The 124437-nt window shown below is 36.1% G+C and overlaps 2 long non-coding RNA genes and 1 pseudogene across 5 annotated transcripts in view; all 3 read left to right on the top strand.

Annotated features, from left to right (window-relative positions):
- The first annotated feature begins 11308 nt into the window (after positions 1-11308).
- LOC144291533 (uncharacterized) lies at positions 11309-47230 on the top strand. 4 transcript variants are annotated; one of them, XR_013358861.1, is made up of 5 exons: positions 11309-11597; positions 31652-31804; positions 32696-32767; positions 45873-46097; positions 46921-47230. It is a non-coding gene; the product is annotated as an uncharacterized LOC144291533 (long non-coding RNA). The 4 variants fall into 4 exon arrangements; XR_013358858.1 differs by lacking the exon at positions 45873-46097; XR_013358860.1 differs by having other exon boundaries at positions 45873-47230.
- Positions 44782-44905, top strand: LOC144292020 (U4 spliceosomal RNA; annotated as a pseudogene).
- A 63583-nt stretch (positions 47231-110813) lies between the features above and the next one.
- The window catches only part of LOC144291917 (uncharacterized), a 13959-nt gene continuing 335 nt past the window's right edge, over positions 110814-124437 (top strand). Inside the window, exons 1-2 of the long non-coding RNA XR_013359468.1 lie at positions 110814-110927; positions 123231-123279. This is a non-coding gene — a long non-coding RNA (uncharacterized LOC144291917). The remainder of the gene's footprint in view (positions 110928-123230; positions 123280-124437) is intronic.

The following is a 124437-nucleotide window of genomic DNA, read 5'->3' as shown; positions in this document are numbered from 1 at the left end:
CATCACCATCTTCCCTTACTAGAATGGCTGTGATATACGATGTCTACTCTTTTTTTTTTCCTTAGGTTTAGAAAGTTTTGAACACATATACATGCAAATATTTATGGCAGATTGTTCTGTTGCTCCTAATTGTTCATTTCCTTCTTACCCCTGAGAGGATAATGCATTTTTGTCCCATTGAGCTGAGGCTTGGTCACGTGACTTGCTTAAGCCAAGGATATGCCAAATCTGAGAAGTTCTTTCACTTCTGGGCCTTACACCAGAAAAGCATGTACAAGTTCAACTCTGCTCCTTCCATCTGGCTTCTGGATTGAGAAGACAAATTAAGCAGAACCCATAGACCCACAGCCTGCAACAGAGCTATAGCTAACCAATACTTCTCCTTTAAAGTGAGTGAGAAATAGCTGCTTGTCATTGTTAGTTCTCAGATGTGAGGGTTATTTGTTATCACAGCAAAAACTATCTACTACATGTTTTAATATTACTGCCATAACAACTATTTTTCCAACACTTACAGCAGTCATTGCTACTTTACACTTTTACAACACTGGAATTCATAAACTGTGATCAAATAGATGACCTCATTTGTGACTCACAACTTCATTAAGAGAAAGTGAGTAAGTTGAAACTAAGAGAAGTTCATGAATTTTTCCAAGGTCAAATTGCTAGAGGGGTATCTGGGTGGCTTAGTCAGTTAATCATCCGACTCTTGATTTCAGCTCAGTTTGTGATCTCAGGGTCCTGAGGTCAAGCCCTGAGTCAGGCTCCATGCTCAGCACAGAGTCTGTTTCTCCCTCTCCTTTCTCTCCTGCTCCTCCTCCTGCTCATGCTCTATCTCTAAAACTTAGAAAAAAAGTGCTAGTAAGTGGAAAGATAGGATTTGAACTTAGGTCTTATTACTTCAGGTTGTCATTTTTCTGGACCTTAGTTTAGTAATCTCTAACCCACTTTGCAGACTTCTTGAGGATTGCACACCATCCCAATTGTCCCAGACTCCAGGTCATGGTGACCCCATCTGCAGAGCTACTGCATATATGCTAGCATCCTACCTGGCATTTCAAAGGCTTCCCAACTGGCTCAAGGGAAAGATCAAAATCCTTAACACATTCTACACAATTCTGAGTTGTCTTCATGCTACACATCTTCCTCACCTCAAGTTCTTACTTAGACACTTCCTTGATTGCTCCCTGGCCTTCAGCCACATTGGCTTTATTTCAATGTGTAGGGAGAAGTCATGCTTCCTTCAACCATGTACTGTGCCTATTATTCTTTTCTGGCAAAATGTCACCTTCTCACCCTAAAATTCCACCATGTACACCTCTCCTTTACTCTCACAATCTTTCTATTCTTTCTTTAGGTCTGTGTTCTATAGTCAGTGACAAGGAAACCCCCTCAGACTCTGAAATTACATTTATGTCTGCTTCGGTTGTGATCAAGTGGTTCAATTTGTATAATGTCCAAGTTCTGTTCTTTCTCTTTTATTATTATTTTATAAGCATTTACTTGTTACTCACCATAGTACTTAGCACACTACCTGGTACGTACTAAATAGTCATCAAATAAGTTCCTAAATCACTGAATATGCAGATACAACATGAAATCCCAACCAAGCAGCAGTTGATGCCACTGAACTGACAAAAGTGGGATAGGAGAGTCTAAGCATTGATAAAGGCAAGGCTCTGTTGTATGGAGTTGGAGATAGTAGTGAGAGGAAAAGTGAGGAGGAAGAGGCCAACAGGTCATTTGTAGTCATGGTAACATCACCAGGTGAGAATCAGGGAGATAACAGAAAACATTCCTGCTGGATGTGTCTACACGAGGTTCACCAGTTTGAGGATGTGTATACTAACAGCTAGCTTACTTCCTTTTAGTGGCTCAAGTCATCAAAGTTTCTTTCCAGTTTTCACAAAGATTTTATTTTTTTATTTTTTTATTTTTATTTTTATTTTTTTTTCACAAAGATTTTATTCCCAGACTTGAGTATTAGTGAAGCTTGGAGTTTTGTGTGTCTCCCAAACCCTATCACCTTAGTAGGCCTTTGCTTCCTGAGGTTTCTTTCTTTTCTGTAGGTTTCTTTCCTTTTTTCTTTTCTTTTCTTTTCTTTTCTTTTCTTTTCTTTTCTTTTCTTTTCTTTTCTTTTCTTTCCTTTCTTTTCTTTTCTTTTCTTCTTTCTTTTCTTTTCTTTTCTTCTTTTCTTTTTTCTTTTTTTCTTTTCTTTTCTTTTCTTTTTTTTCTTTTATTTTCTTTCTTCCTTTCCTTTCCTTTCCTTTCCTTTCCTTTCCTTTCCTTTCCTTTCCTTTCCTTTCCTTTCCTTTCTTTTCTTTCCTTTCCCTTTCCTTTCCTTTCCTTTTTTTTTTCTTTTCCCTCTGCTTGAATAAACAGCACATTCTTAGGCCAAGTAGAACAGAGGATAAAGTATATCCTGTGAATCTAAGAATGGCATAAAAGCAGGCCTCGTTTTACTGCACGTACTCCCTTCTGGTATTATTGTTACTTAGGAGGACAACCTAGCTTAGTCATGCCTAGATATTCAGGTACCTTTTCCTTTTCCATCTTTTTATTTTTAACCCAGATCTCTTAAGGATTTTCACTCTTTTTCCCTGGGGCTGCTTCCTAATCCTATTTGTTTGAAGGTGATATAAAATTTCCACTTAAAATTAAAAACAAACATATAAAAAAAACTTCTTTCAGGTTTTCTGGTGAAGAGAGTTGTGTTTGGGGGGGTATTGGACTTACACCTTTTAAAATAATATGTTGGTTTATAATGATAAAAAAGGGAGAAATGGGATGTGAATTAAAAAAAAATGGAGCAATAGCTTGCCTATAAGACTCAGATGAGGTTCAAGAATTCAATTTGAAAAAGGTGAGGAAGTCATAAGTAATGATGTGGGTAGACAGCAACTGTCCATGGGCAGACCATTCAGAAAGGCCAGTCAGGGAATGGAAGACGCAAGGAAAGCTAAGACCTCATTACAAAGTTGCCTTGGAAGGCACTTGAATCCCAGTACATGTGTTTAAATCTCCCAACTCAGTTCTTGTGTTTTACTTGAGTACATTGAAACCATCCCCAATGCAGAGGTACCATTGCAATGATTCAGCTCAGAGACCCATGAGCTCCTCCATTATCCAAAGTATTCCCTACTCTTTTGGGAACTCAGGGACAGTTAAGAGTCTTTGTATTTTTCTATTAAAAATGACACACAAATGTTCTACTCTTCCATGACGTCTACAAAGGATTACATCTAGTTAACTGAGTGTAGTTTAGGAACAATCCTACTGCTGCCGCAGTGGGTGATGAACATGTCAAGTAATACAAAATAATAAGGTTAGCTAGAGTTAGCTATCACATGTCATTAATTCATTAAAGAAATTCTTGTTCTAAGTTTGAACCTGGACATGAACAAGATGAGATTCTGTGACACATTTTGTCACCAACTTGGAGATGTCCCTTATATGCCCTTCCTTTGCCTGGCTGTGTCTATCTTAGGACCTCCTGACAAAGGTCTAGCACATATATTCCAAAACTTAAAATTTTTGACCGGGTATTCTCAGTTTATTCGTCTACTATTTCTGATTGTCTGGTCTTTTCATGGTTCCTTTATATTTTTCTCCTCCAGTCTGCTCATCCATCCACATATAATCTACCCACCTTCATTGTTGGTTTCCTGAGAGATCAACAGATAACCAAAATCTGTATATACATTTGATGGAATATGGCTCTTGGAGGGGAAGAAAATCCTGACACATGCTAACATAAGGATGAACCTTGAGGACATTATGCTGATTGAAAGAAGCCAATCATTCATACTATATGAGTCCACTTATATGAGGTACTTAAAGTAGTCAGATACTTGTAATAGAGAGTAGAATGCTGGTTTCCAGGAGCTTCAGAGACCAGGAATGAAGAGTTACTGTTTAATGGGTAGAGTTTCAGTTTTGCAAGATGAAAGAGTTCTGGGATTAATGGTGGAGATGAAAGTACAACGATGTGAATGCATCTAATGCCACCTAACTGTATGCTTAAAAATGGTTAAGACAGTGAATTTTATATTATGTGTACTTTTTACTATTAAAAAATTTAGATTTCACCTCTAACATGTGAAGCTAATTATAGATTGCCTACTATGTGCCTTATGTTGAACTAGGTACTTCACATACATTATTCCTGATAAATGTCATTATTCTCATTTTCTAAGTGAGGAAACAGAAGTTCATAAGAGTTAAAATAAATTCATAAGGTTCTGCAATTACGCGTAGAAATGAACTCTGAATCCAGGTCTGTGGAGTGTCTCCATTACCCTATACTTCTGCTACCCACGTGGAACTAACATACTTGTGTAGCTACACACACACGCACAAGCACTTCTATGTTTTCATCTTGGTATATAATATGTATTATTCCTTAGTTTAAATTAATTGTGTTACTCTAAGTACAAATGTTGAGGCTAACCACTTAATTAATATCACTAAGTTAATCCACATAATCACTTTATAGTACGTGGCATGGACTGATTCTCCTTGCTTCTGAGGGGGAAGAGCTGCCCGAACACAAACAGCTTTATTGGTTGCCTCAGGAAGCGGAGAATTAGACTGACTGCTTAGGCTTCAGGCTTTGCAGTTGCAACCTGGCATTTTAGTAATGGCAATTGAAAATTTAAGTTCCCAAAGGCTGAAGACCAAGTACACCATCTGAATTTTTTTCTGCCACATTATTTTGGGGAAAAAAAAGTGAATTATTTAAAAATGCATCTTGTGGAACTGCTAGATTTTCCTAAACCATATCCGTCTCTAAATGAACCGAATATGTATTTATCATGTAACAAGAACAGTCTGTCTGGTTATCGGCAGAAGCTGGGTCCCTGGCGAACAGAATGGCCTCAGCCTTGCTCGAGCATGTATTTCCTAAGTAGTGGGCACAGAGGCAGGGTAATTGGCTACCTTCTGGTCGTAAGTATAGGTATGTAAACTGTGGGCCTGAGGGGAACCTCCATTTTGGTTTGTAGCTTATTATTAGGTGAGGAAATTACTGGACACCTCCAGCTGCCATTAATCAGCCACAGAGTCAGACTGGAGCCAAGTGAGAAGCCTGTGGGTGGATTCTGCTCAGTGCTGTGGAAATACAAGAAGACAGAGACAAATGTTTTCCAGCCTAGCAGCACTAAACTCTGCCCTTTCACAGTCCTTAACATGCGTGTTCAAATTGATTTAGTCCATTTACCCCCTCAACCTAACCATCTATTTTCCCCGAAGACTGACAGTTTTATGTGTTGCTACCATGTTATTATGTGTTGCTGCTCTGCCGGTAGCTATAGTATTTCAGAAACATTTACTTCCAGACATAAAGGATGAGTGAGGAGGGGGGGTGTAAAGTGAGGGAGGTGAGCTTGCGTCATTTTAATTCCTTTTTTATGGGGTGCAAAACATGCCCATCATGGCACCGACTTTCTTTCTCCCTCTCTTTTCTTTATTCCTTTTCTGTGTCAATGATTTCCATGAAAAAGGCTTGAATAAAATTTCCCACTTGAGAAACACATCTGTCAGGTGATGTCAACGCCTGGCTTACTCCTCTTCCTGTTGGGTTGCAAACATGGCATTCTCTCATGGTCCTGGAATGCTGACATGGTCCGGTGGCAAAAGCCAAACACAGGTAGGGTCAAGCTGAAAAAATCCACAGGGGCCTTCTGTCCTCAGCTCAGTTTTGGAGGGAAAGGGAAGAATCGAGAAGCAATTTATTATCTCCGTTGCTATGTAAATTCAGAAAAGGGGGATGGTGAAGATAAAAAACAAGACGGCGAACAGCCCCTTGTCAGCTGCAGGGATGTCAGTCAAGACATTCATTCCAAGTGCTTGTCCAGTTGGAGATGTTTGCCTCAGGATAAGCAGGAATTCAGATCTGACCCTCACCCTCAACATTTTTGGAACTGGATGAAAGTGCCTTATCTGAACATGTAAGAATATTTCTGGCACTGAAGGCCAAAGACTAAAATTCAGAGTTAAAATAAATACTCAGAGAAGGAAAGGAAACAGTGAGGTTAAAGGTTTGATCAGATATGAGCCTCTAAGTTAACTGGCTTTTACCATACCCTTGTTTTATTCTATCCGGTTTTCATGTACTAATCTGCAACGGCGAGCAGAGACACTCTCTTTTTTACTCTTCCTGCTTTTGTGTTGAAGGGTAGCGGACAACAATTCCATTGATTTATGTAGACGAATATAAATAAAATAGGCAAAATTAAATAAGCCAGTTTAAAGAATGTAGCCAGATATGAGCATTTTCCAAAATTTCTTGCGCATCAGTATTTGCTTACATATAGTAGCCGATTCTATCAAATAGTCAGAATTATTGCCCAGTAATAGAAAAAGGTTTTAAGACAGTACCCTTAGAATGACTTTGCCATTTTATGATGAAATAGAATCTGGGGTAAGGATATTGAGTGAAATAGATGTAAGTTCACACACACACACACACACACACATACACACACACTTTTTTTTTAAGGAAAAGAATGTGATTACTTTAGCGTGGATTAAACTTGAGGATCCGGGTGTTAGTCACCTAGAGACTCTCCAGGTGGGTCCTCTCTGGGCTGCTGGAGGTCACAGGAAGGACTCTCTGAGTAGGTGTTGAGATGGCGTTGGTGGTAATCCTTACATCATAAGCATTTAGATGACAACCCCTGGTTTTCCCTGCAGTTCTTAAGGTTTGCATGGTTGACTGTTCCTAATGAGAGGTCACCTCAGTGACACATGGAGTTCCTCTCAAGCAGGGCACCCGTAGGCCCTTAAGGAATTGAAGCCTGTGGTTACTTGAACCAGACATTCAGTCTCCATTTGATGACTGCAGAATGATGGAGACAGCCTTCCTGACATCCACTGGCTTTTCCTTATGCTCGAGTATTGTTGTGGGTTTGGTGCTCGGAGCATTGATGCAGTACTTCTTTGTGAGGTCGCGGGTGGCCAAATGAATTACCTGGACTGCTTTCTGCAACAACTGCATTTTCTTTGATGGAATGCCATGCAAATACCACTTGATAACACAAATCTTCTTAGTATGAAATTCTGATAGATCACAAAACTTCACAAAAAAATCGCAGGAGAATTTTTTTTCTCCTGACAGTGATCTTTAAAAGCTATTTAAAATCTCTTTTTAAAGGGCATGGGGACATATGTACACAAGCCACTTAGTCATTGAATAAGTTACCTTTATCACTTTGGAAATGTGATGCAGAAGCTTTTAACACTATCAGGAAGGGGGAGAGTGTTCAGAATCCAAAATCATTCAGAATCCAAAATTGGGATATACATTGTAAAACATCAGATCGGGTCTATCTTTATGGGAATGAGAGAATCGACTGTCTAAAATCAAGAATGTTCCAGAAAAGGGACACCTGGATGGCTCAGGGGTAGAGCGTCTGCCTTCGGCTCAGGTCCTGATCCCGGGATCCGGGGTTGAGTCCTGCATCGGGCTCCTTCCTGGGAGCCTGCTTCTCCCTCTGCCTATGTCTCTGACTCTCTCTCTCTCTCTTTCTCTCTCTCATTCGGTGTTTCTCATGAATAAATAAATAAAATCTTTAAAAAAAAAGTTCCAGAAAATTAGTACAAGTGATTACCACAGTAATAGCTTTAGTAATTAATATTTGGGTGCCTCTAGTCATATTTTATCTGTTTTAATCTTTCCCTAACAAAGTAAAATAAAAATGATTTAGTAAAAACATTTCTACTTGAATCAACCAAGGAAGTCTCTTGGGAGTCAGTGAAGAATTTAGAGAAAGCACTAAAACTGCTACTTTCTTCATCTTGCCAAAAAGTTAGCCATCTAGTACGGTTGTCTGGTGCAGAAACTAAGCTTGAGAAAGATCAGCAATGTTATGAAAAGACGGTAATTAAAGACTTGGAAGTTTTCTTTATTGGTTTCATCTTTTAAATATGCACACCTCTTTTAACTAAACAAAACCTCTCGTGGCTATTTTGTTTTTTTGAGTAAAATTAAGTGACAAATTGCTGATTCTACTCCTGAAACCAACACTACACTGTATGTTAACTAACTTGAATTTAAGTAAAAAAATTAAATAAATAAAAAATCAGTGTTTAAAGTTGTTAAAAAATGCAAGTTTTTGTATGCATTAAATCATGTTTTTTGTGTGTGTGGCTTTGTCATCAAGTATTCCTTCAGAAGACTTGAATCCATTAAATATGTTTGTGGGATGGTGGTAAGTGGCTATATGCTATCAAAGAAAGACTTGTGTTTCCTGGGGCAGAGTAATTTTCAATTAAATTTTATTCTTAATATAAATTACCATGGCATAAAACATTATCTCTTATATTCTTTCTAACATATTATATTTACTGAAATGGCCAGTGTTTTCCCTTTTCTTGTTTTCTATTTTCTCAAAGGACACTAATAAATATAGAAAGGGAACTGGTACTTTTTTTTTTTAAGATTTTATTTATTTATTCATGAGAGACAGAGAGAGGCAAAGACATAGCCAGAGGGAGAAGCAGGCTCCCTGCGGGGAACCTGATGCAGGCTCCATCCGGGAATCCCTGGATCACGACCTGAGCCAATGGCAGATGTTCAACCACTGAGTCACCCAAGTGCAGGACCTACCACTTTTGACCAGAGGGAAATGGCCCTGACCTTCCTTTATTTTCAAGGACTTTAGAGAGCTAATTGTTATGGGCGGTGGGTGGTGTGCTATACGTTGAAGCCCTGAGGGGAGGGCCTTTTTGTTATAAAGCAGCAGGCCTAGTCTTGTTTATACCGAAGTACAGTAAAGAAAAGAAATAGGATCAAGATAAAGACGCCACTGAGAAAATATACGAAATCACTTGCGTAATGAATTCCTTTTCTTAAATACTTATGACTGAGTTATGTTTAGATTGCAAGAGGGAAGTGACTTTGGAAGGCTTTCAGTGCAGACACTCATTATCAGTTTTATCAAACAGCATCCTACATCGCATCAACATACTATAAGAAAACGGATTACTCTCCAGCATTCTAGCAAATACAACTCAAGTCAGTAAGCAGTGATTTATTTCCCTCTAGCCAGTTTGTAATCTTAAATCATACTATTCCACATCCTTCAAAATTGAATAAGGGTTAATTCAAGAGCTGACGGTCCATCTCACATTCTATTCAAACTATGGCTCATTTGGCTCTATAATTTAATTTTTATTTTTAATGAGAACTTACATGCTTGCCTTTCTATTCTGTTGACTTTCTTTTCATTGTTCCCTGACCCTCAATCATTTCAAAAAAGTATAGTGGTAGCTTCTTCTGTAGCAGTTCCTGAGTGCCTTGAGGGACTCCTCTCATATTGCCGGAGGGTTGCTGAGAAGAAAGAGTTAGTAGGGAGGAGCCCTTTGGATATTTTTTGATTTGGGGTCTGGAATTTAAATCATGAACTTTTATGTCTGACCATATGAAATGCTAAAATATTTATCAATAATTTGGAATAGTTTCTTCACTCTAAACCATACTAAGAATGAAAACTTGAGAGTTTAGTGACAGCAGTTTAATACACACATATATAATTTATACATAATGATATATATGCAGTTATATATTATTATATATAATGAATACATTATGTACAAGTATATATGTATCATTTTACACTTTTTGCCTTGGTGTGTAAATGTATGATACAAGAAACAAAGTGAAGCAGATTTCCCTTGTGCTTAAGGATACCCTGTTGGATGTAGCTATAATTCAAAAACTATTTATGGAACAACAACCATATACTAGATGTTAGCAACAGAGAGGAAATAAGTTAGACAGATTTTTGTTCTTAAGGTTCTTACGGTATAATTTAAGAGACTGGAAAGAAAACAGAAAACTTACTGTATGACAAGGTAAACAGCAGAAGTGCTTAGTCCAGGCTGCTGCACACTACAGGTGCACACATCGCTCTAGAAGGCTAAAAACCTACAGAGAACTATTGAGAGAAAATTTGACCTACAAGTCCACATTTTGATTTGAGCTTCTCCTTGTGGATAATCATTAGATTTATACAATAACCTTCAAAGCCCATATTGTTGTTGTTGTTGTTGTTGTTTTTAGTTATGACCCTGACTAGATATAGTTTTTTTTCCTTTCAATCCTGACATTTTGTTATTCTGTATTAAGGAAATTTGGTCTAGCTGCCTGTTTTGTAAGAAGCACAAGGTTTAAAAAATAAACAATACTGTCCTTCTTCCCACTCCTACTTTTTATTGTGGTTGTTGTCTTTGGGAAAGTTCTTAGACCTTAATCCCATATATGTTAGAGGCAGTTTGAGAGATTTTGTGAATCAGTTAATAAATTATTACCTTGGCACTCAACTTTGTTGTAATGATCATTACATAAATTAATGCTTCCAAAATTGCTGAGTTTTAGTTAAGCCTAGGTCACAATAATGTGAATTATGACATGTTTTATCTTTTATTTTAGTTATCAAAACCATACTGGATTAGCCTGCAGGAAATCTGGTCAATTTTCATGATAAATTGACCTGGCTATATAATGCATAATTCAGTTGCACAGCTGTATAGTCTAGTGTGTTCTCTGAGGCATGTAGCTTTACTTGTAGATTTGCATCAAGAAAGTCTACTCCAGTAAGTTTGATTTATATCTCAGAAACATATAAATATGTGCATATTAATTTTTAACACAAAACCAACTTAAATACTTTATTATAAACATTGAATATATTTTTCCTGAAGTTCACATGCCAGGTTTTGAAAAACCACAGGAATCTCTGTGGAAGTTTTTTTCACAATATTCTTGTGACAAATCTCTTGTTTAGAAAAATCTCACTTTTTTTTCTGTTCATACTCCCCCCCAAAATGCTCCTTAGTGGATATTTAAATTAGGTGCTGAATTTTGTATGATGAAGAGGCTGAATGGCATAGTAGCTAAGACTATGAGTATTGAAATCATAGGCTGTAAGTATTCCTTTTCTGTTTTCATAATTGCTAAATGCCATAATATGACCAAAACCAATATATACAAACGGTTTTCTTTCATGCTCATCTGTGATTAAGATAAAGACAACAGAGGAATGTAGAAATCATTCTAGAATGGGTCCAATCCCCTGCTGAAGGTACCATCCGGGGTAACTTAGAAACAGAATATGTCTATTAATAAGGACAAAAGATTAATGCGAGTCTTACAGGTACTGAGGCCACCTGAGTTCAGGGACAATGGGTAAATAACGTGCCTATGAAGCTCTGTGGAAGCTGGTGACAGAACTGATGGTGACAGCTAAGTAGGTGTGCTAAGGGGGAGTTTCACGAACCTAATTAAAATGCACCTCTTAGCCATGAACCCAGGTCATTCTCTGAACTGGAAAAGCCCTGCATCGATATAGTTCCAACATGGAGAATATCTGTTCCACAGTCACTGAAATAAAACTTCTTCCTCAAGCTTCAGCAATGTGTCGTTCTTAAGGTTTTAGAGGAGAGGCAAAAGAGTGTTTCCAGATGTTTGAAAAACATCCTTTTAGGCAGAATGCTCAGCAAATGAGTTTTTACTTTGGTTGTACTTACCTTTGAGGAAGTTCAGAGATTTCAAACTTAAATAGAGGATGTGAAGTCCACCTTGAATTCAATTTCAGGTGAGTATTAGGTTCTTTTTAATTTCCTTTTTTTATGAGTGGCATAGAAATACCCTCCTTAACCACCTGGTATATGTCAGGGACAGTGTTGGACACGGTGAGCAAGTTATTCACTAAATATCCCCAATTTCTTGGTTTCTACTTTATTTTTATTATTCATGACACTTGTCAGTATTTAGAATTACCAGAAATAATTAATGGAGATGATGAAATTAATGTTACACTTTTATTCCTCATTAGAATATGAGAATGATTATTTGACAGAGAGACACTATGTAAATTATTTTTTTTGTTTTTTAAAAGACATTATGTAAATTCAATAGCAACTATGTTTTAAAGATTTTACAGAGATGTTTATTTACTATTATATAAGCATTTTTGTGAATGGGAGCAAGTTAAAGTTACTGGGTAAATACAAAGAAAAAATTACATAAAATGCTGCTGAACTATTTTATGCATCTAAGCAATATTACAGACGACTGAAACCCAAATTTTCATGTGCCAAATATCCCTTAAGAGTTATGATACTATTAAAACATTGTCTGTGAACCATATAACTCAATTTCACCAATACTTCAAAATTTTCAGATGGCATTATTTTATAAAATTCATGATTGCTATATTTTTCTAGTATAATTGTATAACATAGATAATTTACTAAAAATTAATAACTTTTAGTAACTTCTTTTGGTATATATTTTCTCTATTTCTCCCAATACTCTGAGACTGAAGAAACAGCAGAAGATTACTGCCTATTTATGCAGAAAATCTAAACTGGAAAATCAATAGCACAGCTGGAAAGGCTAATGAATTTAGCATTTAAAAATGCTTATAGAGGTTCAAAATCTATCCCTGGGTCCCGGAGGTGGCTCTTTTTGATGTAATCAACCCAAATGTGAAAACTTCGGAACCACTTAAACATCCACTGGTGAAATACGTTTGTCTATGCTAAAACTTTCACAATTTTTTTTCTCGTGATTGTCTTTCATCACTCATTATTTGCTTCTGAAAATGTTCATTTCTTATACTCTCTTTCAAAAGACAAGTTGCTAATTGACCAGCAAGGTAGCTGGCCCTGGTTAAAGCTCTGTTATTGAATTCCTATAGTGGGAGTGAAAACAGAAATAGTGATGGATACCCATGTTATGCCTACAATTAACAGAGTAAACATCTTAATAGGCATAGAAGACACAAACAGATGTTCTAATTGCATGTCTGTGAGAAACTGATGTTTACTGGTTCCACTCTGGCTTGGCCTTTGAGACCTCAGGAAGTTTCTCTCCCAGTGGGGATTTCAGTGATTTATTGATTTCAGTACAATGAATATTTCAGAAACTAGCAGGATTTTTAAGAGGTTAAATACATCCTTACAAAGGTTAGCATTAATTCATGCTTGAAGGGAATGCTTAACTCTGCTTTAAACCAGGGTAAGGATGGTCACATTTGCCAAATTCCTGCCTAAGTGGGGAGGAACATGGACAGGGTAACAGAATTTCTACTAATAGAGAATGTAGAAATAAAACATTAGCACAGATTTTTTTCCCCTAAACTGAACAAAAATGAGAGATGTATGAATAATAGCAAACTCCTAAAAATTCTTGGTTGAAATGCTGATTAGTCTTGATCAAAACCATAGAGATATATTTTAGACTTGCATTTGAGACACTTAGAACTAAATAATGTAATAAGTTCAGAAACTTGAAAGGTTTTAAATGCTTAAGAAATGCTTAATTTACCAGCCACTTTCTATATTGAACTTACAAATTTATTCTGATGTAATTGTTTGGCCAGTGTCTACTAGAAAGAGTCTAAACGGTAATTGATGGGTACTGTGTCTTCCTCTGCTTTCTTTCTTCTTCGTCACATTCATAGATATTGATAAGCTGGTATGTCCTCATTGGTGTTAATGATGATACTCATTATTTATCCAGAATACTTATCCAGAATTTACTTCATGCCAGGTACTGTGTTAATGGTTTAAACAAATTATCTCATTAAAAGAATGGCATTACATCAGATGAATAAGTATGAAACATTGACAGACTGTTATTTTGTAATAAATGAAAACAATATTTTATCTTCTTAGCTTCCCTTTTAAGTTATGTTCAATTACTAGTTACTTGACATAGGATCTGGCTAAACTTTTTCTTCTTTAGATTAAAAAAATAGCAGATAAGAATTTTGTGATGGAACAGGCCTCCTGCTTGAATATTTTATGGCTGTCGACCAGCACTGGCCATATATATATATATATATATGTGGCCATTTGGCACCTGAAGCATGGCTGGCCTGAATCAAAGACTTGGGATGCAGAAAAGAATTTAAAATATTATCTTAATATTTTTATATTGATTACATGTGCAAAAAAATAATACTTTGGACATACTGGTTAAATAAACCATAACTAAAATGAATTTCACCTGCTTCTTTTTACTTATGGCTACTAGAAAGTTTCAATTTTAATAACTGGAATTACTTCCCTTGTGAGCACCATACTGTTTCTCAAATCTAGGAATTGGATTGGATATTGCCAACTTCTTTCTTAGTTCCACATTAATTTTTGCATGATACTTGCTTTACATCACAGTGACCACAGATAACCCAGTTTCACAAAGATAGGCCATTGTCTTAAAATATAGTGTGATCTAACATTGAAACAGGAAAAAACGTTGATCTAACAGTTCTCCTGGTGTCTAACCCATGCCAAACAGTGCTATAATTTCCTCAAACATTTAAAATATCCAGTAGCACCTTTATGTGTTAAGTGAGGTTCCCTGGTATGCTTTGGCACACAGTTTGGGAACCATGAACATTTACTATTAAAAATGAAAAATTTTATTTTGTATATATTTCATAAGTAAGTAGAATTATAAATTCTACCATGGAATCAGAATATATAATCTAATTTACTTTTATGCTCATTCATTTATCCATTGGTTTAGTCATTCAAATTTTATGTAAAATATACAAAACATAGAGGGCTACATGCTGGTGACACAGCAGTGAGAACACAGGCAAAATTCCAGTCTTGTGGAGTTTACATTCTATTAAATAGAAACAGACATATTTCAAAATACCAAGTAAACAAACAAGGCAATTGCAGATTGTGATAGGTACTAAGGAAGAAGTGATGCCACAGAGTGTTTCTGGGATGAGAGTGGGTGATGATTGGCCAGATGAAGTGACCAGAGAAGATGTCTTGAGGTGATCTCTGAGCAGATACCTAACCTGGGGAGTGGCTAAATCTGAAAAGGGTGTTCTGGAAGAAGCAACAGTAAAGACTTTGTGAGTGGAAATAACTTGGGGCATTTGAACAGCAGAAGGGAGACATTGTGGTTGAGGAAGGGAGAGGCTGATGTGACAAGGTGGAGGGGTTGCCAGGAGCTGTATCATGGAAGGCTTTCAGCGCTGCAATTGTTAGTTTAAGCCTGGCTGAAGCAACCGAGCACAATGCTTTGCATATAATGGATGCCAAGGAAATGTTTGTTGAACTCATGTAGATAGGCAAGTAATGGGTGCCAAAAATAGATATGGGGTCCAGTTTAAAAAAATAAGACTAAAAACTTGGAAGACAAATACCTTTGTCTCATCATTCAGGCCTAGCATATGCCTAAATCAGGTTTTTTTGGCCTGTACTACTAAAAAGTCAGAATTCTTTTTCTAGTTCTAAGCTATTCCTGCTTTGAGGCTGGCCTTTCTTGTCTACCACTAACTACCTCCCTCTTTGAACTTCAGTTTCTACTCCAGGCGTAAATTAAAGTTATCATTCCTGGCAATCCAAGCAGTATGCCGCTTCTGGTTTCCAGGTTCTACTGAATTAAAATGTTTCCCTTTTTATAACTCCTTCCTGCTCCTCTTTCTAAGTTTCTTTTTGATTGATTTGATCTTTTATTCTTCCAGAAATAGACTTGTTTTATTCCAGGAAGGATAGATGACCAGTAATTTATTTCCTCATTTGGGATCAATCCCGGTTATACTACATACATGAAACGGTGGGGTTTGGAAAGCTTCATCTGGGGACCAGCAAGGACTAAAATCCTGTTGTTTGGGGAATTATCTTGATTCGGTGGTAGCCCCTAAGTTCAGCCCCAGACAGATCATTTCAGAGCTCATGAAATGAAGGTAGACTAAATGAAGGTGTTTGAATCACGAAGTTTATTAAATAAATTTCAAGTATATAGCAACAGCAAAGGAAAGGGGACTGAATAGATTGACATAATTATGATAGGAAGCAAGCAGATGGAAGGCCCATACCACCCAAGTCCTGGGTTACACCATGTTCACATGCTCTGGCCTTCCCTGCTAATAGTGTGGTTACGAGAACCAGGTGTAAGAGCCTCCCTAAGATGTTCATGCTCTAATCCCCGGAAACTGTAAATATGTTGTGTTGCTTGGCAAAAGAGATTTTGCAGATGTGATTGTGTCAAGGGCCTTGAGGTGGGGAGATTATTCTGGATTATCTAGATGAACCTAATCTAATCACACGCACGCTTTAATATTGGAGAACATTTCCTGGCTACAGTCAGGGGCAGATGTCAGGATGAAGTTAGGGACAGAAAGATGTGATATTTGTTGCTGACTCTGAAGATGAAGAGAGGAACCACTAGCTAGAGAATGCAAGTGCCCTGAAAAAGCTAGAAAAGGCATGCAAATGGATTCTCTTCTGGAGCCTTCAGAAACGAATGCAGCCACTCGGACACCTTGATTTTTCCCCAGTGAAATTCATGCCAGACTTCTAGCCCACAGTACTGTAAAATAATAAATTTGTGTTGTTTTAAGCCACTAAATTTGTGGCAATTTGTTACGGCTATTGGAAACCAATACAGGAAGTGAAGCAAAGGGGCCAGGCCGGTGAAAATTGCCATAAACCAATGCCCACTTTTCTACCAGAGACATGCAAGACGAAGGGTGCTGGCTGGTACCTGACCCCAGTTGTATGTCACTGAGCAGCTATAGCTTTTATTTGCTTTCTGCAACCAGGGAACAACTGGGGAATGAATTTGTGGCTGTAGCCAAGGTATCATAGCTGTCAATTTAAGGTGGCATGAGCCATGACTTATGAATACTTAAGGTTTTCTTGATTTGTCCATCCCTTTCTATCTAAAAATAGAACTCATTTGTTTCATTGTTTTTATCTATTTTAAACACCATATATTCCATTTATTCAATCCACCTTTAATTTGCTTTACTGACTGACTTACAGACATTTCTTACCAATTTTGTCCATTCCACCTCTTCCTGACTTTTATAGCTGAATTGAATACTTCGAAACAATGCTGCAAACACATATTAAGAAACCCACAAAATTCAGTCCTCCACAGGTGTGAGTGAGTTCAATGTATTTAGTTTTGTCCATATTGTTGAATATAGTCAAGAATGACTTGCTGCTTTGATGAGTCTCACTTTTGTCTCACATTTCCAGTGGACCTGAGGTGATTGTCTTAGAGAATCAGGCTAAACAATCTTCAAATAGATATGCAGATTTTTCCAGTTGAGAATTTGTAAATTCTCTGTTTACAGTCTGAAAGTGAAGTAAACTATTCAGTTATACCAATACATTGGTGAGGGCTTTGAGTACAAGGACAAATTACATCTGTAAATATTTGTTATGTATCTAATGTACACTTGAGGGATCATGTATTATGGCAATTGTAAGAGAAGTAAAAGCAATTTAAAAACTTTACGTGATTTTGTCTCAAGTTTTAAATATTAAAAAACAACAAACAAACAACATACTATGTTTTCAAAGTAATTGCAGATCAAGGAGGTTATTGTCTTCTTAACTAGTTGAGAAAAATATGGCTTTTGATAAAATTTTGAATTCAAAATTAGAGACTAGACTACTTTGTGTTCTCACAAACAAAGTGATTGGGTTTGTCTTCACTTTTCTTCACTTTAAAGTTGTTTATGGTGCTTGGAGATGGTCTGAAAGATGAAGTTTTTCCCGAAATGGAAAATCAGCTATGGAAGGACCCAAAGTGTTCATTGATAGATGAATACATAAAGAAGATGTACACACATACACTTATACATACCACGGAATGTTACTCAGCAAGAATGAGATCTTGCCATTTTCAACAACATGGGTGGATTTAGAGGGCTAAGTGAAATAAGTCAGAGAAATTTTTAGGTTAAGTGAAATAACTCAGAAAAAGACAAATACCATAGGACTTTTCTTATATGTGGAATCTAAAAAGCAAAACAAATGAACAAACAAACAAAAAAGCAGAAACAGATCCCTGAATACAAGAGAATAAAGTGGTGGTTGCCAGAGGTGTTGGGGAAAGTGGACTGGGGAAAATGAGGGAAAGGGGAGTGGGAGACAAAGGCTTGCAGTTATTAAATGAATAAGTCATAGGGATGAAAGGTACAGCAAAGGGAATATGGCAATGGTATTATAATAGCATTTATGGTGACAAAGGGTAGCTACACTTGTGCTCAGTATAGCATAACATATAGAGTTGTTGAATCACTATGTTGTATGCTTGAAACTGATGTAACATTGTATGTTAGCTATACTTCAGGGTTTTTTTTAAACTTCAGTTTTTTAAAAAAGAAAATTAGGGTTCTTTTGAATCAAAATATTTGTGGTAATACAAGTGAAACCAGGTTTCTTGTTTTAGTAATCATTGACTAGTGGGAGTACAACCTATTTCTGAAGGATAGGAATCACATTGTGCTCGTTGAATTTAGTTTATTAAGTCCATATTTGCATTTAGAAGTTATTTTTCTTCTCAATTTGTATGTGAAGAATGAGAAGGCTTTATTACTACTTACCTACCTCAACAAGGTTTTATATCCCGATACAGAAGTTAACAGAATATTACGCTCTCTCTAATTATATAGGAATTATTAAATATGCCATTTTTTCCCCTAAAAGTCTGTCTCTACCAAGTAGTTTTCTTAAGGAATTGATCAATGGTTGTAAAAATTCAGTTAAACTATTCAAGTTCATAGTAAGAAAGCACTTTTTAAACAAATGTTATAATAATTGAACTGGATAAGTATTAATTTGATTCAGATTTACTAGGATCAGCCAAGTGACCACTACTTGCTAGTCTGTTACAATGAGGCTTAGCATTGAATTTTCAGTTCATGTTGTCACCAGGTTGTTATTTTCTCAGAGATCAGTTCTTGGAGAATTAAATAAAGGCCATTTTAGTAATTAGCCCATGAAGGTGTTAAAATTGTCTTATAGTCCATTAGTTACACTTTGATGTTGCCAGCATCTATTAAATAAATCAAGATTTAAGCAGCAGCGGGGAAAGATTATTGTAGTGGAAACTGTATTGCTACTGGGAATTACAAAAGATGATGAAAAGTCATAATAAGCTTATTTAATAATGGTAATAACATAAAATCTGAAAATTACTTAAAAATGCCATTTAAGAACTTTTTGTTAAGAAATGGTATAGGAAATAAGAAAGAAGAGTTTGAATTTTAACTCATGCACATGCAGATGCAGTGTGCATAATGTGTACAGCCCCACTCCAAATAAACAACACCCAGAATCAAATCCAGGGCAGATATCTCTACATCACTATTATGTAACTATAAATAGTTAGAGACTATTTATAATTTTTTGTTTTTTGAATATGAGAGCCTTAGTGTTAAGGGTCAAATTTAGAATTCTAAAATCCAGAATTTACAGCTAGCTCTTTCATTTAAAGAAAATCAGAATGCTTTATCTTGCCTAGAGCAACTGTTGCTCAAACTGGTTTGAGAGAAACTCCACATAAGGAACCCCACATGTGGTTCTTACCTTGGGAAGACTGAGGACAATCGCCAGCAGTTTGCATGGTTCCCTCCTCTCACCTTAGTTTGGAACAATGTGGGGGCAGTGGGAGCCAGTTGGAGTTCTAGATGTAGAGAATGGGAAAAGAGAAGAACAATCCCAGAGCTTCTGTACTCTGCTGTCCCTTGCATCTGTTCCATGTGTCTAGTCCATGTTGAATGGACCAATTCAGTAATATCTCAAATCATCTCCTGATTCCTACTCTTTCTAACACCCACAACACCAAACTCTTCACTCTTCCTGAGTGAAACTTCAAGATTCTTTTTCTCCTGTTCCAAAAATTATCTTCAATGACTCTTTACATTATACTGAATTAAATGATTAAATTGACATCAGCATTTAAGGCTTCTGTAATAAGATTCTGCCCGCCCCCCCGCCCCATTTTCAGTCATCATGCCCTTGATGTGTGCTCTAAAGTCTTTTAGGCATGTGAAGAGAGTGAGTTGGTAGAGAAATCATTAACAACATAATGCATTAGAATTACCACTAAAGTAGCACAGATGTGGGGTTATGTGAAAATGAATTTCCATCTAAGGTTTTAGTGAATTTGTATATGGCATTATTAGTATCAATTCAATGATGTGCTATCTCAATTTACCAGTTGTGCTTGCACTACACATGAAATATGAGGTCCTCTATTTTAACTGTCCATTATGTCTATTATTAGCCTTATGGGAAATCTCCTAGGAGATTCATAGTAATAGCAAAGCAGATAATTCTGGACTCCTGTTTCTTCCTCATAGGTTGAGTAAATCTTATGGTGTCTTTAAAATGCAAGGATCTGACACTATCTTGACTCTGTAGAGACAACTGGAATCTACTGTCTGCAGAGAAGAGATGATTGGTCAGAACTACACCTGAAACAGTTATTTCTGAAGGAGCTACCAAATATCTATATGGGTTCCTATCTGGCCTGACAAAAAGGCAACTTTTAGAATTTAAAATCTTTATGTTCTAATATTGCCACTCTATGCTATGCAGCCTTGAGCAAGCTTGAATCTCAGTTTCCATCTTTGAAAGAATAAAATAAAAACCAGGGTTAAAGACATATTTAAGTAAAAATATTTGGATAAAAAAGAACTTTGTCAATATCTATTTTTTTTGAGAACTAGCATAAGTCACGTGAGTGAAATGAAAAGTAGCATGCAGTGAAGGAATTTGTATTTTGGCATCTATGAGGACAGATGTTGACGATTCAGCCCCCACTGAAAAAAAAAAAAAACTATAAAAAGATACTTTATGTAGATTCACAAATGCCTTGTAATCATTTAATTCTAGTTCAACATTTTCCTAGTTGGGGGGCAGCAGCATGGAAAATTTAGAAGCAGCCAAGGGTTAAGAATGGAGATGATAAAAATAGATGTTTCTGCTTTGAAACTACAAATATTATTTCTCTCACTCTGAAAATAGGTCAAAATAGCTTTTAAATATAATCTGTCTTATGGGGATTGCCTGCTAAATAATGCTTTAATGCAAATATTTAGACTTTTATAAAAATAAATGACAAAAGACAAGGCTCTGTTTTGAAGTATCCATTAGATATTTAGACATATTACTTTCTAAGTTTTTTTAAATTCACTGATCTTTCAGTAGAAATGTAAGTATTTATTTAGCATCTGCTAGGTATTTTCTTATGATGCCAGATGCTGTGAAGGATAATACCTCTGAATCCTTATTCAGACATATCCAGATATAATATAGTAAAAATGGCTTCTAAGCCCTAGTTCCCCAGAAAAGAAAGCCCGTGGTGAAACTCGTGTGCTAATGTTTTCTTGGGGGAATATAATTCCGAGGGAAGTAAAGAGAGAAAAATGGTTGTTGAGTCGGAGAAGGAAGGAAAGTAAAGCAAATGTCACGTTACTATGCTGCTCAGAGCTTCACAAGAAAAAAACTGCATAAACAAGGAAGCTCTGGAGAAGCAATATGGGGTGTTGTGCAACAGAATAGTTGTGGAAGAAGGTGAAACTGAAAGAATTTATTTGCCAGCTCTTCTTTCCTTTCCCCACCCACCCTCTCCTTCTTTCTCTTGAATTTCTTGCACTTCCAGGTTCTGTTCTCTTGCCTTCCAATACAGCTCCCTAATCAGTCAGGGTCACCATAAGCCCCACTGGGTAGGAGTTAGGTTCTGGTGATTGTTTGATTCCAACTGCCCGGGTGCACAGGAGGCCATGCTACTGGAAGATGAAATGATGTTGAGACAAGGTGTCCAGGCTTTCAACGTGGGGAAGCCGGGCAAGTGGCAGAGGCAAGAGGTGCAGATGAGAGTGGTCCAGTCTGGGGAGGTGTGGAAACTGGCCCCTAATGCAAATAGAAGTTACAATTGGACTATCCATTTAAGAAAGTGCCTTAACATGAGATGAGCTTTGGGTGTTATACTATATGCTGGCAAATTGAATTTAAATAATAAGTACTCAGAGAATCAAGAGATCACTGGCTATTTTGGAATTGTTTTTGGACCTTTCTTTTAAGGAAGAGAAGGAAACAAACATCAAAAGTATGCCTGTACTATGCCAAGACTAATTTTTTTTTTTTTAAGAAAATGGGAATAAACATCTGATGCACAAACTTTGTCATGGAGAATAAGACATATTCAAAAAGAAACTAAGAAACTTGGAAGAGTGAAAGGTCATATATTCAGAATGCTAAAATGGATTTAATCACATTTAAATAAAAATTTGTACAAATGGTTAGCCAGATTTATGTCTTATATTTCATGGTCTGGTGTCAAAGAAAAAAATCCTCTTTTGTTACTTTGATGATCACTCTTATGACACAACAGAGAAAAAATATAAAATCAACCAAAAATAAATTCCTAGTTTTCAAGCATGATGGTGGATAGAAATAGCTAGCCTTTATTAAGATTTCTAATGTATTTATATACTTCTCTACCTCATGGAAAACATTTTGGTTACTTTCTTATTGTTCTAAAAGGATACAAAAGCATCGATATTTTTTGTTGTTGTTGTTTTTTAACTGTGAGTTCAAAGAATTGTGTAAGGGGACATTTGGAGAAAAAGATCCAGAGACCCAGTCAACATTATAAGTAGGTAATTTATTAAAAATAATCCTACATTATGAAAGTAAGAGAAATGGTAAGGTTTGTCTTTGTTTTAGACTTACTTTTTTCTTCACAGAAAATTTAGTTTTCTATCCTTTTTGAGACAGCGCCCCTCTAAGGGTAGTGTATTGTTTAACGATGAAATATGCAACCGAATCTGTATAAAAAGCATTTTATGTCAATAAATAGAATATTCATTCTTTAAAGAAAACTTTTAAAACTAGTTGGTAATGCTGAAAGGAGTAGAAAAGTTGAGATTTTTCTTAGTTCTGTTTCTAGTTAAGTGGCCTTGTAGGTTGAGGCAAGGCTGGGGTGAGTGTGGAGCATGTTTGGCAGCCTGAAGTCCTCCATCTGGGTTAATAGCATAATTCTCTCTCTGTAGTGAGTTTTGGGTAACAATTATTGATCTAATTATCTGTGGTTTCTGCTTCTCAGGGAATTATGCTTTTCTTGGACTTCTTATAAATCCTCTGTTGGATATCTTCACCAAATTGGAAACCAAAGTTCAAGGGATCTTCACCACTTTTCTGTCTCTATAATATTCACGTGAGCCACACACTGAAGTGAAGAGGAGGTTGACACAGGCCCCTTGGAGTGACAAATTAGAGTTTTGGAACTTCATGTTTTTTGTAACAGACCTTCCTTACGATTGTGGTGCATTCCTTCCAATCCTTCCTAATGGAGTATAAGTGTTGTAAAAATCAAAGAAACTCTTGAAGATTGTGTAGCATAATCTTTGCCAGTTCTGAACATAGTAAAGCTAAATGCCTTTGAAATTTCCAACACATAAAATGAAGTCTGTATGTAATCCCTATACTACTGAAGCAGGCTGCTTGTTGAATAGTCTTTCACAGGATTTGTCTCATTTTGTAATGTGACTGGAGCCATTGTCAGCCAATCATCCTTCTTTCTCTGCTAGGTCCTTCTTTATTATTATTATTATTATTAATTATTATTATTGTTATTATTATTTTTAGATTTTATTTATTTATTCATGAGAGAGAGAGAGAGAGAGAGGCAGAGACACAGGCAGAGGGAGTAGCAGGCTCCATGCAGGGAGCCCGACATGGGACTCCATCCTGGGTCTCCAGGATCACTCCCCAGGCTGAAGGCAGCGCTAAACGGCTAAGCCATTGGGGATGCCCTGCTAGGTCCTTCTAACATTGTTGTAACTTAGGTTCTCAGTCACTAGCACAGGTAGCTCTAGAGTCAATAGAACTAATGAAATATTAATGTGGCAAGCTTTACCCCAGTTTGGATAAGTAAGATATTTCACAATCTCCAAAAACTCATTAACATTACTAATATTTGTTTCTTAAGACAAAAATACTCAGTATTATTCACTTTCACCACACATGTAATCCCCACAAGCATGGACATCGGATATCCAATTCATTACTGTCAACATTTGTTGAACATTTTATTGGACCCAATGTTTGACTCAGGCATATAAAGATAATCAAGTTAAAACAAAAAAAGAGACAGAAAATCTATAGAAAACAAAAAGAACCAAAATATGATAAAGGACAACCATTTTTAAAAAATTTTTTTAAAGATTTATTTATTTATTTTAGAGACAGAGAGAGAGAGAGAGAGAGAGCACAAACCAGGGAAGGGGCAAAGGAAGAGGGGGGGAATGTCCAGTAAACTCCCTGCCAAACACAGAGCCTAATGCAAGGCTGTATTATTTCATGACCCTGAGATCATGGCCTGAACCAAAAATCAAGAGTCAGATCTTAATTGACTGAGCCACCTAGGCGCCCCAAGCACAACCATCTTTTAATGTCAGGACAAAGACGTCTAGTCACATCATTAGACCTTGAGGGCATTACAATATTTTAGCACAATCATTTCTGAGCCTGGAATAGTAAGAAAACTTAATCTTTAAGCCTATTCTGCTTAAGAGGGCATAGAACACAAATATAGACATATGAAAAAATCCACCAAGTTATATATGAAAGATCTATGTACTTTTTTTGCATGTAAATTTTAATTCAATTAAAAAAAAGAAGGATAAAAATGTGTATTGCACTACACTTAGCATCATTTAAAAAATGTCAGATTCCCCGGATAATCCATCACCTATTCACCCACTGATCCAGACTATTTGTTGTCTGTGGGTTCTATATTGCTCAGGCTTTCAACATTCCAATGTATAATCTGCATTAGTATAATATTCTTCTTCGCTTAATTCATCATTGCTTTTGGTGAATAACTTAGCTTCTTAAGCATTACCATTGAGCACCTACTCATTTGCCTAATGTTTTTAAGTGTGTACAACATAATTCTCATACTATATTAGTATCACATTCTTCAGTCTCATGCAAGAGACAGTGTTATAATTATAAAAAGTTCACATTTTATCATGCTTTGGGGATTTTCTAGAACAGTAAACTAGGCCAGAGCAATTTTCTGACAGTGGTCACAGATCTAGAACAAATATTCTGGTTCTCTGAAGCCTCGGCAACCCCCCAGAACCCAACTCTGGGCTTGTCAGTTTCTGTTTTGAACATTATGAAACATCCTCCCAGACAATAGGTAGACAAATTGCTTTTGTGGTCGGAAAGCCTGCACTTAGATAGAAGGCAGGCTGAGAATGTGAATTTATACAGTTTGGAGAAGGCATAGAGATAATGTCAACTTTAATTCCTGTTTTTTTCCAAACACAGAGAATAGGCCAAAGGTCATGAGTGGAAATTAAAGAAAAATGGAAAACAGATGTTAGGAAGCTCACTATAGGAATGGAAACACAAGATGCACTGAATATTATTAACGAATAAAAAAAAAAGACCACTGCTTTAAAAAAAATAAGAACCCCAGAAAGTGAGATCTTATGAAAATTCAATTTTCATAATGATATATTTAAAAGAGATAGACTGCTGAATATCTTACTAAAATGATTTAATTCCATATGGTCTCATATCTAGAGGCACACTTTGGGAGCAAAAGAAGATCTTAAAATCACCCATTATAAAGCCCATCTAAAAAGATGATGCTTGAGAAACAGTTTCTTCTCAACAACTGAAAATGTAGGCGCTTCCCCTGCCTAGCATCAAATGTTAACAAAGAAAGTTTTTCTTTTCTTCCAATTGACAGTGGTTGTTCTTTTTCAAAATATATTTGTTCTTAAATTATCTTTCCATTAGGAAGCTTGAGTAAGTTTCCTTGACATTAATAAGAGCTGTGCAGATTTACTGTGGTGGGAAGTAAGCACCTGGGCAGAAATTCAGTTTAGATGCTAAAGTACATCAAAATGACTCTCAGATGGATGGCTTACATTTTTTTTTTTAATTTAAAGAGGATCTATGCATTTTGGCATGTTTTGACTTTTATATGTTATATTCAGCTAAAATAAAGGGAGATATTGCAAGATAAACAAAAATACATAAATATATGTATGATGTCTTGAAATCTATAAACACACACACAATGAACATCTAGAGTCTGTCTTCAAGCTTTTTCCTTTCTTTCTTTTAGAAATTCAGTTAAGATTTGTAAAAATGAGAAAGAGGTATTGTAACATGATTAAAAGCAATTCCCCAAATTTAAAAGACCACAAAAAATTATGAGAAATTATTTAAAATACATATTTCTCAGTCTATCTTTTGATCCCAAAGCCCCCACTGATGATTTTCTTATGTGTCTATGTATTTGTTTAGGTTAGTATTAACTAGTTGACTAAACATTGACATAGAGGAGTTGGTATGCATCTGCAGTAGATATGTAATTAAGAGGATGTAATTAAGGATCATTGCTAGATGCATTTACATTAGAGATGTAATTATGAAGAAAGAAGAGTCCGTGTGGTAGCCAAGGCATGAATGCCAAAGTGAACTTAGAAACCCAGAAACTGAAATGAATTCTTTTGCAGGGGGAATGTCCACAGTCATCTTGATCCTGTATTGTAAGGGCATGACAGCAGGGGAATAAGAGCCTGAGAGTCACCATGTCCAGACGCCTTGGCCTCTACCAAATTATCTTCCCATGTCCTCTCTTGCTCTCATCCTATCCTGCCAAACAAAACCCATGGCATGCTTTTTTTATGTGCAATTTTATTTTCTTATAAGTAGACACATTAACATGATGGGTTTAACGATAGTTCATCTTATTTATGAACCTTTGGTTAAATGTTAATAGCCTGAAGTCAAGTATCAAACACAAGAATTTAGAGTTAAAGACCTTGAAAGCTGTGCTTACTGACTACACAACAGGATCCTGATCCAGCTAGGCCTGTTTCTTCAGCTGTTTCAGTATTAGCAACAGTGAACACTTACCATGCTTATTAAATGGCAGGCAGAGTTCTAAGCACTTTCAATTATCTTAACTCATTTAATGTTTGTGATAATCACATGACGTAGCTATTAATATTATCATTTCCATTTTAAATTTGAGAAACCTTAAGCACAGAGAGGTTAAGTAATTTTCCCAAGGTCACACAGCTAATGGTGGCAGAACTGGGTATAACTGTGGAATCTGTGCTCTTAACCACCATACCACCATCTGTGCCTTTCCACTGCTGGATAAATAACTTTATGATCATCTTTTATTGTTACAAGGAGTCAAAATTATTGAATTGGAAGTGTGCTGAGCTGTTCGTGTTGTATAGATGGTGATGGAGAGTTTTCCCCGGCTCTATAAGCCTGTCTAAGTGTTGAATATACAGCTGTACCATGCCACATATCATTAGGGACACTAATCTAATCTAATATCACCATGTAAATTCATTGTCATCCTGTCTGCAGTGTGAATAACTCCTAGCCTCAGCATTAGCAAGATAAACTGATTCTTAATAAAACCAGACAAAATTAAGTTTGAAGACTAATTAAAAAGAAGGAAGCTGATCTCATGCCCATTAAATTTCTAGTTTGGTCTGTTTGGAAAACATCCAAAGGGTTAATATATGTGGTTCACTAAGAGTAATGAAAATTCAGGACTGGTGGGAAATTAGATAAGGTGAAAAGAAAAGAGACACAAAATGCAAAATAAAAAAGACTTTACAGAAATCACTCCTCTTCCCTCACATTGCACGGTCTTCATATATAGGAAAAGGAAAAGGTTAACCTTAGACCATCCTGCCCTGCGTATCAGTTATCTTTATTATTAAGACACAACAATTTTATTTCATAATAATTTTCTTCCGGCCAACCAGCTGTGGTTACTCAAGGCAGATTAACTAGAACCTGATGGATTTCAGCCCCTGTTCAGCAATGCCAGCCAAATACTATAATTACACAGGATGCAGGCTGAGATAATGTCGACCTTGTACTTAGAGATAGTCCTAGATAAGTCGAATTGTCAGATTTGCAGGTCAGGCTTTTCAATCACTGGTGCTGTATCTGTGAAGAGAAAAAGACAGGGAGGGAAGGAAGGAAGGAAGGAAGGAAGGAAGGAAGGAAGGAAGGAAGGAGAGGAGAAATAAAAATCTCATCATTTTAGCTGTTCTGAAAGAAGGCATCTAGTAGATTAAGATTTCAAGAGAGAGAAGTAGATTCATCATTGTAGATATTAAAGAGTTGTACGGAGGACGTGCCTGTGCTGAAGCAAATATAATCTCTGTCTTTCCTGAGCCCATATATTCCGGATATGGTGTGTGAGAGCCTCTCCATTCAGCAGTTTGTATGGCGCACTGCTGATGTTATGAAATTTACATTAAGTTGGAAAAACAGTCCTTGTCATACTTTATCCTTCTGGAGGAAATGGATTTTCTTAATAAGAGTACTGCTTTATTTCCCCTATGAATTCAGATAGGGAACACATTCCTGAATGGCATTCTACCAAATAGAGAGGCTGCAAGGGAATGGCTTATTATTCTAAAAATTGTAATGACCCAGAAGCAAAATATTTTTGGTCTTTATATTATAGACATAAATTCTTAAATTCAGACATCCAGTGCCAAGACCTCTGAGATATGACTGTTGGAAATCAACCAAAGATGAGGGATCCAGAGGGTATTTAATAATGGTTAATGAATAAATCCCTAAATCATTTGGTTACTATTAACTAGCTCACAATGTCTCACCTCTAGATCCTTGTGACTATATTAAACTATACAAAAGTTCCTTGCTTTAATAAACTTAAGCTCAATGTGAAAAAAATATATATCTCAAATATATTTATTTTATATATCAAACGTTGTGCCATACTTTGCTTTTAGTTTAATGCTTTCTGCATATGCAAATATCTGTACCTTTGCCCATGGACATTCTTTTTCCAAGGATATCTTTGTTCCCACCCATTTTCTGCTAGTGAACACCTATTTATCTTTCAAAGCTTGTACCAGAACTCCACTCCATTTTTGGTATTTTCATTACCATGTCCCTTTTCTTTTCTTCCAGTAATTAATTCTTCCTTCACTTTTGGGTTCACAGTATAATATTTCTGTCTCTATTCTCCTGTATATCACTTATCATCATCATCATCATCATCATCATCATCATCATCATCATTAGTTAATAGGCCATTTCTCTAGCTAGACCTCTTTAATGACACACAGTCTTCTTTGTAAAGATCGTTAGGACAAAAGAACCAGAAGCATGAGAGGCATTCAATAAATGTTTGTTGAATGCATGGGTGCATGAGTAAACAGGAAAACAAGTCATTCTAAAGAAAGAGGTTAGTCTTTGGGATTGAGCAAGATTGTTTTCTAACACATGGAGCCAATTGTAGAGTAGGAAGCAACTGAAAAATATTGCTCTTGCAAGTATATTGGAACTGATCTATTCTTCCTTTTCTCTTCATAAACAAGAGGAAAATTCCTCTTAGCTTTCCAGAAGAATTTGTAAATGATCCACTTCTAGCTTCTTTCCACCTCCTCACTCACTGCCCTCCATTGATTATTGAAAATAGAGAAGAAACAAAGCCGAGTTGGCTCCACGTTGTCTGGGTCCTCCCAATATTTCTGCTGCTCTGCTGTCTACTCCCTGGCAGTCCAACAGGGGAAGCTTGCATCTTTGTCTGGGGGTAGGGGGTATTTTTAATGCAGGGGTTATTTATTATGTCTGCAGAAGAATGTGGCTTAGGAGCTAACAAAGTTTATCTTTATTGGTAAAAAAAGGTGCTATTTGACCTTCCATTTATCTGACTCATATGTCCATCTTTCCTAAGTACCCTAAATCAGTTAAGTATTTATTGCTTTCCTCCCAAATAACTCCACTACAATGTCTCTAGTTATGCATTCCCAGAATACTGTGGGATATAATATTTCAGTGAACTCTCATTATCAACACTGAACTTATTTTAGAATTAGCAGTTTAAATACAAAGTTAAGGCAGATATATCAAATAGTCTTATTTCCTCAAAAGATTATTTCAAAATTATTCAAAGCCTGTCTCTTTTTTTTCTCACAGAATAACATCAGATTTGTGGAGGTTTAAAGCTCATCCAAAACAATTATTAAATATAGCCCACATTCTATTTGATCAAGCCATATTGTTTCAGCCTGAATCTAGTAAAGGAAAGCTCATTAACCCTTGGGTCTTCCTGTTTGTTTATTGGATAACTCCAAGAATTAAAGAGTGCATTATTTTATTAAACAAAAATTTGCTTCTTTGTAAATTTTACTAGTACTACTCTGTGGTGGAATGAAAGCAAATCCATATATATTTCTTTCATGATAAATGTTTAGATTTTTAATGTATGTCTTTGGAATCAGAGACCATATGTCTTTTATCTGTTATACTTCCTTTCTGCTTAATATTAATAAAACAAACATCTTTTGAGCACCAGGCACTGTGCCTGGTTTTGGACATAGACAAATGAATAAGACGTGGTTCCTTTCCCCCGTGAAGGAAACATGTACATGTAAAGAAATGCTTACAAGCCGTTGTGTAAATTTCTGTAATGAAAACATGTACAACATGCAGAAGAACTCAAGAAAGAGGATATAGAAGACTGCACAGGAGAGGGCCGTAGGAGAAAGGATATTTGTGTGAATCTTAAAAGATAACTTTCGAAGTAGGAAAAGAAGGGAAGAATTTTCCAGTTAGCAGCATCAGCATGAGCAAAACTGCAAAGGTAAGAAAGATCATAGCACATGTAGTGAGTATAAGTGTTCAAAGCGGCTGAAGCATGGTTGAATGTGTGGAGAGTGGTAGGTGAGCCTAGAAGTAAAAGTGTACATAGTATGAATGCTTCTTATATTCTGCTAAAGATATGGATGTTGATCTTATAGATGAAGGAATGCCACTGTAAGATTTTGAATAGGAATGTGGCTATATAATTTTAGTAGGATCACATAAGCTGTTGTATACTGAAAATGGGATGAAATTAAAAACAATAAAGCTATTTAGGTGGTTTTTGCTTGTTCCACTTTTAAGTTTTTCAGTGCCCAGCTGACTGCTGAATTAAAGTCAACGGGAGTGGAGATATAGAGAAAACTGTGAATATGAAGGATATTTAGCCTGTGAAATAAATAGAATTTTGTGGCTGGATGAAGACGGGGTGAGAGAGGGAAGATACTTAGGAAATAAGTCTACCTTGGAACAGATTTGGTTACTTTGGGGTATTCAAGTAAAAAACATGCAGAATACAACATATATTATAGCGATGAATCTTGAGAGAGTGTTCTGAGATTGATAACATTATAGGATTGGTATTCTTTAACAGATGGGTAGTACATGAACCATGGGAATGTACTGTGCAAGGAAATATCATGATCAAGATGGAAGGGAACATTACCATGTAAGCTACTGTCAATAAAGTAGACTTAGAAGGATTGCTCAGAGAGATGACAGGTAAACCAAGAGCAAATAGTACTACAGAAGTCAAGACAGCAGAGATTTTTCTGGAAGTGCAAAATATTCATCATTGTCAGAGGTTACAGAAAGGTCATGTTAAACAAGGGCTGATAAACTTCTGGTGGATTTCTTGATTAAGCCATCATTGATGACCTTTATTCAAGAGGGATCTGAATGAGTTGAAATGTAAAAAAGCAGGGATGCTGTATTACAGATAGCGGCATGGCTAATAGTATGTAAAAGGCTATATAACAATATATAAATATCTGAACTTCTTTAGGGTCCTCTATTTGTCTATCTAATTTATTGGTCTGCCTCATCATCGTTTGAAAAAAATGTTAGGCTGAACAGATTTTAATACAAGACTTCATATTAAGATGGGGATATTTGAATCATGTACCTACAATAGAGTTTATTCTGTGGATCTGTTTTCAACATCTTCTTTCATTGCTTCTATGGAACTAAGTGAGAGTGGCCACTGTCCTGGTCATAATGGAGTTGGTGCGGTCCACCTTGCTCACTAAGCATGGAAAGTCTGAAGGTCATAATCCACTCCATTCTGCTCTATGGTTTGCCAGAGAAGCAATCACTGGCCTCTTACCTGGATGGTCTCCAAAAGGTGAGCCACAGAACTATCTACCTTTCCTGAATATAAAAATTATAACATAAAGTTTCTAACTGACTAAAATTCTTGTTGGAAAGATATAGGTAGAACTTAAAAAAATATGATACCATCTAAGAAGTTTAAAATACCAGTGTTGCAAAATTATACAATTTTAAAAGTCAGAAATCAAAAAAAAATTAAAAGAATAAGTAAGTAATATTTGCTCTGTGCCTTTTGGAATTATTTGGAAGATTCTATTAATGACTAATTAAATTAATTGTGTTTGAGATAAGTACTGATTTTTTTCAAGTTGCTAAGTAATGCTCAATCTTCCAAGTTTATTTTGTGTATTGTTAGTTGAAGTGGGGAGCCAAGTAAATTTCTAGGAAATTGGTTTTTAAAAAGTACCCCATGTTAATTATCTTTTCACTGTGCAGACTGATTTTCCAGAAAACAGTGTACTATGCGGGATGTTTTGCTGGCTATTGTACAAACCAATTGCAGCCATCTTTAGAGGCTAAGAGAGATTGGCCAGAAGTTATATTTAATTTCACTGCAGTTCAACTTGCACTTATTTTCAGCCCGATTTGGTAGGAATTGGCTAGAGCTATTTCAATGCAAATGATCCTTATTTTTCTTTTCTGACCCTATGATCTCTTCTTGAAAATAAATCTCTTCAATGACAGGCTTATATAGATTTGGCCTCAAATATTTTCCTCATTGCCTTGGTCTTCAATTGGAAGCCTGTCTGAATGGCCCTGGGGAATAACAAGCTTCTAGAAGTGTTATAAGATCACTCTTTTTTGGAAATGTATTCTGGTGTCCATAGTTTTGATTTCCTATTAACCAGTTAATTTGCCATTAAGTTAGGTGTGTGTTATATGTAGTTACTCTTTTATGTTGTAGAATATTGCCAAGATGGGACTTGCTTCAACAGGAGAAATGTTCCTTTCTCAATTATGGAAACAACATCTGTGGGTAAGCTGTTGGGGGTGAGCAGTATGGCACCGTGTAGTGTTGGAGGCAGAGGCTTCTTTGGTGGGTCCTGCTGCTCCACCACCTTTGGCATTGTACCTCATGTTTCCAGGGGGCCATTCCTGAAGCTGCTCTTGTCAGCCTTCCAGCCAGCAAGGGGAGGCTGCAGAAAGGCAGCACCCACCACTGTCACCCCAAGGTCATTTTCAGGAAATTGAGCACAAGGGTTTCATTTATGTTCTATTCGCTAAAAACTTGATCACAGGCCCACACACACCTAGCTGCAATGGGGTCTGGGAAATGTAGTCTTTATTCCAGATGACCACATAACCCCGCAAAACTCAGAGGGTTCTAAACTAAGGGAAAGGAGGGGACCCTGGATCCTGCAGAACAACTAGTAGTCCCTGCCGCAACTTTCTTCTTCCTTCGAGGTCTCCCCTCCCTCCGTTAAACTCAGTTCATGATCTTCCTACTTCACTAAAGCTTTTTGGATATTAGCCATCCCTTTTCTTCAGCTGTTAGAAAAATGACCTCTATGCTTTTGTTTTTATATGTTTATATTTCTGTTCATGATGTTTTTCTCATCTACTAAGTGGTATTCCTTAAGGACAAGGGTCTCATGTATCCCAAGCCCAGTGCACAGTTATTCACCCTGAAGGAATTCAATAAAACCATGACTAGAGGTCAGAGGTCCAGAAATTAGAGATACAAGTAAATATTAGGTAGTACTCTTCTTGCCAGATGAAAGTTTTTTAGAAATATTGTAAAATCTATCATGTATTCCTGGAAAGCTGTTGTGTTCTGCTGAACGACTCCTGTGTGAATCACTGAGGAGATCTCTTCTGGTCAGAAGCACTGTGATTTTCCACCCACCAGGAGATCAGAACAGGTCCTGGAAGGGCAGAGCTGAGGGTCATGTCCTTGGATAAAAACAGGGAGACTGTTTGGAAATATCTACTCACCATTGCAACACTGGATCATCACTTTTATGATTGGATGGAGAGTTCTCCATTCTCTCAGTGCAGTGGGGGCAGATATGAGAAAGAAAATGAATGTAAGTTGGTAAATCTAACTTATACATTAAGTCAACTGATGAATGACGGAATTGTGCATCTAAAGATAAGGAAATAGCGAAATAGAAATCATTTTTCTGGTCTTATAACTTTCTTTACTGGTAAGCCATTAGTATTTATAAAGAGCTTGAAACTCCTACACTTTAAAATGTTTCCTCGTACATATATTTTTAGCAACATTTATTGACTGAGTTTTTCTAAATTAAGCTATGACTGTTTTATATGAATTAAAAGCCCATGTTCATGGTAAACATTTTAATAATGACCATTAATCAGTGCTGCGAGGTAAAATACAGGACACACAGGTAAATTTGGAATAGATTAACAATGAATTTTTTTTTAGTTTATGTATATTTTATGCAATATTTGGGGCCTATTTATACTAAATAAAAATTTTTGTTTCTGAATTTCAAATTCAACTGGGTTTCCTGTATTTTTATTTGTTAAATCTGACAACTCTCTACTTAATGATTCAGGTCTTTGTCTATACCACTTTGTCATAGGACTTTGCTGCTCCTCTCTCGAAACCTAGAACCTCTTTCTTCACTGTGTTGAATTGGGTTTGCCTCATGACTTGCTTTGATCAATGGAATGTGGCAGAAGAAACATTGGCCAAGTTGTAGAACTTAGGTCTAGGATAGTGTGTGGCTTCTTCTGTGAGAATAAGCAATTGTCCCAGGACCATTTATTGGAAGTTTTCTTATTCACTTCTGATTATTTCTCTGTCAAATAACATTTTTAAAAAATAAATGGTTAGGTCTGTTTCTGGGTTTTGGGTGTAGTGCCATTATTTTAGCAATACTACATCATCTCAAATGGTATAGGTTTGTCATAAGATTCAATATCTAATAGATTTGATACCTCCCTGAGTCCTAGATAAGAGGGACTCTGCCCCAAGCCCCACACTTTAGAGGACCCACAACTCAAACATAAGGATATTTTATTTTGTTTTCATTTTGGTATCCATAATGTGTGTGTGTGTGTGTGTGTGTGTGTGTGAAGACGGACTAATCAATTGAGCAAAAGAGAATTATGAGAGGGATTGTGAGCCAAACAAGCCCCCAAGAAAGATAAGGGGCTGAAATCCATGTGTATATGTGTGGGAAAGAGAAAATCTGCTTTGTCTTGAAAACTAAAGAACAAGTATTTTTTTTATTTGTTTTTTTTGGGTGGGTTTTGTTTTGTTTTTGGTTAAAGTTGACCGCTCTACATCACTCAAAACAGTATTCATGCAGACAGGGTTCCCCAATTAACTGTACTTATTCTTTCCCTTTCGCTTGGGGAGTAGTTTTGAGATGCATTGGAACTACCTGGAAAGGCTCAAGTGGGACTTGAGAAAGGAATTTGCTACATTGTGAGACAGAGTAAAACTCTATGGTCCCCCAAGTTTGACCTTTGGAATCTCGTTCTCAAACGTAGGATTTATTTCAACCAGGTATGGTAAGACCAGAGACATGGCAATGGTTGCTATCTTTTCTCAGTTTTATACTCACAGACCCCTAGAAATGGGAGGTGTATGTCATGTCACATGGGGAAAGTCAGTCAGTAGGCACAGGAGCAGGGGGGAAAGCATGGGCAGAAGCCTTAATTGTGGTTTTCATGGGTGGCCATGGGCAAGGGAGGATAAGCAGGCTAAACAGGTTTAGGATTGGCTGTTTTGAATGATCTCAACAGGCTCTGAGGAGTAGGGATTGCCCTAGTTGCCTGGTACCCGGGCCCAAATTGATGTTAGGGTAGAGACAGAGTGGCTCAACCTGTAAAATTTTGATAAAGAAGGTGTAGTCGGGTATGAACTCTGGATTGGTCAGTTTGTACATAAAAGCCACATCTCAAAGGAGTCACTTGCCATTTCCAGGAATTAGCTATCTCTGGGAGATGCAATTTTGTCAGATTCAGCAAGGACCCAAATTTCAAAGCATTATAAATCCATATATCATTTTTTCCTCTCAATACAATCTGACTCTTACAGATGAAAGGCATATCTTTTATAATTTTTGCACTTAAAATGAACTCCAAAAGATTATTTTGGGAGTTTAAACTGAACAAATACTTGATTTGTCTTGGCTGAGTTTTGCCCTTTCCATGAACCATCTTTCAACCTGAGTGGGTGAAGAACTTTAAGAATAATTATTAATAAAAATATAATTGATAATTCAAAAATGTACCATTCCAAACAAAGTAATTTTAAACTGTCATTAAAATAACAGCTATGGGATACCTGGGTGGCTCAGTCAACTAACGTCTGACTCTTGATTTTGGTTCAGGTCATGATCTCAGGGTCGTGAGACTGAGCCCCATGTTGGGCTCTGAGCTCATGCAAGAGTCTGCTTGAGGAATCTTTCTGTCCATCTTTCCGCCCTACCCCCATCCTGCTCAGGCTCTCTCTTTCAAAATAAATCAATAAAACTCTTTAAAAAACAAAGCAAACTAACAGCTAATGACAAATTATTCATTGCTAATTCATGCCTTTATTTTTTGCTACTAAAGTGCAAGTTAATATGCACAAAGATAGAACTCATGCAAAAAAACCACAGCAAATTGAATATGATGCTGACAGCATGTTTAATATAGCACAAATAATTTTGTGTTTTGCATGTTTATAATCTCACATGACTCTAGGGGACTTATTGTTGGGAAATATTCCTATAGATAAGGTAATTCAAAAGAAATTATTAAGAGTTATCATCAGATTCAGTTTTTAGAACAAAATCCAACTGCAGGAGCCCACAAACTACACCAAATGGGCTAAATCTGGCATGCCATCTGTCTTTGAAAATAAAGTCTTATTGGGGGGATCCCTGGGTGGCCCAGCGGTTTAGTGCCTGCCTTTGGCCCAGGGCGCGATCCTGGAGACCCAGGATCAAGTCCCGTGTCGGGTGCCTGCCATGCAGCCTGCTTCTCCCTCTGCCTCTCTCTCTGCCTCTCTCTGTGTCTCTGCCTCTCTCTCTCTCTCTATGTCTATCATGATAAATAAATAAATCTTAAAAAAAAGTCTTATTGGAACATAGGCATTCCTATTAATTTATATATTGTGTATCTCAGTTTTGTACTCTGTCAGCAGAATTGAGTAGTTGAGACAGAGCTATGGCCTGTAAAACCTAACATTACTCTAGCGCTTTACAGAAAAATTTGCTGACCGCTGCCTTAGAAATGGAAGAGAATATATTCACATGAAAATGAACAAAACAGTAAGATGGCAACTGTCTGAACTAAGAAAGTAGCAGTGGAACAATCAGCTAATGTGTAATTTTCAGAACTTGATGACTAATTGGAAAGATAGTGAAGTCAAGGAAGGAACCCCAAATGAGCCTGATGTTACTACTCTAGAGTAGTAAAGTGATAGAGTAGAATGTGATGCCATTAACTGAACTAGGAAGCATATGATAAGCAGGAAGCAGATGAATGTGTGTGCATGTGTGGGTGTATCGTAAAATAAGGGGTGGGGGAGATATATAAGAATACAATTGGAAAAAGGAAGACTGGGGGCAGTTTGGACTTTGAATAACTATAAGGTAAGACAAAGGCATATTTTGGAGATACCATGGGTTTGTTCTAGACTACTGCAATCAAGTATTACAATAGAGTAAAATAACTTTTCTTGCTCTCCTAACAAATCTGAGTTATGTTTACACTATATTATAGTCCATTAAGAATACAATGACATTATGTCTAAAAAATGTACATAACTTTATTAAAAATACCTTATTGCTAAAAACAAGAGTGCTAACCATCATCTGAACTTTCCATGAGTCATCATCTTTCTGCTGGTAGAGGATTTTGCCTTAATGTTAGTGGCTCCTGACTGATCAGGGTGGTGGTGGCTGAAAGGTTGGGTAGCTGGGGCAATTTCTTAAAATAAAGCAACAATGAAGTTTGCCACATTGATTAACCCTTCCTTTCTTGAGTGATTTCTCCATACAAGGTGATTCTGTTTAATAGCCTTTTACCCACAGTAGAACTTTTTTTCAAATTTGAAGTCAATCCTCTCAAGCCCTGCTTTTTTAGCTGCTTTATCAACTATTCTAAATCTTTTTTTTGCATGTGTATGCGTGTGTCATTTCAACAATTTTCACAACATCTTCACCAGGAGTAGATTCCATCTCAAAAAACTACTTTCTTTGCTCATGCCTAAGAAGCAACTCCTGGGCAGCCCAGGTGGCTCAGCGGTTTAGTGCTGCCTTCAGCCCAGGGCATGATCCTGGAGACCCGGGATCAAGTCCCACATCAGGCTCCCTGCAGGGAGCCTGCTTCTTCCTCTGCCTGTGTCTCTGCCTCTCTCTCTCTCTCTGTGTCCTGTTTCTCCCTCTGCCTGTGTCTCTGCCTCTCTCTCTCTCTCTGTCTCTTGTGAATAAATAAATAAAATCTTAAAAAAAAAAAAGCAACTCCTATTCTGTTCAAGTTTTGTCATGAGATTGCAGCAAGTCAGTCACATCATTAGGCTCTACATCATATCTAGTTCTCTTGCTGTTTCCATGGCATCTGCAGTTACTTCCTCCACTGAGGTCTTGAACCCCTCAAAGTCACCCAGCAGGGTGGAATCAACTTCTTCCAAACTTCTGTAATGTTGATATTTTGACCTCTTCCCACGAATCATGAATGTTCTTAATGATATCTAAGATGATGAATCCTTTTCAGAAGTTTTTCCTTTTAGTTTGCCTAGATCCATCGGAAGAATCCCTATCTGTGCCGGCTATTACATTATGAAATGTATTTCTTAAACAATAGGACTTGAAAGTCAAAATGACTCATTGACCTATGGGCTGTAAAATGGATGTTGTGTTAGCAGGCATGAAAATAGCAAAAAGAAAGATTCCTTTAAAATATTACTGCTCATTAACAATACACTTGGTCACTTTAGAGCTCTGTTGTCCATCTCCATCAGAGCTCTAAGGTGACCAAGTGCATTGTTAATGAGGAGTAATATTTTAAAGGAATCTTTTTTTTTTTTTTCCCCTAAGAAGTAGGTCTCAACAGTAGGCTTAAAATAGTAAACTGTGTTGTAAACAGATGTGTCGTCATCCCGGCTTTGTTATTCCATGAATAGAGCACATGCAGAGTAGATTTAGCATAATTTTTCAGAGTCCTAGGCTTTTCAGATAAATAAATGAACACCGCTTCAAATTAAAGTCACCAGCTGCATTAGCCTCTGACAAAAAAGTCAGCCTGTCCTTTGAGGCTTTGAAACCAGGCATTGACTTCTCTCCAGCTAGGCAAGTCCTAGATGCATCTTTCAATAGAAAGAAAGCTGTCTTGTGTGAATTGAAAAATCTGTTGTTTAGTGTAGCCATTTTCATTAACAATCTTAGCCTGGTCTTCTGAATAACCTGCTGTATCTCCTCCATCAGGATTTGCTGCTTCCTCTTGTACTTTTTCTGTTATGGAGGCAGCTTCTTTCATTAAAGCTCATGAACCAACCGTGGCTAGCTTTAAGCTTTTCTTCTGTAGCCTCCTTACCTCTCTCAGCCTTCACAGAATTGAAGAGATTGGGGCTTTGCTCTGGGTTAGGCTTTGGTTTAAGGGAATATTATGGCTGGTTTGATCTTCTATCCAGACCACTAAAATTTCTGCATAGCAGCAAGAAGGCTATATTTTGCTTTCTTATCATTCATATGTTCCTTAGAATAACACTTTTAATTTCCTTCAAGAACTTTTCCTTTGCACTCACAACTTGGCTAACTGGCACGAGAGGCCTAGCTTTAGGCCTGTCTCAGCTTTCAATATGACTTGTTCACTAGCTTGTGATTTAAGGAGAGACACATGCAACACTTCCTTTTGCTGAACACCTAGAGGCCATTGTAGGGTTATTAATTGGCCTAATTTCAGTATTGTTGTATCTCAGGGAATAGGGAAGCCTGAGGAAAGAGACAGATGGGGAAAAGGCTGGCTGGTGGAGGAGTCAGAACAAACACAACATTGTTGATTAAGTTTGCTGTCTTACACGGGCATGGTTTGTGGTGCTCCAAAACAAAGACAGTAATAACATCAAAAGATCACTGATCACAGATCACAGTATCAAATATAACAACAATGAAAAAGTTTGAAATATTGTGAGAACTACTAAAATGTGACACAGAGACACAAAGTGAGCCAATTGTTAGGAAAATGGAGTCAATGGACTTCTTTCAAACAGGGTTGCCACAAACCTTCATTTAAAAAAAAAAAAAAAACGCATCATCTACAAAGAACAATGAAGCAAAGCACGAATAATACAAGATATGCCTATGCAGAGTCTTTGGGAAGAAGAATCTTGAAGATCTAGAGTTCAGGGAAACTAGAATATAGGTATATTTTAAGAACACAGAAAAAAATGAATCTGTCCAGGCAGGACTAAGAAGACTGGTGAGAAAGGAAGGTTAAAATTAGAAGGCTGGGAAACAATACATTAAACTTTTTTCTCTACATTGGGTACAGAAAGAAGCAGTAAGGAGGCTCAGAGAGAGGAAACATGCTTCGCCAGGACTGGTTTGCCTTCTATTCCTTCTGTAGCAAATCAAAACACTGTGTATTTCAAATTTATCTCAGTGCATGGTTTTAGTAAGTATCTCTTCAATCATTGTCAACAAATGAATGAATGCTCAGCTTAAAAACCTTTTCTTTTCTAGTTAATTAATACTCAGTCCCAAATAATCTCTCCCTTTCTACTTACCTCCGGTAATGTTGTAGTCAGCTTTTTAATAACATAAGGGTAGGCGTTTTTAATTTTGTAATTTATAAAATGCCTTGTGTAGTGCCATGTACATAACTGATGTTTAATAAAGGGATAAATAAAATGCTAACCCAGAAAGTCTTTTCACCTCGTTACCCCAAAATTTCAATATCTTAAAAATGGACAATAGCTTTGAGAAAACAGCATTTTTGCTGGAGGACTCCAAACACCAAGCTCTAGGAGCCTGTGCCACTTGGCATAGTTTGCAGTCATAGTGCATTTCAAAAATGAAAGCACAAGGGTCTTTCTTGAAAATGTCAGAATTGTTTTTCTTTTTTTATCTCTCCTGTAGCTACTTAATCATTATCTTATTTTTGAAGACAAAATTTAGAAAAGCATGTTTTATCTCATTTATATATAGAATCATGTATTTCAAGTCCAAGTGATAATCAAAAACTCTACATGAATACAGTAGGATGAGCTCATAATTATATAATGCAATTGGATTTAGTTTTTCTTTTAGTATCTTATTTGATAGATTTTGTTTCTCTTTTAAAATTTTTGAGAAAAATGACAAGGGAAAGGAGCAAATCAAATGTTCTAACTGAAGTAGAAGCACTTCTCAGTGATCTAAGCTTCCAAAAAAAGAACCTGGATAAAGAAGAGTAAATTAAACAGAGTAAGTAGAAAAAGAAAGAAAGAAAGAAAAAGAAAGAAAGAAAGAAAGAAAGAAAGAAAGAAAGAAAGAAAGAAAGAAAGAAAGAAAAAAGAAAGAAAGAAAGAAATATAAACTAGAAATTAATTAAATGTGGGGCTCCTAGGTAGCTCAGTTAAATGGCTGCCTTGGGCTCAGGTCATGGTCCCAGGATCCTGGGATCAAGCCCGGCAAGAGGCTCCCTGCTAAACAGGGAGCCTGCTTCTCCCTCTCCTTCTGCTTCTCCTCCTGCTTGTGCCTCTCCCCTACTCATGCTCTCATTCATTCTTTTTCAAATAAATAAAATCTTTTTTTTTTTTAAAGAAGTGAATTAAATAGGAAAAAAGGTCAAAAATTAGGGAAATGAAAGAAACCCAAAAGCTGTTATTTGGAAAATTTGTAAAAATCCAGCCACGCTATTCAAACAGGAATGAGATTAGAAATGGAGATGGAGATGGAGATGGAGACAGAGACAAAGATAGAGATAGAGACAGAGATAATAAGACCTGAAGTTTTGATCGTAGTTCAGCATCTCTAGAGCTGCATGGCAACACTGTTCATATGTGTATTATAGAATAGAAGCACATCTGGATGCTAAGTCTCTCCTTTGACCACCTTCCCAGTGGCTAGCTTACTGTTCAGAACTGCTCCATCTTGAGTAGTTCAGAGGGTCCCTCTCTCCTAATTGGAACATTCCCTGAACATGGCTCCTAGTTCCTGTGTCCTCCTCTTCAGCCTTGGAGTTTGCAGTTTAGCCTAGCTGGATTGTTTGCAATGTTTATCAACCCACCTCTGACTATAAAACAACCATTTATTCCTTTACTCACAGTGGATTTGTTTGCAGTATGTAGATCTGTTTCTTTGCCTGTGAATGAGAAGTGTTAGACTATATGTCATGATTATTTGTTCTGACAAATCACCCCAACTTAGCAATATTGAGATAGCAAACGTATTATGCTTGTGGATCCTCTGGGTCAGGGTTTTGGAAAGAGATGACATTAAAGGCTTGCTTGACTCTGCTCTATAATGTTTGGGGCCTCTGTTGGGAAGACTGAAAGGTTAGAGCTGCCTTGGGGAATAGAGGCCAGAGTCATCTTAAGGCTTGTTTGTTCCAATACCTGGACCCTGGGCAAGGAGTCTCCAACTGGGGCTGCCAACAAGAGTGCCTAGTCTTGGTCTCTCCAAGTGGTTTGACTTCTTAATAACATTGTAGTCTCAGTGTACATGCTGGCTTAGGACTTCAAGTGCAAGAGTTCCAGGTAACAAGGTACAAATGGGATAACCTTTTCCGACCTTGCCTCAGGAGTCATGTAGCTTATCCTATTACTCAGTAGGAAGCATACATAGGTTCAAGAGGTGGTTCATGGACCCCACCTTTTGATCAGAGTAAAAGATGTAGAAGAAAATGTGAGATAGGAGATATTTGTGGAAAATCCAGTCTGTCATACTCTATGAATAGAACTGGCAATAGAATTTTAGCACCCACTTTCCACACTCTACCATCATTTTCATCCCTATAGTGGCCTCCTTCACTTTAGCCATATTTTATGGTAATAGTGCTAAGAATCAACTGGGATATAAGCTTTTATAACTACATAGTTGTGTGTGTATGTGTTTATTTTCTATAGCTTTCTAGGGATAAAAAAAGGAAATGTATCATTATAATTTTAAAGATTTACTGCTGGATGTCCAGATGCTTGGGAAAGTAAAGCTGAATATAGAAAGAGGATTGCTAATCAAATCAACTTATAACATTTATTTTGAAAGTTTGATAAGCAAGAAATATTTTCTCCTTTTAATTGCAGATAAAAATCCAGGTTTATATTTTAATGAAAGCAGGAGTCATAATAAGCCATTTTAAGAAAAATATTATGTATTTTAATTATTATGTTCTGGGATGTGGATTTCAGTTGTAAAATAATTAAATCCGTACTTAACCATTGTGTCCCATCTTTCCTCCAGACACTACATGAGTACTGGGTCTGCACTGAATCAGATGTAGATTGATGGCTTCTCTAATGGAGCTTTTAGTAAAGCTAGGTAGGAGATACAAGAATGGGTAATGAGAGTCGTCATATAAGCAAATACATAAGTGAATATGCAAGTCCTTTCAACAAAAGGAAGAAAAAGGATTGAGTTACACAAGAGAGGATAAAAAGGAAAGCCTATTTAGATTAGGTGAGTCAGGAAAGAAATCATTGAGAAACTGACATTTAGCTGGTACCTGAATGATACTAACTAGTGCGGCAAATTTAGGAGAAGTTTTTAGGAACTTTCAGATAAAATTTTGTTAGATAAAATTTTGTTAGATCTTATTTATTTCAGGAACTGTGAAAAAAGAAAACATTGATTTGTTGTTTTAAGAGAGGAAGGGAGAGAAGGAAAGGAGGGGGAAAGGAGAGAATCTGAAGTAAGCTCCATGCCTAGTACAGAGCCAGATGCCAGGCTCAATCTCACAACCCTGAGATCATGACCTGAGCTAAAAATCAAGAGTCCGACATTCAACTGACTGAGAGCCATCCAGGCAACCCTGAAACACTGATAAGTTTGGAACAGAAAAGAGAGACTCTGACATCATTTTCTCTGGCTGCTGCTATGCAGAAAGTAGATTGGAGCAGGGCAAGAATGGAATTGGTCCTTGATGATAGGTTTGTGAGGACGGAAAGAAAAATTAACTGAGAAAATAATTTATAAAGAAGAAGAAATGGAAGACCTTCCGAAATTTCCTAACTGCATAGAAATCACTGAACCCATAATCTCATCTGAGAGGCAGAAAGGATAGTATGAGTCTCTACACAATACCGCAAGAGAATTCCCTAGGTTACTTCTTGCATATTTCCTGAATTCTTGCTTCCTGCCTTTCCACATACTGTTAATTATAACTCCCAGAGAAATCCCTCCTCTCTCTAATTATCTGTTGAAATTTTAACTATCTTTCAAGTTTCAACTTAAATGCTTCCTCCTCCAGGAAAGGCTGATGCCCCTAACTAAATATTTCCTCTTTCCTGACTCCAACTCTCTTACACTTACTTTTAAAAAAAATATTAAAATATAGTTGACATATAATATTATATTAGTTTCTGGTGTAACATGGTAATTTGACAATTTTATACATTACTCAGTGCTCCCCATGATAAGTGTAGTCACCATCTGTGTTTCTTCTGGCATTTTTCTGTTGACTGCCGACTTAAGTTTGCAGTGCGCTCTTCTGGGTTTGATTCACCACTGCAGACTCAAGGCCTAGCCATAGTGTCTGAAGGAGAGATGATATTCAGGAAATATTGAATGAATCAATTAATTTACAACTAAAATTTACATCCTCAAACATGATTACAAAGGTATATGATTTTCTACTTTTTTAGAAGAATGGATTATTATAATTCATTTTTTATAAGCCACCTGCAATCTATCCCTAGTATGCTATCTCCAAACAGTGCCTCAATAGTTAATAAATTAAATTTAAATTTAAATAGGACTTATATTTTAAGTTTACTTTAAAAATGCCTAACGAGGACTTACTCATTTACTTGGATAGTATGCACTCCTTTCTTACTGCTGTTCTAAAAGAAAATTTGTATCGAGAAAACTACATTAAAAATGACAAAGTTTTGTGCAGTGGCGGTATGGTGGCCGATGAAGTTTGTCTATAGCACAATTATTGCTAATTGAAAAATGACATAAACTCTCAAAAGTAAAATCAGTTTTAAATATCATTTTCCATCCCTAGACATCCTCTAGCTAAGTAAATTGGTTAAATTGGTGATGAATTTATCATTCTATCAATCTCTTAATGCCTTTAAGTCTATTTTTATTATTCCAGTCTCCATTTCAACTGAATCATTAGAGGGATCACTTGCAAGCCTAGAGATCTGCAGTACTATGTAATATTACTTGGTATTTAGGATTAAATCAATACACACATAAGAGATTAAAAAATAAAGAAAGAAGTAGAACTTCTACAATAGAAACAACACAAAATATTTTATATTTAAGATAAAATAGAGTTTTTAATTTAGGAAGATGTAAAATTCATGCACTAACAAACACCTCATATGGTCCATAAGGAGCTGTGACTAAATGATACATCCATACAAGAACTGATTGATATTTTTTTCAAAGCTTGTTTAGTATAATCCAAGCACCACAAGGCCTCTCCTAGATACTGTCTTGAAATCTACTAAGTGTAACTTATAGTATATTTTCAGAATTCACATTTTAAGTTATTAAACTTAAAAAGAAAGTGATAATGCTCATATTTCTTCATTAATAATTAAGCAAAATAAAATAGCAGGCTTATTTGGATCTTTTCAGAATTTCTTCCTTTTTGCATATGTACTATTTGTAAAAAAAAAAAAAATAGATACCCAGCTTATAATTTCTAGTTTGGCAGTTTTTGTACTTCAACTTTGTGATTTTATAATGGCTTAAACATAGCTATACCCAGTGCAGTATAAAAAGAAACAGCTATTTAGTGAAATGAGGGTTGAAAAAAAGCAATGCAATAAGTCACATGATTCAAATCTCTTCCTGGTTCCCTCATTACCAATTATGTAAGCTTAAACTGTTTTTGTTTTTGTTTTTGTTTTTATAACAAAGAAAGAGCACAATATAAGGAGACCTGTTTTCTTCTTTTGTCAGTTATCATATTACTGGATCAATTAACCTTATTGTTTTGTTCCCTCTCTCTTTTCACAGATTGCTTCCAAGTATAAGACATGACAGTACCAACGTTCCACTTGGTCACTAGCAATGCCTCAAGACTTGTCAGTGACCTTGTGTGGCAATTTGCTTTAAAATTATGGCCATTATTCAGTTTTATTTTATCTAGGCAGATTGTGGATTAGTCTATTTGGAGGAAGGATTAAGTATTTTACCTGCTTGCATCAGAACTATGTAAAGAGTCCTTCTGGATAATATCAGGTAATAGATAATTAGTTTGGCACCTGACCAGAGTGAGTCCAGGCACGAGTATTTTATTACTTACTAACACAAGTGAGCATTCAGCTTTTGAGTCAAGTCAGATACCTGAAAAACAGCTACTCTGGCACATTTACAACCTGGTGAACAAATTTATGCAATTTTACGTCCCTCTGCTGATTTACCTGGAAAGACCATTATGTAAGATAATGAATTTAACAGATGAAAATCAGTAAATGCTTTTGCACGCTGTCACTTTATATCATAAGGGAAGATTTGGCATTTTCTCACCTAAACATGTCCATCCTCATGTGATACGTATTAGAGAAGTGGCCCTTCTTTTGAATTGAAAAACTTTCCTTGATTAGTTTTCCCTTGAATATGGTATATATTTAACCAGAGTGTTTTTACCAGAGTCAGGTGTATGCTTTAGCCAGACATCTTCAAATACTCAAGCTAAAATGGCAATGCAAACGCAGAAATTATTTCTTTTTTCCTGCATTTGCACTTTAAAAGACAGATGAAGCTCTAGCTGATGTATTCCCTGAGGTAGGATTAAGACAGGGGAAGAGTAGAGGTTGGGGTTGCAGTGAATAAGGAAAGTAGCGAAGAGAGGGCATTTTCTTCCTTTAGTATCTCATACTTTTTCAGGAATGATGACCGGGGTTATTCATGTAGACATTCCAAGATTCACCAGCTAAGAAAAGCTAAGCTAATTAAACAAACATACTCACTGAGAGGGGAATGATTGGGACAAACTGCAGGAAAGACTAAGAAATAGACTAAGAAGAGTCAAATAAAATTCTATTATTTTCTATTATTTCAGAAAAAAACCCCACAACAGATACATCAATAGCAATTGCAAACCAGCAAACACAAGAAGACAATTCAGAGTAGGAACACAGAAGAAATTGGAAACAGACACTTGAAAACTTCTTTGAAAAGCTAGGGAAGACAGGAGTGAAAACAAGAGAAGGGATGAAATTTAAAAGTTGAAATTTTTAGATAAGCTCAAGTTATTTTATTAAGCAGTGGCTTTGTTTTAGTTTTTAACATCTGTTAGTGGGACTGGTAACACTGTGATTTTTCTTAAACTATCTTGTCAATATACAAAAATAAAATGAGATTTATAATCACTTAAGTATCTTTTATATTAAAATAATCACTGAGTGTCATTCATGATTTTTATAGTCTTTAAAATCACTATAAAAATAAGTATTAAGGGTGAGCAGCCAAGGAGACAAATTTTTGCATTTAAAACCTGGCTTTACCACTGATCATCTCAAGGCACTTACCCTCCTATGCCTTAGTTTTCTTATCTGAAAAATGAGGTATAAGAATATCATTAATTTCTCAGAATTTCTGTATGCCTTAAGTGAATTAATACATGATAAACTCTTGGAAAATAGTCCCTATTTCCATAGTAACTATTAGTAACATAGTAACTATTAACTAAGTCTTATTATTATTTTTGGATGAAGTCTTAAAATAGTGTATAGTATTGTCCTTGTTTTCAGGATCAGATTATTTTTTTCTTCATAAAGAATCTCAATAATTTTGCAAGTTGTAGGATATCTCCTTGATCTTTTGTCATGTTTATATTTTGAACTGAGGGGCAAGTGGTTTTTAAAAAGCATTTAAATTATGGAGATGATGAGGCAATCATTTTGAGGAGTTCTGTTGTAAATAACTAGAAACAAAAAGAGATGGTCTGGGATTGTCAGCACAAAATCTTCATCTGTTTGTTCATTCTCTGAATGCAATTTTCTCTACTTTAAATATCTTTGCCCAAGAATGGTCAGGGAAAACACTGAGAATGAGTTTGATTAGAAATTGAAATAAATCTGCTGAAAATCTAAAATTCGTGTTGGTTTATCGCATTCTTTCTATAATCTAATGTGCCTCGAGGAGTGATACTGGATGATTAGAATTGCTGGTTTATGAAAGCAGCTGGTGTGGGTTTAACAGTTTAAAACTGCACTGAGAGCAGAAACCAACATCACATATGTTTTAGCTTAATCACATATGAGTTAGCTTAATCTCCTGATATGAGTTGAACTTATTTGGAAAGAGTTAATCAGAAGTCACAATGCATTCATGTGTGCAACAGTGACTGGCCATAGCATTAACTGACAAAGAGAAGTACATTATTGAGAAAGAATGTTATATTCAGGTTTTGTTTCTGGAATTCTCCATGTGACTAGCAACAAAAAAGTATTGCTTTTTTTTCCACAACAATAATGAAAAAGCCATGACTGTTAATACTCCTATCTTTGCTACTATTACTTCCACCCAACCAACACTACAACAATAGTAGCCTTGGTTGATTAAGTGTCTGCTGACAGGCCCGTGGTAAGTGCATTCTAAATATAATTTCACATAATCCTTAAAAGAACTTTCCAAGGTAGTCACTAACAAACCCATCTGGGAGTGATATAATTAAGGATCAGAGCTCTTAAATTATCAATCCGAAGGTATCTGAATCATAAGTAGTAGAGTTGGGATTCGAATCCAGTCTTATATGACCACCAAACCACTTGCACTTTCTATTATACCAAAGATTCTCATCATTTTGTATTTCACAGGTCTTAACAATTTCAAAGTAATTTGGAGCTCTTTATAGAACTACGTCAGGATATTTTTAAAAATTGATCAATTACAACCTCAAAATAAACTGTATATATTTAGTTTTTAGTTTGTATTGATATGTTTATAGAACTGAATATATTTAGCCTTATGATGATAACTCAATACATTGTTCACAATTCTTATTTGTATACCTACTGATGAGGATTCTTTTCTGGATTGGCACTGGCCTAATGATTTAACATTTGGGAAGTGCTGTAGGACACCACAGTGACTCAATTGCTTTTGGCTATATCTTAATTCCAGATTTTATATTAGAGGAATTATTGGAAAAGTTGTGTAAAATTACTCTGCCTATATTAGACTACATTCTCATTTATTTCCATTATGCCATTATGATTGACAAATGTGTTTCTATAACAAGTAATGTGGCTCTAGATCCTAATACACATGATGCTTAAAGATCCTAGAATCCTTATGATTTTCATAATGTGAGGTTGGTATGCGTTTGTTTTTAATCACCAAGACATGTTAAATAAATAGTCAATCAATATGATTTCTCACATTCTTTCTAAAGTAAAATATTTTAAATGTTAACATTTTAAATGTTTAAATATTTTCATTTTTTAAAAGGTTTTGTTTGACTTCATGTAATTTGAATTTGCAAGTAATCTGGAATAACAGTATTTAGCTAATTTCCTCAAATTTCTTTATACTTTTTCAGAGAGCATGTGTAGACAGCACTTGAATTTTTTAACTCTAAAATTGAACACATAAGTGTATGTTATTGTACACATAATTGAAGTGCTTTCTGAAATAGTTTCTATAAATAGAGCCTAGTATGTTTCTATGATTTTGCTTTTCTGATCTATTCCTAGATTTTCAATAGAGGATTTCTATGTTCTTTCTTACTATCAAATATCACTACATGGAGTCAGCTATTTAGCAGGTCTTTCTCAGAATAGTGATATAAAAGGACTAAGCTGTGTCTACCAGTCTAAGGCCAGTATGGTACATGATTTAAGCACTCTAATGTTCACTTACTTTACCTTGTGGGGACTGAATGTTTGTGCTCACCAACCCAAATTCATATGTTTAAACCCTAATCCTTGATGTATGTTTGGAGATAGAGCCTTAGTGAAACAATCTAGGGTTAGATGAAGTTATGGGATTAGTGCCTTTATGAGAAGAGCACCGGCTTGCTTGCAAGGACACATGTAAGCCCTGTAAGCCAGGAGAGAGCACTCAACAGAACTCGACCATGCTGGCACCCTGCTTTCCAACTTCCAGCCTCCTAAACTGTGAGAAAATAAATTAGTGTGAAGCCACCCAGTCTGTGGTTTTTATTATGGAGCCTAGGCTAAAACTATTGCTAAAATCTGGCTCCTTCTTCTGGCATTTGAATGTTCATTAATCTTCAACTACCCTAAATTTGGCAGTAAAAAAATGAAAATAAACATTTAAGAAAGGGTTTTAAGAAAGCACAGGAGCATCTTCAAGCACCCATGGCAACTAAGAACTGGAGTGTTAGCAATCTATTTCTGGCTGTGCTACCAGCAAAGTCACCCATGTAGTCAAAGTCTGGTTAGCTAGTCAGCAAAAGTGCTTAAAACCTGTCTTTTCACCTTTTAAAATCTATTCATTAGGAAAGAATAGTATTTGTTTAAAGGGAATCTTAAAACTAGTGAAAGATTATTTTATTTATTTTAATTTGTTATTTTGAAGAGAGGTGTTATTTCCTGGCTAATAGTAAAGTTTAGGAAATTTCAGGCAAAAACCAACTTAGATTCCCATATCATTTAGTGTTTGAAGATGGTTTTGATAGATCTTAAACATATTTTTAAATGGAAACATGGCTAAATTTTAAAAATGCCAGACAATTTAATTAACAGATAACACACAGTGCTTACTTTATTCTAGATCTTGTTCTAGAAATTTATATATATTTACTTCTCACAGAAATCCTAAGAAGTAGATATTAGAATTATTCTCATTTTATAAGTGAGGAAATAGAGGCCCACAGAAGTCAAGTAACTTGTGCAGGATTGTGTTAACAGCGAGTGGAGGAGTTGTAATTTGAACCTGGGAAGTCTGGCTTAAGACTCCAGCTTTTAACTATGCCACATCTGTGTCTTTTCTCTGTTCTGCTCTATGCTCGGCCATGCCAGGAATGTTTAGTGGTAATTTCTTATGTTTTTTTCTGAACATGTCCCATTTGGCATCAGTATCTTGATATTGTCTTTTCCTAATATGTGACTTGAGTTTCTTTAAAAATATTGTTTCTGTCATTAAAAAATTTAAATATTAAATATATTCTTTTATTTTTTGGCTACTCATTAACTTCTTATAAATTATTAACTGATAATAAGTATTTAATGCCAAAGCCATTTCACTACAGGAATCAACAGGGGTATGTAGAAAGACTGAATATCCTATTCTCATTGGTATGACTTTCTCTAGTGTTAGTTAGAGGTAAGAGGGTACCTTTTCCGGTTGCCATTAACCATTAGATTTTAGATCTTTGTTCCTTTTTTATGCGTCACTCCTCAGTTTTTGGCTTTCTGCCTGGGAAAATCAGGTTAGGTCATCCTGCTCTCCACATAGGGAAAGAGGATGCCATACTGACAACAGGGTATGTTGATATTACTTATCATTATAAATTAATTTCAAAATTACTTGATTATTATATAAATTTCCAAGTGTGACTAATAATAGAAATTATAATAACCATCTCATGGTTGTTCCAAGGACTGAGAGCTAACATATATGAAGTGCCAACCAATGTGCAGCATAGTGAGCACTTACCAAATAGTACATGTCATTATCATCATTGTTGTTTTGAAGAGAGGGGCTGGTCCAGTGACTTTGAGTATGTTGGTGCCTATGATAGCTTTTATTTATTTTTTTAACAATGAAATATATACATTAGTATTCCAGCTTTGAAACAAACTAAAAAAATAATATTTACTTCCTATAATAATGTATAAGCTTATGTTCAATAAGACCTATTAAGACCTGGGAATCACCATCACAGACCTTTCAATAACACTGGGAGAAAAAATAACAAGCTCATATGAATAGGAAACACAATGAAAAAAAGGACATGGGCTAAGGATTGTATGGTGTTCAGGAGAGTAAAAGCAATTCAACTGGTGTTGAAAATTTTATAAAGAGGGGCAGTTGGGTGGCTCAGTTGGTTGAGCGTTTGACTCTTGGTTTCGACTAGGTCAAGATCTCAGAGTTATAAGATGGAGCCCAGTGTCAGGCTCCACGCTTAGTGGGGAGTCTGATTCTATTTCTCTCTAAAATAAATACATAAATCTTTAAAAAAAAAGAAAAAATTTATAAAGATCTTGTCATGGTAGTGCCAAAAGATGAGTTTTTCTTTGAGGAAAAGGGACTGTCTGACAAAGAAGAAAAAATATAGGCATAAATATACACACAGAAATAATGTGGTATATATTTATGGAATATTTGTAATATTAATGAATAAATCACTATTGATTCTTATGTCTTCCTCTTTGCTTACAGCAAACACTAGCAAAATTTTTTCCCATGAAGGACATAATTTTCAAACAAATCCCAGATCATTGTATCTGTCAGATTCGATGTTACTTTCTAAGTAAATGCTGAAACTAATGGCTTTATAATGCTATTTTTGCAGGCCTTATTTATTTAAATAATCTCATAGCTATTAAATTACTACATTGGATCTGGCAGATGAAAGTATATGTGCTTTGCTTTACAAATTTGTTTATATCAAAGGCTGCCTCTTCAAAAAAGAACAATGACCTTGGGGTGGAGTGATCATGTCATCCTATTCTAAATAAGTCTGTGTTTCTCACTTATAAATCAAATGGGCAGGATTGTGGACTGAAATGCACAAAGTCGTAATTTACTCTGAAATATCTAGGCTGGCATTCATTTGGGGAAAAAAATATACAGGAAAAAAAACCCCACACAGAATCATTTACAAGTAAGAGGAGTGTTTATGCAGATGAGTGGAACAGGTACATATGGATGGATTTACACCTGCCTCTCTCTCCTCCTTCCCCTTTTTTTCCTCCTCTTTTTTCTCTTCTACTCTTCCTCCTTGTTCCTTCTTCCTTCTCTAGCCTTTCTTCTTTGTGTCTAATTTAAATTACTATTATCTAAACATCTACTAGTTTTATTTTCAGAGGTTAATACTGACAAAATGTCCTCTAGTTGGAATTCCTCCAGTGTGACTTAATCTGTGCTCAAAACCAGACTCTTAACCTGCTGTTAAGCCCTACTACTCTTGCAGGTAAAAACTAGCTTCTCTTGTGAGTGACCATCATCTTGGTTTTGGAGAGAAAAAAAAAAAAAACACTCATTTCCTTGGGATAGCCCCCTTTTCTATAATTTCCCACACACTGAAATCACATCTAATTTTTAAAGGAGTTTAGGAAAGGTTAAGGAGTCATGGAGACAAACTACGTTAAGACAGTAACTTATGGCTACTGCCAGTCCTAGAGTCATGTCTTACTACCAAACTGTCTCCAAGCAAGAGAGGCTGCTCACTTCTCATGCTTGGAGCCATTTCAAGAAAACAGGTGGCAAACAATTGGGCGTAGCCTAGCACATGCCAATCTCAGTCCAATCTCGTCCCCATATTTCCCAACCAAAGATTAAAATAACCTTGTGCCTAGATTCATGTGCAGTTAGTTAATATGTACATTTATACATCTCCTGATCCCATATAGAATTTGAGGCCACTTTAGCAATATGGGCAACCTAATGCAAAATCAGAAAACAGGCCAGAGAAAACAAGGATAGAAACAAGAAATAGGTGAGAGTGATGGGGAAAATAGTATGCAGATATACATGCTATAACCTCCAAGACTGAGCCAGAAATTTGGCCATGAGCTTTCTTTTAGGCAAAGAAAAAGTGGAGTCAGGGTTGTTGGTTATTGAGGTCTTAAAGTGTTGACTTGTGTGGACACAGCTAAAGAGAATACTGAGTAATAGATGAGTAACAAAAAGAATGAGGGAAATTATGTCTTTAACTTTCCTAAAATAAAGTTAGCATTTTAAATCTCCTCCATCAACATGCTAGTCCAAGACTCCATCATCACATACCTGGATTGTATAAAACTGACTTCTAGTTAATCTCCTTTTAGTCCTACTCTTAACTCATTTTAATTTTTAAAGATTTGTTTATTTATTTTAGAGAAGAGGGAGGGGCAGAACGAGGCAGAGAGTGAGAATCCCAAGTAGATTCCCTGCTGAGGGTGGAGCCTGATGTGGGGCTCCATATCACCATCCATGAGATCATGACCTGAGCTGAAATCCAGTCAGATGCTCAACCAACTGAGCCATCCAGGTGCCCCTAACTCATTATTTATATGGAATGTCTTTAATAGCCTTTTAATTTTAATTTAATTTTATTTTTCCAAGCCGTTTACATTATTTATTTATTTATTTATTTATTTATTTATTTATTTATTTTTACATTTTTACATTTTTTAAAACTTAAATTCAATTTGCCAACATATAGTATAGCACCCTGTGCTTATCCCATCAAGTGCCCTCCTCATAGCCTGTCACGCAGTTACCCCATTCCCCTACGCACCTCCCCTTCTGCAACCCTTTGTTTGTTTTCCCAGAGTTAAGAGTCTTATATTTTTCCCACTCTCTGATTTTTCCCACTCAGCCTTTTTAAAAAAATATTTTATTTATTTGACAGAGAGAGTGAGAGAGCACAAGCAGGAGTGGCAGAGGCAGAGGGAGAGGGAGAAGCAAGCAGGCTCCCACTAAGCAGGGAGACTAATGTAGGGCTCGAACCCAGAATCCTGGGATTATGACATAGGCAGAAGGCAGACATTTAACGAACTGAGCTACACGAGTCTCTTTGATAGTATTTTTTAAAAATTCAAATAGATCACATCAGTTCTCTGTTTAAATTTTATTTATTTATTTGAGAGAGAGGGAGAGTGTGCACACATGCATGAGTATGAAGAGGAGCAGAGGGAGAGAGAGAAGCAGACACCTCACTGAGCAGGGAGCTTGATTGGGGTGGGGGAGCTCAATCTCAGGACCCTGAGATCATGACCTGAGCTCAGCTGGAGGAAGAGACTTAACTGACTGAGTCACCCAGGAGCCCCCATCAGTTCTCTGATAGGAAATCTTTCTGATGGTTTTCCATTATGAGAAGAATAGAATCCACCCTCCACATTGTCACAAATGCTCTGTACAGTCTGGCCCTTGCTTACCTCTCCAGTACTATTTCCAATCCCCTCTCTCCACCACTTCACTCTGCTGTGACCACACTGGGTTTTATTCAGCTGCTGGAACACACTAAACTTACTTCTGAAACACTGAGTTCCTGTATTCCCATAGCATGCCCCAAAGCCACAGACGCATATTTTAGGTTTTTATGATCACACCCATGTCCTGGTACCAAAACCTTCCAATTATCTATGGCTGCATAATTAGCCACTCCAACTTAGTAGCTTAAAACAACAATTATTTATGTAGCTCATGAATATGTTTGAGCAAGTTTTAGTAAGGAAGGTTTGTTACTGTTCCATTCAGTATGAACAGAAAAAGGGCTTGACAAAATTCAGTGACAATTTTACAATAAAAAAACATTTGATCAACAAGAGAAGGAGCTAAAGGAGCTTCCCCAACCTGATAAAGGGCATATGTGAAAATAGAAACATAAATATATCTAACATATGCTTAAGATTGAAATAGTAAAACCTTTTCATCAAGGATCAGAAGAGGTCAAAGGTCCATTCTTACCACTTCCATTCAACCTTGCAGTAAATATTCTAGAAAGTACAGTAAAGCAAGAGAAGAAAGAAAGAAAAGCCAATTAACAATATAATAAGAGGAAGTAAAATTATTGTTATTCCCAGGTGACATGATTACTTACATAGAAACCCCTATGGAATTTGCAAAAGAAGTACTGACCTAATAAGTGACTATAGTAATTTCACAGAATACAAGTTCTATACACAAAAATGACAGTATTTTTTATAATCGTAACAAGAAAAGATTTTTTTAAGCATGATTTTCTGTAGCATCAGAAATTATATGATTGCCAAGGAAGAATTTCACGTAAGACATTGTGGCAGAGACAACTTAATGTGCTATGCTTTGTGTCATACTCTCCCCTTGAGTGTAGGCAAAACCTGTGGAAGGCTTCTAATAAATATAAGATGGCAAAGGTGATGAGATGCCACTCCCCTAATTAGGTCACTCTCTCTTGCCAACACATACTAGAAAGCTTCTTCTGCTGGTCTTGGAGAAGCCAACAGCTATGTCAGGAACTACCTTTGGAGACAGGCCACATGGACAGGAATCAGAGGCAGCTTCTAAGACCTGATCTAGAATAGCAAGAATAAGACTGAAAGGGAAACATGAAATTGGAGTACTTGACCTATTTGATTTTAAGACTTACCATAAGGAAGCCCCTGTGGCTTAGCGGTTTAGCACCGCCTTCAGCCCAGGGCGTGATCCTGGAGACTGGGGATCGAGTCCCACCTCGGGGTCCCCGAATGGAGACTGCTTCTTCCTCTGCACACCCCCTCTCTCTGATAAGTAAAAACAAACAAACAAACAAAAAAACACCTACCATAACCTGTATTAATCAATAGAACGTGGAATCGGCATCTGGGCAAATAGGTGAATAAAACATAGTAGAGACAAGAAATAAGCCCCTTCATAGATGACCAATTGATTTTTTGGCGAAAGTTATCAGAGAACTTCAGTTTAAAAATAGTATTTTAAACAAATATTACTAGAGCAACTGGACATCTTATAGAAGAACAGAAATTTTAACTGTTATCTAACTTTTGCCCCCAAATTTTTTGAGATAAATCATAGATCTAAATGTGAAATTCACAACCACAGAATTTCTGGAAGAAAATGTAAGGAATATCTTTGGGAACTTGGAGCAGGCAAAAGTTTCTCCAAATGGATGAAAAAAATCCCATTAACTTAAAAAAAAAAAAAAAGGGTAAGTTAAACTTCACCAAAATAAAAAATTATGCTTAACAGAAAACATCACTTGGAAAATCAATAGGCTGCCACAGATGGGAAAAATATTAACAGCACATGTAATCTGAAGAAGCATATCCAAAGTATATTAATTGCACCTAAAAATTAACAAATAAAATAATCAAATTTAAAAATAGGTAAAACAGTTGAGTAGATGTTCTATATAAGAATATATGTAAATGGACAAAAACATGAAAAAGTGCTCACTATCACTAGTCATCAGGGGAATGCATATTGAAATGCAATGACCACTTCCTTTTTCCTTTCTTTCTGGGAAACATTGGCCCTAAAGCCATTAGGTCAGACAGAGCAAGAGGCATTAGAGCCAGCAGAGACAGAGGAGAGCCCTAGTGTCCCAGAGCAGGGATCAGAGCCCAAGAAGAGTGACCTGGCATGTGATGTCAGAGCCCAGGCAAGGTGATGAAGCACCCATGTGATAAGGTGACTAAAGTGAGATGTCAGAACCCAAGCAGGGTGAAAAGGGCATCTAAATGAGAGAGGCATGGCTTGGGATATTGAAGCATGAGTGGAGTGACATGTGGAGACAACCTGCCTTGTTTGAGAGTTTGGAGCCCAAAAGAGGTGAAAAGAGCATCTTTGTGAGGAAAGAGGTGTTGGCAGATGGGTGATTATATACAGGAGGATTCCTCAAATCAGGTATGGGAGTCAGGTTTCTCACTATTGGAGAAGAGATATGGAAATATGAGTGATTCTATAAGCGTGTACATACAATTATAAAACGGGTTGAACAATTAAGAACTATCTATTTAGTGAGTGCTTAAGTCAAAGCATAGGAACGAGTTAGGGAAGTAGGCTATCTGTACCTTTCTCCAGTTGTCCAGGAGTCGTTTTCTAATGCCATCTCTATGAAGAGAGTACATAAATAAGGGGCTTCCAATATTTTTGTATCATTAACAGTTATTAATTGCAAACAGTTGGGATCAATTGATAATGTTTGATTAAAGAAAGGAAAGGAGAGGGTTTTTTGTTTATGTGTTTGTTTTTCCTATTTTGGTTATACACTGAATCTTTGGGAGAGCTGAAGAACTAGATTTTGAAGTCATTTGGCCAGAAATCACTCCACAGAACTAGTCCCAGTAAGGACGCCAGTACCATCTCTGGGTACCGGAGTGCTAATTCACACCCAAACCTAAACATGGCTGCTAGAACAGAACTGCTGCTGCATTCAGGCACTGGCTGTAGCTTCCATAGCCGCCATCACGAAATGGAATGGAGTTGTCATCATGCCGTCTCTTTGCCCCATTAACTTCTAATTTGGTTTACGAAACACTTGGTCAAGAACAGATTCCATTAACTCTCATTAACTCCATGATTATAAAAGTTATCAAGAGATAACAAAAAAGAGAAGTAAAATTTATGAGGAGTTTCCATTGAGGATGAGGAATGTTACCTCCTTCCCTTCAGACCTGCTCTCCATGGAACCCTCAAAGAATTTGAAATGTGTTTTCTACAGATGGAAGGCACAGAACTGAAATCTGATTCTGGACTGAGAGAAGGGAATTGGCCTTTACAGTAAAAGTGACTGCCCCAGCATCAACTTAACTCCCAGGAAATCTTTGAAGCAAGAGATGCATAGGGTAGATGTGGGCCAATGGGAGAGTAAGCACTCTGGATCCTTGACAGAGGCAGAAAGGATTGAAAGAGGATATCAAGAATAGAATGACATCTGTCTGGATTAGTGAAATAGTGAAAGAGATTCTCTGACAAATGGTTTCATAAGAGAAAGTTAGATTTGAAATGTGGTCAATCCCAGAGAACAGGAAGAAAGCTTATCAGAATATCCTCCAACACTCCACCCCCGTGGGTTGTGAGAGTTAAAAAAAAAATTGTGCTAGATAGAGAAGGTGAGAAGGTGCTAAGCATCTACGCTTCCCCTTTCCAGTCTGGTCTTCCAGGTAGCCAACAGAAGGAGGTCTAAATGGTGAAGAGGAGGATTTTCATTAAATCAAATTCATAATTCTGATTGATTCTTTGTAGTAAAAACTTCATCTTCTGAGTTGACACTGTGTGACTGTTCATTATCTAAGAAGAAAAGGTGATAAGTGATGGACCCAGTGGAATTTTTATCTAAGAACAAGGAAAGTTACCCCATTGAATAGATTGTAAAGAAATAGTGAAAGATTTTAAAAAGTTGTACCTTAATAGTAAGGGTATACTTGTATCAGATGTCTATTGCTGTAACACAAACCACTGTGTGATAGTTGTTTAAAATGGCAACAATTTAATAAATTTCTCATAATTATATAATTGGCTGAGTCTTGATTAATCTCACATATTTGATTGCATTTATCTGAGGAATGACTGTGGTTCAGCTGAATGGCTGAACTTCTCTATGTGATTTTTCATCCCTAAGCAGGCTAGAAAGGACATTCTCACTTGATGGCAGCAGCTTTTTGGAGTGCAAATCCTGATATGCAATTGCTTATCAAGCTACTATGTGTGTTGCATTCAGTGATATCCCATTGGCCAAAACAATTCATGGAGCTCAGCACAGAGTAAATACAGGAGGAAAATATACAAGAATGTGGATACTGGGAGGTGTGATGCTTTGGGAACCAATCCTGTAGCAGTCTACCACAATCTACCTTCTGGTCCAAGTGGTTCTCACCATCTCCCATGTGCAAAATACACTTACCTCCTTTCAAGTCCCCCAAATCTCATTAGACTTGAATTCATGATTTTGTAAATTGCATCAGATCCAGAGCCAGACAAATCTTGGATGTACCTCCCCTTGATCTTGAGATCTGTAAATTAAAGATAACTATCCTCTTACCCTGTCCACCCAGTATGAAGTAGTGAGTGAAAGAAACAGGACAATCATAATAGACACTCCTGTTCAAGATAAGGAGAAATGGGAAGTACCTAGCTGTTACAGGGCCATAGTGCCTCTGAAATCTGGCTGAGAATATGTTGTCCAGGCTTTGTTTGTTTGTTTTTTAAAAACATTTTATTTACTAAAAAAAATATATATATATATATATATATATATATATATATATATATATATATATTATTCATGAAAGACACGGGCTGAAGGAGAAGCAGGCTCCCTGCAGGGAGCCCGATGCGGCACTCAATCCCAGGACCCCAGGATCACAACCTGAACCAAAAGCAGACCCTCAATCTCTGAGCCACCCAGGTGCCCCATTGTCCAGGCTTTTTACTCTGGATACAAATAATGTATCTTACTAAAGCTTAGTTTTGTTCCCTGGGATTCTGTATGTCTTCCCGGTTCTTGACTTTCCCAACCAAGAAAATTTTCTTTTTCCGCAAGAAAGTCTCTTGTTTACCACCAAGTAGTTTTCTAAGCCTATCTCTTGCCTACAGAAAAGTTGGGGGCCCAGACATCTCTTTTCATTTTAAACAGTCTCAATGCCTTTTAGGTCGAAAATGGTAATGGTTTTATAACTGAACCCAAGTTCGTATGCCCAACACGCACAAAGCCTACCACTAAGACATGGACTAAGCAGCAAGGAAAGGGTTTATTCGAAAGGCGGCCAAATGAGGAGACAGGAGGGAAAACTTATGACTATTTATGAGGAAAGATAGAGCATGCACATTGAGCAGACACATATGTGGCATATATCCCATGTTTACTTTGGGGTAGAGACTTAACATTAAAATGAGGCAAAATTTGGCCCCTGACATCAGAAGGTCATCTGTAGGGCAAGAAGTTGGGCCATGCACATGTTCTGAGAGCTGGTGCAAACTGATGGGCTCTGGAGATCGGTATCTCAGGTAAGGAATGCAGGACCTTGTTTGCAGGCTGGAACCATTATCAGTGACCTTTATTTGTGTCAGTCCAGTCCTCTGTGGAAGCAGTTTAGTGGATTTGTTAGTGGGGCCTGAAAAGGAACAACAGCTGATTAGGGGGAAGTGGGTTTCTGAAAAAACAAGCTTTAAATTTTCTGTTAGTTTTAACTTCATTAAAGGGCATGGTTTCAGTTTAATTAATTCTATTCTCTTGACGACGTTGAAGGTTTTCTATGAATCTTATTGGAGTTCACATCCCACAGACATATCCATAATTCTTTCAGGAATTTTCTGCAGTAAGCAGAATAATGTCTTCCTAGATTTGTTTCACATCCTAATCCTAGACTTGTGGATACGTTATGTTACATGGCAAAGGGGAATTAAGGTATCAGGTTAGGTTGCTAAAAAGATAACCTTAAAATAGAGAGATTATCCTGGATGATTCTGGTGAGCCCAATATAATCACAGGGTCTTAACTTTGGAAGAGAGAGGCAGGAGAATCTGAGTGTCAGAGTGATGCAATGTAAGAAAGACTCAAATGGCCATTGCTGGCTTGGAATAGGAAGTGAGCCATGACCCAAGAAATGTGGGAAGCCTCTAGAAATTGGAAAATGGATCCTTCACTCTATTCTTCATAAAGGAACACAGTTCTGCTAACATCTTGATTTTAGGTTGCAAGGATCAATTTTGGACTTCTGGCTTCCAAAAACATAAGAAAAAATCATGTTTTAAGCCACTAAGTGCTAATTTGTTATGGCAGTAATAGGAAACTAATGGATTAGTCTGCATTTGGGCAACACCCTTACGCTATCTAGAGGCCCCTTTGTCCAAATGCTACCTACTATGGGTCAATCTTAGACACTAGAACTTAGATACTGGAATATATGATCAAATGATTTCAAAGCAGCATCATTCATGGTAGCAAAATTCTAAAAAGAACCTCTATACCCATTGCCAGTAGAATGGATAAACAAATTCTGGAATATTCATAAGATGAACATGTATTTTCAATTAAAATTGGACAAATATCTGTAGTATAGTATTATGGGAAAAAAGTAAATCCTTGAAAACAAACTATGAATCCTTTATATAAAATTCAAAACTATCATGGTTTATAAGGATACTTGCATGTGTTCTAAAGCTGTAAAGAGCAGGGGAAGGACTTATCCAGAATTCAGTATTGGTGGCACCTGGGGAAAATGTGATGGGAGAGGAGAGCACAGGGTTCTCTAAGGTATTGGTGACATTCTACTCCTTAAATTGATGAATTTAAAAGTGATCATTTCATTATTCTTCAAACTATACACTTATGTTATTTAGGTCTCTTCATATATAGAATTCACAAAAAGTCAAGAATTTAAAAAGGAATGTAAATAATTGGAAAATACAAATATTCCCCAAAGAAAGGTCATATAGTAATATGATTATTGGACAAATAAAAGGTATAACTGGCAAAAAAAAAAAGAGGTCATTAGCATAATAAAAATAATAATTCCCATAGAGGATAACATTGCATAGCCAAAGTTTTGTTCTATTAATCCTATAATTCTATAGTGAGTGAGTGACAGTTATTGAGAAATATGTAAGATTTATAATAGATTTTAGAAAACCAAGTAGTAACTATTTGTTGTTGTTACATACTTCGGGGGCAGTAGTCATGTGTGTTGGGGAAGGCTCATAAGAAATGATAGAGAAATATTTCAGTAGGCTATTGTAATGCTAATTAATACAATTTAATAATTTTAAGTAATTTATTCTGTAAAGCCTTTTTGGAATTGATACATTAACAATTATTACAGCTCAATACAGTTTATATTTCCCTATTATTTACAAAATAAGAATAAACAGTCAAAACACAAGATCATGTCACAACAGGCCCTAAATTTAAAAACCCAAAGAGGGCAGCCTGGGTGGCTCAGCGGTTTAGTGCTGCCTTCAGCCCAGGACGTGATCCTGGAGTCCTGGGATCGAGTCCCACATCAGGCTCCCTGCATAGAGCCTGCTTCTCCCTCTGCCTGTGTCTCTGCCTCTCCCTCTCTCTCTCTCTGTCTCTGTGTCTCATGAATAAATAAATAAAATCCTTAAAAAAATAAAAAATAAAAATAAAGAAAAAACAAAGAAAGATGCTCTTCTGTTCTTTTGAAGGCTTGATTGTTAAAGTATAAAGGGAAAAGAATTCAGGAAGATGACGTTAAAATTTTTTGATGATCTGAAGTGGATAGCAAAAAATAAAATATTACTAATTAATACCAATTTCATTCTAAAGACATATCTTAAGACTTAGTGTGGACTTCACTAGTTTTAGAAAACAAATTTAAATTAAAAAATGGGTACCAAATAAACAGATTTGGGGGGATCTTTAGGATTAAAATTGAAATCGATTTGTCATGCATGTTTTCATGTTAATCCTATACGTGTGCCAGACAATAGACTATGGCCAGCACCCAGCCTCCTAGCACCTCTCTGCTTATTTATTTATTTTCTTTCTTTCTTTCTTTCTTTCTTTCTTTCTTTCTTTCTTTCTTTCTTTCTTTCTTTCTTTCTTTCTTTCTTTTTGATTTTATTTATTCACAAGAGACACACAGAGAGAGGCAGAGACACAGGCAGAGGGAGAAGCAGACTCCATGCAGGGAACCTGATGTGGGATTCGATCCCGGAACTCCAAGATCATGCCCCGGGCCAAAAGCAGGCGCTAAACCACTGAGCCACCCAGGGATCCCTCTGCTTATTTTCTATTTGCCCACCAAGGAGTTGTTGTCACAAGTGTCTGTGACTTACACTATGATGTGAAGGATTCTCAAGAGCACCCACTGTGCTTGGCATGGTGCTCCATTGTTCATTATCCTCTGAAGATGCACTAATCACTGCAGACCCAATGCACAACCTACAAGGCATGTATTAGGCACTTAAATTCTTGTTGAGGGACTGGAAGAAAAATTGCATATTAAAAATAATTAACTAAGTAGTAACTTTCACAAATAAGTTGTAATTACTTTATTGTTAAACAGTTATTTCAGTATTAGTTATTGTTACTGATATGAGGGCTTTATTAAGTTCTGCTACTGACTTGCGGTGTTCTCTCAGACAAGACCCCAAACACAGACAAGAGAACGAGCTGTAGTATTTTTTAATAAGTATCTTTATTTTTCCTTGCAGTGCTAGAATGTTATGACTCATTTGTCTCATTTGGCCTCCTTTTGGGATTTGTAAAATGTAAAACTTTAAAGGCTTATTTATCCTGTTCTTAGGTAGAATTTAATTTAATGATCTTGACATTTTACATTTATATAAACAGAGAAGTTAAATGACTTGACCAGGTTAAGCATGGTGAAAAGGAACAAGACCAGACTTCACAATGGATTATAAAGATGACAACAGTTCACTTAAGTAAATTCCCTATTTTTGAACATTTAGGTTGCCTTTAAATTTTCACCATTGTAAATTGTAATTGTATTTGGAAACAGATTTCCTTCACATAGGAGTTTATTTTCAAAATCTAGATAATCATTTGTACATATCCATATTGCAGACACAGCAAAGTTTCCTTTTTCAACTTCTGTATTTTGCCTAAATCTGATTTTTAAGTTTGGGAGGCCAGGTTTCCAAATGTTTATCCTAATATATTGTTTCTGGTTTATCTGAACTTGGGTAACAGCAGTGATCATATGATCTCACAAATTACAACTATTTTCTTCATGTTCTTTCCTTCCTGTTTGGAAAATTACTTACTGGGGAACTGTGCTAGGCACTGCAAAACAGGAAAATAATCACGAATAGAATTCTTGTGCTAGTTTCCAGTCACACGGAACCATTGGTTTGTTATTTCCACCTGCTTCAAAGCATTTCAGAATAATTACATCTTACTTCCTAAAAAAGTCCATTTGAATTTTTTATTTATTAAAAAATTTATTAATATAATATTCCAATAAGGGTGTAATGTACAATGTGGTGACTCTAGTTAACAATACTGTATTATATATATGGTGATGGATATTAACTAGATTTACTGTGGTGATCACTTCACAATATATACATAAATTGAATCATTATGTTGTACACTTGTAAATAATATAGTGTTATATGTCATTTATACCTCAAAAAAGACTCAATGTGTTGTTTAATAACAGGAACATTGACATCCGTATATATATTCTTCAACTTATTTCTAAACATTAAATATAATCTTGTAAATATCTAGCTATATACTATCTACAAACATCTAATTTCTTAATATATTTAAGTCACTTAAGTTCTCTCATTAAATGTCATCATTTCCTTCTTATAGGCTCTGTAAGTGAATGGGTTAATAATTCTCAATTATACCACCAATTATTCAATGTTTGCTAGATTCCAAACACTGTGCTGAGCATTTTACATGAAGAATCTTATTTAATCCCCACAAAGACCATACGAAGAGGAAATAATTATTATCCCAGATACAGAGATTGGGGAAACCTTAAGGAGGTTATATATCTTACCTAGGGCAATACATGAAGTAAGTGGTGGAAGATTTTGAAACCAAGTCATTTGGAAAAAGTGGAAGATTTTGAAACCAAGTCATTTGGAAAATTTTTAAGTAATTTTTTGAAAAGATTTTATTTATTTATTTTGGTGGGGGAGGTTCAGGGGGAAAGAATCTCAAGCAGATTCTGCTCTGAGTGTAGAGCCTGATACAGGACTTGATCTCACAACTCTGAGATCATGACCTGAACCAAAACCAGGAATAAGCTGCTTAGCCAAATGAGCCACCCAGGCACCCCATAAGTAAATTTTTTTATTGAAGTCTTATGTATATAGAGAAATGTACAAAATAATAAATGTACAGCTAAAATGTACACATACTTGTGTAATGTCCATCGAAATAAGGATACTGGCAAACCAAAGGCCTCTCCTACGCTCCCTGCCAGTCATTAACTCCCTGCAGAGTGAGCACTTGTCCAGTTTTTATCACTATAAACTAGATTGCCTGATTTTGAACATCATGTAGCTGGAACCATAGAGCATGCATGCTTCTGTGTCTAGCTTCTTTTATTTGTCTAGCTTCTTTTATTCTTTTATAGCTTATTTTATTTTCTTGTATTTCTTAATTTCTTGTTGGGTTTAGCTATAGTTTGTTCTTTTAAATTGTTGTATAGAAATCCATTTTATGTATAAACCACAGTTTATTCATTCTATCATAAGTAGCATTTGAATTGTTTTCAGTTTTGGACTACTGCAATGTTGCTGTAAACATACTTTATATGTCTTTTAGTGTAGATTTTTGTTAGCTCTGTACTTAGGACTAAAATTACTGGGAATGTGTAAGTTCAGCTTTAGCACATATCCCAGATTTCCAAGTGATTATACCATTTTCTACATTTCACTGAAATTTGTAAGAGTGTTTTTATTTTTTTAAGAGTGTGTTTTTAAATTGCAATTGCAATTTGAATATAAATAGAATAGAAAATTATCTTTTTCTGTATTTTTTCATTGTATACATTCCACTATGGTGCCTCTTATACTTCAAAAAAAATGCTCTACAACCCAGTTATATCTCCATTTTTATTTCTAATTTTGTGCATTTATACATTTTTATTACACTAATAGTTTTCTCTATTATTGGCTTGATTGCTAGTAAAATATCTATGAGGATGATTTATAAATTCTATTGTTTTACAGTTTTAAAAAATCAGTATTGTCTTCTTTCATCTTTATTAATCCTAGTCTCTTCTGAAGTTTATTTTGTTTTATTTTCCTAACTCCATTAGCAGAATACTTAGTTTGTTTTTATTGTATAATAGTAAAATTATCTCTGCCTATGGAGTGATCAAGTTGAAGAGAAATCTGGTATTGGTATTTTCATTAAAGATTTTTTTTTTAGTCAAAAGACAGATGAAGAGAGAGAGGAGAAGAGAACTGAATACAGAATTAATTATCCCTTTCTTTCCCCAGGACATTGCCATATCCCCATGTGTGGATTAAAAGTGTGATTTTAATCTTAAAGCTAGGAGGGCAGTTAGCCACGGGGATAATTGCAGAGTAGAAGATTAAAGATATTTTGGTCTCTTCTGACATCATAGCATCACTATGTTTCTTTTAAACTTCCTCTTTTTCTTGAAAGACCAATGGAAAAAAAAAATGAAAGAAATGTCTCCCCGGGTTTTTATGCCATTTTGAGTTCTGCTTGCTATTATTGCCCAAAGTGTACTGATTCTCTATCTGTATCTTTATTCATTTTTGTTTTGCTTGATTTGACAGGGACTGACAGGTATGATAGAGTGTCATGCTACCTTTATTTTCCTTTTTTTTAAACCAGTTTTTTATTTATAGAATTCTGTATTTTATTATTCAGTTTCAAAGTTTATGAGTTATAATTTTGTGTGATAAATATATTGTTGTCTCCTACCATATACTTTTAATAATATAATCTATAGGGGCGCCTGAGTGGCTAGGCATCTGACTCTTGGTTTCTGCTCAGGTCATGATCTCAGGGTCATGAGATCGAGCCCTGAGTGGGGCTCCATGTTCAGCACAGAGTCTGCTTAAGACCCTCTCTCCTTCTTCTTCTGCCCCTCCCCCTACACTCTTTCTCTCTCTCAAAAAAAATAAATCTTTAAAAGATAGATTATCTCTGATTTTGTACCCATCTTCTTATTTTGAATATTATGTAATAGACAATTACTTTCAAATATTATTAAAATGTATAATCTGATAGAATATTGTTAAAACAACTTGTTTACACTTAATGTTATGTTTTAATGTTTTTCTAATGCTCTCCTCTGTCCTTATACCATGCCTCCTTTCTTGTGTACTTATAGATCTTGGTAAAATATTTTCCCAAGTAGTTTTTTGGTTGTTCATCCTCAGGAAAATTATGGGTGCTCTTCTTTCAGCCACTTTTATACTATTCTTGCCACTAAGATAAAATTGAGAGAATCCTAGAGGTTCATGATTATAGCAGCAAGTACATATCACTTACACTAACTAATACTGCCAACTGTCTCCACTAGGACTTTCAACATAATGTTCCTTGAATTTTACCAAGATACTTTCATTTTCTGCTGACCGCTCCATCCAAAGTAGCATCCTGCCACTTTTGTATAACACTTTCTCCTGCTTATGTACCCCCTTAACCCCAATTGGTTCAAGTTCCAGTGTCTGAACTAAAGGAAGGTGGGAGACACAGAATTGGGCAGAGGAAGAAGCCCAACAGTGATGTACACCATGGCAGGGTGCTCTAGAGTCCAACTTGCCATCTAGCCACTGTCCATTTTGGGTCAAAATGCCTGGGCTTTTGTCCCTGTTGGGCTGAAAATTGGGACTTTGTATTTCTTCCTCACTTGAACAACATAGCAGCTGTTCTCAGATGGGAGTGATGGTGCCTAAGGCTGGTTCTATAGCTGAAGAAGACCAGCAGAAGTCATTAGCTAGATGCTCTCTTCTGGCCTCACTCCCCAGGGCCAGGCAGTGACTTCCACCAGATGCATCTCCTTAAGCTGGCATTTCCCCTCACACATTCCTTTTTTGTCTCAGTCTGCCCTACCTTCTAATATGCCATTTCCCCCCACTATATCTGGCATAACTCCTAATACTTCTCTGATTTCCTTTTCAAGAGAAACTGACAGTGCTCAAAGGCTGTAAGATTAGAAGAGGCACCTTAGAACAAATAGGGTTTTTTTTTTTTAAGATTTATTTATTAATTTGAGAGAGAGAGCTCGATGGGGAGGTAGGGAGGAGCAGAGGGGAGCCTACTCTGGGCTGAGTGGTGAAGCTCTTGTAGGATTCAATCTCTGAAATCACAACCTGAGCCAAAATGAAGAGTCAGATGCTTAACTGACTGTGCCACTCAGCTTCCCTGGAACAAGTAGTTTTTATTTTATTTTATTTTTTTAAAGATTTTTATTTATTTACTCATGAGAGACATACAGAGATAGATAGATAGATAGAGGGAGGCAGAGACACAGGCAGAGGGAGAAGCAGGCTCCATGCAGGGAGCCCCACGTGGGACTCAATCCCGAGTCTCCAGGATCAGGCCCTGGGCTGAAGGCTGAGCTAAACTGCTGAGCCACCCGGGCTGCCTGAACAAGTAGCTTTAATCATTAAATAATTACTTAAGAGTTTGCCAAATTTACCTAACTTATTTGGCATTTGAAATAAATCATTCGTTCACATCCCCTTCTGTATTTAATAATATTGCTTTAGTAAATTTCATAAAATAAAATAAATACTAATGGACAGTTTTAGAAATTGAACTTCATATACACAACCACAATAGCTTAAAATATTTCAAAAATGTAAAACAGAGGAATTAAGGAAAAGATAAAAGAAAGAAAAATGGAAGGAAAACAGAACAAAGTAATTATAAAGTATAAAAAAGGACAAAAGGACAATTAATTTAATAATTTCATAGCTACATAGCAATTTAAACCTTAAACTTTCCATTATAGTCTTATAAAATAAATCTGTTAGTAATGTTTTGGTAATTAATAGATGAATTATAGGAAAAAGAAAACATTTGTAGAAGTTAAAATTGAAGCAACTACTAAATCATACTCCTGGTATAACATTCTATTGTAATGATTTATTCATTATTTTGAAAACAAAAACATAGTTTCTTAAAAAGTGAAACATGAATTTACCATATGACCCAGAAATTCCACTCCTAGGTATATCTGCAAGGGAAAAAAAACATATATCCATCCAAAGACTTGTATATAAATGCTCCTAACAGGATTATGCATAATAGTCACAGGTAGAAACAATCTAATGCCCATCAACTGGTGAATGGAATAACAAAATGTGATATATCCTTACATGAAATATTATTTGATAGTAAGAAAGAATGACATACTGATACATGTTACAACATAGATGAACCTCAAAAATATTATGCTATGTGAAAGAAGCCAGATGTAAACTATTGCATAGTATATAATTCTACTTATATGAAAACTCCAGAAAAGACATATCTACATGTTGAAATACAGATAAATGGTTGACTGGGATTGAGGATGAGAAGAAGGTTGATTGTCATGGGCACAGAAGATCTTTTAGGGGTGATGGAAACATTCTGAAACTAGATCCTGGTGATGGTGATGGTTATACGACTCTTTAGTTTTAAAAATTTTGTTTCTATTTTATCTATCTATATATCTATTTTTTAGTATAGTTGACACACCATGTTACATTAGTTTCAGGTGCGCAACTTAGTGATTTGACAAGTTTATACTTTATGCTATGTTCACAAGTATAGTTACCATCTGTCCTATTATCACTACTCTAATATCATTGATAATTCTGAATTTCTTTAAAAATATTGTTTGCTTAAAATGGGTGATATTTATGCTGTGGAAATTATACTTCAATAAAGCTATTAAAAGCAAAATGTATTCCACCAATTAAAAATAAATGAATAAACAACTTAAAGATATTAAAATTGTAACATATTTCATTCATTTGTACTAATAAATACTATGCAGTTTATACTCTCGCTGTTTTTAATTTAATTTAATTTAATTTTTTAAAAGATTATTTAGAGAGAGAGAGAAAGAGCAGGGGGAGGGGCAGAAGTAGAAGGAGAGAGAGAGAGAGAGAGAGAGAGAGAGAAGCAGACTCCCCACTGAGCATGGAGCTTGACATAGGGCTCAATCCTAGGATCCTGAGATCATGACCTGAGCTGAAATCAAGAGTCAGACACTTACCTGACTAAGCTACCCAGGCACCACACCTGTTTAAAATTTTAAACACAAATAAAAATGCTAAGTGTTCACATAAAATGACATGATTTAAATAATCAAAAATTCATTTTTGTAATTACTATGCTATCATTATTTTAAATCTACTTTAAAACATGCATATATGCAGCCAAAGAACTAGAGACGCAAACAGCACCTGAAGTGAATGAGCATGAATGGTTCTGGAGCATTTGAACTTACACTCTAAATGAATGTATGATGCTGAACCTGCCTGTGTAGGGCAGACTCTATCACTGACATTCCTCTGAGTTAACCTTTCTCATAGAACATAATGTTTATTAAATAACAAATAATTTAAATGTGCTTATTTAAAGCTGATTTATTAGGGGGCACGTGGGTGGCTCAGTCCCACTAAGCATCCAGCTCTTGGTTCAGGTCAGGTCATGATCTCAGGGTTGTGAGATCCATCCCCACCTCTGGTTCCAGGCTGGGTGTGAAGTCTGCTTAAGATTCTCTCTCTTCCTCTCCCTTTGCCCTCCTCCGCCTTTCCTTCTTTCTAATTTTTTTTTTTTAAGATTTTACTTGTTTATTCATATGAGACACAGAAAGAGAGAGGCAGAGATATAAGCAGAGGGATAAGCAGGCTCCCCATGTGGAGTCTGATGCAGGACTCAATCCCAGAAACCTGGAATGACACCCTGAGCCAAAGACAGATGCTCAACCACTGAGCCACCCGGTGTTCCTCTCTCTCTCTCTTTTTTTTTTTTTAATAAATAACTGATGTTATTAAAAACAAAGCTGTTTTCACAGCAATTGTTTACATCAGTGCATTATATTAATAAATAAAAAGAAAAAATTCAATAGATGTCAAAAAGTATCATTTTATTGAGTTAGATACCCCTATTTTAAAATGTAATAAACATAGTTTTAGTATACAAAAAATTGCTTTGCCTCAAAAGGAAAGCTAATAATTAGGAAAGCTAGTATTTAATGCACATTCACTAAAGGAATAATCATTTTAACTTCTTTGATAAATAAAGATATAGATATATAGTAAACTATCATTATTTCCAGATTAGAAAATCTAAAAGAATTATCAAATACTTGTCAATAGGAAAATTCAGAGTGGTAGCTGTTTTCAAAATAGTGAATTAAGAAAAATAGTGTTTTTTAATACACAGGTGCCTAGTAGAAAAAGTAGAGGAATTTTTCCTTTATATTTCCATCTTCAAATAGAAAATATCTAGAAATATGCCAAATATGAGATGAAGGTAAAAACTTTTCTGAGACATGATGCATCATTGAATTTAATACAAAGATACTCTATACCCTTACGTAGGAAGAATCAGTTTTATAAAGACATCAGTATACCCAAGCTTATTTATAAATTTAATATAATCTCAAATATTAATATAATGCCCATATGTGATATTGTTACTGATATCTAATGTAAAACTCATCTGGAGGAATTTTCAAGAAAGTATATTCAGGAGAATTCTGAAAAAGAAAATTAATACTGATGAACCAGCCTTACTCTTTCTAAAGTATATAAAAAAGCAACAGAAATTAAAAACTTTTAATCCTTTTGAATAAATAGGCAGCAACAGAACACTATCCAGAAGCAGTTCCAAATACATATGGAAATTTAATTAATAACAAAGTGACTTAATATTTAGAAAAAAATTAAGTAAACTGAATCTTTTTCTCCTTATACCCAATATTTAAACATTTAAAACAAAAACACAAATTCTAGAGGAAAATAATAATAACTTTAGTATTTGAGAGCAAGAAAAGACTTCTTAACTGTCCTCGAACCCAGAATTCATAAAGAGTTCATGAGAGTCCGAACCAAACCATTCACCTATACAAAATAAACTTCTGTCTGGCGTAAAATATTGTCAACATAGTAAATACAACTGAAATTTTTTTAAGGGGGAAAATTGCAATACATATGGCAGAAAAATGCCCGATTTCCTTGATTTATAACAAATATCCCTGGAGTCAAAATCATATCATTTAAATGAGCAAAGAATTAGGGGTTACACATGCAACAAAATATTCATGGACTATAAAAAAGGAAGGTCTCTAAAAAATGCTAATATTTATTTTTTGCTAATGTCCCTTTTGTGTTCCTGATTATGTACTAAAGATTTTACTTTGCACCTCAGATTGCTTTCTTTAAAATGTCTGTTTCCTAAGGAAAAAAAAAAAAAAGAAAATGTCTGTTTCCTTGATTTTCAGAATTACTTTCTCGTTTTTGTTGCTGATTACAAAACAACTGAAAGATAAAAAACACATGTTTTCTCTATAACTGTTTTTAATTAGACTTTTGGTAAAACAGAGATGATTGTAATTACTCATTCATTATCTTTAAGAATCTTCTCAAGCTTCCTCAGTTTCTCAGCTCATTCCCAGGCAGCAAAGCAACCAGAAAGAGGAAACTTTATGAACTGGTGGCAACTTGCTGATTAGGAGTTTCCTGGGCCCTATCTGGAGGGAGTTCTTTAAAACATAGTCTCTAACTCCTTTGTTTTCTAAGAAACTGCCCCAATCTATTTGTCATTGTCTTACTTTCTTCCTATTCTGTCTCTGAAATCTCTACCCTAGGGTAAGGGGAGACCTCGTAAAAACTCATAGATGTCACTTCAGAGATGTAATATACCCCCAATCTTATGTAAAAATTTTATGTCCTTTTATGTATTCTTTTTTTTTCCCCCTAGAGAAAGGGCTCTGGTGCTTTTATCAGCTTCTTAAAATTGTCTTTAACAGTTCCCCTCTCTTCTCTCTCCTCCACCCCAAAGTGAAGAACCCTGCTCAAAAATTAGAATCAGAACTTTGGCTCCAGTAATAAAGGGTGTGTTAATGTCTGATAGGCCATTGGGTCTTACCTAGGGAAACAAAGCCTCCAAAGTGGAAAGTTGGAAAGTTTTAGTGATTGGTGGGTTACTATAGGCAGTTAGTGGGTGGATATATCCTGCAGAGAGAGGAGGGATTGTCTATATATAGATGAATTCTAGTATGTTCCAAATGACATTTAAATGTCCCACTGGATAGAAGTCTAGGTAAAAACACTATTTGTGATGATCTGAATCTCAACCCGTGTTTCACATATATACATAAATAATTTTTAGATGTTTTTATTTTACATTGACTATATGAAAATACAACTGCATTTATTTTTTATTGCTGCATAACAAACTGCCATACACTTAACAGCTTAAAACACTTATTTATTATCTCACTGTTTCTGTGGGTCATGGGTCATTACTCTGGGCACACTCAGCAGAATCCTTTGCTCAGGGTCTCACAAGGCTGCAATGAAGATGTCAATGGGATACGGGTCCCATCTAAGGATTGGCTCCTCTTCCAAGTGCACATAACTGGTGGCGCAATTCAGATCTGTGCAGCTGCAGAAGTCATGGCAGCTTCCTGCTTCGAAGCCAGCAACAGAGAAGGTTTCTGCTTGAGTCTTTCCCGTCTCTACATTCTCACTTAAAGGGCTTCCCTGATGGATCCTCTTAAGACCTCAAGATACTTTCTCTTCGATGAACTCAAAATCAACTGATTAGGAATTTTAAGTAATCTCTACACCCAACATGAAGCTCAAACCCATGACCTCAAGATCAAGAGTCCAATGCTGTTCTGACTGACCAGCGAGGGACCCTTGATTAGGGTCTCTTAATGATACCTATGAAATCCCTTCATCGTTGCCGCTTGGTGTGACGCAATCACCAAGTTGATCTCTTGTCATGTTTGCTTGTTGAATCTGTTGGTAAGAAGCAGGTCATTCACCAGCTCCTTCCTCATTCAAGGGGAGGCAGTCACAGAGAGACATGACTCACTGGGGGTCTTTCTGGAATGTGCCTGCAACAGCAACCATCGTGTAAATCAAAGAAAGACTGAACTCTGTTTTATTTGAAACTCTACTAACACTGTTCACCATTTTGAAGAATGACGTCATTAGCAGCAAATCACATCTAGCGATCAGTACTTACAGATGCCCTAGTTATTGCAATTCCACACCGACTGCCTCACTGTGTCTTCTAGAGTACACAGATGTGCATATAGAAACGTTTTGTTGAATATAAATGATTCTTTTATTTTCTTTGTATTATACTTATTATATAGACTTTTTAAAATATCTGTAGGTAGTTTTACTGCCTGAGTTTAATTTTTGAAAAGTAAAGGCAGCATTACAAAATATTTGTTTAAAAAGGAAAAGAAAAGAAAAGAAATAAAAAAGAAAGGGTACATCTAGTTGGATTGAAATTCCTTGTGATAAATATAGTTAAAATCTCCTTTTTTACAATCTCGTGAACTGAGACTCCTCTAGCCATAACTTTAACCCATTAGCACAGAATCATTTATCAGATTAATTTGAAGGCATGGGAGGTCTGCTCTTGAATAGATTAAATAAAATAGCTATTTTTAAAAAATATTTATTTATCTGAGAGAGAGAGAGAGAGAGGCAGATAGAGAGGGAGCAGACTCCCTACTGAGCTGGGAGCCTGACTCAGGGCTCGATCCTAGGACTCTGAGATCATGGCCTGAGCCAAAATCAAGAGTCAGCTGCTTAACCAACGGAACCACCCAGGCACCCCTAAAGCAGCTAAATTTTGAAAGTAGGAGAAGAAAAAATGTACAACTATGTGAGGATGGCAAGAAAGAGTTCACTGATTATCTGACAGCTATGGGCTTCTCACTCAGGCAAGGTAGAGGAGTCTGGGAAGAGGACATCAAATGTGGGAATTGTAGATATATATGGAACCCCTGCAAAAGACACACAATAACGAGCATGGTTGTTTGGCTTAGGGTGACCCTGGTTAAAACAAGACTAATCTGTTCCATGAAATGTTGCATTTGTTGATTTTTTTTTTTGATAACCAACTTATTCTGAAATTAATACATCACTTGTATACTGTTATAGAAGTAATAATACTTGTATATTGATATATAGGTAATAATCCTTGGCTTATGAGATGGCTACTTCTCCCCAAATAATCAAGAAACTTTTTCTTTCTCTCTCTCTCTCCCTTCCTTTCTCTCTCTCACCTCTTCCATCTTTGGAAAGATCAACAAAGTGTAGCTAAAAAGTTGACATTTGGGTCACTAGCCACTACCCATTGCTTGTACAGCAAGACTACTGCTGATTTGCCTAGGGGGCAGAGTAATTGGGGGTATCTCATTGAAAGAAGCGGTCACTCATTATTGCATTGCTTTAGTCCTCATCTCTACCTGCCCAGAGTTAGAATTTTGGGGAACCTGAGGGAGGGTTTGTAAGTTTGTTTTTCACTCTGTTAAGAAAGCCATGTTCCTGGCCAGTGGTGTTGTCTGTCTCACTGAAGACACCTGATTTGTGTGAAGTAAAAGTTTGGAGATTCTTATGTATACGATGGGGTTTTACATGAATAGAAGATATAGGTTCTTTAAATGTAGGATTAAAGCAAGATTTGGGAAGGGTCCAAGGGTAAGAGAGAACATTGGGAATTTTCTGTCACAAATTCTCATTTTTAATTTGAATACGAATTTAGCAAGAGTGATAGGATTGTAGGAAGCCTTAGAAACTCATTCAAATATCCTCATTTCCTGAAACTTCAGTAGATTATCAACATGTAATTCTATGGAAATGGAGAGAATAGAGGAATTTGGTCCTGACATGTGGCCTACTAGGTAGAGGATTTTGCCCTGGAAGGGCCTCATTAATCTTCAAAAAACCCAATTACATAAAGCATTCCCAAGCAATATAGACCATCATGGGTTTTAAGAAACTTATATAGGAAGGAGAAGGGGTTTGCACAGCAGTTGAAGGGCTTACTCCAATGGATAATCTAATCTCTGCACTTGCTAGCCTCTCAAGCAGTGGATGATTTCTATCCAGACCCTTCATACCACTGGGCTTGGAGTGGGACAAGATGCCTTTCTCCCCATTCCTCATTATTTACAGACCACTCTCCATAACTCCTATCTTTTATATACCCCTCCCTAGGTTTTTCTCTTATGCTATCAGGCTATACCACCTTTTTGACATAGCTACTTACTGCCTTCAAACTCTCCCTTACTCATTCCTTGATGCCTGGCTTGCTGTCACTCTCACTGATGTCATTCCTATCGTTATTCTTGGGATTTTGAAATACACATGAAGAATTCTTCCAATTGCCTCTTAGATTCCTGACCTCCAATGATATTGTTCTTTATTCTATGTCAGCCACTCTCTCCCACAGACATGCCCTAGTTCTTGTTGTTCCTAATAATAGAGACACCTCCATCAGTTTAGTATCATGCATCCCACTCTCTGACCACCTCTTTCCATCTTTTCAATTTATTACCTTTCAGAACATGACTCCAAATATAATCCTTAGACCCCACTGGGAAATAAAAATAAAAATCCATTAACCTTACCACTTTCTCATTATGCAACTTCTAGTTTTCTCCTTACCCAGGTAAAATTCCATGGCCCGTGATTATACACATTCTCTTGCCTAAAGCATCAACCTTCTTCCCATCTTAATATTCACTTGGTCAAGCCACTATCCTGTTTACAGTTAAGTCCAAGTTTAGCCTATTCCTACATGACTGAAAGTAGCTGGAGAAAAACTCAACCATGATGACTTGTCTCACTTAACTTCTGGAGTTAAGAAGTTCAGCTCTTAGAGTTTCCCAGCAATCTTGATATATTTCCTTAACACATTTCACTTTCCTGTTTTGCTAGGTGATGATTCCATGCTTTATTCTCTCTTCCTAGCACTTGCACTACTTTCTTTCCCCTGCCTCCTGCTCTGCAGGTGACTTTGCTCCCTCTCCACCTTACAATCAAATCGATCAGAAGAGTTCTATGGCCCCCACCATGGCTCTTCCTTTCTACCCACATCTGCACTCCTCACACTGGCCTGTCACTATGAATGAGCAGTCATATCCTAGCAAAGTCAACAATCCTACTTCTACAACAAATCACATCACCTTTAACCTACTAAGGCACAGGAGAGTTCAGAAAACTCTCTCCTCTCTATTTGAAATCATCATTCTTTTCTCCTTCTACTAGATCTTTACCAATCAGCATATATCTATTCCCTTGTTTCTCTCATCTTGAAACAACAACAAAGAGATATTATGACAATTCCCTTCCCTTTAGCTATTGCAATATTTCTATATTTCTTTTTATAGCAAAATGACTCATTTGTCTATTTTCACTGTCTCCAATTTCCCTCTTATCCTTTCTTTTGAAATCATTCTATTTATGCTCTATCCCCAACCCTTCATCATAACTGCTTTTAACAAGGTCTCAAATGACCTCCATTTGGCTAAAATTCAACTCCAGTTTCTATGATCATTTTATGCTGCTGGCTCCTTTTTGGTTTCTAGAACATCACCATCTCTTGGTTTTCTTCCCATGTCATTAGCCCTTCCTTTTTGGACTCCCTTTTCTTCCATCTCTTCAATCTCTTTTTGAAAGAAATTTCTTTTTTATTCATGAGAGACACATAGAGAGAAGCAGAGACGTATGCAGAGGGAGAAGCAGGCTCCCTACAGGGAGCCTGACATGGGACTCGATTCTAGGACCCCAGGATCACAGCTTGAGCCAAAGGCAGATGCTCAACCACTGAGACCCAGGCGTCCCCTTCATCAACCTCTTAATGTTGGAGTTCCCCAGAGTATCAACTTGCCTTTGTTCTCTTTTTCATCTATAATTCATCCCTTGGAAATCATTTTATTCTCATGGCTTTTAGGACCCTTATGCATTTTTAATTTCAATTTTTTTTTTGTATCTTCCATCTGACCCTCTTCTCTAAATGTCAGTCTTATATATGTCTAACTGTCTACTTGGGGTTTCCACTTAGATATATTTCCACTTGGATGCATAATTTATGCCTCAAAATTAACAGGTCTAAACCTGACTATTCCTGCACCCTAGATCTGTTTTTCTTTTGTTTCTCATTTCAATTAAAACAATTCCATCTTCCAATTGCTCAAAACAAAAACTCTAGAATTTTAATGGTCTTCTTTTTTTCCACACATAGTTCTTTTTCAACTTATTAGCACATTGATGGATCTCTAACCTCAAAATCAAAATATATCCATAGCCTAACCATTTCCCACCATATCCATTGCTTCCCAATTGGTCCAAGCTACCATGGAATTTCACTTGTATCATTTAGTAGACTTCTAGTTGGTCTCTTTACTTCTGTCCTTGCTTTGCTTTTGTTTATTCTCAACACAACATACAGAACAACTCCTAAAATTTTAATTTAGACTCCTCTACTCCAAACCGTCCATGGCATTACATTCTAGTCAGAGCAAGTGCTCCTAAGTGATCTGGCACCTCATTACCTCCCTGACCCCTTTGCTCTGCTCCAGCATTTCCAGTCTCCTCACACCTCCTGACACACACCAGGCACATTCTATTTTCGGAGCCTTTACACTTCTGCCTTCCCTGCCTGAAAGGCTCTTCCTCACATACCATCATCCTGTCTCCCTCCCTTGATTCACCTCTTTTCTAAAACATACTTTTCTCAGTGAGGTCTTTCCTGAAAAACTTGCTTATATTTGCTGCCCTTGACCCTATATTCCCTATCCTCTTCTGTGCTTAAATTTATCACCTTAGCATTTTTCTTATACCCAATGCCAAGAAAAACCCTATCTATCTATTTATCTATCTATCTTCCATCTATGTCTGTCTGTCTGTCTCTACATCTATTTTGTTTAATTTATTGTCTGACTGCTTCAGAAGATTGAAAGCTCCTTGAGGAGGAGTACTTATTTCCTTCTTCATTTCTATCTAACCAAACCTAGAATAGTTCCTGGCTCATTTTAAAACGTTCAATAACTCTTCATTAAAGAAATAAAAGGACCTATTACTAAAACACTTGTTGGTAGCTGTTTGTTGAGTTTCCCTGGCTCCTTGGGTCACTGTTGTGTTCTATTGTACAGAGACTCCTCAGCTTCCCTTTGTCTTTTCTCTCTTTCCTTCCCTTTGCAGATCATTTTCTTTATTTTCCTTAAGCAAAACAGTCCAGAGATAATTTTGCTCCTTGAGGAGTCCCTTGAATTCTTACCCTCAATTAGAAGTAGGTTTTTCAAGCACTTTTTCAAAGCAAATATTGTGATCTCTTCAAGGAAGATAAAAATTCTCTACTTTCTTTCATAATATGAAACATTAATTGTAATTAGCTACTTAAGTAAATTTAAGTCCAACAGTAGTGCAAAGTAAGGATTATACTAATTTCCAGATTCCGTATCAGTCCTCTAAAGAAGTTTCTTTTTCCAAAAGTCTTTTTATGTATATTTTTTAGAAAAGTATGAGATAGCACCTTACAACATTTTATTTGCACTATATGTTTAAACTTTTCTGGGAATAGCATTTATAATGAGATCACGTTGATTAATATTAACTAAGATTCATGGCACTTTAAAACAGAATGACTAGTGGAAGATGTTTCAGGAGAATATGGAGACCAGTTTGTAGATACTAGACTATGCAAAATTATTATCAGAACAATTTGAAGGTAAAGAAACACATAAATGAATTTAGTAAATGACCTTAAATTATAAGTTATTCTAAACATCATCCAAGTCAGAAACTTTAGGCAAATAGAATCTAGAGGACCAGAATTCAGACAAGAAGTTTATCATTTGACATGGACAAATGCAGACAAAATTTGAGGGATAAAAATAATATTAGTAGCATATATTTGAAAAGTAGTTCATAAAAACATATATTCTTTGGAGCTTTAAAAATGATAGCTATACTAGAAATGAATTTTTAATGAAAGCACTCTGTATGGTGGGAAAAAAGGACAGTCTGCTTACCAGGATTTCTGAATTAAATGCCCATTTAATTGGTCTGATGAAAACATCTCTCACAGAATAGCATTGAGACCAATTAAGAACAATGCAGAAATAACATGGGAAATCTAAAGTAAAAGAGGCTGTGAATGCACCAACAGCAGGGCAGGGTGCATCCTCATTACTTCATTTTTTGCATCCCATGCCAGGGGTCCTCCTTCTGCCCTCTTTGACTACTATTCTTCTCTGATTGTTCTGCCCATACCAGCTCCTCCCTGTTCCTTCAGCAGCCACCCTCACTCAAGTCTCACAACTTTGTCCCTGCTTTTTTCTCTTTTCCAGGAATTTTCTTCACTTTTGTACCTGCTTTTGCCTGGAAAGTTCTTTCCATAGATAATTCAACATAACTTTCTCTATGACATGTTTCTCCACCACCCTATCTAAATTTCATAGCTTTTATTCTTTTTGATTTATTTTTCTCCTGAGACCTTATCACAGTCCAATATACTCTACATTTTACCTATTTATTTTGTTTTAAACATTAGAATAAAAGCTTTATGGAGACAGAAATTTTAGTGTTTTATTCACTGATAATAGTGAACTGGTGCATAATAATCACTCAGTTAATATTTGTTACATGAATAATTTCATGAAGGTAAATTTAATTTCTGCTGCTTGGTAGAGTATAGAAAGGGTTGAATGATTGGAACACCTGGGTGGCTCAGTTGATTGAGCATCTGCCTTCGGCTCAGGGTGTGATCCTGGAGTCCCCAGATAGAGTCCCACATCAGGCTCCTTGCATGGAGCCTTCTTCTCCCTCTATGTTTCTCCCTCTCTCTCTCTCTCTCTCTCTCTCTGTCATGAATAAATAAATAAAATCTTTTAAAAAAAGAAATTCTGGGTTTTTATACCTGTTTTTTCACTTACTGGCTCTGCTGATTGGGCTAACCACTTAATTTTCGACATCTATAAAATGAGGATAATATAACCTTGACTACATCTAAGATGTTAGGAGGAACAGATATATTTGTAAAGGAGTCCTATTACTGGCAACATTTTACCTACAATTATTTGAATTAAATATCAGATTATAGTATGGGTTTGTATAGGTATTTCTTACATATTATCTTGCTCAGGATAGTACTTCATTCAAAATTATTAGTTGTTGCTGGAGGCTTTTAAGAAAGAGGACATGTTTTATATTTTAGAGACTATCTTTAAGATCAGCTGGAAAGTGCAATTTGTCTTTTAAGGGGAGCCCTGAGCCACAGTTCCTCTTCTGACAGTGATTCTTCACCTGGGTAGATTTTGCTTCCCATTTGACAATATCTGTAGATATTTCCTATTGTCATGATTGGGTAGTGGTGGTAGTGCTACTGGCAACTAGTAAGTAGAGGCCAAGAATGCTGCTAAACATCTTATATGCATACAGTAGTCTCTAACAACGAATACTTATTGAATCCAAAATTCTCTTGAAGGCTTTTGGAGCTGGAAAGTTTGCCCCTCTCAGAATCATCTCCCTGGACTATTGCTTACGAGTCATACAGGGAATTTCTTTGATGGAAAGGTCCACCAGTGGTCATTTGGGAGCCTCTGGGAAATAGGAACATGTTAAGGAGTGCAGCCTAGTAAATAAGAAAAAAATACGCTTCTACATATGCAAGCTAAGACAATAAAAAAATCAGAACATACTATATGGTCATCTATATGTTTTAAGGGCTAAAGAAAGGATCACACAATTATACAGTGTAAGAAAAACATGACGTTGACCTCAAGTCTTCTTCAAAGGTTAAAATGTTAACAGAAAGCAATGATAATTGTCAGTCTTTTAAATGGGAATTGTGGGGGTTAAGATCTTACTTTATTCGAACAATTTTTCATTATTAAAGTTATGTTTCTAGACTGCTGCAAATGAATTTTCTGAAAAGAGAAAAGAGTGGTAATTATCCCAGTGGTCTCAACTCTGTTCTTTTATTAGAGTAACAATTCCCTAAAATGTCCTAATAGCAAATTGGACTCAGTGCTCAACCAGAATGAATATGGCAAGAACTACAAATCTAGATGGAAAGTCTGGGAACCTGAATTATATAAATAAATATTTATACATTAATCTGTAAATGATTGTAGCAACAATATACTTAAACAGAGCTAACCTTATTGCATAGCGATTCTGGGTAAGAAGGGGTCTTTTCTTTATAGCAACCCAAACCACAAGAATTCCCAGTTCCAAATTCTTTCTTTTGTGGCTAATAGCGATTGAAGACGTCCAAGGAATGCAGAAAAGGCTATTTCCTGAATAGGCTTATTTCTTTTTTATTTTAAAGGAATATTTATTTTTTTTATGTAGATACATACTCAAAAGATAATAATAATGAGTTAAAAAATATGTTATTAACAGCAAATGTGACTTTTTAACTCTGATTTCAAACAGAAAGTACAGATGAATGACACCCAAATAAAGTAGTGTTAAATTCAAGGATGTGTGCTATGGATGTCTTCTGAAAGATCATTCTTTGCATTCCTTTTTATATGACTTCTGTATTTGAACTTTTTCATACTACAACACACATAGGCTGAACTTGCTTTCCTTCACACTTAACTGAGGATTTATTGTGCTTGACTATGTAACATTAAAAGGCATTGTTTTTCTTCTTCCCGTGTTTAGAATGTAGTTAATGAATATTTAATTCATGGCAACACTCAAGGGATCTTAGGCTCATTGAGAAAAGACTGAATCTCATAAATGTAATAATATCTCGTGAATGTGCCTTATCACAACGTGTCTGGGTTTTTGCTGTTTGTTTCCTTGTGATAAGATTCCTGGGCAGAGCAAGTCTTCGGAAGTAAGCCCACAGGGCTGCCTGGCAAGTTTATTTTGGGAAGGAAATAATCAATTTAGAGCTATTACTGCAAGAGTCCTTATCGAGCTCATTTCCTCATCTAATGCTTCACAAGCTAATATTACATGTTTAGTAGCAACTTCAAAGGAACAGAACTGTGCTTTGTAGGTTTTATTAATGTGAAATTTCTCTGAGGGCACCAAGTGTTTGCCATTAACATGACTACAATCCACAGACTTGCAAACATAGGTCATAAAAGCTGTACTGGAGCCCCGTGCTGCTATACAGCCCAAGACACTATTAATGTGACTGTTACTGTTGGATTACAAGGGCTGGGGCTGGAGGGTGGCATTGTCTCACGGTCTTGATGTTTCTGCATTTCCTCTTCTCCATTACGTTCAAAGCATTGAAAATGGTGATTTAGCCTAAGAGCAACATAGCCAAAACCGTGTACAGAGAGAGTCTAATCCCCACGCAGGTAACAATACTATGATAATGGCCTACATTTCAAGGTATCCCATATGTTGTTTTGGTGTTTTGTTTTTCGTTTCTCTACGATCCATTAAATGCAGACCACTAGCCACACAGAGATACATTTAATGTTCCTGAGTAGAATAGAGGAACGAAAATATGGAGATATGACAGGTAAGACACTTGATGGGAGGAAAGAGAGTTAGCTTCAAGGCAAGAGTGGGGATCCTACTGAAATTCCTTAATTAGAAACACAAGGGTTAATATATATCTGCCAAATCAAGGTACCTTGGTGCCCATATCAAGACATCATAGCATGATTACCTTTTGACTGTAAATATAAGAATATTATTTTCCTTCCTTACTTGTTTGACTAGACTCACAGGGCAGACTTTTCTTTGTCAGCCAGTACTACACTCAGCTGGCCAGGAGTAAAGAGGTGATTTTGTTATCTTCTCTCATGAAATTGCCCACTTGAGCACCATTTCTCTTCCCACTTCAAACTACTACCATTCTGTTCTCCTACAGCCACCTCAAGAAGCCATCTTCTTCATAGATTGGTTAAACTGGTTCCAGAAGTGTCATGGAAGCAGTGCCTGTTCTCAGGGCCGGGTGGGCCGTGTGGACACCTCCTGCTGCAAATGAGCTGCAGCTGCGTGTTAGGGCTGGTTCAGGGGCCCCGAGTGAGAAAACCAAAACATCTCCTGGAATTTGGCTAGTGTTTTAGGAAAAATAGGATAAAAATACGGAAATTATAGGAAAATCATTAGCAGTTGTTTGGTCATTTTTCTGTGTCAATAGACTTTTGTTTAATATTTCAGATATTTGAGCAGTACTGTAAGGGCTTTTGTTTAGTTTCCTTCACATTAAAAATAGCAAGTTAAGCGGCCAGCTTTTCAGAGCAGGGTTATAAATTAGGAAGAGAGAAGAAAATGATATGGAACCTCTAAGTTAAATAAACCTCTTATCCAATTTAAGCTTCTTAAAGGGAAGAGATACATCATAAGGGAGACCTTTTTATGGTCCTACAGTTAGCTATCAAAATATCTCTATGATTAGTGTTTGTTTAGAACTCAGAACCTTATTAATAGGGGACTATTTTCCTTGAGAGATCTTCTTTCTGCTTGAGACAAAAATGGCAAAATCCTAAACAAAATCTATGACAGGAAATTAAAGACAGCAAAGCATTTTTTTAAACAAATTATTATTTTATTTGTTCATACAGTCCTTTGAAGAAAGTGTCTTTGGCATAGCTATTCTGAAACTCAGATGCCATAGAGCTGTAGTAGTTCATAAACCAGGTCAAGTTATCTTACTGTGAAAGTCAAATAAAGGACAATTTTTAAAGAGAAAATATCAAAAATACACTTATTTTTAATGTTTTTTATAACTTTTGTTTCATTTCCCCACATACAACTCTAATGCAATATTTGATTTAGCACAGACACGCATTTAGTTCCTTTAAGTTTAGTAATTACTTGACTTAATGATTCCATATTTCATGGTGTTCTGTAAAATGGCTCACAACATCCAAGTGCTCTTCCATCTGAACTGGGACATGAGTGCATGCACCTATCCCCAGGCCCTCTCTTTCTTGAGCTCCATGATGTTTTAGTCTCATGGGGCTTATAAAGAAATAATGATCTTAAATCAGAAACCTAAAAATCTCTAGGAACTAGCAGTCAACAGTTTAAGAAGAATCACTTGCCCAGGAGTTTAGGTTTGATGCTGAATGTTCCCCAGTTTTTTCAAAGTTTTTGACTTCCCCTTGAGTTTCCTCTAAATCTTAGTATCATCACCACTCATGAACTCTTTCCTTCTTATGGTTATTTTTAAAGAGAGGCAGTTACTTTTACAGAAACTCTTGTCCTCTGTTTTTCTTATTCCACTTCTTCCTTTTCTCTATTCTGATCCACAATTCTTTTTCTTGGAGCTGATAGAATGCCTATAACTCTTACCCTATCTTGTCATAGAATGACAGGTTTATTCCCATCTAGTGCCTCCGTGGGTGCTGGGTACAGGAGAGATGATATATAATTTCTACCAAATATGGAAACATTTACTATATTCTTTCAGAAGTCAGTGTGTATGTCATTTTCTGAATTTGTAAATATCATTGTAGGATATATTAAGCTACTATAGAAATTGCCTTTTTTTGTAGATAAAAGATGGCCAAATACTGACAATTCCATCAGGTTTATTAATTTTACTGTCTCTGTTGTTGTGACATTATCAGAGATGCTATCCTGATTTCCATTGTTTTTCACTACAGTAAACCCCAAAATATAAACATCTATTCTATGTTTATATTTAGAATCCTCCCCATCCCAGCTTCCTGGGAAAACCACACTAAATATAATTAACATCATTTTAGATGTTGAATTCCCTGATGCATCATTTCACAATTACATATGGTTTTTCTAAAACTTCAATTGCTTTCAGTTGTTACTGTAAATGGATGCAAATTTATACTATAACTTGCTGATTTTAGACTAGCACCACAAATACTCAAGAAAATTTTTTTTTACGTATCTTACATTGAGATAACAGTGAATGCTTTAGTATCATAGACTGCTGTATCATAAGTCTGTCTGCTGATACCACTTTTCAGCAACTTAATGAGTAAAATCCAATTTTCTCTTCTGTAGTTCTAATGATTCATAGATCCCTTCCTGCCTCTGGATCAAGACCATATTTTACCAAGAGTCCTGTTACACCTTCACTGTTCACTTGAGAATTGCTTCCAGCAATGTTCTTTTTCCTGTTAACACCTGTACCAAGCTGTTGAGGAAATAGTTTTCAAAGCATGCCTTGAAAAAGAGATTCTTGTCTCTACCTTAATGGAAGGAACATTTCATCCAAACAGAAAAGACACTGCTTATAAAGCCAAACTTACTCTTAGTTTTAGCTACGCATTTAATTTTAGTTATGTTAGTAAGATTACTTACTATAGTGAAAAATTTCCATGCACATAGCACGCTGAAAATAGAACCCATGTCTCAATATGTCTTATATCCTTGTCATTTATCACAATATATTCATGAGTCCATATATTTCCCACACTTGAAGGAAAAGAAAATATAATTTATAGTATTTTTTGTTTTGTATTGGAACCCGATCTTTGTAAATGCTAGATTATTATGATTAACCCCATCTTTGGAAGAGTCAAAAGTAGTTTGAGTGTATACTCAAAAGTGCAGATCCACCCATCCATCTATCTGTCCTGTCCATCCATCATCCATCCCTTGTTTGTGTATATTTTCTATGTGGAGATATCTCAGACCAGGATTTGGAGATAACACATCACATTTTCTGCAGAGCTGAAGAAAAGGCAGGGGGGTTGGCATTAGGCAGGGAAATGGAAGTTGGAGCATAATTCTACATTGGTCTTTTGAAGGATGTGGTCATTAAAACTCAGAAAAGAGGAAACAGAACAAAACACACCATTTGTTGAAAGAAAGCCCATGTACAAGCAAGAATTACTACAGTTTTACTTCTACAAACAGATGTGAAATCCATCACAAAGGAACTCAATAATCATTTCCCTCCAGAAGTCGCCAGTGTGCAACACAGGAGCCCTCTGACATTTGTCTCTGCTTTTCTAATAGGAAATAAATCTTAGTAACAGCTGAAAGCTAGAGGAGGGATTATGAGAAGAAGCTAAGTACCCAAATCAAGGTCTATAGAATGAAAAAATGAATGCATGAGAAAAACTCCTTTAGAAAAAAGAGACAAGACAGATGGCAAGAGAAACACACATTTTAAAATGACAATAAACACAAAATTGATTCAAGAAGGAAAAATATAGGATTTGGACTTAGAACTGGGTAAAAATCTCTAGTTCTGTCTGCCTTTGTACACTCAAGCAAATTATTTAAACACACTCTAACAATAAGTGTTTTTTTTTTCAATTTTCAAGTGAACCTAAACATTTTATTGAGAATTAAATGAGATAATGTATGAAAAATAATTAGAATTTTGTCTGGAAAGGCACTCAATATTTATTAGATTCCTTCCTCACATTATTTTTGGCTTGAATGTCAGGTCTCCTAGTAAGCTTTAGTCAATATAGTTGGACACGTGTAGCCTATGAAGTACGCTCTAAAAAATTTTTGAATCCTTAGGTTTGGATTGCTATCTAAGTTCAGACTTCTGAAGACATATTCAAATACACCAATAACTTTCTTCCCCAATTTCTTTCCAGTCAGCCTTCCCAGGGAAGGGTGTGTATGTGTATATTGGGTGAAGGGGAGGAATCCCAAGTATTTTCTGTTCTTTCTATAAATCTGCATTTTTCAGGTTGTTCTGAGTAGAAAAGAGGCAGGAGGAGGATTTTGAGATAATTCGTGCTTGAAATCTCAAATGGAAGCTAGCTAAGGAACAACTGAGGCAGCAATGGCTTCCCTTGAACTCTTGGCTCTGAAGCTGTCAGAAGCAGAAGAATAGAAGCTTTAGAATCCATGATTTCCACTTGTCTCCGTTTCCTCTTTGCTTTACAACCCAGGTCAGCTCTGACTGTGGAGTGTGATGCTTTCCCTGATCACACCAGGGGTGGTATCCCTATTTTTTAACCCCATCCCCTACTCAAATGTGACCGACTATGGCAACACATATTTACATATGTCACAATAGACATATTTAATCACTTTAATAGTGACTAAAATTGTCTATTACATTTTATGTTTATACAAATTATTTTCCTAAATAAGCAGAAAGGAGATCTTTTTCAGGCTTTACCCACACAGTATTCTATACATTGTGTGAAAATAAAAAATATGTAAGTGGTCTCTTTATTCATTCCAACTTGATGATATAAACATATGAATCTTTTTCCCATTTTCAGTTTGGTTTGGGTTTTATGTGTTGATTATATTTGGCATTTACTAATTTGCTTTAAAGAGTCAACACTTCATATATGTTTCTGCTTCATAATTTATCAGCATTTTCTTTATTATTTTTATTGTCCTACTTTTCTGAAGATTACTTATGATTGTTCTTAAATTTCTAAAATTGAATGTTAATTTACTTGTGTTCATTCTTTTCCTTTTAATCATGAAATATTTTTAAACTATGTCTTTGTCTAGAATCAGCTGGGCCCTGTCTCCTAAAGTTTCCTAAAAGCTTCTCACTTTTATTATGTTTTACCTTTACTTTTATCCTTTTTTGCATTGTGGCCAGAGAAGAAAAACTGCAAATCCCACTTCAGATGATTTATCTGAGATTTTTCTTCTGTCCTGCACATGTACTCACTATTTGTAGCATACATTTTCCATATTCACCAGATTCTTGGCATTCTTTTATTCAATATTTATGGCATTGACATTTATGAATGACCCTAAGTTACATAACAGATTTTTTTTTCAATCTTTCTGAGGCATGAATTTGAACTTCATGTGCTTTAAAACTAGAGGAAAGGGAAAGGGTAACTAGGAAGTCAGTAGATCTAGTTGTCCACCGAATATCCTGACTTCATCAGAGATGAGGCTTTCCAAGGGCTATCAGGTACACTGTAGTTTTCATTAAGTGTTAAGAGTTACAAAATATTCTCAGTTATGCCATAGTACAGTTTGTGAAAGAAATTATATTCTATGGGACTCTCCCCCTCCAAGCTTAGGGCGGTAAGAATATTCTCAGAAATGTATTTAAAATAAACCTTATCAATTTATTATAGTTTTCTAAATTTATATTTGACTTACTTGCTTTGCCATGGTTTAGATGTTTCAGGCCTCCCTCAATGATGGTATGCTTGTCAATTTTTCGTTATTTTAAATCCTTTTAGTTTTATGGATAAAGGCATGCATGATCCATAAAGGCACACACACAGTACTTTATTACTCAACACATTGTTTCCTGATTCACAATTTCCTTGAGGGTCATACCCTTAATAGTATGAAAAACTCTTTAATTCTCAATTTTTGAATTTAACCTTACATTCTACTTTGATTAAATACTGTCTCTCAGTACTCTTATTTTTATTTATTTATGAGAGAGAGAGAGAGAGAGAGCAGAAGGAGCAGAGGGAGAGACAGGCAGATTCCACCCTGAGTGTAGAGCCTGATGCAGGTTCGATCTCAGGACCCTGAGATCATGAACTAAGTCGAAATCAAGAGTCAGATGCTTAATTGACTGAGCTACCCAGGCACCCCTTATTTTTATTTCTTAACCTCATAAATATACAGGTATGATATTTTGGTAACTATTTGTGTTTATTATTAAAATATGGCTGTTTTAAATAATTTATAGTTGGACTTTGGTTTAAACACTAATATGAGTGTTTTTGTCTTTTTTTAAATTTTAAATTAAAGTATTTTTAACGAGCAATACATTAAAATGGCTCAAAATCTAAAATGTACACAATGATATAATGAAGAACCTTTCTTCTATTACTATCTTTGGGGGTCTAGTTTTCCTCTGTCAGAAGTAACCATTGTTATCATTTTCCTGTGTGTCTTTTCAGAGATAATTTATGACCATGTAAGCAAGCGTACAAAGACACACATTATTTGCACACATGTACACATGCAGGCATATATACTATTTCTGCTCCTTGCCCTTTTTTACTTAACAATTAATTTTGGGGGTGCCTGGATGGGTCAGTCAGTTAAAGGCCCAACTTTGATTTTGGCTCAGGTCACCATCTCAGGGTCATGGGATCCAGCCTAGCATTGGAACTCCATGCTGGGGCTCCATGCTTAAGATTCTTTCTCTCCCTTTCTTTCTACCTCCTACTCCCACTTGTGCTCTCTCCCTTTAAAAAAGAAAATTAATTTTGTAGATTGTTCCATATCAGTACTAAATAATAAGTTTCTTCACTCTTTTAAATGGCTGCACGGAATTCCAGTTTTTAAAAATATTTTATTTATTTATTCATGAGCGACACAGAGAAAGAGAGAGAGAGGCAGAGACAGAGGCAGAGGGAGAAGCAGGCTCCATGCAGGGAGCCCGATATTGGACTCATCCCGGGATTCCAGGATTAGCCCTGGGCCAAAGGCAGCCGCTCAACCTCTAAGTCACCCAGGCATCCCTGGAATTCCATTTTGTATGCGGGTACAACTTATTTCTCTATTCTGTGGGTGTTTATTAGGTTCTTTTCAATCTTTGGATATTATAAATTTGCAGTGAATAACCTTGTACATACAGCTCTTTTTCACATTGTTCACGTACCTGTAGAATCCTAGAACTGGAATTGCAAGATCAGAGGTCCTTTAAAATTTCTTTTTGTAGGGAATATATCTTACTTTTTTCAATTCTTTACTAGGTAATACATCACACATTACTGAATTCAAAGGAAAAGCAGAGGCAGAATGTGCCCCCCTCTTCCAAAAAAAAAAAAAGCCCATATTCTTATCTCTAGCACCTGTGAGTACATTGCCTTACATGGGAAAAAGGACTTCCCAGATGTGACTAAGGTTAAAGACCTTGAGATAGGGAGAGTATCCCAGATTATTTGAAAGGGCCTAATCTAATCTAATCACATAAATCCTGAAATTAGAGAGCATGTCCTGGCTACAGTTAGAGAGAGACATGAGGACAGATGGCAGATTAGAGGGATGTGGTACTGCTGGATGGAGAAAGGGGACCATAAGCCAAGGAATACACATAGCCTTTGGAAGCTGGGAAAGGCAAGGCAATGGATTCTCTCCTGGAGCCTGCAGAAAGCATGCAGCCTTCCTGTCACCTTGCCCTTTGCTTGGTGAGACCTTTGTAGGACTTCTGACCTACAGAAGTGAAAGGTTATAAACCTGTGTTGCTTTAAAGCCTGAATTTCGTGGTAATTTGTTAAAGCAGCCCAGAAACCAATAAAAGGGAAAAAGATAAGAATAACTATCCACATTCCCCTTCTCCTAAGTAAACTAACTCATTCTTCTCACCAGATGGAACCATTTTCACCCTGTCGTGCCTGCTTTCTGAAACGTTCTATGCATTTATAAACATTGTGTCATGAGTTCTAAGGCACATGTTCTTTCATCGTTTAAATGTGAAATTGGGATGCATCTTAGAATCAAGGATTTTCAAAGTTGAGTCCTCTAGAGAGGATTTGCATTTGCTTCTGCCAGTCATCTGAGGTCCTACCAACCTGAAACTACTCCAAATTAAATGAGCTAGGTTAAAACTCTTCTGTTTTTTTGAACCACATCAATAATGTGAATTCACGCCACAAACCTGTGTGAGTATTGGCTTATGGTTTGAATTCCAGGGGGGAGATTATTTTTCTCTCTCCAAGTGGTGTCAAGTTTGAGACATGCTAGTTTCCCTGCCGTCTCTCCACATGGTGGGTTTACTTTTCATTAGAGAGGATGTAGCAGTTTGGTGACTCAGCTATACATGTGTGTTATCTATTAAATCCTCAGTCTTGGTTGCTTGTCCTTCTTCTTAATATAAATTGCAGATTGCAATTGACAGTTTCTTAAATTTGATGAAATGTGTTATATACTAAAATTTCATTCCATGGGAAGATTTGTGTTTTCTTCTGTGTTGTTGTTGTCTTTGGGAATCAAAAGATTCTGACAAGTTTTGGTTACAGGAGAGATAGCAGGCATCATTGCAACCTTTCACATTAAGACCATTCTTTATTCTTCGTCATTTAATATCAGATATAGGCCACCACCAATATGAATTGCATCAATAACAGAGAGGAATATTGACTTTCACTTGCTTCGAATGTTGCCATATGCGACAAGAGGGTAGCTTTGCCATGCAATCTGGATTGGTTGCTCCCTTTATATTCATCCAGGACCTTCCCTTTCCTCACCTCTCTTCTTGTGTTGGACCATGTTTACTATTGCTCATGTGTTCTTTCACAGTCAACTTCATTTTGGTAGAGCATCTTGCCAATGCTTCCTGGGAGCAGGAGGTGAGAGATAACCTTTCAAAGATAATTCATGTCGCAAAATGTCTTTATTCCAATCCTCCTGTGTAGGAATCTGGATTGGAAATAATTTTTCTTCAGTATTTTGAAAGCATTGCTGTGTGTTGTTAGTTCCTGGTGATGATTCCTGGAAGCCATTATCATTCCTAATTCTTAGCATGTAACCTGTTTTTTGTTTTGTTTCATTGTTTTTGTTGTTTGACTTTTTACTCTAGAAGCTATTTTTTTCTCTTTGCATTTTTGTACAATGTTACAGTAATGTACTTTACTGTGGGTCTGCTTTCTGACACTGTGTTGGGCACTTAAGTGGACCATTCCATTTAGAAACTCAAGTCTCTGAATCCTTGTGACATTATCTCAAAATATTTTATTAATGATTTTCTCCCTCCCATCACTCCATTTTTCTACATTCCTTTACTCTCTTTGCCCCCCCCCCTCCCCATTACTCAGGTGTTGAATCTCTTAGAATGGTCTTTCAATTTTCTTATCTTCTTCTACTATTTTTTATCTTTGTGTTATTTTGCTCTATATGCTGAGCTAATTTCCTTAACTTCATACTATTTATTTTTTAATTTTAAAATTTACTTTATTTTGTTTATGTATTTTACTTCAAAATATTTTTTTCCTATAGTGCCTTACATTTTAAGAGTTTGTTTTAGTTCTCTAAATATTTTTTTCTTAGAGGACATCATACATCTTGCTTCATGGATATAATTTATTGTCTGATCTCTCTGCTGATGATTTCTTTTTAACATGTTATCTTTTGAAAATATGTCTGCCTAGTTTCCATTCATTCCAAATTTCTTTTATTCTTTTGATTGGTTTGGTCTTTATCTCATCTAGGAGAAAATTTATCAGATGGCACTTCTAGAATCTCCGATCGTGATCAAGAAAGGAGGCGTAAAAAGTGATTGGAAGTATTAGACAGATGGATGAGATTGCCAGCTTCAAACTTCAGTGTGGGGTGATCTAGGAGAGCTAATGATGATTGCTTGTCATGTAATTCCATATTTTCATTAGATAATCAAGTATTAACTATGTCTAGAGTCTTCCTTTCCAGATAATTTCTTTTTTAACTTCTCCAGATGATAAAACTTGGGATTTCTTCAGGGATACAGACAGAGCAGCCACCTGTGATGGAGTAGCCATGGCATAGTGATGTAGTAAGAGAAAACATCTCAGGCTTTAGGGATTGAACTACTCCTTAAACACCTTTCATCCACCTTTCACCTTATTTTAACACCATACCCTTAATTCCCATTCTGGTCATCCAATTCTACCACATTTTGAGGTTTGGGGAGATTTTCCAGTTTAAATTGGATTATTCCTCAGATAAATTGTATGACTCTCCTCCAATTTTTGTTTCTTTATTGATAGCTTGTAATTTCATTTCCCCCAGATGCTTGAGAATTTTTCTTTCAATCTTTAAAATTAAATTTTTTCTCTGTATTTTAGAAGGATATTTCAATTTTATCTATGTCATTAATTCACTTATTAAAAAAACAAGTTTGTCTCCAACATACATTTTATTTGAATATTGCATGTTTTTGTTTTTGTTTTTTTCCACCATTAGAGAGATACAGGTGGCATACAACATTGTATAAGTTTAAGGTATACAATGTGTTGATCTGATACATATACATTTCAAAATGATTACCATCATAACATTAGCTAACACCTGCATCACTTCACATAATTACTGTTTTGTTTTAAGCTGAGAACATTTAAGATTTATTCTCAGCAACTTTCAAGTATATAATACAGTATTATTAGTGATAATCAGTATGCTATACATTAGATTTCCAGAACTTAATCATCTTAAAGCTGGAAGTTTTTATTCTCTGACCAATTTCTCTCCTCTCCCCACCGCACCCCCCATAGTCCCTGATAAACATCATTCTAGTCTCTGTTTCTTTGAGTTTGGTTTTTTTAGATTCTTCATATAAGTGATATTATACAGTAGTTGTCTTTCTCTAACTGATTTGTTTCACTTAGCATTATAGCTTCAAGTTTCATCCATGTTGACACAAATAGCAGGATTTCCTTCTTTTTAAAGGCTGAATAACATCCCATTGTGCATACATATACACATACATTGTGTATATAACATCTATTCATCCATTAATGAACACTTTAGTTTGTTTCTACAGCTTGGCTGTAGTGAATAATGCTGCAATAAACATGGGAGTGCAGAAATCTTTTTGATAGCCTGTTTTCATTTCCTTTGGAAATGAAAGGAATGAAACATTCATTACTTAGAAATGGGAATGTTGGATCATATGATAGTTCTATTTTTAATTTTTTGAGGAACCATTGTATTGTTCCATAGTGGATATATCACTTACCTTCCCACCAACAGTGCATAAGAGTTCCATTTTTCCACGTACTTGACAACTTGTTATCTCTGTCATTTTTTTGATAGCCATCCAAATACATGTGAAGTGATAGCTCATTGTGGTTTTGATTTGCATGTTCCCAATGATTAGTGATGTTGAGCACGTCTTAATGTAACTATTGGCCATTCGTATATTTTCTATAGAAAAATATCTCTTCATGTCCTCTGCTTATTTTTCTTTAATTAAATTGCTTCTTTTGCCATTGAGTTGCTTATATATTTTGGATATTAACTCTTTATCAAATATATGATTTGTACATGTTTTCTTTCATTCCACAGGCTGCATATACACTTTGTTGATGATTTCCTTTGTTGTACAGAAGCTTTTAAGTTTGGTGTAGTGACACTGATTCATTTTTGCTTTGTCTTCTTTGCTTTTGGTATCATATCTAAAAAAAAATCACTGCCAAAACTAACGTCACAGAACTTATCCCTTATGTTTTCTTTTAGAAGTTTTATGGTTTCAGGTCTTATGTTCAGGTCTTTAATCCATTTTGAGTTGATTTTTGTGTATGCTGTAAGATAGAGGTCCAGTTTCATTCTTCTGCATGTGGCTATTCCGTTTTCCTACAAGCATTTATTGAAGGGATTGTCCTTTCTCATTTTTGAATATTGCATTTTTTTCTTTGTTATCTCTTTACGCCTCATTCTCTCTCATTTAATCTCTCTTAATTTCTTTTTAATCTCTTATTTTTGGTAGTGTTGCCATTTCTATCTCAGGGGGCCATATTATTACTGTTCACTCTGTTCTATCAAGTTTACAATGGGTAGAAATTCCTCTTATAATCTGGAAAATATTTGATTGTTAGTCCTAGACTTTGATTAATTCCTTTAATTTCATAGTATACAAATGTAATTTAGTGATAACTTGGGAGATGCTTTACTAGGACTTGGCAAATAAATTCTATATAAATTAGTAATTAGGCTTTTTGCACTTATAAGTTTGTAAAATTGAGTGTTTTTTCCTTGATTCCATCACCACTTCACGCCCCTAACAGGAACATATCTCTCATGGTAGTAGACCTAGGAGATGTACTGGTATAGCTTTAAAATAAACCTCAGTTAGGAAGTTTATCAATGTTCCAGAAATAACTAACAATGTACAGCATAGTCTCATATGCTCTTAACTCCCTTGTACCAGTGCTATAGAATCATTGAATTGTTGAGAAATAGACTTGGAGGCACATCACTGTTTTACTGATATGTAAACTGAGGTTAAAAAAGTTTAAAAGAAGGAAAAAAGGAAGGTGTTTTTTAGTTTGATAAGGAAGAGACTAGAAGTTGGAGTTTTTCACTACCTAATACTCATTTAATGATGTGTAGTATTCTTGTAGAGTGGGAATAAGAGGAAGGAAAGCCTTGCTTGTGGTTTCTTTGTAATTAAAGCAGAGACTAACTCATTAACTAACTCAGCATGGGATTCTCTTTTCAAGTGGATGACTAGAAGATGACAGAGTCTAGGATTTGACACACCTTTTACTGAAACATTAAAACATAAGAGCTTTAGCGGTGCCTGGGTGTCTCAATTGAGTGTCCAATTCTTGATTTCGGCTCAGGTCATGACTCAGGGTCATGATGTGGAGCCCTGCTTTGGGCTCCCTGCTCAGCAGGGAATCTGCTTGAGGTTCTTTCCCTCTCCCTTTGCCCATCCCCCTGATGTCTCTCTCTCTAAAATAAAAATTAAAACGAAACAAAATAACCTAAGGGCTTTGAACTGTTTTCTAGTGGGGACCAGTCTAAGACAATTCAGGGAAAGTATCATGCAGTTCTAGGAAAAAAAGTTATGGAACTCAGCTTATGATTCTCCATGCAGAAAGAAATGTTGAAATATTATCTTATGCTTGTTTTAGTGGGACTTATTAAAATTAAAACAACACATACTCTAGCATGGCTCTGTGTAAGGACAACAGGCATATTCATGAAGTGCTTCCTATTTCAAAAAAAGAAAGAAAAGAAAAATTATCTTGTATTTTTCTCCTTTTCCCTGTTACCCTGCTGTCCAATTAACATATTCAGAGCACTGTAAATAACATCCTGCTTGGTTCAAAACAACGTGAATCTTCCTATCCAACCCTGGTTCCTAAAATCTCAGTGGGAACTTCAGTGTATTGTTTGTGAAAGAAAGGCAGTTCTAATTTATCCTAATTTCCCCTTGAATAAACTTCAAAATCACCAAAGTAAACCCAATGATAATTTTGTGATAGATAAATCATAGAGATTTGCTGAGGGGAAGGTCTAAAAATCAAAGCCACTGCCTTGATTTGTGCCCTGGTTTGTTTTGGGCAACATGCCCATCTGCCCATGACTTTCATGATTTGGGAATCAGAATTGATTTCTCTTTTAGGGGGTGAGAGGAAGCATTTAGATTATATAATTTAGGGAAAGGGGACAGAATAAAAAACTACCAAAGAACAGAACTGAAAGATAAGAATTTGAGCATTTCTGTTGCTGTTAGTTGTTTGTTTACTAGAACTTTGAGACCACTTGACTTAGATGGGGATATTTACAGCTTTGAAAGACTGAATAATCAATTTTGCAAATATAGTTTTTAAGTAGTCATTTAACTCATTTTGTCCATGTATTATATTCCAAGTTACCCAAACTCTTAAGGCCTTGTTTATAAAGCCATTCCAAGAACTAAAGATTACTACAGGACAAATCCTCATTCCATTTCATTCAAAGTTTTAATTAAAAATGTGCATCCCTGCGTTTCCTTTTATCAATCATATATCCTGATGGAATACCTGAACATTTGGGCCATGCACTCTACTCGGCATATGAAACTAACTAATACATAGCTCCTATCCTCAGCAACTTTACAGTCCAGCTGGGGAGACAACAGATGAAAAACTGTTGCACTGTAATATGGTGCATACAGAGGTCTATCTGAATGTAATAGAAATTACAGCTTCAAATGTACATCACAGAAAGTGGCATAAATGCAAAATGGCTTTCATTGGCTCTTATAAATGAAATGTTCAGGGGAGGTCTTTCGTTGTGTGTACAAATACATGCCCATGGGTCCTCATCCTCAGGCCTATCAGAATAGTCCTGCCTTTGCCAGGATCAAATCATTATCACAGCCTGTCTATAGAAAAATAGATTCTGGGTAGCCCCAATGGCTCAGTGGTTTAGCGCCGCCTTCAGTCCGCGGCGTGACCCCGGAGTCTGGGGATCGAATCCTATGTCGGGCTCCCTGCATGGGGCCTGTTTCCCCCTCTGCTGTGTCTCTGCCTCTCTGTGTGTGTCTCTCATGAATAAATAAATAGAATCTTAAAAAAAAAAAAAAAGAAAGAAAAATAGATTCTGTTTTCCCTATAGCGAAAACCAGAATTTATTTATTTATATATATATTTATTTGTTTGTTTGTTTATTTATTTATTTATTTATTTATTTAGAGATGGAGAGAGTGGTGGGGAGATGCAGAGGGCGAGAAAGAATCTTAAGCAGACACTGTGCCCAGTGTGGAGCCCAATGGGATGCTCAATCTCACAGCCCTGAAATAACCTGAGCCAAAATCTAGTCAGATGCTTAATTGAGCCACCCAGGCACCCTGCCAAAACTAGAATTTAATTTTATCCTCAAATTGGTCTGATTTGTTTTTTGAATGCCTCTCTTAGCCTAGCTCCTCAACTGGTGTGCCCAAGCCCACTGGGTACTATAATAATACTAGTATGCCTTAAATAAGTTGTAGGTGTGCTGAGGTGTCAAATCTCTTCTGCTCTGAAGTGCAGTCAGGCAGAGACCAGGCTAATCATCTCTGGCTTGGAGCAGCTCCATTCTTTAATCTCAGTGTGGCATTCTAATAATATTGTTTGTTTGTTTGTTTGTTTGTTTGTTTGTTTGTTTTTGTGGCCCATACCATGGACAAAGATTGAGCAGTACTGCCCTAACTACTTTTGATCATTAGAGAGCTGTAGTGCTTTGCTTAGTCCATCTTTGAAACTCAATGGGACCCATTTAATGTGAATTCTCTGGATGGAGAATGGGGGAAGTGGTGTGATTCCTCTGGGACACATTTGAGAGATTGTGAGCAGAATTAAGGAGCATAAAACAACAAATGGCCACTCAATACAATGGTAGAGGTCTGATTCTATGTGTTGCTGTCAGGAAATTGGAGCTTTTCTTGTGCTTTAGAAATGAAATATCACAGAGCTTAAGCTTGAAATGTTTCTTGATGCATATACTGGCAAAATATTTGTAAGAGTGCTGCCTTTTTACATTATAATAGTTAAATCTTAGGATAGTCTTCAAGAAAAATACTAGTTTTTAGCTTGCAAAGAAGTAAGCAATTTGCATTAGTTAAAAAATAATAAGGGGAAGGTTAGGGGGAGGGTTTGAAGCAGAACAAGAGGCCCTCCTTGTGTGAAGTCCTCTGCTCCATGAGCATGACAGGTACCTGATGACTTCTGCACTACCATCATTTATGGGCCTGGGCCATGCTTTTAACTGTCTGGGGGACTGCTCAGAAACTGGTTCCTTTAGGGTTACTGCAAATCAGAAGATCTGATTAGTCAATTATTCCTTTGTCTGAAAGAGGCCATTAAATTTGATGAAGGAAGCTGTCAATGCATTAAAAGGTACAACTGAGTGAAAGGTGAGAACAGATGCTGACAAGTATGGTAAACATGAGACACACCTGACAAGACACAGGACAAGCTGAGCAAATGGCTCATAAAGCTGATTTCGCAGGAGGACAGTAAAATCCTTCCTTTCAAGCGGCTTGACTTTTTACTAAGCATTTAAATGGAGACAGGGTCTACTGAGGAGAGTGGACTGCATGCTTTTACTAGATTTTGCAGACATCAGTCTTGTATAATCATTCTTTATTATAGTACTAAATCTATTAAATTCTTATAGTCTTTTCCCTTTACATAAACATTTTCTCTTACTAAAAACAGATATTCACTCTTTCTCAAGCACAATAATTGTTTTTGACAGTTCCTCTTCTGTATCTCTTTTAAAAGTCATGAAGAATTGGGTTCCTGTTGTAGTGATGGTTGACATAAGGTAATGATTTAGAAATAATTACAAAGAGAGAGTGGTCTAAGGAAGACCCGATGGCTTCCTTTTCTACTAAGAAATTTTATAGCTACTGCTTTATAACTCTTCTAGTTATAGATGATTTCATCCCATAACCACTATAGTAATAGTCATTAATATAAAGGCCTCAAAAGGATTAGAGATTTATTTTGTTTTTAAATAAGCACCCAGACATTTGGATGTTTCTTCAAGGGTTATCTGAACCTCATTGGTCTGGAAAAAGCTTTAATTTGTGAACATGCAGTAGCTTCTTGCAAGATTTGTAGCTTTGGATCACTTTGGAAGAGTTTGGGTCACTTTGGAAGTTGAATTTCTTCGTAATTTTTCCTAGTAGTCTGATACTCTCTCATCGTGCTGTCTAATGAGACATCTACATGTTTATTGTTGAAGACTGTGGTCAAATGTCGAGTTTTGCCTTGTGGCTTGGCCATCAGTGCTACTGGGCAAGGGCTAGTCTCTAATTTATACCCCTTTATTACCAATGTAATGCTAGCTACTGAAACAAAGAAAGCCCAGATTCTTTGTGGCTTAACATAATAGAAATTTATTTCCCACTCATATCAGGTCTAAGTGGCAGCACGGGCTCTCCTCCCTGCAGCATGTAGAGACCAGGCTTAGGAAATACTTGGCATCTGTGACTATTCTTAGCCTCAAATCCAGCCTGCAGGCAAGAGAAGAGAGAGTGGAAAATCTCATGACAGAAATGTTGAAAAAAAATCACTTTGGCTCACTTATTACTCACTGAAACTGAGTCTCAGGAGTCCACCAAGATAAAAGGTGTTGGAAAATGTAGTTCCTTACTAGAGAGCTGCTTCTCAGTGACAACAGCACATGGGGAAGAAAATCACAGGTATTTGGTGGAAAATAGCAATCTCTTCACAACCTGTGCATGACACTTAACTCTGTAGCTATAAGCACTTATGATGTGTACATCTGAATGAAAAAATGCTTTGGAAATATGTCTTTTCCACCTTTCAGTGGACATTTAGTTTGGAAAGTCAGAAAAAGTCCCCTCTATTTTTTTTTTTAACTTTTTGTTTTAATTCCAATTAGTTAACATACAGTGTTATATTAGTTTCAGGTGTACAATATAGTCATTCAGTATTCCATACATCACCCAGTGCTCAGCATGACAGGTGCACTCCTTAATCCCCATCACCTATTTAATGCATCCTCCTACCCACTTCCCTTTTGGTAACCATCATTTTGTTCTCTACAGTAAGAGTCTGTTTCTTGGTTTTCCTCTCTCTCTCTCTCTCTCTCTTTTTCCCCCTTTGCTCATTTGTTTTGTTTTTTAAATTCCATGTATTCCATATAGTATCTGTCTTTCTCTGACTTATTTTGCTTAGCCTAATTCTCTCTAACTCCATTCATGTCCTTGCAAATGGCAACATTTCACTCTTTTAATGGCTGATTAACATTCCATAATGTATATACATACCACATCTTCTTCATCCATTCATCAGTTGATGGACATTTGAGCTGCTTCCATAATTTGGCTGTTGTAGATAACGCTGCCATAAACATCAGAGTGAATGTATCTTTTTGAATTAGCGTTTTTTGTATTCTTTGGGTAAATACCTAATAGTGCAGTTGCTGGTTCTTAAGTACTTTTATTTTTAACTTTTTGAGGAATTTCAATACTGTTTTTGAGAGTGGCTGCAGCACTTTGGATTCCCTCCAATAGTGCAAAAGGGCTCTCCTTTCTCCACATCCTTGCTAACACCTCTTATTTCTTGTACTATTGATTTTAGCCATTTAGACCAGTGTAAGGTGATATCTCATTGTCTCACTGCAGTTTTGATTTGCATTTCCCTGATGTTGAGTGATGTTGAGCATCTTTTCATGTGTCTGAGAGCTGTTTGTATATTCATTGCATGATAAATGTTTCTTCTCTTACTTTCAATCTGCAGGTGGTTTTAAGTCTAAAATGAGTCTCTAGTAGGCAGCATATAGATTAGTCTTGTCATTTTATCCATTGTGTCACCATACATCTTATGATTGGGGTGTTTAGTCTATTTACATTCAAAGTTATTACTGATAGATATGAATTTATTTCCATTTTTTTTTTTTTTTTGCTTAATTTGTGGTTGCTTCTGGAGATATTCTCTGATTCTTTTTTGTCTTTCTTGTTTTACTGATTTATTTACTCATATATTTGGGTTTCTTTCTTTTTATTATATGCAGGTTGATTAGTGGTTTTGATATATGGTTACTCTTAAATTCTCACTTAATCTCTCCTGTCAATAGCAATCTATATTAAGTTGATGATCTTTTAAGTTTGAATCCATTCTTGTCTCCACATTTTAGGTATATGTTATTATATCCTATGAATTCCTTGACTGATGTTTACAGAAATATTCATTTTTACTGTTTTTGTGTTTCCTATCTTTCTTTCTCTCATTTTTTAAAGCAAGATTAGAAACACCCTTGATCCAATGAACAGGAGGCTGGAAGGAGAGGAATGAATTAATGATCTAGAAGACAAAGTAAGAGAAAGCAATGAAGCTGAACAAAAGAAATAAAGAAGAGTTATGCAACAGAAGAATAGACTTAGAGAATTCAGTGACTTCATCAAATATAATAATACTCAGTGTTATAGGTGTCCTAGAAGAAGAGAAAAAAAGAGGGCAGAAAATTTACTTCAAGAAATAATAGCTGAGGGATCCCTGGGTAGCTCAGCGGTTTAGTGCCTGCCTTTGGACCAGGGTATGATCCTAGAGTCCCGGGATCAAGTCCCACATAAGGCTTCTGCATGGAGCCTGCTTCTCCCTCTGCCTGTGTCTCTGCTTCTCTCTCTCTCTCTCTCTCTCTGTCTCTCATGAATGAATAAATAAAATCTTTAAAAAAAAGGAGAGATAATAGCTGAAAACTTGCCTAATCTGGGGAAGGAAAGAGATATCTAGATCCAGAAGGCACAGAACAGAGAACTCCCATAAAAATCAATAATCTCAGGCCCACACCAAGACATAGTATATTAAATTTGCAAAATACAGTGATAAGAAAAATATCAAAAGGTGCAAGACTAAAAAAAAAAAAAAAAAAAAAGTCATTAACCTACAAGGGAAAACCCATTAGGCTAGCTGGAGATTTTTCTACAGAAACTTCACAAGCCCAATGAGAGTGGCATGACATATTCTAAGTTCTCAATGGGAAAAATCTGCAGCTGAGATATGCTCTGGTCTGCTTATGAAATAAGACCTAATATCACTTCCATAAGATCTGAAGCCCTGCAGAACTCTCTCATTGGGAGATGTGTCATATGTATGAGGGAGTAGGGGGTGTGCTGGTCTTCTGGAGGAGGGGGTCCACTGCACTGGGGCCAAGGCAAGCTTGACAGAGAGGGGAAGTCCCACCAAAGCACGTTGTGTGTAGGTGGAGGGGGGTAGGGGAGCCGACCTTGGTGTAAGCAAGTTAGGCAGCCAGTGTTAGTGCTGTACTGTTTCCTGCAGGTGGTTCTGCGTTTGTGCTGAGGACAGAAGCAGGAAATGGCACCTGCCAGCTCTATTGTTCCTGGAAAGGTATCTCTGTGAATACTGCCTCTCAGGAATGTGCTCTGAGAGGAGTGAATAATCTCCGTCTGTGTGCCCCAGCTGTTCTTCAGATCACTGTTTCCACACTGTCTGCCTCAGGTTGTTTGCCTGCCTTCTCTCTAGGAGCAGCCCCAATGTCTCTGGGCTCTCCCTGAGCCAAGCCTGCTGACCTTAAAACTCCAGGCATTAGGGCCCACTGGTTGCAAGGACAAACACAATTCAGCCCCTTTCACTTTCCAAGCCAGTGGCTTTGCGGAAATATTCTCCTTATGTGTTCCCCTCTGTAGTCCTGTTTCTCTCACCCTTCTCTGCAACCACAGATTTCCTTTCCTCCACAGCAACTGTGATCTTTTTCTGCCCTTAACTATTTCTCCACATTCCCTACATTCTTCAATGTGACTTCTTCTCTTCCTTTAGTTAAGGATTTTGTTCTACCAGTCTTTGGGCCAATTTCTGAGGTATTTAGGATGATTTGATAGTTACCTAGTTGTGTTCATGGGATGAGGTGAGCCTAGGGTCCTCCTACTCTGACATCATCTTCCTGCTCCCTCTCTTCTATTTTTTTTTATTCCCAAAGTTGTAAGTACAGTGAAAAGAATATTTTCAAATTGCAAAGTACCTAATGGTCTTAGGAATTCATACAACCTCTGAGAACATTCTATCCTCTGTATTGACCCGATGTATATGACAAGGACCAGCGTCCCAGTCCTCCTAATGGACTACCTACAGTTTGGGAGTATTTTTTGGCTTTTTAGTGACCTGAAGGTCTCCCTAAATTCTAGCTATTTGTTGCCGTATGCTGAAGATTAATTTTAAAGTAATTACTCTGGCAAACAAAACTAACATAATAAATCTTAAATACTAAAAATGTTCCTATGGTATGATATTTGTGTTTTTCTGCATAAGCCACATGACTATTTTCTCAGCTCAGTCAGTAATAAAGCTAATGTTATTAATAGTGGTAGTATATGCACTTATATAGGGCCTTATTCAAAATGCTTTAGAAGTATTAACTAAATTAATCCTCAAAATCATGCTTTGAGGTATCATTATTATCTCCATTTATAGATGAAGACATGGAGGTGCATAGACTTTTCCTGGAGTGGAAGGCCTCCAGGAAGTGAGAGAGCCAGTGTTCTGAACCTAGGGAGTCTGGCTCCAGAAACCACACTGGGATGCCTTTCGCTCCATTCCTTTTTAAGCTGGTTAGATCAAATTCATTGTTTAGTGAACATTTGTTTTCTGTTTTATGAGGGGAAAATAAGAGTGCTATGCTGGGCCCCATGATTAATAGAAAGCATTGATATTTTTTATTCTGAGGCTGTGATTATGGTTTAAAGGGCTTGATGGGAATCTGGGCCTGGATGTTGCTAATCAGATCTTTGGCTAGAAATAGGGAAGATAAGGTCAGTATATAGTTAGAAAGAATCACTAAAATTAGTATATATGTGTATATACAATATAAATAAAACAACTCCGGGCAGGATGCTACAATTCGTTAAAGGCTAGTACATGATTCTTATCCCCATGGCACCAGCCCCTTATATCAGTCAGATCCCAGCCTGCCTATCCTATCTCTGCCCCTTTATCCACACCTTAGCATGGAATATCTTTCTTGTCTCTACCTCCTTTCTAATTTAGTTTCTCCATAAAATAATCTAGTCCATTTAGGTGTCTCTCTGTTGAATACTTCTAGATTCATTTAGAAACCATTCCTCAGATGTTGTATTTTAAAACATACAAATGCTCCTGTTCTTTCTTTAACCAGATTCTAAATATACTACTGGTAAAGAAAACATATTTTATTTCCTTTTTTCCCCCTACATCACTTAGTGACATACTCCATTCAGAAGTTCATTAAAACCACGGTTAATTTTTTTTACAGAGAACTGTATAGTGAAAAACCCTACCTCTATTAGAGCCCTTAGAGAGATGTTAGTTGATATGTCAGTTCTTTCTAAAGGTCCTACTGGCTTATGGTTTCCCTCAATTCTGTAGTATCAGCACCTTTCTCAGATGCTTGAACTAGAAAAGAACATACTTCAGACCAAAAACGTTTCTAGTTGAATTGCTACACCATTGTTTGCTTTGTTAACTGGGAAATGTTCTGATTCAACCATCAGGGCATCTCTAATTCTTACAGCTGTTAGAAACAGAATAAAGGAATAAGATCAAGATGCTTGGACTTTTTGCAGAATCTTAAGGCAGAGTACAGCAGAGCAGTGCCTGAGTGGCCACACATGTGCTGGGAGGACTTGGCCACTCACTGCCACACTGCAAGTGGTGTGACTAAGTAATCACTGCCAGCTTTGTTCCCACTTTTACAAACTTGGGATGAGATTCAAACCCTTGTTTAAAATTAGAGTCGATTGTCTTATTTAAATTTATTTTTTATACTTATATTTCAGAATGTTATTTGACATGAAAAAATATATACACTTATAGTCAAGCAAACAAATGAAAAAGAAGCAACAGTCTGGCACATTTTGTGAGTCTATTTTTGTGAGTCTATTTTTTCCACTGGGTGGTTATAGGACACAAATCTAATGTATTTATTACAGCAATTATCTAGAGAATATTCTGGAAATACCATATAATGGTATCAATTACTCATGACTACTAATCTTGAACTTATCAGATACCATTTATTCTGGGACACCAAGGGCAGGATTTTTTTTTTTTTTTTTTTTTTTTAGAATTTAGCACTGGACACATTTACATCATCAATTATAGACATCCTGAACCACCTTCCTCTATTCTTGATAGCCTGGAGTTCTGAAACAGTACTACTCACTGATGTAGTCACAGTCCCTTAAGGAAAAGTTTGTCTTGGTTCACAAGTTTTATTTAATTTTTTGGAGTTAAATTAAAGGACTATAAATGTCAATATAGTTTATTTTTAGGAACTATTTCTGTGAATATTTTTGCATTTTTATTTCAAAAATATCTGCAATTCCATAAATCATGAAGTTATTGCCCAGTTGCTTTTTGGGCAACAAAAATTCACTTAAAACTCCAAAACTCATATATTTTCCCAAAGGGTGAGCTTTTCATACACATTCATTTTTTCAGCAAGTATTTATTGAGTGCCTACCATGTGCCAGGAACTATTCTAGGTACATGCGATACATCATGGGGAAAGTAAAAGCAGGCATTTGAGCAAAAGACTTTGAAAGAGGTGAGATGGTTGGCCTTGTGGATATTTTGAGAAGAGTGTTTTAGACAGAGGAAACAGCAATGCAAAGTTTTTAAGTAGGCACTTGCCTGGAAATTCAAGGGTAGCCAGAAGGTTAGTGTGGCTGGGGTCAAGTGAGAAGAGATGAAGAGAGTTTGGAAAGGTAACAGAGGGGTGTGAAGGAGTGGATGGCTCAGGAAGTACCTTGTCAACCACTGTGAAGACCTGCTTCCACTCTAAGTAAAGTGGGTAGCCAGTGGGAGCTCTCATATTAGCTTCACATGGCTGCCTGGAGCAGGTGCATGAAGTGTTATCATTTCATCTTATAGATGAAGAAATGGGATGATGAAAATTAAGATAATGTGCAAAATAATCAGCTTTCAATAATTCAATTTCTCTTGGAAAAGAAAGGAAAACATTTGTAGAAGTCCACTTTTTTGACATTCTTTAAGCCTTCCACTGTTCCTATTTTCATCTTTTTAATCCTTACAAATAATCATATACAATGATTAATATATTTCCTGTTTAATAAATGAAAAAAATGGAGCTTTAGCAAGGGGATAAAATTTTCAAAAGCCACACAGCTAGTGAACATAGATTCAACATAGATTCAAGGTTAAGTCTCTGATCTCAAATACAAATTTTTTTGTAGTTATATTAAAACAGTTTTAAAATTTTGACTAGGAATCATTTCCCACCCAGATAATAAGGCAAAAGACAAAAAAAGTATCCACAGACATCTCCAAGATTCAGAAGCTATTAACCTTTTGTCATGTTTCCTATAGATCATTTTTTTTTTCTATTTAATTTAGAAAATAAAAGTTTTAGATATTTTTTCCTATTTGATGGAAATAGAATGCTAGGTTGTCCTTATGTTAACTGGAATTTCTTTGATTATGGTGAAGCTAATATGTAGGAGTTTTTATTAACCATTCATTTTTACCTATTTTGTGTCATATGTTCATATTGTTTGCTTATTTTTCTATTGATTATCTTTTTCTTATTTACTTGCCAGAGCTGTTTATAAATTCTAGTCAATATTCATTTATCTGTTTTATTTCTTGCAAATATTTTCCATGAGGGCTGGGATTTTTTTCAACATTTATTATGAAATATACAAAAGGTTAGATAAGATGTACACATATGCTTAAATCACAAAGCCAATATTTCAATTTTTCCTCATTAAAATATATTACTTTGAGTGTCTGACAAATATCATTATTATATCAGGAAATTTTCTAAAAGTAGATGTTACATTTTATCTGATATGTTTTCTGCATTTACTGATGTGATTATGTAATATTTTCCACTTAATATTTTGATATGGTGAATTATAATAATTGATTTTCTAATGTGCCAACAAGCTAGCATTCCTGGAAGAAACTCAAGTTGCTAATTATTGCTTTAATATATTTTTCTATTACTTTTATTGGCTTAGTTTTTTACATCAATGTTCCTTAGAGATACAGCCAGTGATTTTCTGCTAATTTTCTTCTCAGAGCTGTTACCAAGCTTATACCAACTTCATAAAATAATTTGAGTAGTGTTCCTTCTGTTTCTATTCTCTGGAAGTATTTGTGTAATATTGGAATTAGTCAATCTTTGTAAGCTTCACGGAATGTGTTGTAGAAGCCATCCAGACCTGAAATTTTCTTGATGGGAAGATTTGTGACTATTTTTAGAATAGACTGTCCTGGTTTTCTATTTCTTCATGAGTCCATTTGAGTAAGTTACATTTTGGGAGGATTATTTTCTTTTGTTGAAATTTTCCATTTTTTTGAAATAAACTTGTTCATAATATTATCTTATCTTTTTAATATGTACATAAGTAATAACGATGTCCACTTTTATATTACTGATATTATTTTTTGTCTTCTCTTGTTTTACTTGATTAGTCTTTCAAGAATTTGGCTATTGTATGTTATTTTTAAAAACCAACTTTCAGCTTTGTTGACTCTATGACATGCTTATTTGCTATTTCATTAACTTTTGTTTTTTACTTCATTATCCTTCCTTTCTTCTTTTTTCTTTTTCTTTGCATTTTTATACTAGCCTCTTCCTATTTCACTGACATGAAATTGACATGACAATAATTCATTAATTTTCATTCTACTACTTTTTTTTTTTTTATTTTTTATGATAGTCACACAGAGAGAGAGAGAGAGAGAGGCAGAGACACAGGCAGAGGGAGAAGCAGGCTCCATGCACCGGGAGCCCGATGTGGGACTCAATCCCGGGTCTCCAGGATGGTACCCTGGGCCAAAGGCAGGCACTAAACTGCTGCGCCACCCAGGGATCCCTCTACTACTTTTTTTTTTAACATGTGCTAAGCTATCCATTTTTATTTAACTCCTGCTTTAGGTGCATCCCTAAGGTTGGCTCATATTTCAGTTCTAAACATTTTCTAATTTTAATATGAGTTTTAGAATGACTCAAAAAGGAAATGTATCATCTGATTCCCAAACTTTAGGGAGGTTTCTATGTTGGTTTGGTTTCTTTCCCCATTAATTTCTAGTCAGAGAAAATGGCTTGTGTGATTTAATTTCTTTGAAATTTATTGAACATACTTTTTAGCTCAGGATATGGTCAGTTTTTATAAATGTGCATGTTGTAAAAGAATGTACATTCTATGGTTGTTGACTGAAATAGCCTGGAAAAATCTACTAGGTCAATTTTTAAATAAAGCTATTCAAGTTTTCCATATCCTTTTTGTTTTTTTTTTTCCTTTTTATTATATCTTTATAAAGAAAATTTTGTTAAAATCTCCCACTCTTTGATAATTTGTATTCTTGTTCTTCTAATTTTTTCAATTTTTAAAATGAAATACAGAAAAGCTTAAAGATTCTAGAACCTCTTGATGATCTGTGGTGTATTACATTTTTTTTTCATTGTGAAATGGCCCTGTTGAAATATAATAATGCTTTTTGCTATAACATCTCTTTTTTTAATATTGCTATAACTAAAAATCCATTTTTGAGGGAGGTTAACATTTATAAGATATATCTATTTAAAACTTTAAAATTTTAAACTTTCTGTGTTCCTATTTTTAATATGCATCTTTTAAAAAAGTATTTATTTGGTTTTTGCATTTTAATCTATTTTATCTTTGCCTTTTAATTGTAACATATGGCTCATTTATATTTAGTATAATTACTGATCTATTTTGGGTTAAATTCTACCAACATTTTTGTGCTGTTTGTACAATTTGTTGTATATATATATTTTTTCTGCTTTCTTTGTGATTGTGTTATTTCTGTGACTGCATTTTTTCCCATCTTCTAGTTGGAATTTATAACTTTCTATTCTTTAGTGGTTACCTTACAAAATACATGACACTTCATTTATCAAGTACAGTTATTCAATACATTTGTTTTTTCCTGAGGAGGAGTTAGGATTAAAAACCAGACAATTAGCCGCCATAGGCTATTCTTTTACCATCTATTTTCATTTACATTGCAAATTGAGAGATTAAGGTCACATCAAAGAGCTGAGCTTGCACTTTGTTTTTCTGATGCCCTAGGTCAAGTACATTCCTCAGTAAACTAGAATTTACTTCAGAAGCCTCACAAAATCATGAAAACACAATCTATTACTTTGGGTATCAAGAGGTTCAAAATCTCTTATTTGGTTCATTATAATGAATTGTGAATTACTTCAGAATCCCATATGTTGTTTTTGTTTGAATAAAATCTGAAATATATTAAAAAATACCTACTGCTGTGTTGCCTATTTGCTTTTCTCTTTTTAAATGTCCTATTGAGAAGTGCTGCAGAAATTTTGTCCTGACATGTGGGGGCCCAACTATTTCCTGCCACACTCAGCTTGGGGGACATAGCCTCTGGGTTATACTCTTTTGAAATTGTCCTGCTTAAGTGCATGTTTTGATTTTGGGATTTTCCAGATGCTTCATAAGCAGGTCCCATGTGTTAAAATTTTAGGAAATTCAGCATGTTTCTCAATGTGAGGCATTTCAGTACTCCACAAATTTAGGACAGTTACTCTATTAGTTGCGATGAGGAGATTGCTATTTAATTTCATTCTATTGTTTGCATATTATATGTTTATTCTTCTTTGCTTCATTTTTTATTTTCCTGGGTTTTTAAAAAGTCTACATTTAACATTTTGAGCAATTTAATTTTTATATATAATTATATCCTCTGGGTACTTAAATTGAAAACACATTACAAATTTAAAGCAAATTCAGATAAATAAATGTATAATGCATTCACTTCTGAAAGAAGGTTATCCTTATGCTAAAATTTTCTGCTTATTTCAAGTCTCAGAATCATATCACATAATTAAAAAATTGGAAAAGACAGGTACCATGTCAACATTCTTTCTCACTTTATTGATGAGGAGACTGAGACCAAGAATGTTTAAAAAGATGGGTAATGGCTGAATTAGTTCTCGAACCTGAATTCCCTCATTCCTGATATAAAGCTCAAAAATATAGGTTATGTGTTTTTGAAATATTGGTTTTAGACAGTAGCAAAGTATGACTCTGAAATATTGTAATCTTCACATAAGTCTACAATTTAGTCTTTGCTCAGATATCTGAAAGTTAATCTTGTCTTCAAATTTCTTATTAGGTCTAAACCAGTCCTTTGATAGGCACCAGGGAGAAAAACAGATGTGATCTCAGCTTTCAACAATTAAGAAATCATCCAAGTAAGTGTAAAATTACAAATGATGGAAATATTCATCCCCTTTCCCCAATTCTTTTTGGTCCCATTATTCAAACCTCAACCCAAACTTTCTTTATTGAGAGAAGCTTTCAGTTTAGTCCAGGTCATTCTACTTATGAACATAGATTGTTAAATTATCGGGGATTTTGCTGGCCAGTTGATAAACACAGCAATTATTAAAAATTAAGTTATATGTGCTTGTAATCAAGTTGTATTGAAAACAAAATAATTACTCAAAATTCATCACTTCATTAGTATAATGGTGTATTTTAATATTAACAAAGCTCTCCTGTCATCGTACATGTTTTATTCACTCTCTTGGGAGGTCACATATACTTAACGTGTGTGAACTATACCATAGAGGACCTAATAGGCCTAGTAAGGACTTGGGGTTTTATCCTAACATAAAGAAAACATTTTCCAGGTCTAATTTGATATTCTTATTCAAATAATATCTATATTTTAAAAAGATTGCTTGGTTGCTTTCTTGTAAGGCAGTAGGCATGACTAAGGGGAGTCCATCTAGATGGTCACTGCAGTAATCTAATGGAAAAGTAATCATAGCTAACTCTAAGGAATGTCCCGGAAGAGAAAAATGCATGAATTTTCGAGACATTTAGGCATTAACTCAAAAAGACATGTGTAAAGAAATATTGCGGGTGTGGCAAATAGCAAAATGGGAATAATACTATTATTCCCAATAGGAAGTGGAGCTTTGCTTTCCTCTATTAAATGTAAACTGGCCTTGAGACCAGCTTTGATCAGTGGAACAGCAGCAAATAGAAGCTTAGAAAGCATTTTCACATGAGAGATCTCTTTCATTCACATTAAAATTTCAGGATGAGCACAAGCAGGCTGGCCTGCTAGAGGATAAGACACGATGTTCAGCAAGAGGTTCCAGTTGATACCGCTGTTCCAGCCAAGATCCTTGAAGGAGTTTAGCTAACAACAGTCAGTCAGCTAGGACCACACCAGAAGGACATCAGGCTGTATGAACACAGCCCACACTGCTGGCCAACTGATACTGGGGCTTATTTTTAAGGAGATATATGCCATAGGAGGATTCCTACAATATAAGCTCTACTTCCTCTGATTCTTGTTTGAGTAGTTCAAATTTCACTAAATACATCTAGTTAATAGCCCATATTATACATGTCAGTTCCACCAGCCTAAAAATTCTTTTTCAAAGGTCTATTTCCTAATTCATCTTTTGTTCATTGCAATTTCCTCCCCGAAGATAGGTTTTTGGGTTTCTTTGGGGGGTGGGGGAAGGTGGTCTTTTTGTTTTCTTAGTTGGTGCTTAGAAAAATCATGTAAATATCAGTGATTAATAATATAGAAAATGCTTTCAAGATGTAATTAATATATATAAGTAGGGAAAGATTTTATTGAAAATCTTTGATGTGAGAATCCTATATGCATATAGTTGTTAATTAAAAACATCTAGTTATAAATCTGAAAATTATAATACAACTTACTGAAATGATGGAAACTTCTGAAAATGTTTTAGATGCTTTGTATATCTGAATGCAGGAAAAGCGTTATATTCATACTAGCTTTCAAATTGGTTTTAAAATTCCAGTACAAATGGAGCAACTGGGTGCAGTTGGCTGTGTATCTGCCTTTGGCTCAGGTCATGATCCAGGAATCCTGGGATTGAGTCCTGCATCTGGCTCCCTGTTCAGGAGGAGTCTGCTTCCCCCTCTGCCCCTCATCCTGCTCATGTTCTCTCTTGCTGTCCCTCTTTCTCTCTCTCTCTCAAATAAATAAATAAAATCTTTAAAAAAAAAGATCCCACACAAAGAATTGAAAAAATTCTGTCCTCTGAAATATATTTTTTACAGACATATTGTTGTTATGTCTATATGAGATGAATAAATTATTTATTTTCATACATAATAAATTTAAGCAGGTGAAACTATTAGACACAGAAATAACTATAATTTTAAATGATTTAGTTATCACTTTTGTGATGGTTACGAGAGTTTTCTTCACCCCATAAATGCCAACCTGATTATTTTGGGACACATCTGTCAAATTGTTATTTCCCTTTGTGATGTGAAGATATTTCAGTATTTCACAGAAAACAAAGAACTCTGGAAAGGAATCCAAACTTCCTAACTTCTTTGTGATTTTACAATGTCTCAGATATTGACCTGGTTGAGAATTTCATGCTACCAAAATCTAAATGAAAAATCCATCAAAGATTTTGGATTTTCCCTCATTCTAAAGCTAATACCAGCGGTATGTAATTTATTTCTCCATTTGAGAAATGGTTAAACTAAACAATGCATTTAATGCGGATTTCTAAAATATATTAACTTACCTTGCTTGCAGTGACAAGACAACTTTAGAGTGTCACTTTATTAAATTTTAAAAAATTGTTAACTGGCAGTTAATTATATATATTGTCCAGTTATTCTGAACTAGTGAACATATTCTTGAAGTTTTTTAATAACATTCTATTCAAAAAATGGCCCATGAACCCACTTTCACTACATGTACTTTCACAAACAATTCCTATCATGCATTACAGTAAATTAAATAAACTTTGAATTTTGGTGGCTATATGGTTTTGAAAACAAATGATCATGACCATTTACTTAGTAGTAACTATACAGTATGCAGTGTTACAGTTTTATTATTTTGCTTAATTTTATAACCCATAAGATGGATTCTATTGTTATAGATGAGGCACGGGTTGAATAAGTGACCTGTTTGGAATAACACAGCCAGTAAAAGGTGGAAGTGAAACTACACAAACACATGCTGATATTTTGGCATGATTTTCACCCTGAAAGATGATTACAACTCACTTACTACACAGACACCTATATCTAGTAGTATCTGTCCCAATCAGGTGAAGAAGCTAGAGGTATGACAAGTTTATTCTTTGATTTATGGTTGCACATATTTAAGTAATAATATTATAACAAAATTAGTTTAAGTTAACATGGGGGAGGGGAGTATGAGCTTAAATAAATTTAATCACCCATATATTACTGGGTTTTGACACACACTGCACCGGTCCCATCCAAGTTCAATATTCTATGATTATGTGATTCCTTTGGCTGTGGGTTTTGGTCTTATAGAAACCATTTGCAAATTACTTCAGTGGCTGTTGTGTAATCCTACTGTACTAGGAAAGAGTTAGGCGCTTTATACACCGGAGACTGTGTTTATTAAACTCATCCACACCCTGTGGTGTGTTTTTATGCACACTCCCTTTGTCTTCTGAAGGAAGTTTCTGCATGTGGGAGAAGGGTGTGAAGGAAAACAAAATCCTGGACTCTGCTTGTATGATGAATACAACTGAGCCACAAAAACATCTGCTGGGTTAAAGGCACCAGCTGTTGGCCATACAATGCCGTTGGTCAGGAAATGAAGAAAACTGTGGTGTCAGAGGATCAAACTGTGAAGAACTTTATAAAGACTAAATATTGCTATCCACACTGACATTTGATCAATACAAAGGACTTAAATAAAATATACTTATTTCAAGACTATTTCCTTTTCACTCCCCTTATTTTTATCACTGATTTTAGTCAAATATTTTTGAGCCATTCTAAAAAAAGGATGAGCTTAATGGTGTGTAAACAACCTGACCTGTGACAAAAGAGTTTTCTATTTTGAATTAATCTTTGTTTTCTCGTCCTCTCCAAAGAAACTTAATTTATATGTCACATCAGAAAACACGTTTGAAACTTATTTCACTTTTAATTTGTAACTATTGATCACCCTGACTTCCCCTTCATCTGTAGCCCTCATTAATGAAACAGAAGGTCTGAATTTCAAAAAAGGTATGCACCTGTTTACTTCTAGGACTTATCAACAATATTTTTGGAAAATCAGTAAACTATATTTGTATTGACAAAACACCCATGTTTCTGAAGGGTTGTCTTGTAATGTGCCATCATGGTAAATGACATTTGATTGGTGACCCAGAGTAGAACAAGTCTTATAACTCCTTGAAATGTGGAAGGCTTAAATTTTATAAAATAAAGAAAGGATTCCAAATTTGTTATTCGATGCATTCTTTATATTTAAGTACAAATAAATATAGAGGAGAAACTATTATAATTGAGCAAATACACTTAGATTTAAGCATCTTAGGAGCTCTGGAAAATGCAGAAATAGAATAGATTACAAAACTGATTGTCTAATTGTTGTAAGTAAAGAAATACTTTTTTATGGGTCTTAAGTATTTGGGCAGAAATAGTTCACTCTGATGCCTAATGTTCTATCCAACTGGAGTGATTTTCATTTATATAACACTCCTAGCTCCTAGTTCCCCAGCAAACCATTTTTCCTCCCAGGAAGGTCAAAGGGGATGCCTGCATGTTGGGCATCTGCCTTTGAACATTGCTTCTCAGTGAGATGGCGCTGATCTATTAGATTCTTGCAAATGATGGTGGGGGTGGTCTCTTGTTTCTCTTTCTTTCTCCATCAGGTCTAGAGAGAGGAAATGACCTGGGGAAGTGTGTTTGCTCTGCAAATTCAACATTTCCTTTGGGTAATTTTTCAAGACCTAAGCGGCCAAATTGGAAGCTAGGGTCTGCCCCATCAAGTAACTTTCTGCAGCTTAACATTCATAAGATAAGAGTTTGGGTCTTCACCTGCTGACTCTTGTGACTTATTCACAATGGGTACAAACCCTAGAGAGATGAGAAGATGCTTTTTTGTTACACCACTTTCACTCTCATCTTGGCATATTTGATTCATTCCTTAGGAATGCTGTGAAACAGAAGACAAAGCATATAGTTTGTAGATAAAAATACATATGGAGAAACCTGGGGTTGGGTCAGGACTTTATGTCTTGCATTTTATTAGGAGACTCTGTATACCTTCAATCTGGATACTGTGCCATGGCGTATGTTTTGGGGTGTGGCTGGGTTTCCAAGGCTTTAAGATTTAGGCTTCAGCTCTGTGAAAACTTCACCATGAAAGGCCATTGCAGCTTTGGTAAGGTACACTTTATATAGGTAGGTATCAATTTCCATAGGGGTGGTGGGCCTTAAGCAAAGGAGTAGGAGTAAAGGCACAAGACTATGCAAACATAGATGGGTCTTAAGAGCTTCAGTACAGAAAAACGTTAGCTAAGAGGTCTGGGGTAGCATGAGAAACCTGTGTAGGGACAATATAGCCTTAGCTAAGATATAAACTCGGTTTCAAGTGATATATATATAGATCATGAGCAGACATGTGCTACCTAAAAACTTTGCATGCCCAGACTGCCAAGAGCTTAGCCACCATTGGCTGTGTTGGCTTCCAGCTAAATTAGCAGGAGACTCCTGGTGCCAGATATAGGTATGAGACATTATTTACTGTTGGCTTTGACCTGACTTTGGAGCCAAGAGAGAGAACAGGGAAGGATTAATCTGGGATTCATGAGACCCGTAGTGACCCAAGAATCACTTCATACTACAATGTCCCACATTGCTCTGGATTTGTTCATTACAAAAGCTCTAACCATGGCATGAAATTTTTCAAGACAGAAATAGTGACCTCTCTCAAATAAGAGGGGTAGATTTTATGATGAACACAATAAAAGGAACAGAAGCTTTATAATCATTTAGTGATTTAATCCATTTTAGAGCTTTTTATTTAAAAAAAATTTTTTTTTCATTTTTGAGCTTTTTAGCGTTTTTCCTAGCAGCACAATCTTCTTGACCACCAGAGGTTCTGGAGGATACTCAAGGGATCAGGGCTTGGCATTAGGGCTTCCTGAAGACAGGAACAGAAATGACCTGATTTATCTTTAGTACTTCACTCTCTTCCACCTAAAGTGTCTGATATTTTGCCAACAAATATGTGCAAGCATCAACTGTATTTACACTTAAAAAAATCATCAGAGTTTAGTGAACAAGTTGCATAATAAAATTAGCAGCTTATACGTTCCTGGTTTTGTTTTTGTTTTCAATATCATTATTCTGGCCCTTTTATTTAGAAAGAGACCCACAATTATATTACTGTTTTCATATAGGTCTTGAATCTTGAATTACTGTTGAGAGGGAGGTGTGTATAACATTTGGAACCAAATTGTTTCTTTTGTGATGTGACTGAATTTATCTCACGTCTGCAAACAATAACTTAATTAAGTCCCCAAAGTGCCTTAGGGGTGGCAGAGGACAAGATTTAACGAATTTTGAGGCATTGCAGAATAACAAAAGAATTTTAAGTCATTGTTCCTCAGCTGCAGGAGGGCCTTTTAGTCTATTCTGCTTTGAGAGGCCCTAACAATAGTGGTGCTATTCCAGTCCGGAGTTTCCAGTCCTGAGTTTCGTTAGCAGAGACACCAAAGCCAAAAGGCACTAATGACCTGTGCCATCTGGCCTGTCAGCACCCAGTTTTAGTGAAGTAGTTAAGAAATGTAGTCATTATTTATGTATTCTGGCTCTATTTTTAATTTTGATATATTTTCCCAATGTTTCCACTGATTAGTCAAGATCAAGACCCTGCCTGTGTCTTCTTAAGCATGTCCTTTCTGTGAAGGGTTTTAAACTTAAGATAGTTTTGCCACTCATGCAAGTAGATTATTCTTTTTGTAAAAAAACAAATGTCTTTTTTTGTAATTTGGTAAGCTATTTAGAAATGAGCTACTTAAAACATTTCATAAAGTCTCACCATTGCTCGGTTAATGTTTGTATTTAAGATTGAAAATATTTGAAGCACAGATAGTATAGAATGCTAGAGGAGCTTATTTATAATTTCTTCCTAAATTGTACTAAAATTTTGGCGTGATTAAAATTGATGGTCACATCCTTCTAGATATGTAAATGATGCCTGAGAATGCACCTTTGTTTTCAAAATTATATTCTCATTCTCACTATGTTAGGACTCGGAAGAAGGTAGGCAATTTTTTTAAAGATCACCAAGTTTTTTGGAAATAGACTGATCCGAAGACTATCGTTGGCCCCTCTTAGATTTCATTTGCTGAATCCTTTTTTACTAAACTGCCTTTAAATTGGGGGTTTCTCAAGGGACAGGTTCACATTTCACATTTCACTCTGAAGAACTTAGAGGTACAGAGAGGATAAGCTACTTGACCAAGGTCACACAGCCACTAAGTGGCGGAAGTGAGATCTGAATTGAGGCTTCATGAGATTCCACAGTCTTTGATGTTATAATTTCCCATACAGCCTTCTGAAATTTTCTGACTCAGCAAGTCTTAGTGGGGCTGAGGAATTTGCTTTTTTTGTTGTTTTTGGTTTGTCTGTTTTTTTGTGTGTCTTTTTTTTAAACAGCCCAAATGAGGTGATTTTTCTCTTAAGGAAAATTTGGGAGATTTACCCCAGTGAATAAATGTATAATGTCCATCCTGGAAATAGCAGAGATTTTTAACAGTAATTTTGGTTTTGCTTAGAAATGAGAATGCATCGATGCAAACTTTAAATCGTGTATGTTCTATTCTGGGTTCCAGCTATCTGGAGTCCAGATAGCTTTCTTTCTTATAAGTAAGTTGGGAAAAGTTGTTTTTCATAACTGTTCAGGAAAATAACCTGAGACTAATAAAAAATAAAAAATAGCCCAACAGAAATTAGGCAGTAGGTCCGAAAAAACTGACTGTGGGTTGCTTTGTAAGAAAGTACTGGGAAAGGAACCAGCCAAGTTATAAGGATGGACATTTTTCCTTTGTTTAGAGGCTTTTGTGACCTGCTGGGTTGAGCCAAGAACAGGAAATGTGAAAGTCTCTGTTTTCTTCCAGGACTCTCTTTGGCCCACTGGATATACAGGAAGTGGTAAAAAGCTGTATGGTGGCTCCTTAGGAATTGAAAGTCCTTGGGCAAATCAATCAGACCTGACTCTCCACATCAGCAAGCCAGGATAATAATATTGGCTAAACTTATTTGAATTCCATCTGGATTTACTTACTGGCAAGTGTAAAGTGTTTTCAAAATACCAAATATTATATAGGGCATCCAAGCAGCTTTAATTTCACCGGCCCTATCCTTTCCTTTCCAGCAACACAGTGTACACTGCTCAGTGTGGTGGGATACAGAGAAGCCCCAAATTGCTGGGCTCCCAAGGCCTGGCCCAATATTGTCTTCATGTGCTACTCATGCTGATCAAGGCCTGCCTTTGGGGCACCTGCTCTCTATTAACCTCCAACAACGATTTTGACAATCTTGAAGAAAATTTTGTTTTTAGACTTATTGATATCAGAATTAAACCATGAATACTCTGAAGATACAAAAACTTATGATTGTTACTGAAAATGTTTACCTTCCCCAGCATGTAATTTTGGGAACTTCTCCTCAGCCCTCCCTCCCAAAGCCTAGGACTGTCAGACCATGCTAGCTAACATACTTGAAAAATACATGTGCCTCTCCTGTTTTTGTGCACATTACAGACCACATAACTGATGTTAGATCTCTCTTTGCACTGCTGATGGGAAACTCAGGGCTGCATATGCAGTTTACATAGGAACTTGCTACACATTTATTTGGATTATATACTTCAGTCTTAGCTTCATCTCATATTTCTTACTTTGCTTTTCCTTTTGTTCTGTATTTTTTTCTCATCCAATTAATAATTTAACATTGTATTTGTGTGTCTTCAAATAGCCTTAAACTCTTCCTGGAATAAAAAGCATGGTTGAAGAAGAATCTATTAAAAATCCTGCTTGGCAAATCCCTATATCCATCCTCCAGAAGTTTGGATGTATAAAACATCTTAAAGGTATTTCTAGTTTTCTTACTGTGTGTACTTTTTCAGTATAGACCACAGAAAGCCATATTTCTATACCTTTCCCAAATATGTAGTATATCTGGGAAATGCAACTTTGTCCATCTGTAATAAATTTCCACAGATTTCAGCTTCTTGGGATATCTAAAACCTTTTACATGAACTTTCTTATGTTGATGGATTCAAAATCCACTTGATTTCTATTCTCTGGGAACTCCAAAGCAGAAGAGCAAAGGTAAAGAAACACTGTATTAAAAAAAAATAAGAAAAAAAAGCAAGTGAATACAGGTTGAGGAAAATTCAACCTTAAGAAGTTCCCCTCCATCTCATTGCCTCATTCTCAGAGCCTATTCAGTACTTGGAAAAATTCATAACCTGGCAAAATAAAAGCATTCATTCTCCTCCAGGCTGTAAGCCAAATCAAACCATTCTTTTTAATTACAGGTGAATAATAACACCCTTAAATTTCTTACAAATAACGTCAGCCTCCTTTTGCTTTTTGACTGATGGAAGGTGATGAATGAAGACCTTTTAATTCAGCACAGCTGGATGTCTTTTGTTGCACTTCCTCTCAAATGTTGCTGTGCAGATCTGGCCTATTTTGTCAGATGTGCTGAAAACAACCTGCCTGACTGGAGGTGGAAACAGTCTTCAAACAGAAGACATGTGTGTGATTGAATACCCTGTCGGGAAGGCAGCTGTGGCGGTCAGTGTACGTGGTGGAAGATAGGCCATTTGCTTGTGAGAAAGGGACAGTGTGTGTGTGTGTGTGTGTGTACGTGTGTGTGCAAGTGTGTTTTGATTTTATGGTTCTCCCAGGACTAGAGAAGGCCCCTCTAGTCAACTTTTGAGGCTGGTATGAAAGTGACTTTAGTATTTCTGTCAATTTTGAGGCTGTCTTGTAAAATAGAAGGCCTACTGTCTGGATCTAAAGTCTTTGTTCTTTTATGGACTTCAGAATGCCCAGGAACCCAGGCCTTCCAAGGGCAAATCAGAAAGTCTGCAAGCCGCAGACTTCTGTGACATGTGGATAAGGAGTTGACTTGCTGCAGTTTGCAGCTTATTCAGCCTCTTCATACCATTTCCCTGGGAAGATAATGAAAGACTTCAGTGGCAACGCTTCCCCATTCCCCTTGCTTTCTGTAGGCTTGATTGGAATGAGTGATCTGTGACAGTGCATCTGGATCTTATCTCAGTAGTGCTGACCTGTGTCCACAGAGGCATGAGTGCAGTCACCCATAGTAGATAGCTCAGCCGACTCCAATTTACCAGGGATAATTCTTTACGCACAAGGGCCAAGTCAGTGTGCCAACAAACCAGTTTTCCAAGATGGAATAAAGCCTTAGACTATCTAAATTTTTGTGCTCTACTAGGTCCAAGGTGTTTCTTAGCCATCTTGTGTTATAGGCATTATCTCCATTTTACAGATTTTAAAAAAATGATAATAACACGGGCTTGGAGGATTGGGGGAACAGTATTATGAATTTAGGATGTGATAAATCTAGATTCAGCCTAGGTCTAGCTTGAAATCCTGTGCTCTTAGACAAACTTGACTTTATTATCATTTTATCAGTGTGTCTAATAAAACTGGAAGAGATTATTTGAAAAAAGAAACCACACACTGTAGTTTAAGAAATTTTAAAAAAAGAGAAATGTACAATAATTTTGTTCAAAATGGCTTAAATTGTTAGGATTTATTTAATATGTAAACAGAATTTGCTATATTTTTAAAAATGGCCTTCCTATTCTACTCCTTTCAAATGAAGATAACCCAAACAATGATTACTAGATAGTATTTGCACACCAGAGAGAAAGAGGAAAAAGAACACAAATGGTAGGGAAAACTCTTATTTGGAATTCTCAGTTTCTTTCCTATTGTCTTTAAATTCCTCATGTGGAACCACACAACATGATTAGTTTGCTCAATGAACTTAGTGATTGGTCATCAGCTAATAGGTTTAGGGAGCTTAATGCATCAGGTTTGAATATAAAGGCTGAATTTGGAGGAACTTTGAATATGGTAAAGAAATGTCCTTAATTAGCTGAAACCCTAAGTAACTGAAGTAAGGCCTATATGTTTAAACTTCGTTGCCTCAGCACTCTAGATATTTTGCAATGGTTTTGAGGGACTGTCCTGTGCACTGTAAAGTTTTTAGCAGCATCCTTGGATTCTATCCACTGGTTGTCAGCAGCACTTCTTTCACAGTTGTGAAAATAAAAAATGTCTCTAGATATTGTGAAATGTCTCCTGGGAGGCATATTGCCCTTGGTGGAGTACAACTACTTTAAAAGGTTTGTGATCATATAAAGTAAAAATTAAATCAACTTTGGAGATTTTTTTTGTGTGTATATGTACAAATATACATATCTACAAAGCATATATCTGTGTATATATATATGTATATAGGCACAGAGAATATAGGGTGATAATTGTATTACATTGTTTCCTATATATCTTATATGAAGTAGTTCATTATTGACTCTATATAGTTTGTAATTACTTGAAGATAGACATCATAATTCCTAGAGCAACCACTAAAAAAAAAAAAATGAAATAGATATACTGAAAAGCAAATAAATAAAAGTGGAACACTTTAGTTAACTCAAAAGAAGGCAGGAAAAAAGAAATCGATAAGCAATAATAACAACAACAAAAGAATAATATGAGAAAAAATGACACAAAATGGCAGATCTAGAACTAATGACATCAATAGTTACATTAAGTGTAAATGAACTAAGTTTTCTAATTAAAAGCAAACTATCAATCTGTATAAAGCAGCAAGACCCAACTATATGCTGTCTCCAAAAGATGCACACAGAACTTGAAAGTAAAAAGGATGAAAAATTATATACCATGCAAATACTATTCATAATAAAGCTGAATAGCTATATAACATTAATCACAAGGTTGAGTAGATCAGGAGAATTAATTTAAATGTGTATATGCCTAAAACTGGAGTTTTGACATACATGATATAATAACTAATACATAAAAAGGGAAATAAAGACTAATCTACAATCATATTTGGAGATTTTAACACAACTTTCTCAGTAATTTTAGTAATTAAGCAAAAATAATCACAATAAGAAAAGAGAAAATATGAATGATACTATTGTATTAGGGTTCTCTCTCTCTGTTGAGAGAAAGACTGATTTATTGTAGGAATTGGCTCACATGGTTATAGAGATCAAGAAGTCCCACAATCTATTATTTCCAAGCTAGAGAACCAGGAAAGCCAGTGATGGAAGTCCAAGTCCAAAGGCCTAAAATGGATAGAGGTTGAGGAATGGTGGACATGGGGAAAGTGGTGGCAGCTGATGGTGTAAATTCTGGTATAAGTCAAAGCCTGGAGCCCAGGAGTACAGATGTCTGACGACAAGAGAAGGTGAATGTCTCAGCTCAAGCAGAGAGAGCAAATTTGCCTACCTCTGCCTTTTTGTTTGGATCTGATTCATTTTACTTAGATAAAATATTTCCAAAGCTGAAGACTTCGTATCAAGGCTTCTGGATCCATTTCACCAGTTTTCCACTTGGTCTAAACTTGTTCTTAAGTATAGATCTTGTGCTTCAGTTACTCAAAGTTTGTTTTTTTTTTTGAAGGTTCAGACAGTTTCAATGTGAGTCTTCAAAGACAATGCATTGGTTTCAGGTAAGTATTAGAGCACATGGGAGTTTCTGGAATCCTAATTTCAAGAACAGATTTTAGGTTCACCTAACAGTGCTTTTAATGCTCTTTTGACTAAGGGGACTCCTTCTTAGTGATTAGGTAGGCTGGTCTAAGACCAGACTCTGAGTGTTAAGATTGCCTGACCAAAATCTAGCCTGTTACCCAAATCGCCAGACAGAACTAGTTGCTAACCAGTGGACATTGATCTATGGACCAAATCAGTGTAGCTACCCCTTGAGAGAGGAAGACAAGTAAATTGAAGACCTATTCTCTGCTACTATGAGATCACATGGGACCTTTCTCTCTCCCTAATCTCAAACTAGAGATCGAAGTACACTAAACTGTGTAAATGTGAGGACTTTGAGATACCATTCATTTATAAATGGAAGCTTCTTTCCTACTCATCATCTACAATTGACTGCTTGTGTGGCTACATGGGACAGCAAGATGATGATTAGATTAATTAAAAAGAAGTAAGGAAGCTGCATTTCCTTTGCAAATAAGAGTAATTATGTGTTACATTTGTGAACCTAATATATGACCATCTCCTTTAGGGTTAATGACATGTCACATTCCTTTAATTTGATCAATCAAATTTAGTTTTCTTTGAGACACATGCTCTCTACTTTCCTAATTCAAAGCCCACTTTGCATAACAATATGAAAATCCTGAACTCGTATTATTGAGGGCTCAGGAATAGATCTGAGTCTGTACTAGTTGGAGGTTCCCAACATTTCTCCAATTCCTTATGCTATTGAACGTGCTTTCATTATTGCTTTTAGCCATTCCTCAAGAAGTCTGCTCTATTGAGATTTATGTGGATTCCTCTGAGTCATCCATTTATTTCCTTGCCTACAGATGTGCCTACAGCTACTTTCACTGCTTCTCTATCAGTCACAGTTCTTAATGACCAATCTCTATAGACACTCTGCAGCAGTCTCTTACTTTGGGCCTCATACACAATTGTGTGTTAGTCTCTAACCCACCACCAGCTTCCCCCCCAATACACTCTTAATCCCTCGGTCTTTGTGAATCTCTGCCTCACTCAGGTTGGATTTCCTTCCATGTGATGCTGAGTGTTGTCATCTTCATTACCTGCTTTTATTTCTGTAACTTAGAAGATGTTAACCATTGGCTTCA

This window comes from Canis aureus, chromosome 20, assembly GCF_053574225.1.
Source record: "Canis aureus isolate CA01 chromosome 20, VMU_Caureus_v.1.0, whole genome shotgun sequence".
Taxonomy (NCBI): domain Eukaryota; kingdom Metazoa; phylum Chordata; class Mammalia; order Carnivora; family Canidae; genus Canis; species Canis aureus.
The sequence above is the reverse complement of the archived record's forward strand: the minus strand, read 5'-3'. Positions and strand labels throughout refer to the sequence as shown.